At 37.4% G+C, this 132,013-nt stretch overlaps 10 protein-coding genes across 18 annotated transcripts; 4 read left to right on the top strand and 6 right to left on the bottom strand.

Annotated features, from left to right (window-relative positions):
* Window positions 1-16,955: 16,955 nt before the first annotated feature.
* Window positions 16,956-22,287, bottom strand: pla2g10 (phospholipase A2 group X). The gene is made up of 4 exons (XM_066675211.1): window positions 22,013-22,287; window positions 20,664-20,832; window positions 19,289-19,395; window positions 16,956-18,662 (listed from the first exon to the last, which is right to left on the bottom strand). Exons 1-4 carry the CDS (start codon window positions 22,047-22,049, stop codon window positions 18,514-18,516), a joined length of 462 nt encoding a protein of 153 aa, XP_066531308.1. The 5' UTR covers window positions 22,050-22,287; the 3' UTR covers window positions 16,956-18,513.
* Window positions 22,288-29,774: 7,487 nt separating this feature from the next.
* Window positions 29,775-44,826, top strand: zc3h7a (zinc finger CCCH-type containing 7A). 2 transcript variants are annotated; one of them, XM_066674647.1, is made up of 23 exons: window positions 29,775-29,898; window positions 31,109-31,210; window positions 33,648-33,687; window positions 33,783-33,980; window positions 34,103-34,261; window positions 34,348-34,428; window positions 34,629-34,682; window positions 34,764-34,803; window positions 34,892-35,190; window positions 35,423-35,663; window positions 35,892-35,914; window positions 36,018-36,189; window positions 36,314-36,472; window positions 37,924-38,129; window positions 38,393-38,493; window positions 38,620-38,801; window positions 38,915-38,985; window positions 39,120-39,256; window positions 41,408-41,507; window positions 41,617-41,725; window positions 41,813-41,946; window positions 42,940-43,103; window positions 43,191-44,826. In XM_066674647.1, the coding sequence occupies exons 2-23, from the start codon at window positions 31,143-31,145 to the stop codon at window positions 43,378-43,380; spliced, it is 2,928 nt and encodes a 975-aa protein (XP_066530744.1). In that variant the 5' UTR covers window positions 29,775-29,898; window positions 31,109-31,142; the 3' UTR covers window positions 43,381-44,826. The 2 variants fall into 2 exon arrangements, with proteins under 2 accessions (XP_066530744.1, XP_066530743.1); XM_066674646.1 differs by having other exon boundaries at window positions 29,777-29,898; window positions 31,106-31,210.
* A 2,042-nt stretch (window positions 44,827-46,868) lies between these two features.
* Window positions 46,869-64,921, bottom strand: snn (stannin). 3 transcript variants are annotated; one of them, XM_066674493.1, is made up of 2 exons: window positions 64,482-64,616; window positions 46,869-48,627 (listed from the first exon to the last, which is right to left on the bottom strand). In XM_066674493.1, the coding sequence occupies exon 2, from the start codon at window positions 48,544-48,546 to the stop codon at window positions 48,283-48,285; it is 264 nt and encodes an 87-aa protein (XP_066530590.1). In that variant the 5' UTR covers window positions 48,547-48,627; window positions 64,482-64,616; the 3' UTR covers window positions 46,869-48,282. The 3 variants fall into 3 exon arrangements, with proteins under 3 accessions (XP_066530590.1, XP_066530589.1, XP_066530588.1); XM_066674492.1 differs by lacking the exon at window positions 64,482-64,616 and adding an exon at window positions 49,959-50,208; XM_066674491.1 differs by lacking the exon at window positions 46,869-48,627 and adding an exon at window positions 62,416-62,718 and having other exon boundaries at window positions 64,482-64,921.
* On the top strand, window positions 58,254-62,399 carry litaf (lipopolysaccharide-induced TNF factor). Its single transcript, XM_066674490.1, has 4 exons — window positions 58,254-58,446; window positions 58,729-58,964; window positions 61,326-61,482; window positions 61,595-62,399. The coding sequence occupies exons 2-4, from the start codon at window positions 58,739-58,741 to the stop codon at window positions 61,701-61,703; spliced, it is 492 nt and encodes a 163-aa protein (XP_066530587.1). The 5' UTR covers window positions 58,254-58,446; window positions 58,729-58,738; the 3' UTR covers window positions 61,704-62,399.
* An 800-nt stretch (window positions 64,922-65,721) lies between the features above and the next one.
* Window positions 65,722-72,921, bottom strand: ubfd1 (ubiquitin family domain containing 1). Of its 6 annotated transcripts, none has more exons than XM_066675795.1 (8): window positions 72,799-72,921; window positions 71,358-71,639; window positions 71,049-71,257; window positions 70,806-70,871; window positions 69,200-69,305; window positions 69,026-69,108; window positions 68,381-68,469; window positions 65,722-67,721 (listed from the first exon to the last, which is right to left on the bottom strand). In XM_066675795.1, exons 1-8 carry the CDS (start codon window positions 72,812-72,814, stop codon window positions 67,538-67,540), a joined length of 1,035 nt encoding a protein of 344 aa, XP_066531892.1. In that variant the 5' UTR covers window positions 72,815-72,921; the 3' UTR covers window positions 65,722-67,537. The 6 variants fall into 6 exon arrangements, with proteins under 6 accessions (XP_066531892.1, XP_066531894.1, XP_066531893.1 ...); XM_066675797.1 differs by having other exon boundaries at window positions 68,381-68,454; XM_066675796.1 differs by lacking the exon at window positions 72,799-72,921 and adding an exon at window positions 72,426-72,745.
* An 802-nt stretch (window positions 72,922-73,723) lies between these two features.
* Window positions 73,724-84,378, top strand: LOC136699596 (UNC93-like protein MFSD11). Its single transcript, XM_066674434.1, has 13 exons — window positions 73,724-74,441; window positions 77,234-77,289; window positions 77,486-77,593; window positions 77,692-77,771; window positions 78,029-78,125; window positions 78,369-78,427; window positions 79,514-79,661; window positions 79,768-79,817; window positions 80,046-80,111; window positions 81,478-81,603; window positions 82,365-82,539; window positions 82,624-82,759; window positions 82,859-84,378. The coding sequence occupies exons 1-13, from the start codon at window positions 74,352-74,354 to the stop codon at window positions 83,009-83,011; spliced, it is 1,344 nt and encodes a 447-aa protein (XP_066530531.1). The 5' UTR covers window positions 73,724-74,351; the 3' UTR covers window positions 83,012-84,378.
* An 8,164-nt stretch (window positions 84,379-92,542) lies between these two features.
* LOC136700199 (uncharacterized) lies at window positions 92,543-96,694 on the bottom strand. Its single transcript, XM_066675480.1, has 10 exons — window positions 96,557-96,694; window positions 96,321-96,413; window positions 95,962-96,088; window positions 95,259-95,419; window positions 94,554-94,714; window positions 94,286-94,442; window positions 94,109-94,202; window positions 93,850-93,913; window positions 93,442-93,527; window positions 92,543-93,353 (listed from the first exon to the last, which is right to left on the bottom strand). Exons 2-10 carry the CDS (start codon window positions 96,400-96,402, stop codon window positions 92,543-92,545), a joined length of 1,743 nt encoding a protein of 580 aa, XP_066531577.1. The 5' UTR covers window positions 96,403-96,413; window positions 96,557-96,694.
* A 7,229-nt stretch (window positions 96,695-103,923) lies between these two features.
* Window positions 103,924-110,517, bottom strand: il4r.1 (interleukin 4 receptor, tandem duplicate 1). The gene is made up of 10 exons (XM_066674879.1): window positions 110,362-110,517; window positions 110,057-110,142; window positions 108,923-109,043; window positions 108,666-108,817; window positions 107,734-107,888; window positions 107,473-107,629; window positions 107,295-107,388; window positions 107,003-107,066; window positions 106,539-106,624; window positions 103,924-106,057 (listed from the first exon to the last, which is right to left on the bottom strand). Exons 2-10 carry the CDS (start codon window positions 110,121-110,123, stop codon window positions 105,268-105,270), a joined length of 1,686 nt encoding a protein of 561 aa, XP_066530976.1. The 5' UTR covers window positions 110,124-110,142; window positions 110,362-110,517; the 3' UTR covers window positions 103,924-105,267.
* Window positions 110,518-114,148: 3,631 nt separating this feature from the next.
* Window positions 114,149-119,086, top strand: nsmce1 (NSE1 homolog, SMC5-SMC6 complex component). The gene is made up of 8 exons (XM_066674556.1): window positions 114,149-114,361; window positions 116,150-116,268; window positions 116,976-117,097; window positions 117,176-117,253; window positions 117,393-117,539; window positions 118,131-118,247; window positions 118,617-118,743; window positions 118,840-119,086. Exons 2-8 carry the CDS (start codon window positions 116,151-116,153, stop codon window positions 118,938-118,940), a joined length of 810 nt encoding a protein of 269 aa, XP_066530653.1. The 5' UTR covers window positions 114,149-114,361; window position 116,150; the 3' UTR covers window positions 118,941-119,086.
* Window positions 119,087-119,125: 39 nt separating this feature from the next.
* kdm8 (lysine (K)-specific demethylase 8) lies at window positions 119,126-124,656 on the bottom strand. Its single transcript, XM_066674555.1, has 7 exons — window positions 123,886-124,656; window positions 121,646-121,818; window positions 121,416-121,548; window positions 121,275-121,322; window positions 120,857-121,006; window positions 120,658-120,750; window positions 119,126-119,531 (listed from the first exon to the last, which is right to left on the bottom strand). Exons 1-7 carry the CDS (start codon window positions 124,342-124,344, stop codon window positions 119,367-119,369), a joined length of 1,221 nt encoding a protein of 406 aa, XP_066530652.1. The 5' UTR covers window positions 124,345-124,656; the 3' UTR covers window positions 119,126-119,366.
* Between the last annotated feature and the right edge of the window lie 7,357 nt (window positions 124,657-132,013).

Raw genomic sequence — 132,013 nt, 5'->3', positions numbered from 1 at the left:
TGAGGGTTTTTTTTAACATGCAGAGAGTCAGTCAGGTCGAGCTCGCTCTCTCTCTCTCTCTCTCTCTCTCTCTCTCTCTCTCTCTCTCTCTCTCTCTCTCTCTCTCCGCAGCCTTAAAGGAACAACCGCTGATTAAAATCAGACAGACGTTATCTCACAGTGACCCCAGTCTGCTCGATAAATGGTAAGTTGTTAAGACACGGTGGCATTAACAGCGTTGTTGTTGTTTTTGGACGCTGTCGTTAATCTCTCGGTGGCGGCGGCTCGTGGCCGTGATCTAAACCCGCAGGTGTGGACGGCGTTAGCACGCGTCGCGAGCCTAGAATCATTGAAATCGAATTGAGTTGATGACGACATGACGGTTGGATTTGGGTTATCTCTAAATATTTAATACCGGACGGTGTGGATATTTGAGGTGTCTCTCTCATGTTTGGGGAGGCTTTTTTTGACGTGAGGGGGGAGTGTTGTTCCCCGACGGCGGCAGACAGACAGATTGTGTCTGAGAGAGTAACGCTGGGCACCTGAACTCTCCGGGGAGCAGAATACACTGTCTGGGACACAATTAACGCCTACACCAAGCCTTTGTGTTCCTGCTTTTACAGACGTTACACTCTGAACCCGCTTTTAGATCGAGTAGAAGACAATTCCGTGTGTGCAAATCGCTCCACCAACTTATTACAGCTCTCATTACATTGCATTACAGGCGACCCACTGGGAATATGTAATTTATTCCTTTCATTGGACTGATATTATCTGCACTAGTGAAGAACGTGCCACAGACCCAGAGACTTGTAGGCTACCTTAAATCATTCAAATCCTTTCCTTTAATGCAAGTAAAGAAGTCTCCTCCTCATAGCAGTTCCATGCAGAGGATTTGTCCTCTAAATCAACTTCAGACTCAGGATTCCCACAATAAGACATGGTGGACGATAGGGATGTTATACAGTGTAGTTACCAATAATAAGCAGTTAACAGGTGTTTCTGGTGTTTTTATCCTGGCAGTCCATGAAAAAAAGACTTTGTGATGTCAGTGGCGGGATTTTGGGGGCGAGATGAGTTTTGATCTCAATCCAACTGGCCCGCAAAGTCCCGCTTCTGGCACTCACACATCCCAAAGGACACCGGCATTTTCTACAGGTTGGATTTTATTATCAAGTGAAATCTAAGAGTTTTTCTAAGAGTAGATTAAGGTGTTCAAATAGCAAGAGTAATTAATGAAAAATATGAAGAGTGATGGTTTTCTAAATGCAGAGAGTGGGGATTTGGTTTTAATCTAAAGGTACGCCAGGCAAACAGTAAATTCTATAATTAACCAAGAGACTAACATCTAAATTACATCCTTCATCCAACAATGAACTACGCTTAGTTGGAAATTCCTTAAATAATTAATCACAATTGTACATGTTTTCAATGTTCATTCCAAATTTCAGAGGACAAGGAATCCAACTTACTTTGGAAATTCAGTCCATCCTTCAGTGGATATTCGGTCCAAACTTTAGTGGAGAATCAGTCCAGACATGGTCAGTGAAAACAGTCATATTTTTCCTCTGACTAAACTAACTATTTCTCAGTATAAATATACATCAAGTGTCGTAAATGACTGCACTCACGTTAAACTCCTCTAAAACATTACAAGCTCAAAATGAGGGCCACGTTTAACTGTAATATGAGGAAATTTTAGACTGAAAATAACACCGCAGGGAGAATGAGGGGCTTTTGGGGGCACTTGTGTTTCAGTTTCACCATCATAATGCCCCTAAAAATCCTTATTGCTCTTGCACTGATCTCCAGACTACTTTTAATTGGCTGCTTGAGGTCAATACTCAAAATAAATGTTCCAACAGTGTTTTATTATTGGATTTCCATAAAAGTTCACTTAGCCTATAATTCAAATTCATTGCCTTTAGTACACAGTACTGCTCATTCAGCAGAGATACAGTAGTTGGGGAAAATTCTTTTGTAAATTTCAGAGATGTGGTATGAGTTAAGATACATGGAATCTAACATGAAGCAGTTACTGAGTGGCGTTCCCTTGTTGATTGTACACAAATACCATTGACTACATACTGAAAACCATAAAGACAATAGCGTCTATAGACTAGACCTTGGAAAATATATTTGAATTGGGAAAAGTTCATTGTAATTTTCAATTTGTATAATAATGAGAAAGCATTAATTTAGGGTATTTTTTTCTCGCAGGAATGTGATTAGAGGATTGGTTTCAGATGAAAAAAAAAGCTAAATCGATGAGGGAATATAGGTAGGAAATGTTTCTTTAAGTGAGGTCTCCCAATGTAAAGAATGAATGATGGCGAAAGATCCACAAAGTACATTTAGGGATTTTTACACATTTAAAAATAAAGTCTCTAAAAATGTGTTATTTGGACAGAGGAATCCCTTCTGGCTTCTCTGAAGAATCCAGTGAATTGCCTTTTGAATAACCTTTTTATGAATGTGGTTATAGCATGATATATAGCATATTGTAATGAAAGGCTTTTGAAAGATTGGAATGTCCAAGTCACAAAACATGTATAGGAACTTTTTTTTTAAGAGTGTCCTAAACCATCTCAGAGACAAGTCTGCTCTGTATTATTTTAGGGAAAAACCCAGAACACGTTAATGATTTTAGCATGTGATGTGAAGCGAATGTCTCCGTATTTCCTTTCTATAAGGTTGCTGATTGAGACAGGCAGTGGGGGCTTTTGAAGTTTACATAAATTCTCCTTATTTTTGCTCACCACACATTGCATTTGGTGCTCAATTAGGTTGTTTTCCTCAGGGCTGGTTGCTTTTGGCTAGGGTGTATCAGCCATGTGGTTTTAACTGTAGCTTACTAAATGCTTTGGGCATGCTGCATCTACTCAGGTGGTTATATTAGTTTACTTGACTTATTGCTTTCATCCATCTACTGCTGACAGCGGCTTAGTATGTCATCCTTACATTATGGCACTTGTTTCTTCAGAAGCAAACACACAGTGGGGTTTTTTACCCAGGGGACAATATGCAGAGATTGAATAGTTGAGCGCTGAAAGAATTCCAGGCCAAGAAAACTCACAGCTCTGTGCAAAACTGTCTGTCATTGTGAAGAATGTCGGGGTGCATGCAGGCAGAGACTTGACAGAATGCGCTGGTCATTTACACCCATTCTGCTTAATTATATGACGTTGCCCTCAGCCATAGCTGACGAGAGGGTTGATTTACAAGCGTGAGAGTAGCCTATTTACTGCCATTTGCATCAGGAAATATTACATGATGGTCTATTAGACGACTCGGAGAGCCACCAGTTTCTCCCATATGTGCAACTGTGTTCATATGTTAAACAGAGTATCTCAAAAGCAGTCAACGTTTTAGGAAAGTACCTCCAAACAAATGTGAAGTACTTTTTAAAATATACAATCTATGTGTGTTTCCATTTGATATTCAGAGCAACTAGAAATAGAACACAGCATTCACCACTGTTTGAATTGAGGGCCTGTGACTTTTAAAGCATGTCAGGTTCAGTTCCCTTTCTAGGTGTAAACAAGAAGTGGGTCCAAGAAACCTAGGAGCCTAACTCCACATTTGTTTGGGAGCGTTTTGTTGTAATTGCCACAGTGCAAAACCTTGAAATCTTAGCCTGTTCTCAGTCCAGTTAACCTTTCACATATTTAAAGGATTGTGTAGAAATTTGTAAATCATTTGTATGCCATTTTTCAAATTCTTTTGCTTACACTTCAGTGACTGGGTCAATATTGACTGATTCACAATAAACCACACTGTGATACAACCTTAAGATGGTGAAAGACGTCTGGATCTGGATTTGGGATGTTTTATCAAATGCAATAAAAACAAAAATCTGTGATTGGTTAATTATCTTCCATCTTTTATTTTCACCATTTCAATGTTTTGGCTGATTAACACTCAATTAAAAATTGAGATAAAATAAGAGTAAAAGGTTTATAGGAAAGTCAGGTTACAATGTTTTGAAACATTTCTCTAAAGGCAGTATAAAAAGAGCATCCACCAAAGGCTCAGTATATGTAAGCAAAGATGTATTTTGGTTCACTATTTTGTGCTGAAACTTCTGAGAAAATTGTCAAACAATTCAGAAATAATTTTGGGACTTTCGCCATCTTTTGTACATAATATTGTAACAAGCCGAATATGAAAATCATTGGCGAACACAGACTGTTAAGACACCCAATTCTTTTATCAAGACTGTCCAAAATTCCTGTTGCAAGACTTCAGCAATTCGTATCTTCTGTTCAGAAATGATTAAAAAGTGTCATTTAACAGAAGGTGTTTTTAGAGTGTGTTTTAAAATCTAAATGTATTTGTATGTACCAAATTCAGTCAATGATTACAATGAAATTAAAATGAATGTTCAAATCAAATCAAATTCTTTTTACTAATTATTTTTAATGCATTTTAAAACCTTTTTTTAATATGGTTTGTAGAAATGACACACATCAATTCTTATACCTCTGTTGTGTGGAAGTTAAGAATTCCCACCAATAACTGGAACAGGTTGCTAACATGGGAAATTATGTAAAATATATATATATTTATCTGTCTAAATGTTCAAAAATTCAGAGATTTATGCTTTTCAAATATTAAATGCATCCCCCTCCATATTATAAAGCAGAAAATGACAAACCTGATTTGTGTTTATTAATAACATTTTTAAGGCTGCAAAGTATCTATCTTCTCTGTGTGCAGAGCATTCCAGTGAGGAAATGAAAAAGAAAACTCTGCTCATTCTCAATAATTTTGCAAGTGTTTAATGATCTGAGTAAAACAAATTGCATAAACAGTTTTACTGCCTGTTTGCAGACGTTCTAATCCTAAACTTAAAGTTAAATAATTATGGATTATTTATTTAAACCTGTAAAATTGTATTAACTTTTTCTGGCATTACATTTTCACATTTATGAAGGTATTTGGATGATTTCATCTAAGTGTAGTAGTCATAGGTTTGGACATCAGGCAGAAATCTGAATAAAATAGACTCTAGACAGTACAGATAAAGATTTTATAGATATTTAAATAATAATAATAATGATTAAAATAATACTATTTTGTTTGTAGTATACAAATATGTTTTAGGATGCTATAAAGTAAAATGTGTATGAATAAAAATATAATTAAACATTTAGGTAGAAAAAAGTAATACAAGTATGATATGGCATAACTGTCGACTGAATTGTGACACTGTTTAGCCATCAAGACTTTTGCTTAAAGTGTGGTTGCAAGTGAGGAGAGGCTCTCTACAATCATATATTGGGGCTAATAGACATTAATTTCAAATAAAATACTGAAAAAGTAAACAGCCAGGTCAGGACTATGATAACACACTTGAAAATGTTTAGCTCTTACACATGCATGTCCTGCTATTCAAATGCATGTATGGCTCAATGGGAAGTTTTGGGATCCTTCAGGGCTTTAAACATGTGAAACTGCCTACCCCCTATTGGAGCCATGTGAGAAAAATCACAGTCAGTTACTCCATATGTGAGAAATTGTCAGACCAAGTATTAATAGGATAAACAGTGGTTTAACAATAGTTTTTTTAATGACTTTTTATAACCACTGACATCTGCTTTGATGAAAATATTCATAAAACAATTTTAATACTCTTTAGATGTCTGTACTTCTTGCATTTGAATTAGAACCTAGAGAACCCCAAAAAACGCTTGCATTGAAATATGTAATCAAGAATGATTACATTTTAAATATATTTATTTTTTATATGTATCACACAGATAAGCCTTAGTTCAAACTGGATTTAGTGAGAGCTTCAGCTGGGAAAGTCATTAATGACACCTCACACAGCCAAGTGGCTCCTGCCAAGTGAATTGACTCCAAGTGACACAGTGGTGCAGGCTCGAACTACTTTATTATTACTATTTCTGAACGTGAATAATGAATTCATTTCTGACAGACACAGTGTTCTATATCAACCCCAGGCACACAAATGTAACAGCGTTAACCTCGCTAAATAAGATGTTCCAAGAGTTGCATGAGAAATATGCAAATCAGCCCTGAATTATGCCTTGATTTTAATATAATTTCCCCAAAGTACATCAAGGTCACTGGGGTTTCTGGTTCTACATTTAAATGTAGATCGTAAAGCTGCCAAAGCAAGTTAGCAGTCTCACATGAAAAAGTATGTGTCATCAAAGCCAGCATTAGATACGTGCCATGACACACATAGTCTTAATCCTCTTGGCTTATGTTTTCTTGTGTCTTCTCTCCTTCTATGAAGTCTGTTCACAAAACGTTAGTGACACTGCAGTGAATTTCTCATTTGAATCTATAATACAACTCTTACCCGTGTTTTAATTATTACAGAGAGAAATTTGTTTGGCTTAAGCTTCTAACGCTTTTACTGTATGTACTACACAAAAGCTTTATCACTTTTATCTCTCTTGAAAGTATCTTGAAACTCTAGAGAGGTTGTGGGCTTGCTAGCCGTGGTAGAACTTGCACTCTGTGCCTCCAGAGCACCATTTCGCTGTTTAATAAGCTCTGCTGGAAAGCCTCCATCTGCTGATAGAAAGCCAGATACAACAAGCTCAGAGAGTGAGAGTCAGAGTTTGAGGAGTGGAAATGCGATTGTTTTTTAAATGTTCATTCTTCTTAAGGCCCATATAAATGTAAATATAAATATCTGGGATTTGGACATGGATTTTTCAGAAAATGCCATAAACTCAAGAATAACCATGAACTGGAACAGGGGACAGGTTAAGATTGTATAGCATTTTTTCAATGGTACTTTAAGTCCAGGGGAATATGAGACATAAAATAATCAATGCCAAAGTGGAATCAGTAAAAAAATGACTGCAGTTGGAGCAACCCTGAAGCCAGTGCAGGGTTGCAAAGGCAGACTTATCTGCACATGCAGACACTCGATTCTTTTGTTCTTCCCTTTGACATATTCAGTGATTTTAAGTCAGAATCTTTCAGAGCGACACGGAGGTGCAGCAGGATACCCGGCAGGCTGAAGCATATTGAAAAATCTCACATGACAAGTTGCCCTCGTGCAATGCAAGAGGGATATGTTTACCCTTTACCCTGCCTCTATGGTTATATTTAGAGTTCAACATGAGGGAGAGTGTAAACGTACTTCCACTGGTATCTGACACAAGTCACAGGTGGAACCACTCTTCAGTGGCCATTCCACTGCTTGGTGAGCTCAAATCACAAACCATTGGTTTTCACAGCTCCACAGTTCAATTGTGGCTATGTACAAAGTGCAGTTTTGAGTTGTAACATAGAACTAGGTGATGGGGCATTTTTATACCCATCACTTAATAATAATAGGATATTCTGACCTTGATTGAACTGTGCTCTCAACATCAAGTCTGAATTTAACTCACACCTTTGACAGGGAGGAGTTATGTCCTCTTGCTTTCTCGTTTAAGGCTCATTTCCTGAACGAAGGTACCACCTGCTTTGCTGTGGGACTTTAACTAGGCCTTCAAGAAAGATTCAGGTTTCCTTAACAAGGTCATGTTTAACTTTATTAAGCACCATGTGGTCTGTATGGTCGTAAGGGTTTACTAGACTGGAGGACTGCTATGCACAGCAGCAGCAGTCCGTCATATGATTGCCAGACCCTGGAGACAAGCCGCCTGATGATTCAGCAGAAAGCCTATGGTGCTTCTCAGCCTGCTCTTACTTGCAGGCCTTGGAGTAATAGCTCCAATTAAGTCTTACACTGAAGATGTGTTGTAAACCTCAGGAGCCAACAATAGTCGGTAATGGACTTTCGCACTACTTGTAGGCCTTAGAGTAAGCCAAATTTGGAAAAACAGAGGACACATATGACTAAATTTAAAGTTACTGTTATGTTCAACAGTTAGATCAGGAAAATACCATGAGTTGGCTGTGTGTGGTGTCTATATCGGAATGAGCTTGCCGCATTTAGAGAGAATCCTTTTTCTAATGTCGTGAGATGCCAGTGGAAATTGCCACAGATATTATAATTGTATCCAGTGTAATAAGCAATATGTCATTGTCTCTTCAAACATTCATAACTCATTTTTTTTTAACTCCAAATGAAAATGTCTGCTGCCCTTTACATTGTATAACATTTCATGCCAGCTACACCCAAACAAATGGTCTGCAATTACTTGTAATAAAACCCTCATTACAATCACATAAATTACAGTTAAGAATATTTTTGTCTTCTTTAAAATTATTTAAGAGACACAATATTTTCTTATGACAGCAATGGATAGTAATAAACTAAAGCCTATCATTTAGCCATGATGTTTAGTGTTGCTGTGAAAAATAGATGTGCATTATGTTTAGTCCTTTGTGTCCCGTTTTTTTCCAGATTTGGCTTACTTCAAGGTCTACAAGTAGTGGGAAAATCCATTAGAGACTATTGTTGGCTCTTGAGGTTTACAACACATCTTCAGTGTGAGACTTAATTGGTGCTATTACTCCTAGGCTTTATTGATATTTTAAGTACTTAAAGAATAGCCATGCAGGTGAAGCAAGTAAATAACTGAAACGCTGCAAAAAAAAAACGTGAACAGGGCTGAGTTTACATTAGCTTTATGTAAGAAAATAAAACTGGATAATCTGTAATATTTTCAAATTCTGTTGAAATCTCTCAATGTCATATCTGTAAATTTCTCTTTGCAGTTCAATCATTATTGTATTTTCTCATGGTAAAAAAAAGCTAGTAAATTGATGTTTGCATATTTCATAGTTTTGACTGGACACAAAAATGATGAAAGCCTGATCAGATATATGATTTTAATTATTAATTTTGTATCTTTGTAATTATTTAATTATTAATTGTGTAACATTGTATCTATTTGGCAAATGTGTTTCTGTTGTGATTTGTTGCATTATATTTTTATCTGCAAAAATTCCAGCAGATGCAAGTGATATAACCCTCATTGCATGTTTGCTAATTATTTTCAACTTAGTTGTTTTATATATTCAGCATATAAAAATAAAAATAATCTTACTGGAAACCTACATTCTGACCATTTGCTTTTGTTATAATCTCTCTCTCTCTCTCTCTCTCTCTTCTAAATGATCAAGTTTAGAAAATCTTTCCTAAAACTGTGAAAATTGTGTCATATGGTGTTGTATTTTTTGATCTATTGCCCACTCTTAGCTGAAAAATAGCTGCCCATCTGGTTTAAATATAGGTGCATGCCCACCCAGCATGCATGGACATGGTCTCTTTCCTCTTCTGCATATCTCAGACACTACTGTTTGATTTGGTTTTCTAGTTTTGCTGGTGGAATTTCTATGGAGGGCATGCATGGATTTGGCTGATCAGAATGTCTTGGAGGCAATCACGAGTCTATCATGCACTAGCTTTGTACTCCCATGATACAGCAGATTGCCGATTGGCATGTCAGTAGACTCTGTGCTCCAGCAAACCCCACACTTCCAAACCCTGAAGGAGTGTGTTCAGAATACCACATTCAGTTTCTATTAAAACAGGCAAACGGAAAGCACCTCTGAATGAGGTAGAGATCTAGAGTTGGACATTTAAAATACAGTTTTTACACTGCTACTTTTTGTAATTGGGTTTGATATTCACACGCAAATAATATAAAAATCATAATTGTTGAAAAGGAAAAGAAAGCCAGCCCAATCTTTTGGAAATTTTTAGGCTGCTCTTCTTAAAGGTATTAGTAGTTCATGCCATTGGAGCAAATCTGCAGTGTCCTCTCTCTAACTGTGTGAAAGATCAAAAGAGGTTGAGAAATTGTTAGGAAATGCTGACTGGCAAAACTGACTAAGAGTGTCTCACAAGAGTTGAATTTTATGATCCATTCCATCTCCTGTGAAAGGATCACCACACAGCATGCCATTACTGTGCATTCTTTGTCATTTTGGTGCTCTTTTCTGCGCAGTCAAAAAACAGCCATTGCTTTGGTGAGTCATGAGGTCGAGGAGGAGGAGGAGAGAAGTGCACCTCAGGCCGAGATGAAGCATGCCTGTACGCCAGGGCCTAGCAGCCTGACTCCTAACTGGAAACACATGCAAGCCCTTTCACAGCCAAGTCAAATGAGCATACATCTGTTCTGAACAAAAGCTGGGCCTAGCTCCCTGCATCGACGTGTTTAGCAGTGAACCGATATTCATTTGCAAAAGCGTTATTTGCATTACCGTTTTTTTTCTCACATTCAGTTCATTCCCAATGGGAATCTCCACAGATTATAATGGAATTACATGGTGACAATTCCCCAGTCACAGCCCCTGCAAATATACTAGTGGGTGTTGAGGATGAGGCCTTAATCAAAGGGAAATGAGGAAATAAGGCAGGGCACATTGCCTTTGTGTTTCATCCTCTTAAATAGATTTATGGATTCAGTGTGTAAGGTGAAGGCAAGAGGGCAAGATGTGCATACCTAATTTAGGAGAGTGTACAGACCCAGTGGGCATTTAAGGATCAATTGGTTCTCTTTTCCCCCTAGTGATATAAATTACTAGGAAGTGGGAAGAATTTGATTTTTCCTTTCTTTAAGGGGTTAGAGGGTTTCAGCAACAGTGAATGGACCAGCTTTACAGTCATTAGATTTCCACATAAGCAAACATACCTAACCCTGAGGGTGACTTTTGGATTTGATGTAAAGACCTCCCAAGAAAACAACATGTATATGTAGGTTTTCAGTTAGGAAAATACCAAATAAAGATATCTACAATTATAATGCATCTAATACATAAATATCTAATCCATTTTCCAGAGAATGTCACATCTAGATAATTTGATAGTTATATTAGGTTATGTCCCTTAAATCCTACTGGGTTGGAAAGTGAGAATGGCAGCTTTCCTAACAAAAAGCTTTTTGCCATTGATTTTTATTTATCTTGAATAGGGGCAGGACACCCCTTTGCACCCCACCACAGATCAAGCACTTAAGTTTGAAACAGGTGGGACAGGTTAAGACATGAGTCATTACTCACTGAGAAACAGGGGAACCTTTCCTGAATGTATTCCCAGACTTCAACAAGTTCAGGCATTGGCCATGGCATTAAAATCAAACTTATTATATCCATGTTCATTAGTGAAGTACTCAAACATTCATGCCAACGAGGCTTTTTTCCATACATAACTCAGGTCTATCTGAGTTATTTATTAATATTCTGAGTACCTTCTAAAATTTTCCAAGATAAGGTGTAGGACCATAAATGGGGAAACGTCCTACATGATTTGTTTATTTATTTGTTTGTTTATTTAAAACCTGTTGTTCACTTATGATATTTGTGAGGTCATGTTCATATTTACATTATATTTCTTTACTTTTATCAATAAAATCGAGGCGAGTGTTGTTTGCCCTTAAGACTGTTACATAAATGATCTCTTTTGTGAGTGGTTACCCTGAGTTGTACAGTGTTTAAAAACCAGTCTAAGCTGAAACATTTCTTAGAACTCCTGCATGAATGGACAAGCTAATCGGTTTCAGATTGAGTAGATGGATATGTATCTGACATCCCTAAACCAATGTGTTCTGAGCATTCCTTTATTGCAACTAAATTTCCTAATTTGCACTGTATTAACCATGGAAAGAATGGTATGTTAAATCATGAAAATGTTTTTCAACAATGCTGATCTGTGAAATTAATCCTATATGGGCAGTTAGAGCACGGTCCTGCTTCAAGAGCAATCACATAAATACTGAGAGACATAGAATTAATGTGCTAGTGAAATAAAACATAACTTTGTAGATGTAACATGACAAACTATTGGTGTGAATCAGATGGACATCTCAAGAGAGAATATAACAAGTGTTTGAAACGTGCAAAATGGGGAGGTTTGTTCCTGGAACAACTTAACATGAGTCATGAGACTGCAGGTGTGGTGATGCAACAGCACGTACAACCAGTGGGTTGCTATGCTCCACAAGGCAAATTTTATTGGCACTGAGGGATACCTGGTTTTCCTGGTATGGTTTTCCAGGTGGGAAACAAAAAGGGCTTCATATGCCTCCTATGCTCTGTAGACACTTCCATCCAGCCTCTCAGAATGGGAGAGCCACAGAAACTGAGACTAGATTACACCAATTAGGCCAATGCCAACCCTTTGAGTGGTTATATTGTAGGGTGCTGCCTGGTAGAATGGGAGATTAGAACAGATTTAGTCACAAAAAAGACACTGGAGAAGCAATTAAGTTGTTTGATCAGTCCTGTCATACTTTTTTCACTGCCCATTAAATACACATATTGATGTATTTCCCCAAACCACGCTACGTTGATTGCCGGCTTTCATGTTTCAAACAATAAACCAGGAACGTAATTATGAGCTCTGCTGTTATGAAGCTCAATGTCTTGGAGGGTTTACACACAGGCTCAAAATTACACAGTAGTGTACTTGCTGACTATTTACTTAGCAATTACGGCCCACCTCTTCAAGTTAAAACTGCAATAAGGTGAACTGACCACTGAGACTTACCAATATATTAAAACGGATTCAGTAATGACGTAGTATATCCAACAACGTGGTAGTGAGAATTGAAAATATATGTCGAGGTAGTGTTGATGAAATTCTTTAAAAGGCACATTACAATTAATTAACAGAAACAAATAATTTACAATAATTGGGATAAGCTGAAAATGTAAGCTCTACTAGGATCAGCAGAAAGAGGAAGTGATTTGAAACCACATAATAGATGGATTTTTGAAATAAAAGTGATATTAAAAGTAGGCTATCCATGTGACTTTTTTTCCTGGTGCATTATGTGCATCTGTATACTTCAGTATGTATACTAACACTGGTATGTCTGTAAAGTGATCATTTTTTTAATCTTCATTTGCCACATTATTTTCAAAATGATGTCTTTCATGTGATTTTTTGTGTTATTTATTTAATTTTTTTTATATGGATCCATTAAACTTGCACTTGCACAAAACCTACTTGAGTAACTTCTTTGTAACTCCCTCCAGCTATTGTGTCATATTATTTTTAAAAAGTGGATTGCATAAAAAAAATACTGGAGAGCCTCTTTCCAAAAGGGATTGTGTACTACATGAGTTTATGTTGCAGCATTTCTCAGAATCCAGTTATGAGGCCCTAGCCTGTTAAAGATCCACTGAGGTAATTTTATACACAAGGAGTTAAATTAGGACCAATAAGAAACACCATTGTCTCCTGCCAGTCACATAAAATTTCAAGATTCTCTCAAGGGAAGTAAACAAGCAAACATGCAGACATGAAATTAAGAGCCCCTTCTGTCCCTCAGACATGTGACTACAGAGGCATATGACTTCCATAACTTCCTCGCTCATTATCTGGTGATGGTAGGGCACAATTGAGTGTGTGTTTGTTGAGCTTGGCCCAGATACCCATGTTCCAGCGCCTGCTCAGGCGTCCAGGCTAACTCTCTCTCTCTCTCTGTTTCTCTCTCTCATCTCATACGGCTGCATGACAATGCACTACGAGGCACTTCACATGAGTGTCCCATGCGAGTATTGGGAAAAATGGGATACAAAGGGCACTACTATCCATGTGGATATTAAGCTTTCAGCTACTATCACTGCTGTAGTCAATCAGCCAGCATACGCAACCATACCATAATTAAATAAAATTCCCTAGACCATCTATGTACAATGAGATTGCTTTAAGCGTAGGATGTGACAAGGAAGATGCTCCTTTTCTAGGTCCAATGAATAAGGAATTATTTGTAAACATTTGAAAACGGTAGATATTTTTAACTTAAGAAAACTTGTTGAGTATTTTTGAGTATACTGTATATGAAATAGTAAGTTAAAAGAATGCAAAACAGGTTAATTTGTTAAATTAATGTAAAACATCAATTCATGCTTTACACTGTAGACAACAAATAGCATGGGAACTGAAAAATCACAGGGGCTTTTCTTTCTGGTATTAAAAAAAGACACTGTAATGTCAAAGGTGTGATCAGTTATAAAGCACCTCAGATGTGGTCACAGAATGAAAGTAAACAATAAATCTGGGGAACAAAGGAAATTTATATCATGTTTCTCACAATCCTAGTCGAAGTGATGTCTGAGAAGTACGAATTCATCATTTGTTTAGTTGTTATGACCTGGGCAGTTCAAATCCACCCATCTATGTTTTGGGTAAAATATCATTACTACAGTTACTGTTACTCACCTCCATACATTGTTGGTATGCACTGACTGACCGAATCTAAGAGGTCAAGATGAGGGCAAACTAAAAAAAAAATGCACTTGTGAACTGTGTGTGGGTGTTGCTATAGCTAAGAAGTACTCTTTTATATTAGTCATCAGACATTACAACATGTCTGATGTATTAAACATTTGGTAAGAATGACTGTAACATCCATAGCCAGTATTCTAGTTTCACCAAGTAGACCTGTAAAATATCATAGGAAACAATGTGGTGCACATTTATCTTAGAGCCAGTAGGATTTTTCAGTGCTCTGTAATCTTTTAGCCAGTGTATTGATTCCATATTTGAGCTGATCTTACATTTATATCCCTGGAAATAAAGCAGCATATTGGCTACACAAATACAATCTTGACTATTTCACTGCTATGAATTAACAGCTAAGATAATCATACTGTAATTATCAATTGTTGCATGTTATATTGTTGTTTTGTATTTAGTTGTAAACTGTAATTTATAATGTTCAAAAAGCCGCCAAATAATATACAAATGTTATAGTACATAAAACGGGCACCATTGTGTTATACATTAATGTCCTTTGATATTTCAATCGTAAGCTGGGGACGCCCTCTACTGGTAGCTTTTTGACTAAGCAAATAAAAAACAAACTTATTTCATGGTTCCAGTTTTAGACAGACTTTAGGTGCACACAAAATGAGACGTTATGCGTCGTCACTTGCTAACATTCAGAAAGACCTGCAAGGAGAGTATAAGAGCTCCTGAATGAAAGCTGAAGTTCAGGCCTTCATGTTGTGTTTTAGAAGCGCACAAGAGGGCGCCCGCCTGCCCCAAATGTCTCTCAAGAAATATCAGCCTCACAAGTCTAAACATTCCCAGCATTCCCCGCATCTTAGCGCATTCATTATGTTTAGAGCTAGCAGCTCACCACACCAGCTTTGGTAAAGTTCACACTCTCATTGCCTTCCATTCATCCAGTTTAGAGACGTAATCTACAAAATGTGGACGAACTGCTGGCAACGCAGGTCCCTCATTTGCCATGTAGCTCCAATTAAGGCCTTTGTAATTTCCAAAGCACAAAGAGGGCACAGAATACATAAGTTTTTTTCCCCCAACTTGGCATTTCAAAATTGTAATTCTGAAAATGCTTACTCACAGGAAACCAAAAAAGTCTAAAAAGACACTTTTTAGGGACAATTTTGAGATCCCATGAAAATACCTTTATTTGGGAAATAATAAAAGTCCAACACTGTTCAGATTTGCTGATATAAAAACAACCATTTCCCTGCTATTGAACTAAGACAAAAATTCAACCATTTCATCCAAGAACATTCTCAGGATTGAAACTGTAAAGAACTGTTATCATTTATATCATGGTTATATTTTATTTCTTCATTTTTGTCTGGACATTTCCCTTAAGGTGGTTTAAAGCAAATCAAATCAAATTTATTTGTACAGCACTTTTTACAACGGATGTTGTCAGAAAGCAGCTTCACAGCATTCCGGTAAATTCCAGACAAAGACAAAATTTTGACATGAAATGCCACATTTGAGCACAAAAACTTTCCACTGGGTTTAACCTAAATGATGATCTCTTAGATAATATAATTTTCTTAATCAATTATTAATTACTACAGTGCATTCATTTGCAGGAAGGACAAATTGATTCCTGACCTGGATTTTAAAATGTTATTAAATATTTTTATCATAATGTTGTGTTTGCAAGCAGTATTGATTTGTTGGATGGTGGCTTTATCTCATAAGCAAGACTCTATTCTAACCTAGATTTCTAAAGGTTCACAGAAAATATAATTTTGTGCAAACATCACACATAGTTGACAGGAACTTCAAGGTTAATATGGTTAGAAAGTAATGGAAGTCTTTGTCATCTAGGAAAATCTACTCTACAAGTTTCTAGCTTCAGTGCATAACTAAAGAACCAATTTGTTGGATACTAGACATCAGCCAACCAGGTATGTTAAACATTCCTACTGTGAAACATGAATTGGGTTGGTTGTACAATAAAGAATTTTTGTATACTGTATCCATTTTTAAAACTATTGAAGCAACTATGAGGTGGCACGATGTAGTAGTTTTACTGTCACACAGCTCCAGGATCTTAGGGTTGTGGATTCGAAACCTGCTCTGGGTGACTGTCTGTGAGGAGTTTTGTGTGTTCGCATGGGTTTCCTCCAGCTGCTCTGGTTTCCTTTCCTGGTTCAAAAACACACATTGATAGGTGGACTGGCTACTCAAAAGTGTGTGAGTGTGTTGCCCTGCGAAGGACTAGCACTCTCTCCAGGCTGTGTCCCCACTTTGTGCCCAGTGATTCTTGGTAGGCTCCAGACACACCTTGACCCATATCTGGATAAGCTGTTACAGACAATGAATTAAATCACTACAATAATTTGCTTACACATAACAGACACAATTATAGGTGCCAGATTCCTGAAATGTCTTTCCCTCTAATATTTTCAAGGGACAGTCTGGAAACATACAGCAGAGAGAGTACTGTCCCTAAGTAATGGTATTGTGAACATAAGACACCTGATCTGAGTTGTAGCTGATAGTCATCTTTGGAACACAACAGTTTGCCCTATTTAACTTACACTTACATTAGGTAGCATAGACATTGATTTAGTCTAAAATGCAGGTATTATCAGAATCTGCTTTCTTTAGATAGTTCATCAGACAAACTGGTGAAATGTAGGACTTAATAAAGATTGGGTCTAAAATTTGAACTATGGTTAAGGTCAGTTTAGAATCTTGTTTAAGATTTACAGATTTACTTGGTTAAGAACTACATTTAAAATTCAACCATAAAACTATCCCTTAAGCTGGGGAATTTCTTGTGTTATAAATTTATTGATGGTTTAAAAAAGTGGTTTACAAAGTGGATCACCATTGTCAATGCTGAAAATATCATGCAGCTTTGTATTGAATACATTTTTATTGTCTAAAACTGCTACTGAAGACTACACACACACACACACATACACACACACTGTATATAAATCATATCTTTTTATCTATTTATATATAAAAATATTACAACAACTATGATTTTTCTGCAATAATATACTATGCAATATATATAAGTTGTGGCTTATGTACAGGGGTTGGCACGCTGAAGCATATTCTATCAGCTTGTAAGGTTAGTTTGTCGCAGGGGAGGTATACATGGAGACATAATCAAGTGCTAGGGGTTTTAGCATGGCTGTTGGACAGCAAACGACTAGAGGTTATTGTGTTGATGAGTAGCTGTAGTAATAAAATAGTTAGCTTTGTGCATGAAGGGGAATGGTTTTGAGAAAATGTGCAGGCTACAAATATTGGTAGATGGGGTAAAGCATGAGATTGGAAATTGGTGGTGGACATAGGAAAAATGCTGCAGGTCCCAGAGTGCATTGTCTTAGCTACACTGACGTCAGACATGGTGCTCTATTCTGAAATTAAATGGATAGTTTATTTAACGGTTTATTTAACCGAGTTAACGGTTTCATTACAGGATGCAGTAGATGAAGCATTTGAAAGGAAGAAGCTGAAGTACAGACTTGGTGGCTGAGATGAGGGAACACGGGTGGCAGGCACATATAAGGTGATGGAGATAGGCGTTAGAGGATTTGTAGCCAAATCTGCCACATTCCTGCTTCTGCAGTTCGGCATCAGGGGCAAGGAAACTAAAGGCAGCTGTGAAGGAGTTATCAGAAACAGCTGAAACAGCTGAAAGGTCTAGTCAGTGGTTGTGGATAAGGAGAACTTGGATTACCTGGGGAAATGCACTGTAGAGATTCTATTGGGATTGTTGGTGTTGTAGCATGTAAAGTTCACATGGAACTGGTGGCACTGAGCATGCATTAACCAGTGGGGCTAGGTACAGCCTTAGTCATCAGGGAGGCCAGTGTGGATTTATGGTTGTTGATGGTAAAGGGTAAGGTAGGACTGTAAACCTGGCGTGGGTCTGGGACACCAGACTTCACTGTTAAGCCTTCTGGAGGTGTTGTGGGCTTAATTCAGTGAAACACCAACAAGAGCAGGTCCATGCCTGATGACCCCTGTGAAGAGCTAGTGATACAGTGGGTGGTTTGTGTACTCATGGGCTGGGTTCAGTGAGTAACTGTAGTTGTTAAGGATAGCTGGTTGCTGATCAGATCATAAACGGCCACAGCAACCTTAGTGTTGAGGTGTAGGATTCAACAGGAATTTTGTGGCTGCAGGTAGGAAGAGAGTGAGGTGGGCCCTATGTGAAGCTCTAATTGATTGGCATAGGATATTTAACATCTTATCTTGTGTATGATTATAATAATTAACAATTTATTTAAGACTATAACAAAAATCATTATAAATGCTTAAAAATGCAAAAGAATGACCCATTTACTTAATCTGAACAAGTAAATATTAAAATAAAAGATAAAATTGTTACACAGGAATCAGTATATATTACAGGTGGGATGTACACAGCCGCACATAAAGTCTGGCCATAGGGCATATTTCTTGTTGAAAGGAGCTTTTCTCAGGCATTTGGCTGCTTCTTTGTCACATCGGCAGAGGATTTTTTCACATTTGTCTTCAAGAGAATCTGAAGAAAAGCCATAACAAAACACAACAGCACATGCTTAATTTAAAAAGGATTCTGTGTACTCAGGACAAGTACTTGTGTAAATAAATTACTTGAGCCAATGACTTGAGTCAGTTATTTTATAAGCTACAAATACATTTGAGTTGCCCATTTTATTCAAATGGAAATCTGTTTTCGGGTGTACACTAAAATCAACAAAACCTACATCACCAAACCAGTGTTCACCATGTACTAAGATCTTTGATTCCGAAAGAAGACAGTAAACATGTTCTTGGGTGTAGCTTTCACCATTTATTTAGGTGTTCTGCAATTACTGTGGTTTATACAAGCTTAAAATACCATGAGATGTGGGAGCAGAACTACCCCATTTGCTCTCAGCTTAACAGCAGCCACTCATTTATTATAATAGATGTACTGTTCTCCTCTTATATCCTAAAACCAAAGGGAATTACTAATGAGGAGATTCAGGGCATGGATTTTGTTGTTGTGGAGTTAATGTTTTCCATAGTTGGTTCTCTTGAGTTTGGTCAGCTATTTTCAGCTCTTATCTAGATTAACTGAGCACATTCCAAAGCTCTTACTTAGCTAAAGTCAGCTAGTTTTCACATTTGGACAATAATACATACCACAGTCAGCCTCCTTGTCCTCACAAGTCCACTGATACCTGTGTGTCTTTGTTTGGCAGCCTGCAAACTCTGCATCCCCGTAGCAGCAGTCATGCTTGTGGCAACACCTGCAAATTGAAATCTTACTTGAAGTCTTACTTATAATATCAGCATGACATATGCATAACTTACAACAGTGCTACACTCTCAGCCTGAAATCTCCTCTTTGTAAAACACTGATTAATGCCTGTGATAGGTGAAAAGGGAATCATTGATAATATCAGTACTTAAAGTTAATATATTGGAAGCAGGAACAAATGTGGCAAGCATTAGGATCTGAGTCACTTTCACAGGACTCAAATTTTAGGCATCTCTAAAACAGCAGGTCTTGTTGGGTGTTTCTTGTTTCATGGTTAGTAACTAGTGAATATGTTCCAAGGTAAACCAGTAAACAGTAGGTAAACCAGGTAATTCCCACTTTATACCAGGAACACCCCTAAGAGTACAGACTGTTTTGGAGGTGCTCTGACCAAAACACAATGTAGTTCAGTTCCTTGTTCATTTATTTCCCCCAACTTCAAGAACTGACAGCTCACTTGCTGCCTAATATGTCCCATCCCTTGAGAAGAGCCTTGTAATGAGATACTTAATGTTAAATCACTTCATCTTCACCAGTTTTAGTCTTGTGGCAGATCAATGTATAAAGATGTCTTATCTAAAACTTGTGAATTGCTATAGTAGTATCATAATAGTTATTTTTATACACTATCTGCAACAAAACAAAGCAAATATTTGTGCTAAAATATTTCCCTGCCCTGAGCCCATCCCTTTGTTGCTGTTATCTCATGAGGACAGTACAAAGAGATATTTTGCACACAGAGCGAGTCAAGGCCAAGGGACTGTCTTCTATAAAATATGATTAAACTTAGCAAAGACATGTGGGTCCTTTTTATTCTAGTCCATGTCTTATCTTTGCAAGCAAAGAAAAAAAGGCCAACTTATCATCCAGCTCACATAAGCAGTCTGTCATCTGCTATTATGACATAGTTTCCTTCAGGCTGAGTAATTCTGTGAGGAGGAGTGAAAATAAATCCCTTCCTAAAAGGGTTGGAAGATACTTTATGTGTTCATGGTTTGGCGGATTCCAGTAGCTATGATTAGGAAGCCAAGGGACAAAGAAACTAACATTTTGTTTGTGGCAAGTGTTGGGTGGAGCCACATTCAGATGGCTGAGGCTCAGCCGCAAACTGTGCCTACACGTTCTCAGTCACAAAAAGTAAACTTAGGAACTGCAGTCAGTGTTACAGAAAATAAGTCACTAACATCACAATTCTCATGAAGGCTCTAAAGATGCATTATAACATAAATATGTCACAGATATTTGATAAAGCCTTACCAGTCTGCCCGGTCCCTGGGCCAGCCTTGCCCTCCCAGGCCACAGTAACATCCATACATCATATAGGCCAAAGCTGACCTCCCTGTGCTACATTTGATGACTCCGGCCAACTCCAGCAGCCCTCTCTTATTCCGCATCAACCTCTGGGGAACCAAAGAGGCCAGACTGACTGGAACAGAAACATCATTGTTTAGGTAAGAGCAGCTCTGTGTCCGTGAGGAGGCAGTGAAGAGCACATTTTCAGAGCACACTGAAAATGTGAGAGTGGGTCTTTTGTTTGTTTGCTTTTTATGTGCACTTATTATGCAGTTAATAATGACGTGTACAGTCCCAAAATAAACGGTTTCTTAAAGACTCATACTATCATCATCGTATGGTGGTTATTTATCCACTTTTCACATCCACACAGTCTTTATAAAATGTACTTTTAATGAAATTTCATTTTAATATTCATAAGTGGTTCTTATCTAATAACATTCCATTATTATTTATGCAACTTTGCACTGTTATTTCTGCCAAAAAAAATACTGTTTTTTTCTTTGCAAAAACCTGCACTTTTGAGTATTTCCTAAACATAAGGCTACATGGATTTTCCAGGCATCACGTCACATCATGAGAACATCGTGAATGGCTTTTCAGTTCTCTGAGATGCAGATGTATGATGTATAAATGAATCACATTAAACTCCACAGACTAAAGGTGTTTCCAAAGCCACAGGTTTCCAACACTGGTTCTAGCTTGTTTGTGCTTGTTTTTTCAAGTGATGTTTTAAAACCTAAAAACAGGAACTCTGAAAGACCTGTCAAAGAACTTTTTATTTGGATTAGATTTGCTGGGAGTACAGAAATTCTTAAAATGTGTAAAAATGGGTACTTCATGATCAGGGTTGGTTCATTGACCTACACATTGTTTTTTCATTGTCCTAGCAATAAAAGTATAGCCAACAGACAAAGCCTAACATAGCGCTCTTTATCATGGGCCTGAGTAAATACTAACCTTAGATAGCCAACATAGACTTCACAAGCAGGAGTAACTCATTTTAATAACTAATGAGTGTTCACTGGAAGGTTACCAAGCCTTTAAACGTGTGAATTAACTGAACCTGACAGGTGCATCAGAGCCTACAAATTGTAAAGGAAATCATAAGAGATCACCTCCTTAGTGCTCCTTTTCTTTTTTCTTTTTTACAGTAAAACAGTGTTAAAATAACATTGCCATTCAGCTAAATCCTATAGGTTGCAGAATAACACTATACTTACATTACTTTTGTATCTACCATAGTTATTACCAGCCATCAAGTCTGTGTCTTTTTGGGGGAAAAAAGAGGTTGTAAATCTTAAAAGACTTACCTGAGAAGAGCAGGAAAGTTCGGTACAGCGCTGTCATTGTGTGAACAGCTCAGTGTAGAGCCGGAGTATTTACCCAGTCCCTCTGAACAGGCTCCGTTCCAGGCTTTTTTTAGCTGCTGTCTTGAATAAGCTCCTGAGCATCACTTCTTTCAGAGCTCCATCTGTAATCCTTACACTTTCCTCTCACACTTACGCTTATGTTTTCTTGTTACAGAAACCTGCCAGTGCACACATTTCAGGGAATGTGCTTAGCTTTGTTTGAGCTGCACTTTCACTGGGTGAGCTCAGGTTATGTTTTGAAGGACAGCCCACATGGCAAGTAATGGCCTAGTCAAAGGAATTTGCATTTGTCTAATCTGACATTGGGCACCGCCTTTAGGATTGATATCGTTAAAATGTCACATTGTTCACATTGGCTGCCCTGTATAATGATTGGGAGGAACAATGTGCAGAACAGTTTATGTAGATTGAAATCCTCATTAATGTTTAAGTTGATTCAGCTGTGCTTAAACGAGCTTACAAACAGATCATAAGCAGCATCTTACTGAGAATGAGGATAATCATTAAGCTCAAAATCATTTTCAATTTGAACCTTATACATTATAATTTAATTATTTTAAGAAAAAAATGTCAACATCATATTTTTTTCCGGTTTAAACTACATGAGGTGAAGTAGGTTATACTGTGATTAGGCAAATAACATTAGTTAAGGTACACAGCAAATTCTCCAGTGTTAAATCAACACTATTAGTGCTAATGTAACACTGAAAATGTTAAATTATTACATTAACAATGTTAATTTAACACTAATAGTGTTGATTTAACTCTGGTGAATTTACTGTGTAAAGACGTGCAGCATGTGTCTGCAGACTGCATGCCTTTCTGTGTCAAAATCCGATTTTTATCCATGTTAATTTGGCACAGTAGCATTTGCTTAGGAATGCCATGCTTGTTATCGATGGCCGTGGCTGAATGACGTGTTGTCAGGCATCCCCCAGGTTCTATACAGAGCCTAACCTCTGGGAACGCCATTACCCTGGATACCTTGAATGATCATGTGACCTCCAACATACAATCAGCAGCCTATCACGGATCAGCTTCACCCGAGTACTGATTATTTTCACCTGTTTCATGCTTTATTTGAACTGTTTGCTTAGATCAGCTGTTTGCGATATGTAGTCTCTGTATTTCAGTGGGTACCTTGTCTTATATCTATGTCTTTTCTGTGTTTTTTTAAATACACTTTTGGCATTATTTTCACCTTTGTCTTTGGATTCCCCTTGTTGTGCATGTTTGTTTGGTTTTTGACATTTGGTTGTTTTCTGACAATGCCTTGAGCGCACAAAATAGACCTTGAGCTAATAAAAATATTATTATTAATCCTCATTACCCAGATTAAACTTTATATCTCATCTAAAGCATTTTGGTGGCATTTACTCTAACCACTAGTTAAAACAACCTATTTTTAAAAATGTTAGTTTAGTTGTGGTACAGTTTAGCCCATTTACAGGTGTTGGTCATAAAATTACAATATGAAAAAGTTTATTTGTTTTAGTAATTCCATTCAAAAAGTGAAACTTCTTTATTATACTCATATATTACACACAGACTGATATAGTTCAAGTGTTTATTTCTTTTAATTTAATGATTATAACTGACAACTAATGAAAACCCCAAATTCAGTATCTCAGAAAATTAGAATATTGTAAAAAGGTTCAATATTGAAGACACCTGGTGCCACACTCTAATCAGCTCATTAACTCAAAACACTTCCAAAGGCTTTTAAATGGTCTCTCTGTCTACTTATGTAGGCTACATAATCATGGGGAAGACAGATGTCTTGACAGATGTCCAAAAGACAACCAATGACACCTTACACAGGAAGAGCAAGACACAAAAGGTCATTGCTGAAGAGGCTGGCTGTTCACAGAGCTCTCTGTCCAAGCACATTAATAGAGAGACGGTAAGGAAAAGATGTGGTAGAAAAAAAGTGTACAAGCAATAGGGATAACCACACCCTGGAGAGGATTGTGAAACAAAACCCATTCAAAAATGTGGGGGAGATTAACAAAGACTTGACTGCAGCTGGAGTCAGTGCTTGAAGAACCATCACACACAGATGTATGGAAGACATGGGTTTCAGCTGTCGCATTCCTTGTGTTAAGCCACTCTTGAACAAGAGACTGCTGCTGACTGTTCCAAAGTTATGTTCCCTGATGAAAGTAATTTTTGCATTTCCTTTGGAAATCAAGGACCCAAAGTCTGGAGGAAGAGTGGAGAGGCACATGTTGCTTGAGGTCCAGTGTAAAGTTTCCACAGTCAGTGATGGTTTGTGGGGTGCCATGTCATCTGCTGGTGTTGGTCCACTGTGTTTTCTAAGGTCCAAGGTCAACGCAGCCGTCTACCAGGAAGTTTTAGAGCACTCGTGCTTCCTGCTGCTGACCAACTTTATGGAGATGCAGATTTCATTTTCCAACAGGACTTGGCACCTGCACACAGTGGCAAAGCTACCAGTACCTGGTTTAAGGACCATGGTGTCCCTGTACTTAATTGGCCAGCAAACTCGTCTGACCTTAACTCCATAGAAAATCTATGGGGTATTGTGAAGAGGAAGATGCAATACGCAAGACCCAACAATGCAGAAGAGCTGAAGGCCACTATCAGAGCAACCAGGGCTCTCATAACACCTGAGCAGTGCCACAGACAGATCAACTGATGCCACGCCACATTGCTGCAGTAATTCGGGCAAAAGGAGCCCAAATAAGTATTGAGTGCTGTACATGCTCATACTTTTCCTGTTCATATTTTTCAGTTGAGAAATATTCTTATTTTTTGATACTGATACTGAATTTGGGGTTTTCATTAGTTGTCAGTTATAATCATCAAGTTAAAAGTAATAAACACTTGAAATATATCAGTCTGTGTGTAATGAATGACTATAATATACAAGTTTCACTTTTTTTTAATGGAATTACTGAAATAAATAAACTTTTTGATATTCAAATTTTATGACCAGTGCCTGTATGTTTTCCTGGGTAGTCTAGATAGGCCCCAGTAAGAACAATCTATAGCTTATGTCCACCTAAAATACAAAAGGCTAATCCCAGGGGGGATACTATAGGTATCTTGGCAGTGATACATGTGACACTCCTTTTAACATGTATACACTCTAAAAAATGGTTGGGTTGAAATAACATTATGCATATTATATATATGTCAAGAACAATAATGTAATAATTAATAATTTTCTGTTTATTTTTTGCGGGTCAAAATATCTTTGTGAGAGAATTCAAACTCTGTGACCACCCCTGCTCCCACCAGTCATTTTATGAGAGCTGTACAATATTATTTCAGAATAAGATTTATTTATTATTATTTATTTATTTAATTAATTTTTTTATTTTCCTTTTTTGTAAAGTATGCAAGACTGTGTGCAGGAGTGGGACAAATGCTGCTGATTTTTGGCGGGAGCAGTCTGGTGCATGATGATCAGAGTATATACTCAAACTACTTATAATCAATTAATTATAACTTATAGTAGTACTAATGCACACAAATCTTTCTCAGAAGTGGACAAAAGACAGACACACAAATTGAATGAAATTGTCAAAGGAAACGGCAGCATCCAGGGGAACCTGCATAGACACGGGGAGAACTCCTCAGAGATAGTGGGATGCTTACATCAACACAAGGAAAGGATGCCACCAAGGACCAAAGACTGGAAATATGTGGCAGCATCACTACCTGCAGAGCTACCGTGCCTCATTTAGTCTATTGGAGGGAATTAATTATATCTCAGTGATGATTTACAAAATTGAGTGGACACTAGTTAAAATGAATGAGTTAGAATTTTCCCTGCGCCTTCGGGTTGGGGAAAGGGCTCTGACTGTTGTTTGTGCTTATGCACCGAACAGCAGTTCAGAGTACCATGCCTTCTTGGGGACCCTAGAGGGAGTGCTGGAGAACACTCATTCTGGGGACTCCATTGTTCTGCTGGGGGACTTCAATGCTCACGTGGGTAATGACAGTGAGACCTGGAGGGGCGTGATTGGGAGGAACGGCCCCGCTGATCTGAACCCGAGTGGTGTTCAGTTATTGGATTTCTGTGCTCGTCACAGTTTGTCCATTACGAACACCATGTTCGAACATAAGGGTGTCCACAAGTACACCTGGCATCAGGACACCCTAGGCCGCATTTCGATGATCGATTTTATAGTCGTATCATCTGACCTGCGGCCATATGTTCTGGACACTCGGGTGAAGAGAGGCGCTGAGCTGTCAACTGATCACTACCTTGTGGTGTGTTGGATCAGATGGCGGGGGAGGATGCCGGACAGACCTGGCAGGCCCAAACGTGTGTTGAGGGTTTGCTGGGAACGTTTGGCAGAGGAACCTGTCAGAAAGATCTTCAACTCCCACATCCGGCAGAGCTTCGACTGCATCCCGGGGGAGGCTGGTAACATTGAGTCCGAGTGGGCCATGTTCCCGACCTCCATTGTTGAGGCGGCTGAACGGAGCTGTGGCTGCAAGGTTGTCGGTGCCTGTTGGGGTGGCAATCCCCGCACTCGGTGGTGGACGCCCCGGGTGAGGGGGGCTGTCGAGCTGAAGAGGGAGTCCTGTCGAGCCTGGTTGGCTCGGGGGACTCCGGAGGCAGCCGACGGATACCGAGGAGCCAAGCGGCTCGCGGCCTCGGCAGTCGCTGAGGCAGAGGCTCGGGTGTGGGAGGAGTTCGGTGAGAACATGGAAAACGACTTTCGGTCGGCTCCCAGAAGTTTCTGGCAAACCGTCAGGCGACTCAGGAGGGGAAAGCAGTTTTCCACCAACACTGTATATGGTGGGGGTGGGGAACTGTTGACCTCGACTGGGGACGTCACCAGACGGTGGAAGGAATACTTCGAGGATCTTCTCAATCCCACCGGCACGTCTTCCGCAGAGGAAGCAGAGCTTGGGGACCCCGGGGGGGGCTCGTCTATCACTGGGGCTGAAGTGGCCAAGGTGGTAGGGAAACTCCTTGGCGGTAGGGCCCCGGGGGTGGATGAGGTTCACCCCGGGTTCCTCAAGGCTCTGGATGTTGTGGGGCTGTCCTGGTTGACACGTCTTTGCAACATCGCGTGGACATCGGGGGCAGTGCCTCTGGACTGGCAGACTGGGGTGGTGGTTCCCCTTTTTAAAAAGGGGGATCGGAGGGTGTGTTCCAACTATAGGGGGATCACACTCCTCAGCCTCCCCGGTAAGGTCTATGCGGGGGTACTGGAGAAGAGAGTCCGACCGATAGTTGAACCTCGGATCCAGGAGGAACAATGCGGATTCCGCCCCGGTCGTGGAACACAGGACCAGCTCTTTACCCTCGCTAGGATCCTGGAGGGTGCATGGGAGTTTGCTCAACCAGTCTACATGTGTTTTGTGGATCTGGAGAAGGCATTCGACCGTGTCCCTCGGGGTATTCTGTGGGGGGTGCTCAGGGAGTATGGGGTACTGGGCTCTTTGTTACGAGCTATCCAGTCCCTGTACAAACAGAGCAGGAGTCTGGTTCATATGGCTGGCAGTAAGTCCGACTGGTTTCCAGTCGGAGTTGGACTCCGTCAGGGCTGCCCGTTGTCACCGGTTCTGTTCACAATTTTTATGGACAGAATTTCTCGGCGTAGCCAAGTGGCGGAGGGTGTCCGGTTTGGTGGTCTCAGGATCCCATGTCTGCTTTTTGCAGATGATGTGGTCTTGTTGGCTTCATCGAGCCGGGACCTCCAGCTCTTGCTGGACCAGTTTGCAGCCGAGTGTGAAGCGGTAGGGATGAGGATCAGTACCTCCAAGTCCGAGTCCATGGTACTCAGTCGGAAAAGGGTGGAGTGCTCTCTCCAGGTTGGAAGTGAGATCCTGCCTCAAGTGGAGGAGTTTAAATACCTCGGGGTCTTGTTCACGAGTGAGGGAAAGATGGAGCGTGAGATAGACAGGCGGATCGGTGCAGCGTCAGCAGTAATGCAGGCTCTGTACCGGTCCGTTGTGGTGAAGAAAGAGCTGAGCAGAAAAGCAAAGCTCTCGATTTACCGGTCAATCTACGTCCCAACCCTCACCTATGGTCACGAGCTTTGGGTAGTGACCGAAAGAACGAGATCGCGGGTACAAGCGGCTGAAATGAGTTTTCTTCGCAGGATGTCTGGACTCTCCCTTAGAGACAGGGTTAGGAGCTCGGACATCCGGGAGAGACTCGGAGTGGAGCCGCTGCTCCTCCACGTCGAGAGGAGCCAGTTGAGATGGTTCGGGCATCTGGTTCGGATGCCTCCTGGACGCCTTCCTGGAGAGGTGTTCCGGGCATGTCCAACGGGGAGGAGGCCCCGGGGCAGACCAAGAACACGCTGGAGAGACTATATGTCTCGACTGGCCTGGGAACGCCTCGGTATACCCCCGGAGGAGCTGGCGTCGGTGGCTGGGGAGAGGGAGGTCTGGGTTTCTTTGCTCCGACTGCTTCCCCCGCGACCCGGACCCGGATAAGCGGTGGATAATGGATGGATGGATGGATAGTTAAAATGAAAAAAAATAAAATCACTATATATAGGTAATGAACTGATATACTAAAAAATGGTTTATTTAGTTGAGCGAACTTGTTTTAGACTCTAGAAATATCTTTTCTACCTTGACACATGTAATGAAGTATTTGCACTCTTTCACTTCCCAAACATCAATAAAACATAACATTTTTTGGAGCACATGTGATTCTGTTTGACTTTTTATGTGTGACTGTTATTGTTCTTGTAGTGTTCCTTTCGGGCACTGTTTCTCTGACTGCTTATTTTTCAAGCCACATGTGTATCAATAAATAAATAAATAAATAATAATAATAATAATAATAGCCCTGTGAAGGACTGGCGTCCCCTCCAGGGTGTATTCCTGCCTTGCCCGATGATTCCAGGTAGGCTCTGGACCCCCCCGCGACCCTAAAATTGGATAAGCGGTTACAGATAATGGATGGATGGATAATAATAATAATAATCATAATAACATAAAATAAAAATCAGTATTTGTTTTTATTTATTTGTTTGTATTTTTAATTGTCTTCCCCATAATTAGCTAACACTTGATTTGATTTAGACTTGTATTGTGTAATTAATCAACTTTGAATTCCTCCTTTTATTACACTAGGAAATTTGGTTCTATCCCATATAGTGTTTTACTCCGTATATAGTTTGTGCATTAAAGGAAAGAATAGCTGTGTCTGACGACCGAAATGCTGAGGCAGTATTCTGAGGGAGGAAGGCACATGCCAGAAATGATCGCTTGTATGAACGCTGTCTGCTTACTGCTTCAATATTTTCAAAGCTGTAATTATTGGTCGAGCACACAAGGTGTTTCCTAGTAACATGTTGAAATGTTGCTGCTTCAAAAGATGGTCTCACAAACACAAATAGGTGTACTGCATAGGAATTAGGGATACATTAAGGACACATTAATGCAGCCGCTATAACGACGCGAAATATGATTGGTTACACACACTGTAAAGCAGTCGCTGATTGATTTAATATAGCAGCGCTTAATGTGATGGGAAGTTATGCTTAGCCAGATTATTTTTGTGTAACGTTAGTAACGGATATACAAATATTAAAAATATATGTTTGACAATATATATTATGACTATGACGGTTAAAAAAGAATTTTGTGCTAAAGCTGTTGCTTTTAGTCCCGCCTTGAAATATGGCCGAGCCAATGAATAAGACTCTGGGCGGGGTTATATATATATAGTCCCACCCATTTCACCGGCTGTAGCTGGGCGCACTGTGGGCCTAGAAACAACCTAAAGAAACTCAAACTTACGTCATACATCACACGCTGTGAGCCGGGGACAGCTTCAATTAGGCGCTTTTAAGTTAACTCTCCCATTGACGGGTTTTACGAAGGTGAGTCTGAAGTCAGAGCCACTCCGCTGCGGTGTCAGAAGTGAACAGATTTTATAAACCGAGGCTGTGCTGAGAGAGAGAGAGGAGTGAGTCCCTCCGCGCGGTAAAACACTACTAGCTGCGGCTAACATTAGCTGGTCATACAAAGCTAAGCTAACGCTGTTACCCCAGCAAACAAAACTATGCTTCACTCTTAATAACTCAGAATTTTACACAGTTTCACTGAATAAAAAACAAAAGGATGTCTGTCTTTGTCACCACATGAGCAGCTTCTCTCTTTTTGGCAATGTTTACCTTTGAGCTAGCTGATTTAGCTACGTTGTGTTTCCAGGCGCTGCTGGTTAAACGTCTTTCCTCATTACACACGTTTTTATTGTCAGTTTGTACATTCACATGAGTCTGTTCACCTTCCCTGTTATTCACGTACAGCGCTAGTTTCGGGACGATCTATGAAACATTTTTATGTATGTATTTATTCCACATCTACAGATGTGTGTTTGTGTCAAAAGGTCCACTTTCTGAAACTTGTTCAGCCATAGCTCATTCCACAGACATAGAAGTGTTTTTTAGGAATTAATTCGTAAGCCTATCAGTACTCCATAAATACTGCTCTGAACATTGTCTTCTTTATTCATAAGTGCTTTGAATCTCCAGAAGTGTATTGTGCCTTGATCACATATAGTTCTTTTGTTAAATATATTGCACAGTGATAGGATGAGTCAATGAAATCACATTAATATAAGAATTTTGATTGTTCAGCTTCTGAAATATGGCAGTTTCAAATTGCAGAATCTTTAGGTGAACTTGGTTGTTTTGATTTTAAGTTGGGAGGTTCAATCCAAGTCCAAACACGAGCTGGCACTTTGGCACAATTCGTTCAGCATTCAAGCCAGAAGCCTGAAAAATATAATGTTCTGGACTGGCGAATGTAGAAAATAACTTTAGTTTATATTATCAAATGTAAATCATATTTACACTTTTGGTTATGTATAATTGTTAATAATAAATGTCCCTCTGCCTGATGAGGGACTGATGCTCTTGTCCATGGTGTGTGCTGAGTAGGCTCCAGAACCCAGTGAGACTGACGTATTTGAAATGGTTACAGAAGATGAATGTGGATAAATATTTCCCACAAATAGTTCTGCTCTAGCAGGAAGGGCTTTGTTATGAATAAACTTGCAAAAGATATTTTATTGTTCCTCTGCAGTAGGTTTTTGTCAGCTGTTGTCAATGCGCATGGAAGCATGTCCAGTGTGTGTCAGGACCGAAGCAGCCGATGGCAAGACATTGAGAAAGGGCTTCAGTTTATCCAGTGAGTGGGTTTATTCATTTTACCTTTCACTTGTCTGAGCAAAATCTTTGTGTGCATTGTTTACTAAACTATATGTTTTACACACACACGATCACCCATAAAATTATAACAACTTTTTTTTTTTCTTTTCTAAGTTCGTGGTCAATTGTTTCAGCTCTTCTGACCATACAGGAGTACTTTGTAGTTCTACAATTACAGACTGTAGTCCATCTTTTGTCTGCATATAATGTTAGCTTCCTATCACCCTGTTCTTCAATGATCAGCACCTACACAGTACTACCACGGACCAGGTATGATTTGGTTGGTGGATTATTCTCAGTGCTTCAGTGACACTGATGTTGGGGTGTTGTGTTGGTGTGTGTTGCACTGACAATTCACCACCCAAATCATACCTACTCTGTGTGGTCCTGACAATTGAAGAACAGGGTGAAAGGGAGCAGACAATGTATGCAGAGCATGAGATGGACTACAGTCTGTAATTGTAGACCTACAAAGTGCTCCTGTGGACATTAGAGAGAGAAAATGGCCAGTGAGTGTAGAAACAAGGTGGTGGTCATGATATGGTTATGGTATATACCATGTAGTTCATGTAATTTCATGATTGAGTTAAGATGTTATATATATATATATATAATGTTTTTTTTTAACTAGGCCCATAAATCTAGCAGAAACTGAGTGGTATTCCAGACAGGGATTAAGCCTAGTCCTGGACTACACTGAGTTTTGAATTGTGATATTTCATTGCAAGACGGATATGATCCAGGACTATGCTTAATCCCTTTTTGGGAAAACACACCTAAAGGTCTCAGTATGGACCTAATTAGATATTACCGGCATCTTTTAACATGGGTAGATGTCATATTTAATATAAAATCATAATTCTGATTTTCAGGCCTTCCTTTAAAATGCAATAACTACTTCAACAGCAAGTAATTTTTAATTACAACTTCTATGAAAAATTCTATTAATCACCAATGTCATGTTTTGTTTCCCTTTCATTTACGTTACATTAACAACATTTAGCAGATGCTCTTATCCAGAGCAGCTCACGAAAGTGCTTAGTGTTCAGACAGAACATGTATCCTAGCTAGTACAATAGGTTAAAGTCTAAACTCCCCCTGGCCAGTGCTGATACCTAGAAAGGAAAAACAAAAACATAGTAAGTGCAATACACAGCATGTAGTCAGTGCTCATACCTAGAAAGTAAGGAATTAAGTGTAGTATAAGTGCAATACTGTCTGTTACAGTGTGCTGTTAAGTTAGTGCTCACTTAAATGGGTCACAAAGAGATGGGTCTTCAGTCTGTGTTTGAAGACCCTAAGAGAGTCGTGATGCTAGTCTTTCATGTATCTTGAGGGATGGCAGGTCAATTCGAGCTGTACTTGAAGCTCAAAGTGCAGCCTGAATCTTGACCATTGCCATAAGGTAGGGAGGGGCTGATCCATTCTTTGCTTTGTAGACAAACATGACATTTTAAACCTGATGCGTGTAACTACAGGAAACTAGTGAAGACAGCACAGCAGTGGAGTGACATGGGTGAACTTAGATTATAGACATTCTGTATCAGCTGAAGGGGCCTGATGGCCCACAGAGGAAGACCAGCCAGGAGTGAATTACAGTAGTGAAGCTTTGAATTTACTAGAGGCTGGACTAGCCTCCTTAGAAAGAAAGTGTCAGATCTGCTGGATGTTGTACAACAGAAATCTGCATGACAGAGTCGGGTTCACAATATGCGTTGCGAAAGATAGCTGGCCATCCAGATTCACAACAAGGCTTCTCGCATCTCCAGGTGAAATAATTGAGGAGTTCTCAAATGAGATAGCAAAATCATGGTGAGGACCAGCCATTCCAGGGATGAACAGCAGCTCTGTCTTGCTAAAATTTAGCTTCAAGTGGTGAGCTGTCACCCAAGAAGCATCCATTCACACCGTTCAATAAGTCACGTAATTTTTCCCAGGTGTTAGTATCTGAACTGCAGCTGCTGAATAGCTGAGTGTCAGGTTTTGTTTTGTAAAGTGAAAATAATGGCAGAAAACCTATTTAGCAAAATCGGAATGCAACTTCACCAGTCTAAGAGCCTTTCAGCTTTCAACCAAAAGCCAGCCAATATTAATGAGGCAATATACAAAATCTGTACCAGAAAATGTCTGTGAAAGGCATCAAATTTAAGATGATCTCGAATAATCCTTTCCTCCAGCTATTAAAACCCAACTGTCGTTGCCAACACTAAGTTGAGGAGCAGCTTCAAAATGAACAGTTCAGGCTGGTTCCAAGGGTCCCAAGGATTAGGATACATTATGTAATTTGGGGCAGTAATACCACATATCACAATATAACTCAACACAAGAAATATTTTCCCCATGACTGCCTTATCCTGAACTTAAGTTTGCATGTGAAACTCTCATATTCCATTGCATCTATTTTCTTCTCACTGTAGATCTACCCTGCCTTTCCCTGGCACTCAAGAACAATATGAGGTTTGCTGCTTTTACGTACACTTTATCCAATATTCTAAGCTGCAAATTATTTTACATAGTTTATTGGATTAACGTGAATGTTATGTGTGATGCAGATATTTATTCAGGACCTGGTGAAGAATCTGTTTGGGGAGGGTAATGATGTTTTTCATGAAGGTGAATGGGCACGATCTGTGGAGCTGTATACAGAGGCCTTAAACATAGCGGAATATGCAGATTCTGAAGAAATCAGCATAGCCTGTGACATGAGAGAGAAGCTTCATGCTAATCGTGCTTCCTCATACTTAAACATGGTAAATGCATACTTTCTTACACACTTTGATGTGCTGTTTAAATTGTAACTTAATCTTTATTACTGTTGTCTTAATATTTGTGGTAGAAATTGAAACACTTTGCTTTTGCTGTTGGGGTGTAGGGGCTGCATGACCAAGCTTTGGCAGACTGTGAAACTGCACTTCAGCTGAATGAGAATAATCACAGAGCACTCTATCGGAAAGCCAGGTCTCTCAAGGAGCTGGGAAGACACCAAGAGGCCTATGAGGCTGTGGCTAAGTGCTCTTTGGCGGTGCCTCAGGTCAGTCACATTTCTTGACCTTTGTTGTATATTTTATAAAAATATTTTGTTCATAATTATATCTAAAAAATTCACCTGTTTTGTAGGATGCCAATGTGATTCAGTTGACTCAGGAGCTTGCTAAAATGTTGGGACTGAAGATTCGTAAAGCTTACATTAGAGGCAAAGTATGCAAAATATTTAATAACCTGGAAAATATTTTTCTGATGTAATGTGATGGTTTTATTTGTGCATTTTTAAATGGTAGTGGAATTTTAAAACTATTGCCTTTTTGCACTTCCTTTATAACTTTGTATGGTTGATTGTGTAACTGGATTTTTATAATGGTTTTATTAATTTTCTTTCCTTTTATTTGGTAAATAAACAGCCTGCTTTAAATGTGTTGTCTGGCTCAAGTATGCCCGGAGCAGCAAATGAAAAGGTAGTTGTGTTTTTGTTTGTTTTTGTTTTTAGTGTTGCAAAACAAGATTTAGTTTACTCATTACATGTGTGTTTTTAAAAGTATTCACAGGTCTGTGCTTCAGTGGACGATATTGAAACAGGTAAACCTGCATTAAACTATGATTATTTGTTTTTGACCACTCACCACTTGGTAGTTGTTGACCCAGCCTTCATTTTCCTCCTATTTAGTGGAGAGCCAGGATAACCAAGGCATTGCTGCTTTAAGCATGCCAGTATGTCCACCTGTGACTGAGAAAGTAAAAGTGGAATCTCTGCCTGCTCCTATCAACATAATGTCCTCGGTACCTCATATTGAACCTCGTATCCCTGAATCTGTTCCTATGAGTGTACACATGCCTCTGGTTAATGGATCCAGACCCAATGAGCCTTACTCAGTATCAGAGCCACAATTAGACTTTGATGCAGAGATTATTGGGGATGACTTGGATGAATTGTTAGACAGTGCAGCTCCTGCTGACCCATCTGTGGTAAGTGTCCAAAATAAAAACCTTATATCACATAAATTACATTCACAACTGTGTGGAGGAAGAATATCACATCATATTTGGAGTTTTATATGACACTGTGCCATTAAAATTTCCAGCTTGTACTATATTTGGAAAGTCTTTTCAGGGGTACTGTTTTTCTTTTTAAAATGTATTATACTATTGTATTCTTTACTGATTCAACCCCCACCCCCAACATGTCTCTCCACATAAGGTGATTCCTGCAGGGAAGAGTCCTCTACATTTACCTACTAGTATTTCCAGTGTGAGTTCCTTGCCTTCTCTTCATTTACCCACTCATCTTAGCCATTCAATGCTTGGGACGCCCCAATGCACAGTGACTCTACCTGCACCCTATCACAAGCCAGGCTCGTCAGGTTACTCCCTTGGCCTGGACACTTTCACCTCCCCACTTGACTCACTGGACAGCTTGTCTCTTTCAGAACCTCAGACAGGTGAGTTGTTTTCTCAGTTTTTTCCTTTGTTAAAATGATGTTGCGCTGTTACTTGTTTGGAGGGAAACATTTGAACGTTCAGTATGTGCTCTTCTGCAGATCTTGTTTTTCTAAAAATCTTTTAAAAGAAAATTGCATATTTACACTACTTGAATTGCTTGACTTGATATTTTAATTTTACCTGTTCCCCCCCAATGACCCAACAATGCAAATGATCCATTGGAATAGGTTTTGTCCAGCATAATTTCATGGTAATTATGCAACTATTTTTATTTAATCTATAACTGTATCTTAGAACATTTAATTTATATTTCAATGTCACACAATTTAACCAATACATTTTCTAACTATCAGATGGGAAACAATGAAAGGACCTTGGCCCCCATGCAGCCCATGGGAATGGCCCTTGGCATGCCAGATAGCAGCAACTATACACAGGAGATACCAAGGCAAGTGGATTTAGCCAAGAACCCACTTGCTGATACCCATGAGTTTAAACAAGCCTGCTTCACATGCTTCAAAACTGGTAAGTGTCAACCGTGCAGAAGAGTTGCTGAGCAGCATTAGCATTGCTTTGCATGAACTTTTAAGCAGAATATTAATTTGCACTGATTTGAGCATCTCCCCGTTACATTGTATTGTGCCTGCAGGTCCTGGATTTCTAGAGTATTCCTATCATCCTGAAGAGCATAAATGTAAAAAAGATTTGTTGATTGGAAGAATCAAACATTCAGATAACCCTACATGGAAACTCATTCGACCTAGGCCCACCAAAACCCAGTATGTGGGGCCGTATTATATCTGCAAAGGTAAGAACAGTTTGCTTATGTATTTTTATTTTATTTAAATAAAAAATAACCTATTATTGGCACATCCCTCTAAATATTAGTCAATAAATATTTTCTGCATACAAATGTGACTACAAAGAGTATTGAGTTCTAGATCTACCAGAAGCATACCTAAAGCATGCAGTTTGTCATTCTCTCGTTTAGGGCTGCGTGTACTAAATTAAAACCCTAAAAAAATGGGGATACATGTTTTTATTTGGTCTCTGAAGTATACACTCCGTCTCTCTGACACATTTTATATATATATATATATATGTATATGTATGTATGTGTGTGTGTGAGTGTGTACTTCAGAGAGAGAGGGAGAAGAAAAGGAGAACACTGGCCTTTTACTGTCTCCATACTGTCATTATAAAATTATTGTGCGTGTTTTAGCATGCTGCTGCTAGTGGCACTGTTGGCCGCAGCATTCTGCGAGGAAACCAGGCTGGAACTTTAATTCTTTATGACTGGGATTTTAAAGCAGGCTTTAGATGCAGATATTCTGAACACCATCTCATGGCTGCCATTCGCAGGGACATCTCAGTCCTCTGTCCCAATTACTAACCTAATCCCTGAAACCTTCCTTGAAATATGCTATTTTATGATGTTGAAGGGTGAGCAGAAGCTGTGCAAATGTTAAAGAGGTCAGAGAGCTGTGAATGGAATTGGGGGCACTTCGCTTTGCGCCCCTTCAGCTGTTTACATCACCGCAGCTTAAACACCATTCACTGCGATGTGTAGCTGAGCTGAGCTTAACATTACTGGCCCTGCACTGTGGATAAGCAGTTACAGGCAATGATTAAATGATTGTCTTTTAACCCACGCCAACATACTTGAGGCATCTGACTCTTACTGCTTTCGAACCAGTTCATTTGTCCTGCTTTTCTTTTTAAACAGGACTTTTTCCTCAAATGAAACATATTTTTTTAAATGACAAGGTATTGAAGTGACTTTCAGACAACTTGTTTACACAAGAAAACTTGTCTGATCCTGACAGGAGAGATTACATTTTAACTGAGATGTTTGTACCGTTGCTGAATACAAGCACATTTAGGTTTTTGCTAACTAGAATAACATACGTTGATGAAAGAACAAGGCGTCAGTGATAAGCAGTGATTTTTATGTAGAAATACTTATTTCTGTATAAAGTTCTGTTTGATAAAACATTGTCTGTAATGAAGTTTGAGTTACAGGCTTGTTTAAAATGGTCAGATAAGCCCTCCCTCTCTGGTGTTGTGGCTTAATTTGTATTAAGTTCAAAGCACCCAAAATGCTTTGTTAAAATTCATGAGTCATGCCATAATATATTTTAAGTTTAAATGCTATGTAAACAGAATACAGATGAAAGCACCATATGTAACACCACATTTTATCTAACATTCCTTTGCTTGTTCAGCTGAAGATTTAAAATGTATTATTTTCTTCAACAGATGTAGCTAGTGGAGAAGAATGTAAGTACCGCGGCCATTGTACATTTGCTTATTGCCAAGAGGAGATTGATGTCTGGACCTTGGAGCGAAAGGGTTTCATCTCTAGAGATCTACTGTGTGATCCATATGGGGCCAGAATGAAGGTCAGTTTGACTGTCCCCAAAATCCTCCAGGAGCACCATGGGATATTTATGTTCCTCTGTGAGGTGAGATTATTTGACATTTGAATAGTTTGCATATTGTCACTGTAATTAACGTTCACATAAACTGGTTTGTTACTAATGTTCACACACTAACATTGTGGAATGCAGATTAAACTGCAATGAAAGCATGTAATCTGTTTGTAATGGCTGGCTTCATCCGGAATGACTGACATCAACTCTTCTGAGTTTTAGAAATGTAGGAAATTTTCAGAGTAGCCAGTAACCCTTTTTTGAAAGACACATAATAAGTATGACTTGATCTTTAGGTCTGCTTTGATCACAAACCCAGAATAATCAGCAAACCCAATAAGGACAACCCCAGTGTCTGTTCTCATTCAGTGACAAAGCATGTGTTTGAAGAAAGCAAGTAAGCAGCTCTTCTCATCAGCTTCAGTGATCAGTGAAATATACTTTGAATTCCCCAGATTTAAACTAGCCAAATATTTTTTTGCAGCTGTAATGCATTCTCAACATGTCTTTACTCTTATTTCAGGTGCCTTGTACATATTGTGAAAGACAACACACTGAGTTACTCCAAAATCCGCCCATACAGTCCAAACTGTCAGCTTGATCTGTGTAGGCATGCAGCACGATATGGCTGCCAGCGAGAGGACTTCTGTTTCTATGCCCACAGCCTCATTGAGCTCAAAGTATGGATGATGCAGCATGAGAAAGGTGGGGCAGCAGCTCTGCTAGAGTATAGTTGTATGATAGATGACAGAATATGTCCAGCAATGGCTGTCTGTTGCAGATGTTTAAGTGTTTTGTTTGGGTAATTTTTCCAAAAGGCATTACCCCTGAAAGTATTGTCCAGGAGGCCAAGAAGTATTGGAATATTGAGGCCAGCTCTCAAGTACAGGTATTTATTTATTTGCTGTCCTATATTTTTGTTTGAGATTTATAATTCTTAGTTGTTCAAATGGATTAAAATTAAGATTTGCAGTTGGATGGTTTCAATTTCCTTTGAATATTTTCATCATGCTGTTCTCTTAGGAGCTGCCACCAGTCTTAAAGAAGTTTGGTCCCCCTAACCTTAAGATGCAGTTTGTGTGTGGTCAGTGCTGGCGAAATGGTCAAGTCAGTGAGCCTGATAAGAACAAGAAATACTGCAGTGCTAAAGCAAGACACCCGTAAGTTGTGCTTTCTTTGTACAGTAATACCTTGACTTACGAGTTTAATTAGTTTTAGCTCATAACTCAGTTTCCTCATATATCAAATTAAATTTACCCATTAAAATGAATTGAAATGCTATTAATCGGTTCCAGCCCCCACTCAAAACCACACCATGGTTTGTTACGTGTTTTTAAATAAGAACAATATACTTTATAAATAACAAATGTATAAAAATTGAAGATCAGACAAAAATAATGGTGGAGGAGGTTGGGAGAGTTTTTATTTTTTGTGTTCTATCGCTTAATTTACTCACTACACACGTAATGCAACAAGGCTACAAAAACCAGTGATCCGACAGAGATGCTTGCACAGCAAGATGACCAAGTGAACTAAATGCTCACTGGGCTACCTAGTAGGAGGTGGCATAAGCTCACTCGCTCGTAGGGCTGGGCGATATATCGATACATTAAAATGTATCGCGATAAAACCGGGCTGGATATGGAGTGAGGCAATATCGCTTATATAGATATTTTAAGTTTTTAAAAGTTTAAATCTTGTACGGGGCCATTCTGTGCTCAGCTCGTTTGCTTTGCTCTGCTCACAGCCTCGCCCCCACCTGCGTTTTCTCTCTCTCTCTCTCACACACAATGGAGCCGAGTAACACAGAGCGTGAAAAACAGCGCTTTGATTATATGTAAATGGTTTGGATTTTACCAGGTAGATGAGTAGCAGAAACGGCTATCTGCAGGGAATACCCAAAGAAGGTAGTATCAAAATGCGGGGGTACTCAAAGCCTGTTTCACCACTTACAACAGCAGCACTAACTCCTGAATGAAGCTGTTAAACTCCGTGGTGCTGCTGCTACTATTCTGAAGTATTCAACGTCCTAGTACAGTACTCTACTCTTAAACCAGTTCAGACAGCATTGCAAGCTTCATTAGCTAAAGCTGTGCCTTACGAAAAGAAAAGTACGAAGTGGCATGGTATCACTAAAGCGGTAGTTTACTACATATCAAAAAGGTATGCTCCCCATCTCAACAGTAGAGAAAAAGGGCTCCAAAAGACTGATTAAAACCCCTGACCCCTGATACGCTGCCTGTACAAATGTACATTTAAGTCCGGCAGGCCCTTTCCAACCAGCTCGCGAGAGTAAAACATTTTGCCTTGACGGCAGATATGGTCAAGTCACTCCTGTGAGCCATATATGAGCGTGACTATCCGCTTTATTGAAGATTGGGAGATTACAGTGTGTCTCTGACACTTTTTTTTTTTTTTTTTTATTTGCTTTACAACTGAATTTTTTTCAATGTACAATTATGGGGAAAAGTTAATGAAAACCCTTGTCTTAAACATATGGACATTTGATTTTCATTTGAATATTGAGAGATGAGGTTGAGCTGATGACTGAAGATGGAATTTTCTTTTTTCATTCAGTCTGTTTATATGTTTTGTTATTTGCATAAAGTACTAGATGTACAGGAGTACACACAGGAGGAAGCATTTTGGTGAAGTATGCTTCACAGAAAACTGATTTTTTTAAAGAACAAATCAACTTTTTGCTATTTTTGCTCTGTATGTTTTCTGTTTACAGTTTAATGGCACAGCTATGAATCTTTTGTTATGCAGGAAAATAACATTATTTTATTTAAGGAGCGTTGTTATTTGATATATGTCAATAGTTTATTTTTGAGCAATGTCTCATCATTCATCAATCAGATCTCAGCTCACATCATAAAGCAAAAAGACAGAGTGATGGCTTGAGTCTTGTAATTTGATTAATTTGTAGGTCAAGGTTTCACTGTATTGCTTTAACTGCTACTGATCTAGCATCTAGCTTATGTGAGTGATGACAAATCCTAATGCAGTTAGCTACACTGTATGTTTTAAGCCATACTGTCTCTCCCTGTGAGGAGTTTGGTGTGTTCTGTGTCTGCATGGGCTTCCTCCAAATGCTCTGGTTTCCTCCCATGGTCCAAACACACACATTGGAAGGTGAATTGGTGACTCTAAAAGTGTCCAGAGGTGTGAGTGAATGTGTGTCGCGCTGTGAAGGACTGGTGCCCCCACCTTGTGCCCAGTGATTCCCGGTAGGCTCGGGCCCACAGCAACCATGCACTGTATAAGAGGTTACAGACAGTGAATGAATGAATATATTCCCTCCTCTGCAGTTGGTCCAAAGACAGACAAGTGGTGCTGGTTAGCTCAGCTGAAAGGAAGACCTGGACTGTAGTTCGCCCTCTCCCAATAAGAAAGCCTTTTCAGTTTGAGGTGAATAAGTGAAATGTTTTTACTTACTAGTGAAAAATATATATTTTTAAAATTATTATTATTTTTAAAAGAATGATTATTTTCATAACATTTACTTTTCCATCACCAGATTTGCATGCATGTGGCTGCTGGCAAGAAGTGTCAGTACATTGGGAATTGCACTTTTGCCCACAGCACAGAGGAAAAAGATCTCTGGACGTACATGAAAGATAATAATAGTACGTTTACAAACATTTAAAAAAAATCTAATTTTATTGTCAGTTATTTATGTGTACTATTATCATATAAAATGTATTTATTTATAGTTGCTGACATGGAGCAGCTTTATGATCTATGGCTGCAGTCTCAGAAACAAGGATATGGTGAAGAGAGCTCCAACAGGGCTTCTAAGGAAAATGGGAAGCAGATTCACATGCCCACGGATTATGCAGAAGAAGTGGTATGGAACCGTATATGATTGTATGATTCAAACTGTATGATTCAACAGTTATAATAGTACAATAACATTTTCAGATGTGAAAAACACTTTAAACGACACTTTAAAACAAATAAAAATGATGTTTAAATTATATATATATATATATATATATATATATATGAATGTTGTCTGGTGAAATTCAGTACCACATACAGGTACCTTTTTTCATTGATTTCCTTTCTGCCTTATTTTACCTAAATATATCTAGATAATGCACTGCTTTTACTTAGCATTATTTATATGTCTACAGGTGTCAATGTGACTGTGAACTGCCTAAAGGAACAAATTAAACAATTCAGTGGAGTGCCGCTAACATTTTAGTATCTTTTTAGCAGATTGTTTAGAAACCATTCACGTCAGTGACTTTTAACAGACATTCTTAACCAGGAAGCACATGTGCTTTGTTTTCTACTATGTATCAATGAGGTACAATAAAGAAGTAAAAGTCCAGAATAATCTAGAAATAATATAATGTCAGAAACAAAAATCGGTGTAAATAGTTATCCATTTTATTGGATGTACAAATACATTTTAAAGCTTTTTTTGTGTAACACATTAGGGTAATTCTCCTGTTCTTTTGTAATTTTATGGTAACTATTGCTTAGTATAAAATTTACTTGTAATTTTATTAAAAAGTATGGAAAAAAATTATCAGAACAAACCAATGCATGTGCTTTTTCTTTGATGGAACTCAATGAGTGCAGTGAAGAATAGAATGGAATTCATAGAAAATAACAGAAGACAATATTTAAATTTTTACTTAAAATTATGTATTATACAATTGCTTGAAATTGCAAATTGGTTTATTCCCACAGTTTACAAATTTGCTTTAAACTGTATCTATATTTAAGCTGTGCATTTAAATAAAATAATTGTTTCAAACATATGCCAGCTATCCTTTAGCTTACAACAATATTTTGTATTTATTTGTTTGTTTATTTGTTTTCTCCCCAGGCTGGTAATCACTGCTGGTTGTGTGGGAAAAACTGCAACAGCGATAGACAGTGGCAGCAGCATATGACATCAGAGAAGCATAAGGAACGCTTATTCAACTCTGAGGATGACAAGAGCTATTGGCAATATCGCTTTCCAACAGGAACCTTCAAAGTCTGTGAACGGTGAGTTAAATTAGAATCTGAAGAATCCATAGGAAGATGCTATTGGTGCTCTTGATGACAAAGTGTGTCTTGTGCTGCTGGATCTAGGTTCAGGAACGGCACGTGCACTGAAGGGGACCACTGTAAACTGGCCCATGGAGAGGAGGAGCTAGAGGAGTGGAAGGATCGGAGAGAATTCCTTTTGAGGAGACTTGCTAAAGCACGAAATGATCACTTGCTAGCGCCAAATGATAATGATTTTGGCAAATATAGTTTTCTGCTTAAAGATTTAAATTAGGTTTTTTAATATATATATGAATTTAGTTTGGCTTCCAAAGGTGTTCGTAAAACAAATATTGTATTGGGTATATACAGTATTGAAGCAGATGAGCTTGTGTGAAGCTCCCTGCACCTAAAGAGGGGGAGAGCCCCTTCTGGCCCTTTCTCTGTTGATTTTAATGAAAAGCACAGAGCTGGCCTTGTGTTCTATATAATTATGGCTTCGATGCTTTTATCACACAGAGGAAAAAAATGCACTATTGCCTTCTACGTTTCTGTTCCTTAGGTGCTGCACAATGTGTTGCGATTCAGATATCGCAGATTATGTTCAGGCCAAGGACACCAAAGAATACGTCCTAGTTATAAAAAAAAACTAAATTATATTGGTGAAACTAATCGCAAGATGGTCTACAATATTGATACGTTATCCTCTTATTTGTTACTAGTCAATGGCTTTTGTTTTATATATACATATTGGCATTTGGTTTACCGGGGGGTTATTGTATGTTCTATAATCAGTTAAATGAAGACCTATTTGGTATTTTATATATATCTCTCCGCAAAATAAAAAGTATAGAAACAAAATGTTATAATCATGTGTTATGAATGCATAAAAAATGCACCAGGAATCTAAGAATGCTGCATTAAAAATGAAAATTAACAAGAATATGCATGAAAACACATTCGTATGACCACACTTAAAATTGTTTTTCATGAACATTTGAAATAATGGTTTTGAGTTCTCGTGTACATGGGGCAGCTGTTATGTCTTGCCATTTGTTTTTCTTTTTTCCAGCCTTGTTGAGCTTGTACCAGTTTCTAATGTCCCTACCATCTGGTTTATTACCCTTGGAAAAAATGATGGGGTCAGCACACTTGGCGGATGTTGAAACAATTTTTTACTTTATACCCAATAAATCTGATATGACACACACACAATTTCTGGACATTCTGGTTTTGAAGTGAATGTGCTGTTTGAACATCCTCATTGTATGCTGATCCCATAATTATGCCAGGGGAAGTATGCATGGAAATGTCTTCTCTGATGATCAGGTAACATTTTGTTAGGGAAAACTATTTAATTGTTGGTGCCATTAATGTTATTGTAGTGTTAAAATGTTTGTGACAGATTTATCATAAGACAGGACGTTTGAGACCATAATGTTGCACTTTTTTGCTTTTGCTCATTGGTATGAAAACACTCGCAGAAATGGTTGGTTGGGACAAATATCTTTATATGCCTATGTGTAGAATAAAGCATATTTTACAACTGATTTACCGGTCTGTTCTTTGGATGAATTTCAAATTGTGCTTGGTTTAGTACCTGCCACTGCTACGTGAACCACTACAGAATGAAATGAAGTATGCTCCAAAGCTCTGAAGCTGGGGTGGTTGTTTTTGTAATGGTGTTGGAAATATTTTTCTTTAATTGGTTGCTCTTTTTTTTTTTAATTATCTGAAGCTGTGATTTCTTCATTTTTTTTTTTTTTAAACAAATTCATCCCTTCATTCAATTTCTGTAACCACTTCATCCTGTTCAGTGTCATGGTGGGTTGGGAGCCAATTAACCCTTGAGGTGTGTGTACCTGTAGTGCCACACTGGCAATTCTTGTAATTGTAGACTTTAAAAATGTCTGCTCACAAATAATAATAAAACAATTTATTCTAATTAAGTATGTATTGAAACATACTGCAAGATTGAAATAAAAGAAAATATTGACTTGTAAATTCTGGGATCATATTAAGAAATATGCATGATTTAAAGAAATATCCATTTCTAAATTGTGGAATTAAGTTATTTTGAAAAATTTTGCATTTCAAGAGGTGAATAGTAAAGTAGCACTGAAAGCTTGAAATTAAATGAATGCATTGACTAATGTCTACATTCTCTCTAATTGTCCACCTCAGGCTTTGTTAGGTTTATGTTATTTCAAAATAATCATATGATTCCTGTGCTTTGATTATTGTACAGAAAAATATTACTGCATTTAGCAGTGTTGCATCTGGGACTCTTCCTAACAGCCAAAGCCACAAGTTCTTAACTTAGAAATGCGAACGTAATCTTATTCCTCATCTAACCACCTGTGAAAATGACAGGCTTAACCCTGGTTCTAACCTATGAAACTGGTACTTCAGTTATCAGCCCTGCAGTCTACTTGAGTAGTTTAATTTTCCATGCTTCATTCCGGCAGTTTGAAAGATGTTTCCTTCAATCTGACTGATTAGTTGAATATTCTCATCATGTAATACGACTGCCTGTTTTTACTGTGTTCTGCTGGCAGTTACCTGTTTTCATTTTGCAGTCTGATTCCATAGTTTCATTTTTATCGTGCTGACACACTTTAAGTCAGAACCTGATTGGCTAGTTTAATGTTTTTTTGTTTAGTTTTTTGCTTAGTTTTTCAAAAAAGGATGTGCAATTCTTCTGAGGCCAGCAATGTTTCGGCCTCAGAAAAAAGCAAGTGGACTGGCAGACTTGTCAGGAAGATCAATGTCATTTTTAATGTGAAAATTAAACATCAGTTAAATGCCATTATGTCAGTGATGTAGAGCAAAACAGTGGGCGCTCACATATATCACACGACTTCAGTTTTGTTGTATTTTCTTGTTCCTCTTTGTATCAAGAGTTATCCTGTATGCAAAATATGTTTGTTATATTTCCCCATTCTCATTAAGTAGGTTCTACCTTTTCTGATGAGCTCTTAAAGAGAAAGTGCATAAAAGAAAAAGCATAGCACCCATCATAGAAAACCTCACACTTCTATAACACTTTTTTTTCTTAAGAATTGGATCATTAGTACTTTTACATGCATTTCTAAACTTGGACCATGAACCTATTTACTTATATCACCATTTGTATCTAAATGTTATGACACAATCAAATATAATTGAGCATTTTCCCCCAAATTTATAAATCCAATCCTATGCATTTAGTATTCATTCTGATGTGCATTATTTTAAAAAGGTATAACAATTTAATACAATAGAGTAGGGGCACAAACTGTGGCAACTCTAATTGTGATTGGGTTTTTTCTTACAGGGACATATAACTACAAACCTATGTGCATAGGTCACATCATTTGTGCCAGATTAAGTTTAACCCAAGGGTATCTAAAATGTTGTCCCTTAGGGGCCTAAGTGGTGCAGGGAGAGGACTCCGAAACCAAAATTATACAAAATAATTAGAAATGGACAATAAACTACATTTATAAGCCTGCTTATGAATATCACATTCTAAATAAAAATATATAACATTTTAATATAAAACCATGTCTTCTTCTTCGTGAGAAACTGGTGCTTTAAAGATGCGACAATGAGGAATTACACTTTCATTCAAAGCTGAGAAGCAAGGCAGGTGTTGTAGTGGCTCGTAGATGTAAAGTGTTACAGCACTAAAATGACATGACTATTTATTATGACCTCTAACATATTTCTTCAAATTACCAGCTACATATTTGAACATGTAATATACACACACACACACACAAGACAGAACATTTACAGGTGGAGAGGTTTAATTTTTCAATACAGCAGAACACTGGAACTTGTGTTGAAGTGACAGGAAGCAACAGCCTAAATGAAAACAGCATGGTTACAAACATAAAGGCAGCACATGTGTTGCGCTCGGTCCATGTAATGAGGTCTTTTTTCATGGAGATTTAAGTGCACAAACAAATCATCAATTCAGAGAAACACAATGGCACTCTCAGCAAGGCAAACACTGGCAATATGCAAAGTCTGTAGATATTAAAAGCTACAGTAGTTCCATATCACTGCAAAAATAACAGAAAGCACGTTTTTTTTGGTATTTTTCAGTCTCCTCTCGACCTGCTCCCACAACAGGACCCAGAGGCCCAATGGGGGAAGATAAGAACTTGAACAGTGACTTCTACAAATGTATTTTGCATGAATATCATATAAAAATAAATCACTTTCTCTCATATCATTTCTCACATGTAGAAACAGCAAATGATCAAAGAACCCAAAGGGTACTAAAAACAAGTACAAAAAAGGCTACAATGTCAATGTTGTTTACAACGTGATGTAATGTAAAGGTCTATAAAAATGACATTTATACACTGTCCAACTGACCCCCAATGCCTCCATAAAACAAAGTGCTCAGCCTCCACAATGAACACCTCTGGGATCTTTGCAGTGTTAACTTGACTCACTGCAGCCCAATCATTGGCTCTCATTCATGGTGGCTTCTTAGCAGTTCAGCATTGAGACACATGGGAAAAGAGTTACAAATGCTTATCACTCTTGCAAATAAAGTAGAGGGCCAAGCATAACGAAACTAAAGCTGCACACATTTTCAGATAGCATATTAAAAACTATTCACAGGCTCAATATTAGTTCCATACATGAGGCTCCAGTGCAGTCACCAGATACCCCAAACATGGGAAAATCTATGAATTCTAGTCCATTCATAACAGGCTTCATTTTGGATGTTTAACCCATTGTGTAATAAACAGGCTGCCTGTTTTAGGGAACATTTCTGATGTGAACAATTTATTCCACTTTTTAAAAGACTATTTATTCTCCTATGACATTTTCAGTGGAATCTTTGTGATTAATGAATTTTCACCAGAGCCAGCTCTGGCTGAAAACAGAGTTCTTCTAAAAAGCATTTTTTGGAACAACCTGTGCAAAGGGCCTTAGTCAGCAGATAAAGAAACTCCAGCTAGTGTAAAAAAATGCAGACAGTCCCCAGTTTCACATTATAACAGGACAATCACAAGTGGGAAAATAACTCAAACCAGGGTGAGTTAAAAGCAGCTAGTCAAATGCATGCATTAGTTTGGGGGTTTGTTTTGTATGTTGTGGGACCCAATGCCACTCATCCCAATTAGAAATGTTGAACGATTCATTATCTCTCACAGATAGCAGGTGCAAATAAGATCACCAAAAATAAGAAAAATTAGCTGTGGCTTTCTGTGCCGTTAGGGGTCAGCTTTGTCTTATGCTCAACCCGAGGGCCTCGAGCTGAATACTGGACCAGCAGGAATGGTTCCTTGGTCTCTCCCTCTCCAACGATGCTCTCCTCATCCTCAGACTGACCGATGCGCTGCAGGCGAAGGTAGCACCAGCAGCCAAAAATCAGTGCCCCCAAAGCAGCAATGGCAATGAGGATCACAATGATTGTCACCACGCCAGTGGTGGGGCTGTGGTCCATTATCGACATGCTTGTTACTGAGGAGAATTTGGTCTTGATCTTAAGAAGTCAACTGGGATATTGGAGTGTGGTCTTTCTTGGCCTGTGAATCTTTTAAAATAAAAAAGAAAACAGTGGTCAATCATAAAAATCTATGATAGCACAAGACATTAGATATCACAAGATATTTATTGACAAATACGTTTCTTCTGAAATTAAAAGGTATGAATGAGATTTTTCCAACCTTGTCTCCAGGAAATACCTTTACTCTATAAAGACTTTACATTAGATGCTGGAGCCACAATTAAGCCACAAAGAGCATGTTGCTCCATCACTCAAGAGGAAACAATTCCAATGCTCACGTAATCAATGAAAATGTGTAGCTTTTAGATACAATGGAAATTACAGTAGCTGTGTGTGTGAACAACTGAAGACCTGGGGAAGCAAGTATATTTGAATATTGTTTGCAAGCTGTAAAAATACTCTTTTTTAGAAAAATAGCATACACCCGTTCTAAACTGTGCACATTGGTAGTGATTGGATGCAGATATCATAAGTATTTAATGCTTACAAAATCTAATGATTAGGAAAAAGTAAAAAAAAGAAAGTACACAAGAGCAGTTAGAAATATCCCTGCACTAGTTTTCAATAGTTTTTACATTGATAGCATTCAGAGAAATCTGTGGGGTGATGTATGGCAAGGCAGTCTCCACAAAAATAAATTTGTGTTATATATAAGCCATGTTTTGGATTGTGAACAGAAGTGCTATATTTGCTTTGTAAGCAATGCAACCCTCTTTACGAATACTGCAGAGAAATCGGAGTCATTTTGAATTCAAATCATCCACTGAATGCCTTTGCTTCCATCTCAGCACTAGTTGAGCAGAAATACTGACAAGGAGGAGGAACAGTTCTTCAAGTAACGGGAGTACTGTTGGAGATGTGGCGTAAAAGGACACAATAGGAGAGAGGAGTGCTTTCGCCACCTGGAGGTTTGATCGATGTATCTCAGAAAGCCACAGGTTATGCAACAATTTGACGTGAAGTAGAAATGACTGACAGTGTTCATATTTAAAGTAAATTAACACCGCAAAGGAACCAAAAAACACAAACATAACATTCCCAGATGAGAACTACTGTATATACAATATACAGAGTACCTTTCAAAACAGCGACGTCAACAGATGTGGCCAATCGGCATATACACATAATAAATGCATTGTGTGGAAATAAAGCAGTTTGAATTTTGACATAAAACAGCTGCTAATTAAACCTAAGGCCAACAACTTCCCCTGCAAAATCTGAATCTGCTAACAGGAACCTCCAGCACAACCAGCCTAGCTAAATACACATAGTACATACACACATACAGCCCACATCCCAATATTAAAAACGGAGATATTATTTATCAAGCAGCTGCATTAAACCGACCCTGGACTCACCATTTCATGGAAAAACAGAGAGAAGGCCTATGGGCGTTCATTTTCTCAACTGTTTCACCGACATTAATGTAGCAGCTCAGTTGGCTTTTTCACCGCAAAGGCCCCTCTTCGTTTCCCTGGCTCTTAAAACCAGCAAACTATAAACACTGCACTCTTAATTAAACACAAAATAGCGACAACACAAACGTTTATGAGAACAAGTGTAAAATCCCGTTATGAGGCGCTTGTCGCTCGAGAGGAAGTGAGCTCACAGCTGCAAACCCGTGCTTAACCAATCAGGAACCGTGAAAGTGTTGCCGCATAGAAATCATAGAACAGAACAGAATAGAATAGAATAGAATAGAACGCTTTTTTTGTCAATATACACAGCATACACAGTTTGCATATTACAACGAAATTGGAAGCTGCTCCTTAAAAGTGCCCACAGCGCAATATTTAAATAGAAAAGTTAGGACTAACTAATAAAAACTACTGTGTAAAAACGTTACTGTGCACAGACAAGAACTAAACATATAAGTACACAAATAGAAAATTAGGACAGACATAACAGATGGGACACTGTAAATGTCAGTTACTGGAGATTCCCATTTAGCAACGTGATGGCTATGGGAAAGAAGCTGTCCCCGAGTCTGTTAGTTTTGGCCGGTATGGACATGTAGAGTCTACCAGAAGGCTACAGGTTAAGGAGGTGGAGGCCAGGATATGTGTTATCCTTCAGAATGTTTCTGATCACATTCACTAATGGAAGCTGAGGTTGTGCGAGGAAACCAGAGAACGTGAAGAAAACCCACACAAACATGGGGGGAAAACACCAAATTGTACTTAAATTTCAACAGAAAATTAAAAACTCGTATAAACCTATGTACAGCACATCCATTTTATTTACTATACATTTTACACTGATCAGCCAAAAGCCATTGTCTGTTAATCAGCAAAACTTAACACAATTATGTATATTTTACAGTATCTACAATTGTCTCTCTGCATACTTTTATTAATACACTTTCACTTTGTTAATTTTCAATTTCACATCTTAAAAAAAAACACTAACTAAATTAATTAATTAAAAATATTTACCTAACGCAATCTTAGGATGTCCAAAGTATTATTTAAGTTTGTGTTAATTTGTTAAATTTGGCTGTTTTTTTTTTTTTTTTTTTCCATACACAAAAAGTAGAAACAAAACACATAATAGCATAAAATACTGAGGTCAGGGGTTTACACATCACAGGGGTTTAAAATCACAAGGGAGGGGGGCGGCCACTATGGTTGAAAAAAACATTGCTAAAGTACCTTCTAGAGTGGCAAAAATGAGACAAAGTGCCCTTTGGCTGCCCTTCATATGGCAAATGAATAAAATAAATTTTACTATTATTTATTTATAACACACTGGCTGCTCTCTCTAACATCTCAACACTGTTGTTTGTAATGGAGGCAGCACACAGGTGCTGCACGATTCCAAGTTCTTCATAATGCAGCATTTTCACAGTACTATGCTAAATTAAAGCCATATCAAAAACCACAAATTCACAGTAGAAAATGTGACTTGAGATTTACACAGAAAAATCTCTTGGTAAACAAACAAATGTCAAAGCCAGATTACTTAAACTAAGATTACTATTATTAAGTTTATTAATTACTATTATTAAGTTTATTAATTACTATTATTAAGTTTATTTAGGGAGGATTTAGCTAAACTCCAAAGTTTTGATGAGAAAGAAGTTAATATTTGTGATATGGGAAAATTATGTAAAAATACTCATTTTCAAATGTAACAATTAGACAGGTAATACAAAAACACAGGCAGGAATACTGGAGGGGAGTTTTAGGATGAGAGCCCTAAACTATTTAAATATAAAAATAATAATTACAAAATTTCAATATATTTCAACATTTATTAATAATTATAAATCTACATAAAATATTATTTTCTCATTTTAAGTAAAATTTACAAATAAAACAATTGAACATACTTTAAATAAAGTCCCTAATGACTTTTGTAGTTGCAGCTGACTTTACTGCTTTTCCATAACCAGCAATCTGATTGGCTCTTGAAGGATGGGACTTTATCAGTTCACAGGAAGCTGACTGGCTCTTTATGCTGAAGGATGGGACTTTATCCATAAACCGAATTCATGTTCAGCATTATCAGAATTTCAACCGGATTCCTTCTCATTAAAGTTTCTGGTTTTACTTCACACGATAATGTCGTCCTGAAAGTGTCTCAAAAGAGCTTTTATCACATCTCTTGGGCTATTTTTACTGACCCCAGGACAGCGGAGTCTAGAGCCCTGTCCTGTGTGTCAGTCATTTGAGTCACAACACTCATCATAATGCACAGATCTGATTGGCTGAGTAGCCTCACATGTGATATGCAGAAACACATGCTATTAGTCTGTGAGTTTCCTGGAGCGCTAAAACTGAACTGTAATATCTAGATGAGTCACACCATTTAATACTAACACTCGGTTAGTTATCTCTGATAAACCCTCTTAATAGGTTCAGTTACATGTCCAGGTCCAGAGAGGACAGTGACTCTGACCCCCATCTTAGAGCAAACACTATCCGAATTTAGGGACAAACAGAAAACCAGCATCAGAGAACACAGATGTTCGATTAGGGCTGCAGAGTTCTGTTAAATATGGGGAAGCTAATCCATGTAAGGATTTGTATGTTAACAGGACAAGTTTAAACTAAATACGTTTTCTGACAGGTTGTGAGTGTCACTGTTCCAGGACTGGTTTGATGTTAGTATGGGTGAGTGATATGGCCCTAAAATAATATCAAGACATTTCAGTGTATTTTGGCAATAATAACATTCTTGCTGATATGAAAAAGCACAGAAAATAATTTTATTAAATTCAAGAACACACTATTGCAACAAAATAAATGTTATATTAACATATACAGTTATATATATATATATATATATATAGTTCAGGGTCGCAGTGTGTGTCCACAGCCTACCTGGAATCATTGGGCGCAAGGCGGGAATACACCCTGGAGGGGGCGCCAGTTCTTCACAGGGAAACACACACAGACACTTTTGAGTCGCCAATCCACCTACCAACGTGTGTTTTTGGACTGTGGGAGGAAACCGGAACACCCAGAGGAAACCCACGCAGACACAGGGAGAACACACCAAACTCTTCACAGACAGTCACGCGGAGCGTGAATCGAACCCACAACCTCCAGGTCCCTGGAGTTGTGTGACTGTGACACTACCTGCTGCGCCACCGTGCCGCCATTATATTAATATTAATTCTATTTAAATTAAAATTGATTACATTTTACTTTAGTACAAATATAACAATTTCCAACATTCAGAAGAAACAACAAATAAATGTGCAAACATCTGCTTATTATGTAAACAACTGTAACTTACCAAGACTCTGACATTGTATAAAAAATATTTAGAATATTCATATTTTATATCCAAAGTACCTCCACACGACTGAAGTCACTCCTCTTTTGGAGCAAAGTTTTGAACGCAGAGCAAATTTCCACCGTACCTGTGGAATGGAGGCTTTGCTGGCCATGTCGTGCACACTGAAGCTGGGTGAACTCCACGGTATAAACACCACACAACAAAGCTTTTCATTGGTCAGTACAAAGGAGGCATGTCACAACACATACAAGGATGACTTTGAGGAGCAATTCTCAGAGCATCTGCAGTAGAGGAGAGTATGCGACAGGTAAAACAATACCGCAGAAAGTATGCGTCCTTGCAAAGAACTCAAATGCACTCTCAGTTCGCCCAGCCCTCGTGAATTACATTTCGAGAGAAGTATGCTGAAACCTTTCATCAAGTTATTCTTTGACATTACAGCAAGGACCTTTTCTGCACCATTTTAATTGAGACATTCATTTTAATACTTTTAGTCATGAAAGAACATACACATCTGATGTACTAAAAGACCCATTAGACTAACAACAGGGCAGCACAAATTCTGAGATTGTTGCTAGAGATTACTATTAATTCTTCTCTTCAACAAGAATGCAGTCAAAGGCATGTAGACAACTGAGCCAGAAGACTAGGTGGATTACATTTATCTTGAGAAGACAAAACAAAACCATTCCCGAGTGATTTAAAGGCCACTTGCTCCTTAGCATCCTGTGATCCTACCAATACGGGCAGTAATATAATCCTGTTTTCATATTTTAAACTTGGATGTGTCCTCATATTGCTCATGCTGAATATGTTTCCTCTCTAAAATGATATGTTACAAATCCCTTTCCTTGGGGCAAAATGGGCAGTAAGTTTCAAATCAATGTCAGTTCCCTTATTTAACGTGAGGCACAGAAAGAAAAAGAGGGATAGACTAATTGGGGAATATGGAGGTTGGGGGATGTAATGCGGGCTTTACATCGCCACGATCACAACAGCTTTTCCCTGCCCACTGGTTCTGTCTGTAAAACAAAAGAGTAATGATTCTCTCCCACAGAGAACTCACATACTTTCACACACACTTCCTTACATTTGGCTGATCAATAAATTATGCCGCCATGACATTTTCCCGCTTCACTTCTCATCACAGCAGAGCAGCCAAATGAACTTCAGGGCTTACAGAACACAGAAGAACCACAACAAGCTTAAATAATGTTAAGAGTCCCAAAATATCATTCAAAAATCTGCCTGAGAAAGAAAGAAAGACTACTAGGGGCCAGACTTTCTAGCTTGAAAGCACAGCACTAGTGTAAACAGATTGGAAAGATGAATAAACTTCTTATACACAACTCCTGTCTTTGTGCTGGAAAATGATTTACAACACAAAGAATCACAGACACACCACATTTTTGCATCTGGGGGCATAAAAGAAAGAATTAAAACTTAGAAAAAGTCTATTAGGTTTATTATCTGTGATGTGCACTATGTAGGAAATATGGTGATACTTTGGGACACTGCTGGAGATCCTCTGACTGGAACAGAGCTGTTTACAACATGACACGAATAAATGGGTATGGGATCCATACTTAATTTTCTCATTTTAATATCTTTAAATTATGGAGCTAAACCAATTACATATGTATTTTAATTTTGAATGTTTGAATTATATTTGGTAAATGGTAAAATATTCAAATTTGAAAAATTCTTAACATTAAAAAAAAATAATAATAATAATAAAAACCCTGAACTTCAGGCCTGAATATTACTGAAAATATGTGGTGTGATTTAAAGCGGACTGTCCATGCTCGGAAACCATCAAACCTGACTGAACTAGAGATGTTTTGTAAAGAAGAATGTAAAAATACTTTCAACCAGAATCTACACTCTCACTGGAAGCTATAGGAAGCGTTAGAGGCTGTTATTTCTGCAAAAGGAGGATCTACTCAATATTAATATAATTTTTCTGTTGGGGTGTCCAAATTCATACACCTGCCTAATTTCATTTAAATAATTATTGCACACTTTCTGTAAATCCTATAAACTTCATTTCCCTTCTCAAATATCACTGTGTTCATCTGCTATATGATATATTTAACTGAAATTGCTGATCCAAACAACCAATGATTTATAAAAATAAATCATGATAGTTATCAGGGGTGCCCAAACCTTTAACTTTTAATTAAAAGGTACTTTAGATATTAACTGTGTATTACTTGTGTTTTATATCTTTGACTCTCTGGTAAGTGTTAACCTCCTTTCACAGCAGTCATAAAATTCAGAATTAGCCTATTTTGTGTTAAAATAATTTTGAATAACTTTATGGTGTGAGCATTAATGTGTCACTTTCTCTTTCTGTAGGTAATGCTAAGAGATACTGTAAGACCTCCTTTAGCTTCTATGCATAACAGGTGGTCTTGTCATTACAGCAAGTATATGTAGCTTGCAGCTACTTTGTGGTTATTTTGCAGAGTTGCAGTTACTCACTATAGCCCATCTGTTGTTGCACAATTCATCACTCTATATCATCCGATAGTGGAAAGAAACCTCTATGGGTTTTTCATTCTCATCACAGCAGTGACACTTAGAAGACAGTGTTGATGGTGGTGTTGTTCTTAATGTGGTTGATATCTGTGTTGATGATGATGTTTATGATGGGTATGACAGTGGTGATGATGTTGGTGTTCAAGAAGGTGTTTCATACCAATGTTCAGAATGGTTTTCATGGTCATATTGAAGGTGGAGTTTGTTTTGATGTTCACTATAGTTTTTATGGTACTGTTAGAAATGTAGTAACACAGTGGTGTTACTGAGGTTTTTACATACATCAATTTCACTGCTAGGTTGAGAATGTTCCTCCAATTTAGAACATCAGGACAGTAGCAGCTGTGTGATCAGAAACTGATTCTAGGTGACTAGAAGAAGGCGATCACAGACGATCATGCATCAACAGATCAGCTATAGTCTCCAACTGTACACCAGAAAAGTAAAAGAAGGGTTTCTGATATAAAGTGTATGTAAACAGTGTCAAAACCATACTGAGATGTTATTTTACACACGTTAATGTGTTTTGCATCTATAAATTTATTTTTTAGACTTCCTTTCTTTACTGGAAGAACAGACTGACACAAGGTTAGTTGCACTATAAAACCATAGTGACTGACTTTTATGCATATTTATTTACATTTGTCATTTTTGTTCATATGTAGGTTTCACTGAGTTATTGGACCAGACAATGGAATGTGCTCTGGAACCCAAGAGAAGCTAGTTATTACCTGTCTTTGTATTTTTTTTTCTAAATATACATGCTAACACTATCAAGAATTTGATGATAAATATATAATAAAAGTTAACAGCGCTAAATGTTACTAATCAAGTTATTGCTAGTCTAGGGGTTGTTCTTATTCATTGTTGTAACTTTTGGTAATGTACTGGACAAGAGAAATTCTATCTGTAAACAATATAATGTATTAACAAATGTTCTCTTTCTAGCCCTGCAAATAATCCTGAGAGAGCATATCACATTGCTGCTGGAGGGTTATGGGCTGACATTACTTCTCCAATATAAGACAAAGCTGAGGTTTTCTATTGCCTGATTTCCTTGAAAAGTTTAACACTTTATATTTTTCCTTTACATACACATTCATAATGAATGCAATATAATAAGACATAATCCTTATGTTTAGTTGATAAACATTAATTCATTCATTATCTGTAACCACTTTTCCAGTTCAGGGTCGCGGTGGGTCCGGAGCCCACGCTGAGTTATTGGGCACAAGGCAGTAATACACCTTGGAGGGGGCGCCAGTCCTTCACAGGGCAACACACACTCACACCTGTGGACACTTTTGAGTCGCCAATCCACCTACCAACATGTGTTTTTGGACTGCGGGAGGGAACCGGAGCACCAGGAGACCCACGTGGAGAGATCCACAGACAGTCACCCGGAGCGGGACTCAAACCCAAAACCTCCAGGTCCCTGGAGCTGTGCGACTGCGACACTACCTGCTGTGCACAAGGTGCAAAAAACAAACAAACAAACAAACAAAAAAACACTGTTCCACTGCAGTGCACAAAAGATGTTATAATGTATATATTCTACTAACTTGCTACGAGTGAATAAGAAAGAACAAGAAAAGTGGAACAAAAATCCTTCAAAGAACATTAAATTGTCAGTGTAAACAATGTTGAGGTAAAATTCAGAAGAAAGATGTTCTGGAAACTTTAAGAAAAATGTACATTTTTTTTTCACTTTCAGAGAATATTTCCAAAGCAGACTTTGGAAATACATTCTGAGAACATTAAAAAATGGACAAATTCACCTTGAGGGAACATTCTAAGAACATAATTTTGCAACATTCTAAGAACGTCCAAGACAACGTTTTAAGAATGTTAAATTGTTGGTGTAAATAAGGTTGAAGTAATGTTCTCGGAACGTTTTTGTAACTTTAAAAAAACCGTTCTGAGAAGGTTTAAAAAATTCATGTTGACGGAACATTTCAGTGCAACGTTCCCACTACCAAAATGGTACGTTAGGGGAACGTAATTTGTTTGCTAGGCAAGCAGTCCTCTCCACTGTTTTGAAACTGTATTATAGTTCCGATTTTAAACGCTTGGTGTCACTATTACCGATTACTCCTTTAAGCATTCTCTCCTGTTTTTTCCGAAAGTAAATTTTAGTAAGTACCTTTGGCCAGGGGATTCTCTACAATACCATCCCAACATGTCATTATGGAATCGAGTCGTGTCATTATGGAATCTTTTTGGAATAAGTCTCTGATTTTCCGATTATTCTGCTGCTGCCCTGTAGAAAAGTAGCTCTGACATTTCTAGACATCCTTCAACGTCTTGCCCACAACGTAATACAACGGCATATCAAAAAAGGTCGGCGGACTTTAAGAAGGCATCGCTGTGTAGCTGTTTGTGTTTACATACGGGACATGTCTGGACGTGGTTTATTTTCATCGTAAGGGGGAGGCACTGCGCTGTAAACCATGTGACTGACTAAACACAAAACTTAAGGAAACGCTCGGAAAACCAACGGAAAATGTCAACTTAGCCACCTTGTTGGTCCCTCAAACTTACAAGTCGACTTCACAAGCTGTAAGTAAGCCTGCATTTTAATCATAGCCGGACTCTATAGCTAATAAAGCCGTTGCTGAATCGCTAAGTTTAGAGGGTGGCGTTAAGTTCCGGTTTGTGATCTTCACTTCTTAAATTCCTCCGAGAGTGAAAATATGGCGACTTGAATCTCATCGCGGTTAGTACGGTGGTCTAGAGTAGACGTCGTCTGTTGTTAACGGAGTACACACAATAATTGGTTACTGTGGATAAACTTCAACATGACCAGAACACTCTTGGTATTGGAGTTATGTTGTTTTTCAGAGCTTCCCCAATGGCGAGTGCTCCCCCTCTGGAGGTCTCAGGTGCGGTGGGATACGCACCGCCGCCGTCTTACGAAGAGACGATGAACACGGGACCCGTTTATACGCAGGGTCCTAACATTGCTTCTCCTCCTCCTCCTGTCTACTGCAAAGCCCCTCAGTCTCCGTACCCAACTCCGGGCTACACGCAGGTGTATTCTCCTCCCCCTCCGGGACCACCAGTCACCAACCCCGTCGGTAAGAAACACAGTCGTCTTTGAAATTGACGTACATCAGCTCGCGGTCAGGGATAAAACAGCCTTGTTGTTTATTTTCGTTTAATACGTAACTATATGTTTAGGTTAGGTTTTAACCTCATATTTAATCATACATCAAATTAGTGGCTAGGACTCAAGGGGAATATCGGTTTTATATGATAATACATTTTGTGAAACAACTTTTCCAAAGGTTTTTGATGAATGTAAAAATGAACTTATGGAATCCCATTTCTGCCATAGTTAAGAGATACTACTAGAAATCTTAATAATTGAGAGTCATAACTTGGAGCCAATTTACACCTGCATTGATGTTTGTTTTGCATCCAGATAATATCTGGATATACTGACCAGATTCTGTTTAAACAGTTACATTACAATTTGTCACCTGTCTGACCAGATCTGATTGTATTTCTGGTGTAAAAAGCACACAGTTGTGTACATCATTTGTTTTTTATCCCTCTAACTGGCTGTAAATACCTGCTATACCAGTGTATGCTCTCAAACATAGGGTGTAAACGGTTAAAACAGGCACTAAATTGTCTGCAATGGTGGAGGAAATGGCTGTGATTTGCAGCCACCGATTTCTGCAGTGGTCAGCATCATGGCTGTCCAAAAACATGTATGGAAATGACAGACAAGTCAAGACTGGTAGGAAATAATTTTTTTTCCGGTGTTACCAACAAAAATGCTTGTCATTCCTTCACATACAACAAGACATTCAGGTTAATCTGTGGAGAGAGAGGGGAAAAAAAAAAAAAGCACACCTACAATGGCCCTCCTTTTGACGTACATGTTTCTGCTTGTGTAACCCTATCCGGACGGAGAAAATGCATTTTTTCTCTTATTTTCAATGCGGATGACATCCAGACCATCTCTGACCATTGCAGAATTTGGTTTGAGTGACCATAAGTGTGTCTTCAAGGTGTTTACACATGACTTTTCATATGGACAAGCAAAATCTGAACATGACCCGATCACCAAGATCACTGATGAACATGGCATGTTCATGCCAGGCGTCCTTTAGTATCTCCTAATGATTTAGTACCCCTGTTGTAGTGTATTGTAATTATGACATACCATCTCTGCTATCTTATAGTCTAATTTATGTAATAATTTTGGGAGTAGGACCATGTCCAAATTTATATATATATATATATATAAACACACACACATCATTTCTGTATTGGACAAACTCGCACCAAACGCTACCATTTTTAAAAAAAAATAGTATTCATCTATTATATCTGAGTTATCCTCCCTGTTTCAGCTTTTACATGTGTGGTCCATACTAGCAAACTATGATGTATTTAAAATAAAATTTTTGTAGAATTATAAATTAATTTAATGCAGACAGCTTAGTGTGGTAACCCAGCGTGAGCTTAACATTCTGCTTTTCTAGAGCAGTAGAGTACAATAAATTCATCAAGTACCTGCCACATTTAAAACATCCGTTTTATGCCAGTTTTAAAGAAATGTCTCAAAATACCAATGATTCAAATATCGTTATCCTTTCCTTGTAACAGTAACATTTATGTATCATCAGGCTTTACCTGACATTTCAACTAAAGCCTGGCACACATTACAGGATTTTAAAATCCTAATCAATGTTGAAAACGTGAGACACCCCACACAAAGACATTTTTTTCACAGATTTTTCAGTGCTTGATCACTGTTATTCCTCAACGTCCCCACACTATACAGTCTGAGCTGAATGAACCACCACATACTTTCCACACAGACAGATAGCTCCACGTCTCAAAACCTTGCGCGAGTTCCTTACACACCTGGGCTGTGTAACCAGCAGCATGTTAAACAAGTTTTAAATATTGACACAACTGCTCTGGGGGAAGATTGGAGGAGTAAAGATTGGATTATAGACTCTCCACACTACAGGATACTTTGGAAAGATGACTGTTTACAATCACCCTAAAATTGGGGATCTCTTGCGATTGTTGGGAGGATGGAATCTGCCACAAAATCAGCCAGATTATCCTGTAGTGTGGGCCACTAATGTTAACATTAATGGTCAGGTTAAGACTGATGTTGTACACAAATTAAATTGTAAGTGAAAGCTAAAGAGAAAGTCACACCATTTAATAAGATCATTATTTTACCCAACATGAAATTTGCAGACTGCTACTATGAAGAGAGGGATTGTTCTGTAAGTCATTTGTGAAGCTTCAAAATATTCTGACTGTGAGATTTATCTTGTTAATTTTTAATTTCTCTCATAAAAAAATTCACAACTAGTATCTCTATATACGGTATATATATGTACACCCATAATGATCAGTAAACCTGGTTAAAATTATTGTTTTTTGTTTTGTTTTGTCCCCTTCAGTGTCAGTGCAGACTGTGTATGTCCAGCCTGGTGTGGTGTTTGGAGACCGTCCTGTGCAGGTCTTTTGCACACGCTGTACTCAGTCTGTACTAACCCATGTGGAGTACAGTTCAGGCACAATGGCCTGGCTTGCTTGTGCAGGCCTGTTCATTTTTGGGTAAGATCATTATCAAACAAAAAGTGTTAGCGTGCTTTTTTTTTTTTCCTCTCTTTCATACTCAGTTTTACAAGAATATAACCCCCCCCCCCCTTTCCTGTCCTTGCAACAGCTGTATTTATGGGTGCTGTCTGATCCCTTTCTGCGTGGATAGTTTGAAGGATGTGACTCATCGCTGCCCCAACTGCACCAATGTTTTAGGAGTCTACAGACGACTCTGATGTGACGATGCAGTGCAGTAACAGGAGCTGAAATCTGAAACAGGAGCTGTATCCTGGTTTACTTTATGCATTCATTGTGTTCCTTATTACTGTAAAAACATCAACTTACATGGTAGGAAAAGAAAGCTAATAGTTCTGTTAATTTAATACTTAAATTTCTACAGTAATCTTTATCTAAAAGCTAGTTATTGTCTAAGTATTTGTGAATTTAAGGAGCGTTACAATTTACAGTTGTGTTGCCTTCATTTGTCATACTATGCTTTTTTTGTAAATCCAAAAATGAAACAATGTATAAATAATAATAAAAAGCTGCTCTTCAGAGGTGTTAAATAGTGCAACTCCAAAGAACAGTAAGTTGCTTGGAAAAAATAGCATTTAATTTGATTTTGTTCTGTCTGTTCTTGGGTTTTTGCTGTGTTTTATACTGACAGCTGCCTCAGAATGGTTGAAACTGTTTCTTGACCTTTTGAATATTCTGAACACGCATTCTTTAACACATCAGTTCAACTCCCCAGTTTATCACAAGTAGATACAGATATTAGAAACGGGAAAAATTTGCTATGCCCACTGTTACACATACTAACACATTTAAAAGTGCCTTATGCAATTTCCCATTCATTGTAATATTGTTATACTCTATTTACACTTTTTTTAAACATCTTACAAAAATATCCATGCCATTCTATAATGTTTACTAAAAATACATAGTTATGTATAAAATGTATCTAGTGTTAATGTAGATATAAAGATGAATAAATAAATGATCACAATGTTTGTACTCAGTTTTATTCAGTTGCTCTGGAGAGTCTTGGGGATATATGTTAATGTAACATGAATAAATAATAATAAAAAAAAGTTACAATTTATGGCAAAGTTTGTTGGAGATCTTCAACTTCATATTTCCACATTCTCCTGCGAATTGCTGCATTGTCCGAAAGATCTGCCATTTTTACAGCACGTAGTACTGGCTCTGGACTGTGTGATTGGATCACCCCCATGACCATCACATATTTACCTGTGGATAAAACTTAGTAATCTATTAATGCTGTAGGGTTCTGTTTCTCTAATAGGATCCATAAAACTTGTAACCAATGTGTAGGTGTTTGTTTGCTTTGAACATATCTTAGTGACATGAATCGCAACCAACTTGATGCCAGTTCCAATCCTAAAGCAAATCTAACAGGTATGGAGAGAAATTAGTGTCAAATTGAATAGTAATCACTGCAATAGAACAATGCGAAATGCAATCCACACATCATTGCTTTTCCAAACTAACGAAGAATATGTGCCAAAATTAAAAAGCAAAACTGCTATTATACTGTTTGACCTCTTTGCTGAAAAAACAATGATTTGCATTTTTAAAAATTACATGCCTAACTGGCATATTTGTCAAAATTGAATACAATCACCTCAATGTAATCAGTTTCATTGTTTCAAACAAGTATTCATTACATTGATTTAATGACGCTCTGTCTCTTACCAGAAAAAACAATACCTATTTCCATTAAAAGAATAAAATGCTGAATGTGTCAGAACTGAACTCGGAGTGAAAGTGTTGTGTGCAAACTGGAGGAATTCTTTTAATAACTATCTCAACATGGAGTGAATATAACTGAAATGTGATGGCTTACAGTGGTAGTATGTTGTAATGGCACACCAGTATGACTTGATATTAAGTGAGTGACAATCATGTTTTGTACTATCAATATGAAGCAAAATTGTTCTGAGAAAACAGTTTCCTTTTAATGGTTATCTAAATTTGGAATTAAAGTTACAGAGCTGCAACAACACAAAGGGCTTTTATTTTGAAATGATACATCAGAATGGTGTGATATTTAGTGAGTGACAATCAGGTGGTGTACATTCATTCTGCAGTGAAATTGTTCTGTGCAAACTAACAGTTTCCTTTTAATAGTTTTCTAAATTTGGAATTTACAGAAATGGGAACATACAAAGGGCCTTTATTTTGAAAAGAAACAGCAGAATGATATTAAGTGAGTTATGTAACCAGGTGTTGTGCTATCATTCTGAGTGAAAATGGTGTGTGCACGTTAACAGTTTCCTTTTAATAGTTATCTAAATTTGGAATTACATTTAGAGATGGGACCATACAAAGGGCCTTTATTTTGAAATGAAACAACAGAATGACGTGTTACTACGAGAGTGACGTAATCAGGTGTTGGACTATTATTATGAAGTGAAAATGGTGCGTGCAAACAGGATTCCTCTTAACATTTAGAATAAAAATAACAGAAATATAACAATATAAAGATCCTTTATTTTAAAGTGACATGTCCTGATATCTTTATTACATCCACTAAACAGCAAATATTTATTTTTTATTTATGTATTATTTATTTAGAAATGTATTTATTACATTCATTTCCTGTCAGTGACTTTGGGCTTTTCTTTTTGAATCCGTTCCCGTACACGCTCTTACCGTAAAGTTACGAATACGCCGTTCTACAAAAACAAAGAGGGGGCTAGTTTGACCAAGCTTTTCCAAGTGGAGACTGGCTTGACTCCAGTTGAAAAAGTGGGCTGTCACTGTTCAGCTACCATTCAAAACAATGCAGTCAAGAACAGGATGAAAGCATGAAGATTTCACTTAAAAGTTCACACAGCGTAATTTGTTGGATGATTCTGGTATGGACTCTAAACGTGTGTTATTTATCGTACGTTGTTGTCTACATGTATTTCCATGACTTATTCACAATAAAGTCACACCCATACGTTCCCCTGCAGAAATCGAAATGACCTGATAAGAGTTGCACTAACCGGGGCTGAGGCAGGGATTTCCTCTCGGTATGTTGTTGATTCCGCTCACAGTGAAGTTGCCGGTCTCGTCCAGCAGTAGAACGGAGTTGAGTTCAGGCTTTACCTCCAGCACAGTGCCCTGCATCCACACCACGGACACAGGGAGCGGAGAGCCGTGTCTGCTCTGCCCCAGCCTCTTTATAAAGAGCTCCGACCTCCTGGTGCCCGCGGCGCTGTTGGTACTCTCTCTCAGCTGAGAGGAGAGCACCTTCACCGGTGGAGGGCGATTCCTCTCCCCGCTCACTGACAACACACTCACACCGCTCATTATACACATACAAACACACACCATTCATTGTATGTGTACGGAATATATATTACACACACATATAGCCACGAGGAAGAAAAACCCTAGCACCATGCAGACCAACGGCGTCCAAAAAACGCGGGAAACTCTCTAATTATTCTGACGACTAAGATAATCGAAATTTCAAAATAAAAGTTTTATTTTATATAAGGAAATATCGCAAGCTAATTCCTAATGTTGGAATATTGTCGCTGACAAATTAAATAATGCATCTCCATTTTGGATTTTTAGTTAGTACATCATTTGAACACAACAGCACTCCTTTAAAATGTCTGAAATGTATAATGATTACTCAGAATAAAATTATTTTACATTCACTCATGAAAGTAAAGATCGTTTTTTCCATCACCAATGAAGTTGCTATATTGGAAGTATATGATTTTTTTTTTTTTTTAAATATTGAAGAGCAATGATATGTTAAATCCTGTGCAAGTTTTTCCGGAGTTGTGACGCACTCCTGTCTTGTGAGTTGCTTAGAATGGCTGCTTTAATTTTTTTTTTTCCTCTGGACATTAAATAAAATATTTTATATTATTTTATTAAATTATATGTGAAGCTCTAATTTATGGTCATATAATGTTTTACATCTTATCCTGTATATAATTACAATACCTTTTTAGTCTTGATTCATCCATGGTTCTCTGGAAGGTCCCATTTTTGCAAAACCTTAGCCAAGACAAAATTATTATAGTCCTTGTCAAATCAGATGAAGTTGGGTCTGACAGAGTGAACAGTGAGTGTAGTTTTTAAAAACCACCAGTATTGCTTCTGTATCAGATCCCCTTGTACCTGTGAACAGCATACTAGCATGACACTACTGCCACATCAGTGTCACTACAGCACTGAAAATAAAATATGCATTCCAACACTTTTTTTAATGGTATAATAGTGAAAAGGAATGAAGCCCTACAAATGTACCCTTCTGCCATGAATGGATTAAAAATAAACAATCTGTGACATCTTCAAAAACTACAAGGAAACACCGTCTCATCCATCTTTAACATTTTCCCTTTTTTTTAACTAATAAGCATGTCTGGCTGTAGCCTCATCTGTGAAACAAATGAGTGTACATTAAAATGAATTACAGCAAATAATGGATACGTATATAAAAAAAAAAACTAAAATAAAGCTTGAATGCCTAAACTTCAACAGCTGGAATAACCATGGATGAATTACGACAGAAATGTAATGTGTTTGTACTCACTTTAAACAGTTAATGAATGTAAAATCAATTTCCATGATCTCCATGTATGCTGAGAACACATTACCACAAAGAGACTGGTACGGTGTCCCTATTCTGATGTGATGTACAGCCAGTCAATTTTCAGTGAAACAGAAATGAGACTTTAACAAAACCAAACATTTCTAAAGCCAGATAGCCACAAACTCTGTATCATAGAGCTAAACATGTAAGTTTTAGGATTGGCAGAAGGCAGGTTTAGCTTAACGTATGCTCTTTATTGGCATTATCAGTCAGGCTGCATTTATTCAAATGATTTGTCAAACACAGCAGGGTGTATTGGTGTCAGAAGGCAATGCTAAATTTTTCCCCATCAATTATATTTCAGCACCGTCTATGTCTGTATTTGTAAAACTTACTCTCAACTAATATTAAAATAAAAATGCTTATTACTGGTTAGCACTGTGACAGGATAAAACACACAAAGGCGACTTGGCTGTAGAACACAATCAGAAAAAAATGTAGCAATATACTGATTAAATTCCAACATTATGTCAAAGACAGCCAAACTTTGTCAGGACACAGTAAAATGTAACACCTCACATTAAGGAACAATGTTGACCATAGTCTGTAATGTACAGGGTTAGATAGAACAACGGAAACACCCATCAAATTGTGCAAAGTATTTAGGAACTTTGAAGCAATTACAAGGAGCTATTTCATAAATGCAATTTGAAATGAATTTGGACTATTCTGAAAATATGTGCACAGTTGAGAGCACATTCTTCCACTATTTTTTTAACAGCTTTTCTTAAAGGTAACTAATTCTATGTCTATAAACTTTTGTATATTTGCAACCTGGACACTAAACAGCTCATACTGCTTCACTAATTATTATAGTGTTTTTTCCTTTTTAATATAGCTTCAGAACCATTAATTTAAAATACCTTTAACAGGAATATAGCATCACTTTATTAGGGTTTTCCATTTTTCACCTATCCTGTATAAATACAGTACACTGACTGTAAACTAGCTCGTCCTTCTGAGTCTGAGAAAGTGTCTCAGTGATAATTGCATTCAAAATGGCTTGTACATTAATATTTATACGTGTGTAAATAGTTTTTTAGCTTAAATGACTATACCTGGACAATGGTAAAGCAGAATGTTTTTTTAAGTAAACAATAACAGCAAGAATGTAAAGTTAAACATTACATTATCAAGAACTTTGGCTTGACTGAATTTTATAGTATACCAAAGAAATTTCCAAAATAAGAATCCCCCCGGTACATCAATATTTTTCCTTAAATAATTTTTTTATTTCTTTCAGAATAACTAGGAGAAATGTATTTGAAAGTTCTGTACAATTCTTTGTTTATCCTTGGGGTTGTTTAAAAAAAATCAGAGGTGAAACAGGTTGAAAAAAATGGGATTCTGCCATTTAGTGCACTTAAAACCCAAAAAAAGGATCTGTCCACCAGAATTCCTTCAGTTTTATATGCTTGAAAAAAAATATCAAAGTTCTTCAGATCATTATGCAGGCTCCAGTTTGTTTTTGTTGGTTTGCTCTATATCCCAATTTTTCAGTGTCAATAGAGGAGGCACATTAAAAATACTGCCATTTTCCAAGGACTGTGTCTTTGATTGCATCAACATACTGTGCAGGCACCCAATAAACCCAATATTGTGAGGCTTCTGTTGGACCCAGCTGAAATGCCTAGGGGAATAAAAAACATATATTCAGTTTGTAATACTAGAGCAATTGTAGTTGTCAGACTAAGAATAATTAACTTTTATAAAAAAATATGAATCTTTCATTTAATCTATCATTATGCAATGTAGAACAAAATATTTCTTCTGCATTTAACACATCTATGCCAGTGAAAACACACACGCCCTAGTCCACTAGGGGCAGTGGGCGCACACACACTCAGAGTGGTGGCAGCCATCCCAGTATCAGAGAGCATTTGGAGTAGGGTGCGTTGCTCAAGGTCACTTCACCCCTTGATGTTGAAGAAGACACCCCCCCAGCCTCAATTTCCCTGCCATTTGTGGGGATTAACCAAGCAACCTTCATGTCCAAAGCCGGATTCTCTAACCATTTAACCAATTTGTTTTATTGTGTATTCGTGATTAACCATGTTTGTCTTATATGCTATAATTTAACAGGTTTTATATTTTTTCCAAAAAACCCTTTCTACCAAGTTTTTCCCCAATATATATTAGAACCTGTACCAGTTAGCCAAGGCTTTATCTCACACACACAGCCACCAACCTGGGAGGATGAGAGCCAAGTGCTTTGCCCACACCAGCTACAATGTGCATATTATATGGAATATTGTGCTTGTTTTGAGGGGAGAAGCAGGGTCATCCTACCCACTCAGAGACGGTGAGGCAAATTGTGCTCTCTTGGGACTCCCAGATTGTGATGGAAGAGGCCTCCTTGGGGACTGGACAGATGATCTCTTGAAGACAGAGCCAAAACTGCACCACTCAGGGGGCTTTTTAATAATTTTACTTGAAAAATAACTATAAATCACATCAAAATATATTTAGCGCATTTAAAAATAGTTTTTACAAGCAACCAATAAGTGCAGCAACTTCTTGATGTTTCAAATAAAGAATATGGTTTAAGAAAATGTTCATGTTCATTGACAGGCAGCAGCTATCTATGTATAACCCTTCAACATGATGTGCCTGTGTCCAATTAAGTGTACAAGCTGGTATTTCTTCTAAATTTTCTGTAGCATTTTTGCTTTGGTGTACTCAAAACACTGATAAACATTAGGCCAACACAAGTGATTGGAAAAGAGTGGAAAAATGGGATTTGGCTATTAAGTTTCAGAACTGTGTATGACATTTTATGTTTTTCTGATTTGGGATACATTTTCTCCAAATCTGTTCATAGAAATCAATTCTGTGTAGGCTCAGGCCCACTGCGAACCGGAACAGGATGAATTGGTTTCAGATAATGAATGAAAAAATGTATCTTAATACAAACAAAAGGGAAAAGAATCATACCATCATATGGTAGTCCTCATGACCTTCTATTGGCTCAGTCACAACATTTTTGATGGAACCCATTGGGATTTTTTCTGTTCTCTCTGTAGGCCAAAGTACAATGAGATTGTCAATATAATATTGTCAAATGTGTATGAAATTTTAATGAGAGGAAACAAGAAAAAAAGGGGTCACCCTTTGTTCCAATCCATAGCTGATCCTGTTCCAGTTTGAAAGTGAGCCGCACTTTTCCACCAGATTTGTTGTACATTCCGGATAAAGGCACTGTTGGTAAGCGCTCCTATGAAGAAATAAGAGATGAGTCAGATGTCATTAGAGCGCACAGAGTTATTCAGCACTCCCAAGAACTCCTCTAACTGAGGGCTTCACATTATTCTGTTAATTCACAGGATAGTTTTACTTTTTTCCATTTGTACATTGCAATATCATTTTACACAATAGGGAAATATTTTATTGACTGTAAACTTCTACATAGACAGCAGAGATTCATACAATGACTAGTCATTTTTTAAAGGGACAATTTTCAGCCAATACACAGCTAACAAGCTCATAATACTCTTTGATATATAAATCAAAAAATCTGTAAAGCCTGGCCCACACTACAGGATAATCTGGTTGATTGAGGCCGATTCAGTCCTCCCGACCATCGCAAGAGGTCCCTGATTTTAGGGTGATCATAAACCATTATGTTTTCAGATTACCCTGTGGTGTGGGAAGTCTATAATCCAATTTTTACTTCTCCAATTTTCTCCCAGAGCAGTCGGGGCTGCGCGGATTATGATTCCTAAATATGAAACATTCAAAAATTATGACTCAGAATCCTGTAGTGTGGGGTGGACTCTTGATTTTCTGGTGTGAAATGCCATGTTAATGTGATGTCTGAAAGATGATAAACCAATTAGAGTTGAGCTGAGATTATTTTACCGCCATTCACAGTGTTTATTTACATCACGGCTGTGTCTAAAATGAGCGGAGTGCTGCTACTGAGGCAGTAACCTGAGGAGAAAGGTGCAGAGTTGTGTCAGTATTTAAAGCTTGATTTTGCTCCAAAGTTTTAATTATTCTGGTGAGGGAGCATTAGTGTACAGTTGCTAGGGCAATGTACTGAAATACTGAATACTCTAATGTCACTTGGTTCCAAATACCTTCATTTCAAAATGCTGCCCTGTCAGGCAACAAGAGCGCAAGGTACATGCTGCTTTCTGTTTCGGACACAGCCCAAGAGTGAGAAACTCCGCCTGTTCTCGGGATGTAGCACTTCGGGAGACACTCCTGTGAGGTTTTGAGGGGCGGAGCGGTCTGTCGGTGTGTGTGATCAGAAAGTGTGTTCTAGTTCATTCAGAGCAGATTGTGTAGCGTGGGGACACAGAGAACTAGCGCTGAAAAATCTGTGAAAAATGTCTTTATCCAATCAAATTAAATTAAAATTTTATTTGATTTATATGTGGGGTGTCTCACGTTTTCAACATCGGATAGGATTTTTAAAATCCTGTAGTGTGAGCCAGGTTTAAGACGACAGCTGCAACCATACAGTTTCTGCAGAACCTGCACTCTCTAGTTACTTTTATTACTCATGTGTGTAGATTAGATAATGTACTACTTTGTCATTCAGAATCCACACATTACCTCCTTGGTGAGTTTGTTGATTTTCACCATAAATGTTTTTCTTTTAAAAGTACAATAAAATTTCATCTAATAACTGATAATATATACTAATAATATTCAAACAATGCACCAACTTTTATACAAATGGTGTAAGGTTTTCTGTATTATGTATTACCTTAGTTCCTTTAATTGATGGCATTATGTCTTCAGGTTTTCCTTTGTCCAACACTTTTCTGTGTTGCTAAAACAGAAATTATATACAAGAGTGATAAATTCTAATAACAACAATTTAATTTTGATTATTATACTTTAAACTAATTATTTTACCAACTGTATCACCAAGCTTAACACAGAAAATAACATAAATATGATTCACGTATAAAAAAAAATTTAAATAAAAAGGAAAAAGATCTCCCACCTTTTGCCTGCATAAAGGCTCCTTTTTGTTTTCCTCAGCTTTAACTTCTTGTTGAATAACTTCTTTTGGTGTGTTTACAGCCAATACATCATTTATTGTAGATCCAACCACCATTATTTTTGCACCATTTGTAACTTTAATTTCACGAAGTGTTTTGTCCTCTGGTAGCAGTCCTTTGTACATTACTTTCTGCATAGCAGGTGGAAGACCTATACAAAACAGACAAAATGGATCAGCTGTTTGTTTCAGATGAGGAATTATAGAGAAAAGTGCTCAAAATTTTTTTACTTGTACAATTATTTTCCTCACCAGTGAGTGTGTGAATTTTCTCTTTCAGTTTAGCCCCTGTTCCATCTAAAGGGATTTTAAGATCATATTTATTCTTGTTCCAGATAATTTTCACTTCCACCATCTCCTTCCCCTCATCACTGTCATCTCCGTTGCTGATAGCTGGGACTTGAAGTGAGGAATTCTCACCATCGATGAGAGATGCTTGGTCAACCCCTGCTGTATCTCCTTTACTAGCATCTTCACATAATACTTCTGGGTCTTTCAAGCTAACTTCTGTTTCCATTCCCAGTCCTTCACTTCCTGTAGGAGTTGAGACATAACTGCATTATGGACAAATAAAATATAAACAACATATGCATCAACCTATATAGTTAAGCCAAATACGACCTATTCACCACCTCATAGAACACAACTTTTTTAAATTTAAGTGCTGAGCTTTTAACTGTTAAAAAGAAAATGTTCTGAAAATGTATATGAATCAACATAATAACCCAAAAAACCTATAACACTAATTAAACAGGATAAACTACTGATACACTGCAGTTACACTTTGGAAGTGTAAGCTATGAATGAAGGTTAACTGTCCAGATCTCCCAAAAAGTTGACGCCTATGCAAATAGTAAAAGTTACCAACAACAGATATTATGGAACTATAAACTGACTGACATTAAAAGATTGATTAAATAATAATTTGCTGCCAGGGGTTAAGGACACATCATTAATATTTACAGCAGCCTTCCAATTCAACTAGCAACTGAAGGCCACTGAGATTTTGTTAGACACAATACTTCTTACAGTCTGTAAAACTAAAATATCTGCCTTGCAACAGTGAACGCTTAATGTTTCTAGACATTACAAAATGAAGCGCACTACCCTAACGGTTTGAAGTTACTCAAGATTTTCGCCTCTTCTGTATATTGCAGGATTAAATGCATTATATCGGACTGAATGATACAATCTCGTAGCTCTAATAAAGAGAACGTATGTAGTATTATTTAAATTTTCGGCCTGTTAGCCGTTTGGCTGCCGTTGACGGAGCTCGCACTGAAACGTCTAGAAAAACTCTCCAGACTCAGTGTAAAATACCTGTTAACATCTACCTCCACTACACACAGTTCTCACAGCCTTTACATTGTATTAACTGCACTGTGCCTCTGGAGACACGGGCTTGAAGTCCGAGCAAATATACTGCGGCTCCGGCTAAAAACTAAAGACCGAACGCTGTTCGTAAGTTGGAAACAGCCCGCTGCCGCTGCTGCTCTAGCGTTAAGTTTTGGCCGAGGCTAGTTAACGGTAGCTAACCGCTAAACAGCAGACAAAATAGCCCTGACAAGCTCCGCGAACCCCACGCTAATGTTGGGGAGACATAGGGTAACCCAGAATAAGATCTGAACGGTGGAAAAATCCGTAGCAAACAAAAGCGAAAGGACAATTAAGTGGGTTTTCTCCATGCGCCTACCATCCTGCGCCGCCATGATGATTGTGTACAATACGAGGAAAGGCTGCTGGGAAAGAACGCGCTGTCACAGGTTTGAACCCACTGTCTTCCCGTAGTGACTTGGCGCTTTTAAAATCTGGAAAATTCACTAGTGTTTGCTGAGGGCGCTGAGGCAGATCAACCGACTCACAAAGAAGAACCGACCCTTTCGGCTCCCAAACGGCACCTCACTCGGATCCTTAAGAAAGATTAATTATATTTGTCAATAAGACCGTACTCTAACTTCCAACATAAAAAGCCACCTCTGGTCACTGTGGTTTCACCAAAGAAAAAAATAAATATATATATGAAATTCGTTTGTACAGAATACATTTCTGATCAACTATGCAATGCAAAAATTAAGATTTTCTAATGTCATATCCAACCCATTCAAGGGAAATTTGATGAAATGATTATTTGACCAGCTGTCCAATCAACATTTTGTCAGATTTTTTTGAGAAGTTAAAGGTGAAAAGACATCTAAAAAAATAATTTGGTCGACAAATGCTGTGATCCGAATGAGTCATCAAAAAGTTTGACCAAAGTTTGAAGCAAATCTGATGAAACAAACACAGCCCAAATTTAAACATCCATTCTGGGCTAAATAATGGCAATAATGAGATTTAGCTATTTTTCAACATACATGTGTCTGCTGTTTTGATGTTTTTTTAAATGTTTTTAGTTATTTAATTTGTAACAAGGACATATTGGAGATAAGTTTCCTTCTGAGGACTTTGTGAAACGTGTAAACGGTTGCGTGCGCTAGCGAGTACAGTACGAGTCGGTTTCCATCCTCCTATCATTCACTGAAAGGATCCGAATCAAAGAGCCGAATCTTAGAGTCGACCCGTTCGCGAACGACATCTCACGAATTCTGTTATGTTGTATTTTGAGTGGTCAGTTGGTGTGTTATGTTCGCAGTCACCTCGATACTTTTACAACTGCTTTCTTCAGCTGTTGTCACAAGACAGTAAATCATAGACATAATGATGATGATGGGAACCCTCTGTCTCTATCGTTATTCAGATAACAGTTATTTTTGGGGAAGTTAAGTAGCTGTGGCTGCTACTGGGTCTGGTGGTTGATAACCACACAGACTCACACTACAGAATTGACTGTCTCAAGAAAGGTTAATTCAGAAAAAAACGTTAACTTAAACAGTTATAAATAAATAAAGTGGCAAACCTGAGCGCAATGTCAGCCACTAATTTAAATCACGTGAGGGATAATAGAGGACGGAAATCTGCTGTTTAGCTGCGCAGCTCTAATGCTGTACTTGTACATCTGCTGTGGCACTGTTTTTGGTTTGCTAGCAGTCATAAGTTACTGTTTTCCTGCGTTATTCGCTGATGCAGTAAGAGGAGCGTTTAAACTGGGTTTAATCGGATTCCAGAATTACTGGAAAACACTAAACTGCTTGTTATAAAATTATTATGAAGATTTTCTACTGCCGTGGACGTGTGTGGAGTGACTCTTTGCTGAAGTTGTGGAGAAAGTGAACTCTTGAGCAAACTTTGAACTCGCATAAACACGCTATGGCTGATTTCAGGACTTACAATGTGGTCATTCTGGGACTAGGGTTTTTACTCCTGTTTACCGCATTCACGACCTGTGGAAATATAGAAGTAAGTGAGATCATTTTCAAAACGTTTTCTTTCATTTTATTTGGACATGACCCTATGCTCACACGGTTAGTGCCACCTCCATAGCCTTTAGTTCGGGTAGCTGAGTTCTCAGTTCCATGTATGGGCTAGATGGGTGTAAACAGTGGATGTTTGTAGCAGTGGAATTGTGAAGCTCTGACTTGTACATTTGGGATGAGTTGAATTGGTGTTTGTGATCCAGAACTAATCATCCAATATCTGTACCTGCCCTCAGTGTTGGCTGAATGCAGTGAAATCCACATTGCAATGTTCAAAACATGCAGTTAGAGCCTGTTAATGCAACAAAGGGGAACATAATGGATGAGTAGGTATTACAAGCTTTTGGCCAAATAGTGTATCTTTAATACAGTTTAAGTGTCAAAATAAGTTTGATACTGGGTCAAATTCATTATCCATGGATTCCCTAAATTGTATGAATTTTACAACGCCTCTTACATATACTTGTACAGAAATGTACATATGAATTATGGATTTAGTCATTTCATGTAAATGCAATTTTATTTTTGTAATTTGTGAATTCATAAATGGTAGGCTTTCCTTAAAAATGATGTATTACAAAAAGAATGAGGTTTCCCCAGGGCAGACAGTGTTTGTTTGCCCCCAGAATGCATCCAGAGTCTGTATAAGACCATTGTTTAAATATCCAGGTCAGGCGCATCTCGTGTTTGCAATTTGCTCCTTCACCCCCCAGTGGTTTGCCATGAGTGAAAAATGGCTGGAATACAGGGAAATATTATTCCTATGGTAATATTGATTGTCCAAGATTTTCACCATGCAGTGTAAATTTAATTTTGAAATCTGTGGAATTACATTGTTATTACATTATATTATATCCTTCTACAAAGCAACAGCATTCATGTAGTGGGTGTGTTCTGAGGGTTTAGTAATCTGTGTGCATGATCCGTCACAACATCAAATGAACTAAAGCTCTTTTGCTCTTGTGATGGAGTGCCATCAAATCCTACTATTCCCACTAATTTCCTACTATTTATGAAACATTTCTCTAGAACTGTATAGGCTGTTATTGCAGCAAATGGTGGCACACAGTCTTTTCAGAAGAAATGTTAGGTGAGCAAATGGCTACTATTGAAATTAAAATTATCTTTCATGATCCATATGTTCAGATATTTTGGATAGAATAAAAACTACAAGTATATTGCAAAACACCTGGGTGATATTTGCGCCCAATGATTCCGGGTAGGTTCCAGACACACCGTGACCCTGAACTGGATAAGCGGTTACAGACAATGAATGAATGAATGTAAAGCAGAGATTTATATTCCTGTCACCGCTCTGTCCATTATTATTTGGAGATTTAAGGACCATTTAACTGTAGACCACATCCTGTATGTGGCCAGGAAGGGAAAATTAACCCAAGATTGAAAAGAAAGAGCACCAAGTCCACTACCAATCATGGATGTTTTGGAATTACAACATTGCCTTTAGGACTGTGTGCCGTTAATCAATGTAAGGCAAACTGTAATTAATAGACGATCAAGGCATTCTGAAGTGAAACATAGCTTTTGGAAAACTGTGCCACTGGCACAGACCATGGGTCATTCAGCCGAATAATGGCTCAAAATATACCTTAAATAATATGCAAGAAACAATTCTGAATGCTGTAGAAAGTGCTGAAACTTGAGGAGGCATTCACTATTGTTCATGTGTTTATGTATTTTGTTTTATTCATTCATTAATTTATTACCTGTAACCCTTATCCAGTTCAGGGTCTTGGTGGGTCTGGAGCATACCTGGAATCATTGGGCGCAAGGCAGGAACACACCCCGGAGGGGGCGCCAGCCTCTCTGTTTTGTTTTATTTAAATTCTATATTTAATTTGATCATATATAATTTTTGACTGTTTTGGGCTTTGTTGCAGTGCAGGTAATTCAGATTTGAGCAGACAGGTTAACCAATTAGAAGGCTAATGTGATTTATTTAGGTAATCACAACACCACACTGACTGAGGGATGTAAAATTACATGTTCATTCAATAAAACCAGAAATTTATAATATTTATATATTTAATTTTATCACTAATACTTTTTTATTTTTCCAGTTTTGGCAATCTCTTTAATAAGTTGTAATTTTTTAATAAAATTGAAATCACTATTATGTTTCTGGATGAATATTGAACTTGTGGTCCATTTTTAGTTGTAGTGTGGGTGTAGGAGTAAGTAGAAACTTTAATTTTGTGACGACTGCATGAATTTCCGTAATTATTATAGCTCTATGAATTCAGCTATTTAGGGGTTTGTTTAATCTGTTTTTCCACAGGCAGGTATTTGGAACGAAAAAAGTGGCTTTTGCTGAGCAGGTCATTAATCAGTGGGACGTTACGGGCCATGACATTCTTAGTGAACTTACACTTATCAGACCAAACCAGGATAAAATGTATGTAATGATGTTTACAGTAATGGGGTGGAAACTAAACATTTTCAGGTTATGCCCAAGGACAGAAAAGAAGCTTAAATTTCCATTTAGATATCTGACCAAGGGATCCCTGGACATTGAAAGATGGCTCATTACCTCAGGTTCACTGTTGATAGTCATACAGTGTGGTGATAATGTTTTGTAAGTTTATGAATATATTGGACCTTAAGGAGTTTATCACTAATAGAATTTGAAAAATAAAGCAAGAATATGAGTTTCAAGTTCACTTTAGTTTGTGATGTTTTAAAGGATTTTGTGTATAGATTATTTCTTATTAATTCTGTGTAAATTGCTTAATTATTTGTTCTATTTTTACTCAGCAAACTGTGGTGAAAAGTCTGGATAATACCACTTTCACTGGAAGTGGGTATCATAGGTAAGAAATTTACAAAATCATTGAAAGAACCTTGTTTAAGCTCAGTTTGATCTTGCTGTAAATCAGTCAGCATTGTTAACGGATAAATATAATTTTGATGGACTGCATGGCAAATTTCTGTTTACAGTGACTCTATGAACAATATTTTATTTACTCTATGTATGCTAATGAGTAGTTTTTTCTTTTGTTTTTTCAGCCTTGGAATAATTTATGGGATTTTTTCATTTGCTAATTTATTAGCCCCGACTGCTGTAGCAGTAATTGGACCACGGATTACTATGTTCATAAGTGGAATTCTTTACAGGCAAGTAACCCGAAATTTCAATCAAACCATTGTGTCATTCCTGAGTATATGTTGATCTTCATAACACAGTTTTCCCTCCTACATTTCCTCTCTTTTAGTGGTTATATATCTGTATTCGTTACTCCATCAACTTGGTCCTTTTACTTGACTTCAGTGCTAATTGGTTTTGGAGCAGCTCGTAAGTATTCATTCTCTTCAGGCATTTAAAAAAAATGTTCATACACTTCTGTTATAAATAACACTTGGCTGTTGTTGCACATTCCCTTTGTGGCTAAATACCACATACCACACAGACTTAGATTAATAGCTATTTAGTAGGTTAGCATAATCCAGCCTATTCTCAAATCCAGTGTTATAATGCTGTAATATTTCTTTAGTGTTCAGAGGCTTTTGACACATTCAGGCTGGATTATACCCTTGAGTTTCTTTCCATAGTGCTTTGGACAGCTCAAGGACAATTTCTGGTGGAGAACTCTGACGCCTCCACCATTAACAGGAACACTGGACTGTTTTGGGCTTTGTTGCAGTGCAGGTAATACAGATTAGAGCAGTCAGGTTAACCAATCAAATGGCTAATGTGATTTATTTAGGCAATCACAACAACACCACACTGACTGAATGATGTAAAATGGCATGCTTATTCAATTATACCAGAAATTATACCACCTTTTCACCTTTGTAAATTGTGAACTAGTAGATTTATAATTATTTATTTAATCATTTCCTATTGCAGTTTGATTTCCTAACAGTAACTTTGATTTTTGTTTTCTTTCAGTATGTTGTTTGGCAATCTTTATGTTTATTTAGATTGGAAAGGAAAAACTGAAATTTCAGGTAACTTGAATAATTAGCTTGAAAATCTTGTCTTACTACATACAAATATTTTTAATCTATTTTCTGGCCTTTTTATCCTAATGTATTTAAAGTAAAGGAAAAATATAATGTTTTATGCACACATTATTTCACAAATTCAACATTTATAGGGGCAGCTAAAGAGATGAATCCCTAACTTTTCAAACTAGAGTAGATTATGTTAGGGCTGGACAATAATTCAGTATCAATATATAGCAGTTAATTTCAATAACAATGGTATGATTTTTAAACATATTTTCAATATTTCAGTATACATTATTTACAACATCTGTCACAGACTGACATACATTACAGGACACATTTGTGAGTTCAGCACACTCAATTTATAATTTTGTTCAAAAATATTAATATTGACAAACCAATATGTTTATGTTTGATTATGATGTTATGTTTCGTGTTTATTCTTGAAAGTTTTTCAGTAAATATCGAAATATCAACATCAGAATTTTATTGTATTGACCAAAATTAAGAAATATATTGTGACATATATTTTACCCATATTGTCCAGCCCAGGTGTATGTTAACACAGATTTAGTCCTTAATGTCTAGAACTCGGTAGGTTGATTGGCTGCATATGTAGGAAGTTTTACCTTGCCTCGCTACGGTTCCTCATCTAGGGTCATGTTTAACATGTTTATCTATTGTCCTAGTGCTAGATTTCTGTAAAGCTGCTTTGTGACATTGTGACTGTAAAGAGTGCTATACAAATTCTGTTGTAGTTTTACATGCTTTCTTTACTTTGAAAAATCCATTCCCTCAATTAGATTTATCTTCCCATAACATTGTTTACAACTGTGAATTACCAAAATATTGATGTCCTAAATAGAAATTATGTCTTGAGTGAATGTAGACAATCTGAACTTAACTTGGTTATCAAGATGATATTGTATTTAAGCTCTAAAAAATTACATTTTTAAATAATATCAGGAAAATGTCAGGCTTTCAACATAACATGCTTCCAGACTGTTGTAGTTCAGAATTAGATGTAATCTGCAAAACAAATCCAAAATTTGATGTTTTATTTGTTTTCTTCCTGGTCCACTACAGACAGAGACAGAAGAGTCATGTTTATTGCTCTGTTGGTCACCTCTGTGTTAGGAACACTATGTTTCCTCATTCTGAGAAAGTCTTATCAGCAGGAGGAGGAGGTTCTTTCTGAAGATGAGGGACGCTCTTTGTTGTCATCTCGACAAATGTAAAGTCATTTAAAAACTGTTGAATACTCATAATAAGGCGTAAGGTTATGATACAAGGCTGCATATGATATAGTAATAAATGTCACTTAAAAAACTCTGTTACAGATATAAGCAGCGGGTTAGCTCTGCTGTAAATGATCTAAAGGCAGAATTCAGTAAGTACAGACATTACAATGATAGGAAAATTTAGATATTATAATGTCACTGCAAAAATTGTTAAAATAATGTCTTAGGAGAGGAAAAAAAATTAACAAAGAAAGAAGGAATAAGAAATTATAAAAACAGTCTAAATGGAGATGTACTGGAGATTATGACTAGGGCACTATATTTAATTTTGAAATATCTTTGGTAAATCATAAATATTTCTATGGTCTTTCCTTTAGGAACAATTCTGCATCTTTTCAGCACAAAAACTATATTACTTTTAAGCATTTGCATGGCATACACTGGTAAGTTTAAATTATTTATTGCACCTTAAATATATGAAAAGTTTAAAACTTACAACATTGTGTGATCTATGGAGCTAAATCTATGACATAAGTATGTGAATCTGCATTTTTAATATTTTAATTATATTTGTTTGAATTTTAAATATTTCCCACATATTTATCAGAATTGTTTATATTTGTAATATATTTATCTGAATATGTTATATGTGAATTATTATTGTATGGCATTTTCTAAACTCTAAATTTTGAGATGGTGACATACTCAGATTTGAAAAATTCAGATTATTAATATTCAAACCCATAAATTAAATTAATAAAAATTCAGATAACAAAATACAAATCTAGGCCAAAGTTAAACCAGTGGGGCTTCTCACGAAAAGTAAACTTCCACAGAGAGACAAATCGCAGTTTTCATCTAATCTGGTTTAACTGTTTTCTGAGCAGTTTATCAACACAGCTTTAACTTTAATTTTAAACCAAAACAGGCCAAAGGACTATAATGCCACAGCACCAGAGTGTGTTTTTATTTTTTTTTCTCACTAATTTTATATGGCAGTCACACAGCTCCAGGGACCTGGAGGTTGTGTGTTCGATTCCCGCTCCGGGTGACTGTCTGTGAGGAGTTTGGTGTGTTCTCCCCGTGTCCGCGTGGGTTTCCTCCCACAGTCCAAAAACACACGTTGGTAGGTGGATTGGCGACTCAAAAAGTGTCCATAGGTGTGAGTGTGTGAGTGAATGTGTGTGTGTCTGTGTTGCCCTGTGAAGGACTGGCGCCCCCTCCAGGGTGTATTCCCGCCTTGTACCCAATTATTCCAGGTAGGCTCTGGACACACCGCGACCCTGAATTGGATAAGCGGTTACAGATAATGGATGGATGGATGGATGGAAATCTGAATTCTTATTAGGGCGGCACAGTGGCGCAGCAGGTGGTGTTGCAGTCACACAGCTCCAGGGACCGGGAGGTTGTGGGTTCAAGCCCTGTTCTGGGTGACGGTCTGAGGTGTTTGGTGTGTTCTCCCTGTGTCTGTGTGGGTTTCATCTGGGTGCTCCGGTTACCTCCCACGATCCAAAAACACACGTTGGCAGGTGGATTAGCAACTCAAAGTGTCCGTATGTGTGAGTGTGTGTCACCCTGTGAAGGACTGGCGCCCCCTCCAGGGTGTGTTCCCGCCTTGCGCCCAGTAATACCGGGTAGGCTCCGGACCCACTGCGACCCTGAACTAGATAAGTGGTTACAGACAATGAATGAATGAACAAATTCTTATTAGTGATACACAATTATATCGGAATTATATCAGTATCAGCAGATAGTTTCTTTTTTAAAGTTTTTCGACATCATTCTTTTGATAATTATTTCTCCTTCCAGGTCTGGAGCTGTCATTTTACAGTGGCGTGTATGGAACTTGCATCGGAGCAACGAATCAGTTTGGAGACAAATCCAAAGCATTGATTGGGATTTCAGGCATTGTGGTTGGATTTGGGGAAATATTGGGTAAGCAAATGTTAATGAGGCCTAAAACCTGAGAAAATGTCCTGATTAATGAGTATGTGTGGACTATTTGGAACAACTTCACAATCTTTTTCTTATATTTAATCATTTAATAACTTTATTAAATGTATACTAACTGTACTATATTATAACAATAACAGGAGCAAGTATAAATGAAACAAATATAAGAATTGTTAAAAAACAATTCACTTACGTTTAACTGCAATATTGGAATAGCAAATTGTCTTTGTTTACAATATAGTATAATTATAATCTTGCAAGCCAGAGTTCAATTTATTATCAGAAACTGGTGCATTTTATCTTGTAACATGGCTAAGATGTGCTTACTAGGACAATAAGCAGCTAGTGACCAAAAGATAACAAACTTAAAATCTGCTCTTGAAAAAAAATTGTAGATGTGATGTATGAACACTTTTCTTTACACATTTTTCTCCATAATTTAATAGCAGGCAATTCCAAACAACCTGTTCACCATGTTGTCACATTGGAGAGTTAAGGCTAGAACATTCTTTCACATTAATCATGTGAAGCCCAACAGCACATGCTTTTCAATCTGCCTTACTAGACAGAGCCACATTACATAAACTTAATAACCCTTTGCTAGCATATTTCATCTTTGTGGCTAGAGATGGGGCCATCTAAGGCAGACTGAGGCAAGGATGACTGGCTTAAGTTATGTCCAGTGAATAGCTTCAATGAACCTTGAATGTAAAGACTAAACCTTGATCATTGCTTTGTTTTAGGTGGAGGCTTGTTTGGGCTTATTCTGAAGAACAACCGCTTTAGACGCACGTCTGTTGTCTTCCTTGGTTTGGTGGTGCATTTTGTGGCCTTCTACCTGATCTTCCTCAACATACCAGCTGATGCTCCAGTAGTGTTCAGAACCAGCACACAACACACACCTTATTTAACACCCAGGTATAGCACTCAGAAACTCTGCTCTTATAGTTTGTGTCCTATGTCCAATGCATAGAAATATGAAAGCATCCCTTTTTCTTTTAGTTTGTCCATTGCCTTGCTCTGCAGCTTCCTGCTGGGACTCGGGGACAGCTGTTTTAACACTCAGCTCTACAGTATTCTGGGCCGTGTTTATACAGAACAAAGTGCTCCAGCCTTTGCTATATTTAAGTTTGTTCAGGTAAAGCAAAATACGACTCTGTGAAATATATGTATTATTGTTTAATTTAGAATAGTAAAACACAGAAATCTGTGTACTAACTTGCTGCCCCCTTTTCAGTCTATCTTTGCAGCTGTGGCTTTCTTCTACAGTGGTTACCTGCTGCTGAACTGGCAGTTACTGATTATGGTGATCCTGGGCTTCACAGGGACCCTTGGCTTCTTTGTTGTTGAGAGGATGCAGAACATCTCAGCTGATTTGCCGGAATATTAGCTCTTTCAGTAGCATTGTCTATTTTGCCAGGCAATTGCTTAAAATCACATCATTTGTGATTGTTTACATCTCCTTGCGTTGCTAACAACACAGTGCAGCTGAGATTCGCTTCATTTCCAGAGCTCTTGCAGAACACTAATGTATTTGAGCTACAAGCTTTATTTGAATTATACCAATATTTTTGCCTATGGTGCTGGTCGTTTAACATGCTGTATGGTTCTGATTGTTCCATGAAACACTACAGTTATCTTGTGACTAATACTTTGACGCTAGCAAAAAAAAAAAGCCTATCACTGATAATTTGTTGACCTACATGATTTTCAAACCTAGAGTGCCTTGGGAAAGGATTCTACCTTCTTATTGTAGAAGGATCCTCTATATGACAAAATATTACATTAAGTATATTTATTGTGAGTCAATATGCCCTAACAGAGTGTCCAAAGGCTGTTTAATTCTTTTGAATTAATTGTATTCCATTTTTACTTTTTTTTTTAAATATCTGCAAATATGTAAACTATTTTGGGCTTTACATGGTATATTTTATCATTTAATTAATGTTGATAAAGTTTAATAATCTTATAAGGCACTGCATTTGCAGCATCTTTATAAGATAATGCATTTGCTAGAATCAAAATCTGTCTGTGAAAACTGATAATGCCTCTGAGATATATAGCTGCACAAGAAGGAGTTGGACAGAACATAGAAATTTGCTTGTCTCAGCCCCTCACTCTCTCAGGGTTCTGATTACCACAAGGTTTGTTAATAATCATGTATTATGCATGAATTTGGAACATGAAAAAGACATCCTGTAGCTTTCTAATATTTGTTATAAATGCACTGCTAATGCTGTACTTTTTTTTATAGTAAATATGATTTATTATATTTTTATCTATCACTTAAATTGACACGGAAATGAGTTGCCAGAATCAAACACATATGAGGGCCTTTATACCAGTTTAAAAATGGACTAATATAAGCAACCTGGTCTCCATCTCTTTATGGTTGTGTATATTTGATTACAGCAGTTCTGTAATCTTTTGTCATTGATCTACAGATATTTAAGCAGCATTTGCTATGACTAATTCAGTTTACAGTGTATACCAATATTTAAATATTTCAGTGATGTTAGTGCCAATCTTGGCAATAGGTTTTAAAAATTCCAAAACAAATATGCAATAAAAATTAACATCTGTGTTATGAATGTAGATGATATATTCACATATATTCTAGCATTTCACTTTTTGTATTCTTGCAGTATAACAGTGTTTTGACTGTTGACGTTGCTTATTGACAATCATGTTGAGTTTTGTTTTTGTTTATATATTTCAGTGAAGTTAATTGTATTGTATATTTTTGACAAGTTTGTTTTTCTGCCTTCAAACAATGCATTGCTTTTTATTTTGGTGTATTATGGGTCTTAAGTACAATAAACAATTTTCATTGTGACGCAAGGTGCGTCATTTTATTGCAACACAGTGCTTAGAAAATGATGGTGCTCAGAAAAGAGGAAACCTCAAAATGTCATTTTCTGTAAAGTACAGATACACTCATTCTGGCTAATCCCCAGTTAGAGGTTAAAAAAAAGCTAAAGAGTTCTTGGTACAGGCACAGTTTTAGGCAAACAAATTGCCATAGAACCTAAAGCCAGAGGAATACTGTGGGCAGACTCCGTCAAAGCAGATGATAAATAAAACAAACATTGCTGCAAGCTGAGTGACTCTTTCCATCCGACTGTGGACAAACAATGTAGGTGGGTCCTAAAGGGTGGCTAGTTAGTGGGCGCTGTGTTTAAAATATTCAGCAGTACTGCTGTGTCTGAGCAACAACCCACATCACATCTGTCCTTAGTGGTCGTATAGAGATCTGGACCACTGAAAAACAAGTTGAATGTAGGCTAACAAGGTATGCAGACCACCACTAGATGGACTACACACTGTAATTATAGACAAAAAAATGCAATGCTTTATGGTAAGCTCGCAAAACTGATAAGTGTAAACAACCATACCAAATACCATTTTTTCCTTAAGACATTTTCTTTAAATTTTGCACATTAGCTATAGCGAGTATAAGCACATATAACTTTCTGTCTTTGTCACTTGTATTCTATGTGCCTTGGAAACTGAACTAGAGGCTATAAATCTTTATATTCTTAGAAATGAGATAGAATCTCCCAAATTAAATTAGTGGGTTTGTTATTGTTTTTTTTGTACACTTTTTAGCATGTCCAGCAGATGGCAGTTCAAAATCAGACGAGTGTAAAAGGGACTGTAACAAAGTATTGAGAAATATGTCTGAATACAACTTCACATTAAATAAATAAATATTTGTTGCTGTATGGAAAGACTAAATTCGAGTATTTGCATGCGGCTAATGAAAGAACTCGACGCTACGTCCTGTTTATCGTTTAAATGTCCCATAATCACAAAAGACGCGTTACTTTGATCTGTACGGCATTTGCGTGAAACTACCCCAATCAAATAAAACAGGTGAGAAAGAAGCTGCAGCTATGTAAAATAATAAATATTTAAGATGGTATTCCCTTTGCAATAATGGATAATAGATACAGTTAAATAAGCTTTTATGGTGGCAACCAAATTACAGCTGTCTGTTTAAGCCCTATTGAAGGACGAAGGGCATTTTCTAAATCTTTTAGTTCTTCTTAATGGTGGTATTTTGTGGTTTCGCATTTTGTGGACGTTTATGAAATTCATGGTCATTAGTGACGTTTCTAAACTTTTGAGGTCTTTAAACAAACTTCTTAACACATTTTACCTGTTCTAGATAAATACAGAAGAACATTTAACATCACTTTAAACATTAATTTGCCCTATTTAGTTGCTGTAATGCTTGAATTATTTATCATAATTCACTGTACACCACCCAGGAATTTTTGTCACAGCTGTAGCAATAAGAAAGGAATAACATTACACTCACCAGTTATTTACAATGAAATTTGTTTAAACTGAAATGAATGAATGAATTTAAAGATATGCTATATATTGGATTTCCAGACATTCTGAGCAATTGTATGTGCATTTTATGGACTTTGTTGTTTGTTTCCATTTATCACTAATAAAACACCTTCCTACCTTAAAGAAACAAATAAAAGAATATAATATTAATATTGTTGTTGTGTATCTTTATATTATGTAATAAATATCTTCTGGAAAATTTGAGGTTTTTTTTAAATGCAGTGAAAGAAGGATCAGTCATTTGTTAATTCCCTTGAAATTTATTTAACAGATACAAAAGTAGCATTTGTCTAGTTAAATGCTCTGTTATGATACAGACAAAATTTCCGTGTTAATTTTACAATTACAGACTGAATTCTATATGTAGCTCTGTTAGCCCCTTTTTCACCTTATTCCTGGTCAGGACCCCCTTGGAGCCATCAAGGAGCTGGTATGATTTGGGTGGTGGATCATTCTCAGCACTTAAGTGACACTGATGGTGGTGAGATAGTGTGAGCTGCACTGGTACAAGTGGATCTTTTTCAACCCCTCATTTTCACTGCATTTTCATCCATCCATCCATCCATTATCTGTAACCGCTTATCCAATTTTAGGGTCGCGGGGGGTCCAGAGCCTACCTGGAATCATCGGGCGCAAGGCGGGAATACACCCTGGAGGGGACGCCAGTCCTGCACAGGGCAACACAGACACACACACATTCACTCACACCTACGGACACTTTCGAGTCGCCAATCCACCTGCAACGTGTGTTTTTGGACTGTGGGAGGAAACCGGAGCACCCGGAGGAAACCCACGCGGACACGGGGAGAACACACCAACTCCTCACAGACAGTCACCCATAGCGGGAATCGAACCCACAACCTCCAGGCCCCTGGAGCTGTGTGACTGCGACACTACCTGCTGCGCCACCGTGCCGCCACTGCATTTTCAATAACCTAAAAAATATCCAACCAACATTGTGATCTGGGTACTGTCTGGTTCAATATTATAGTCTGTGGAGCAAGAAGTGAGCTTTTGTCTGTGACTTTACATCTACAAGGTTGACCAACAATGTTGGATTAGTTGCTGATCACAGGGTTTAGAATTTCCAGCATTGGCCATTGAGGAAATAGTGTGAAAGCGGCCTAAAAAAGTATGCAAAGCAACACAAGAATTGCATTTGCAGTTTAGAGCATGTTAGTAAAAATTGGTTAGTCAGAACAGGCAAGTTTGTTGTTTCAACAGTGACACTGCGGTCAAGATAAAAGGTGAAGGAATTTGGTAGAAAATAGCAGCTAAAGAAGATCTGAGTGAGGAGGAAAGAACTGAGGAGCAGAGGGGAAGGAAACATGAGCCTTATGAGGGAATTCCTTGGAGAGCTCTCTTTCTCAGCCCCTCCCCCCACGCACAATTAAGATTTAGTGTTCAGATAGTACTCTTGGCTTGAATTCTCACATTGACTTATTAATGCTTTCGAAACACAGTTAACAAACTCACTTTAAGGTTCTTTAAACTACAATAATGTTGATCTGTTGGACATATTTCTTAATCCCATTTAATCCCATTGGTTACAATAGTGACCGTAAAAAATGTTTATATTTTTGTAGCTCTAAATATGTTCCTGAAAAAAATATCAAGGCATTTCCAGCAAATAAAATATATAAATAATAAAGTGTCTCAGTGAAATATGCGCAGTGTCACATGTTTAGAGTAAACTGTCAGAACTGACCAGAACTGTTTATGTCCAGGATGCACCACAAGAAGCAGATGGCTGCATCAAAGCTCTCAAAGGAAAGTATAAAGTATATTAACGTAAAGAGGGGAGAATTATTTTTTAAACATAAAATCTTTGAAGTGTCTACTGTCTATAAATGCATTTTCATTTATTCAACTTTGTTTAGTGTGGTCATGGAAGGAGCAAATATGCTGATGGCAGCAATAGTAACCGGTGCAATAACACAATGCATCTAAGTATACACTTTGTTAAATATACACTTTTTCCTCTCACGGTGCAAAAACACATGTTGGTACATGGATTGGTGACTCAAAAGTGTCCGTAGGTGTGAGTGTGTGACGCCCTGTGAAGGACTGGTGCCCCCTCCGGAGTGTGTTCCTGCCTTGCGCCCAATGATTCCAGGTAGTCCCCGGACCCACCATCACCCTGAACTGGATAAGCGCTTACAGACAATGAATAAATTAATGATAATAATTAATGAATGTATGTTTCAATACATGTTGCACAATGTAAACAATGCGGACGTTTGATGTTCCATTATTTTTGCTTTCAGTATTTATAAGGGTTTTTCAATGTGTAAAATAGTCAAAGCTGAATATGAGAGCATTCTTGTGGAAATGCTGCGTTCTGCTAATGACAAAGTTTTAAATGTGCTATGAACTAGGCTAGGATATACAAAAATGTACATGACTGCATAGGACAAATATGTTAAACACATATGCACCATATCATCCCACCAGTCACAGTTGTGACCAATCAAAAAACAAACATTTTCACCAATTTTTCCTTGAAAATTAAAAACATACTGAGGGATTTTTTCAATGGGTTAATAAAAATTGAATATTTATATGCCTGGAAAAAATAGAGACTAAATAAACACTACACCATTACATCCAAAAATCAAAAAACAATTTGTGCCCCTTACTACAATAATCAGTTGCCCAAATCCCAAAGCTGATTAGAGTGTGCTGGATTGAAAACAGGTACAACAGTAATAAGTCTGGCTGCATTTTGTTATCAGGAGGTCATGGAATTTCCTTAACCAAGCCCTGGCTGCTTTCTGTAGTTTGAATAGGCATACAGTTTTAAAAAAATCTTAGCACAAGGAAGCGAGCCAGCTGGTAAAAACATAACCAAATGTGTGACGTGCAGAGCTTGTTGGTCAAAACAAGTTTATACCTTGTCCCTGCATGCACACTCAAGCACACGGGAACAAAAAATAGCAGCACACAGGTGATTTGTAACACTGTTTTCAGTATGATCATCATTTATTATTATTATTACTATTATATAGTTAGATGAATAAACATGTTCATGGGTCTTTCACAAAACATCAACCTTCCTGCTGAGCTCTTGCACTTGTTCTGACAAGTTTATTTAAGACCAGCATTTCATGAGAAGGATTCTTAATATTCTTCTGAAATCCTGACTCATTTAGTGGGTGACAAGTACAGGTTAAAGCTGTTTTTGTCATGAAAAAATTATTGTACAACTGCTGTTACTGTTTTGGTTACCAAGGTATCTGAATACACTCAAAGATACAATGGTCTCTAAGTCAAGTAATCATATTTAAATGACAGTAAATTACTAATTTCTGTGTTGTATGTTATCAATACAACTTATATATATATATATATATATAAAAAACTGCAGTAGATTATGGTACTGTTGTGTTCTCTAAATAAAGGCCCTAAAGTTGTAACCTAGGGGGTAGCACCACAGTGATATTTAGACACTTATTCAGAACAATTAACTTGTTCTTAGAAAGTTTATGGTTAAAATAATGCAGTTATATTGCACTGATGTGAAACACTCGATGAAGGTTTTATTAAACATGCTTGTTTATTTAAGTGAGGAAAATTAGTTACAGTTCCAAGAGACACGCTGAACAAATACTGTTGGATGTACATTTTTCTCAGCACTTTACTGCATCCTCCATTAAAGGAAGTGTTTATTAGTCCAAATACGTACACAGCAAATTCACCAGTGTTAACTCAACACTATTAACATTAAATGAACACTAAGGGGTTAAAAATTATCACTGACCACACGTAACATTCGTCCTGGACCTTACCCAGACTTTATCCTCCTGAAGTCCTAGTCAGCACATGTGAGAATGGCACAGGAAATGTTCTGTAGAAGCAAATCTGTCTCATCAGACTTTGAAATATTACCACCTTTGAAAATAGTACTGAATTGTTTTGCACTGAAACTTTGCATCTGAATTTTGTTGCTTTTGATCTTCAGGTTTACAGAGTTTCTCCTGCACTCGCTGTACAAGCTGTGCGTATAGAGTGAAAGTGCGTGCGAAATATGTTTAAAAAGACAAAGGCTTTCATCAGGGTTTCCTAATTTTCTCATGACTGTATACCCACATTTCATGTTTCCACATATTCATCATGTCACTGGCTATATTCGCAGGGCCATGACAAAAATTCCACGACGAAATTTCTTCATAGTCAGGATATCAATAGTCTGTTATATTGTGTCTTCAATGAGCCTTTCAGATTTTTGAGACACTTTGAAAATAAAGAGATAATGTCCAATGAATTAAGCCAAATAAGCAATTTCCCCACACATTCTATCATGTCCAATGCTATGTTTATGGGGCAATTATATAAAAATTCCACAGTAAAATTTCTTCATCTTCAGGACATCAATAGTCTGTTATATTGTGTCTGTAGTGAGCCTTTCAGATTTTTGAGACACTTTGAAAATAAAGAGATAATATCCGCGGAAGGAAGCTAAACGTGTAGTTTTTCCACGGTGTGGAAGCTGTGTTCGTATTTCGCCATCTAGCGGCGACAGAATGCAACTAGTGCAGCATTTAAGGTGAAACAGAAATCTTTAATGAATTGTTCGCTTATCCTTTGTATCCAGGATGTGTATCTGAATTTTTCGTAACTCGTATTTTGGCATCTAAATTTGGCCTATTGAATTTGAGCAACTTCGAAATATATTGTTTGAATTTTTTAAGCTTTAATTGTTTTTATCTGAATTTATTAATCTCGAATAATAACAGTAAAAACGTGTGCTTGAAAATTCACGAGTTCAATTCAAGAGCAATTATATTCAGACGCATAATGTCAGTGCAAACAAATCAGTGCCACAAATTCAAAGGTGGTAATATTTCAAACCGCCCCCCGTTGGATAAATGAATACGAGAAAAGGGTGGAGACGGTGTGGAGGTGGGAGCAATTTTGAAACAGGAGGCTCAGTGGGCTTGATAAAGGCCAAACCGAATATGGGGATCGGCAGGAATGACCCAGCGCGGAGGAGCGAGCTGACGTAGTGAAGCAGTCGAGTCGAGATCAGTCTCCTGAACTAAATGAAGCATGTTTGTCCGACACGGAAATGACGTGATTTTGCTGGGTATATATATATATATATGGCTGGGAGGGGCAGTTCGGGGGTGGTCCTATTCCCTAGTTATTGTTATTACATAACTTCAATAATTGATCCTGATTCAGATGTACTTCATGTGGAAGCCACAGCACGGCACTGTGGAATAAAGAGCATAGATGACAACTGAAACTAAAGTGGTGTAGTGCGATCTGCTCTATAAACACACATCAATAAACGTCATCCATTTTCGTTATAAAATGCACCTTCACAGCGCCACACAGTGGAATACAATACAGTGGAGCTAATTGCATTTTTGGGTGATTTGTGTTCAATTCTGACACGAATTCAACAATCAGCATTGTTTATTTCTGGTAAGAGACAGAGCGACATTAAATCAATGTAATGAATACTTGTTTTTATTTATGCCTAGTTTTCCACACGTCTCTGTTTAAAAGTAATCTCACGTGTATTGCATTTAAATGAGACGTTTGTTTCGGAAGCACCTTACGATGTAAAGCAATACAGTTGTGTACAGATTACATGTCGAGCTGAGTGTATTAAACTCTGACACTAATTCAGCATGTTATTTTTAAAATGTAAATCCTCAGTATCCTTCAGTAAAGAGGTCAAGTAACGTGAAAACAATATAATAAAATTTTGCTTTTAATTTTGTAACGTATTGTTCATGTCAGTTTGGAAAGTCAATGACGTGTGTGAATTGCATTTCACATTGTTCTATTGCAGTGATTGCTTTTTAATTTGGCACTAATTCCTCTCCATACCTACAAGCTGTGCGCCACGCCTAAATCACGTGTTTCCTCTCCCGCTGCGAGACCTCGCCTGAGGCAGAATATCTTCCGCCGTGAACTGCATGTTTGAGCGACCGTTCCGGGACATCTCCAGACCCAATACTCGAGAGTTTCTCTAGAAATTCTCTGTAGTGCCTTTGTGAAAGGGGCATAACACTCTCAGTGCTAATTTAATACAAGTAATATTTCCCTCTGTGTGCTGTTAATGTGTAGGGGTTTTAGTTGCATAAAGCTTTGTTTGTATTTCAATTCTTAAATTCCCTCATGATTCAGAGGATCCAAAAACATCCAGGTGTCTTATTTAAAACTGCACTGTTGGAATACCATACTTTAAATTTTGTTATGCTTAATACAAATTGATGTCAAATACCTTTTATAAAGTTTTTAGCTTTGTTAACATCAAAAACCAAGTCACAAAACTAAAGAAGCAAACTTCAGGTATAAAACATATCTTGCCCGATAGAGATAAGTGGAGCATTGTCTTATTTTGAGCTGTGATGTCATATCCTTTGATAAGAACAGTTCATTTGAATGCCTGGAGAATATTCAAAGCAGGATCATAGCCTTTTGAATGATGGTGTATGTGTGCATGGACCGATGCTGCAAATGTTATGTCAGGTTGTCTAAGTTCATTTGGAGAGATGTTCCATTCTATTTATGTGCTGTGGTCTGAGCTACATGGGTTTCATTCCTATCTTAGAAATGATTGATATCCTACTTCAACTGGGATAATGGAGCTTTCACAAGCAAGCAAAGTATCCTCCTGTGGTTTCTTGCAGCAAGCAGGCTTTGCCAAGATCAGATTAACATCACTGTTGTGGTTGATAAATGTGTGGTCCATAGATGCATCTGCTTCCAGTTTGTTTCTTTGGTCCAAAACCTCATTTACGCTCTTATATCCAGGAATCACAACAGTGTCAGAGTTGGAGGGCCTGGACTGATCATCTGTAGGCTCTAAACAGGCTTCCCAGTGTCCAGGGTCAAAGTCTATTGGTATCACAGGGTTCAGGTTTTTAGAAAAATCAGAGGATAATTTCTCATTCTTATGAGACTGGCTCAGATTGCTGAAGGACCAGTCGGATTTGTTTCTAAAGTCATTTGGAATATCATTGTCGGTTAAGTCTGTGTGCTGTTTGTTATGAACAATTTCAGACAGTGAAGTAGAGGCAAGGTTTTTTGAAACAGGAAGCAGCGTCTCATTCTTACAAGAGTCCAAGGGCTTAAAATAGGACCTGTTGCAGAAGGATAATACAGAGCTATTCCCCAGGTTTTTCTCAATTTCATGTGATGAGTTGGCACTAACTGTGTTTCTTGTTGACTGCAGATTTTCAAGTGCATTGTAGGACATTGTTTCCAGCTTGCTTACTTCAGCATTTTCAGTGACTCTGTCCTGACCCCTAGTCCCATAGTGCACTTGAACGTGTTCCACCAAAGCCAAATCTGATCCAAGATGCCGGCAGTGGGGAAGTTCGTTGTTGACATTTGCGTGGGAAACCAATGGCCTTTTTTGGCAGAGGAATAAAAAAGGATTAGGACAGAGTTAACATATGTTCTATTAATACATTTTAAGAATATGAAGGAGAATATTACCCAGCCCTGTTCACAACCAGATCCACTGAGCAATCTTCGACATGGACAAGAGAGATCTCATTTTCAGGGGGATGCCAGACATAGATCTGATAAACAAGGAAACAAAGTAAGAAAGATTCAGATAATTAAATGGATATTTTTTTGAAGGAAAAATGACATTACTACAATCCAACATGGCATAACTGTTGGGACAAAAACTCTGCGTTTTGTAGATTTGTAGATGTGTTTTGGACATGTGTTTTTAAAAGAGTAGCTTTTTATATTATTTAAAAATGTTCGAAGTCCAAAATTGCTGGCAATTTATAACTTTTCTTGTAGGAGATGCAAGCTTTTGTTCTGACAGTGAAATATTATGTTACAAAATTATAAATGCTTTCCTGTAATGAAATGTATGAGATAGTCTTTTACCTGTTTTGTAAAATTTGAACTTATTTTTGGACTTGGAAATGTATCCCACAGTGCATTCTTTATTCTGTAAGAGATGTAAAAATAAATAAATAAATAATTAAATAACCAAAAGAAGAATTTACCTGAAATACATGTAGTTTTTTGGTTTCTAATTGTATACGTATACAGGAGTATCATATGAAATAATGCATTCAATTGTAATTGAGGTGTAAGTGAGTGGATAAATACAGAAAAATAATGCAAATTCAAGGAGTCTTACTTGAAGAAACAGAAGAAGGTTGTGAATATAAAGATGACCAGAATGACACATATGATAGGTACTAGCGTCTTCAGAATCATTGTTTCTGATGGCACTGGAGGTGCAAAGATATGTATCCAGTTAAACACAATGAAGTATTTTTTTCTATGGCTTCATAAAAGATTAATGGAAACTTACGTGTGATAAACTCGTATGGTTCACTGCAGTCACTAAATATTGCATTTTGGTTGTAGTCCGTGCTCACTCTTGCCATCACAAAATAATTGGAGTTAGGCTGAAATTTACTGCCCACAATCTCATATTCTGTTACACCTTTTGCCACTGGCTGTGTCACCTGTAAGGCAGAAGTGAATATATTTTTCTGAGTTTAACTTGTTTCTACTACTTCTTCTTTAAAATGGGTTATGCAAAGTGTTGCTTATTCATGATTAATCAGCTCACTTACATTGTTGCTGCTTCCGTTAACACCATAGATGAGCTGGGTGCTAAGGCCTTCAACAAATACTTTTGGTACGTTTGATCTTGAATAGTTGGTGTCCCAGGTAATGATGAATCCTCCATTTTGTGTTCGTTTGGCTGATATTATATTTGGTCGTTTTGGTTTGACTACAATGGGAAATATATAGTCAGTAATGTACTTGCATCAGTATGGCTCATTAATTTTAGTAACATATCCAAGACAATGTCATATAAGCCAATAGTTTACATAGATAAACATGGAGTGTAAATTATTGTCAACAATGTTTTGTATTATCAAGTGGTCACAGGCATAACAAACGTGTTGTGGTTGGTAAATGAGCGAGATACAGTGCTGTGCAAGTCTTAGGCACCTAAGACAATTATTTAAAACTTTTTTTCTTACAATTACAACAAATACAAATCAGTAAAAATAAAAGGATATTTGTTAATATAATTGATGTGTTTTGAGCAAATTCTTTGGCCATATAGGTTCAGAAGTATTTATTTTTAAACCAACACATTAACACAGAGAATATCACTACTTACTGTAATCATATAAAACATTATTTGGTTTAATTTTCATATTAAGGTTTTTTTTAGTTTGTGTTGAGCAAGTAAATCTCATTTCTCAGGTGCCTATAGCTTTTGTACAGTACTATAATTAAAATGTCACCATTCACATGCGACTTACTGCTTTTATTAATACTGATACTGATTTCTTTACTGAACAAAGATGCCTCTCCTTTGGAGGGAATACATTTGAAGTTTTCTGCTTGGTTAAAGCCGTGTTGCACTTGGAATTTACATTGGCAGTCATTAAGTGGCTCAAACTCAAAGTGGCAATAATAGGTTCTGAAAAGTAAGAAAGGACGTGGTCAAGCAAATATTTTCAAATGCTAGGATTAATTTTAGTCAACAGCCAAGAAATTAATGTTAACATGGAAATTATCTTTATTGTTTCTCCTTTCAGCTGAAACTTCCTGTTGTGTAGAAAAACAGCCCAGGAATCTCAGGGAACCTGTGTTTCCTTTTGAGTTTAAGTATTTTCCTTTAGGATTTTTTTACTTCTCGGTCAAATCCACAGCGTGTTCAGACTTGCAGAAATAATAACACATGCTCCAATTGACATGAAGACGTTCACATTCAAACCTAAGAACATTCTTAACTTTAAAAACATATTAACATTTATTATCTCATTTCTCATATTTATCTTATTCTATTTCTTCTGAGGAAAAGTAGGGGAACTTCCCATCAGACGCCCCCAGCCATCATGAGTAATTTATAAGGAACAAAATGTTCCTTTATAACTTTAAATATATTTATGTGAACAATGTTTTGTTTTGACCTAACCACTACACTAGTCAATTAAATCATTAGTAAATTGGTGAACTCACTGTCCTGATGTTTCAAAAGACACATTGAGTTTGTAGTCCGAGCAATTGCTGAGTTTGTCTAAACTCATGTAGCACACCATCTGTTTGTGGTAATCATTGAAGCACTTCAGATCATGTACTGTAGGCTCTGAAACCATATTTAACATGGGTCATATGACATGATATGCAAACTACTCATCTGTACATCAGCTAAAGTCAGGTTATTGATCATATTTTACTGAATTTTTAAAAATTACATTTTAAAAGCAGATCTTTAATTAAAAACATTTAGCTATTTCTGGGCAATTATATCTGAAGGAATTGATTCTGTTTGATTTAACAGGTAAAAAGACCCAGCAGAATAACAATTAAGAACTTACTATCAGGTTCTAAGAGGGCAATATTAACATGGAAGAGAGGCAACAAATGAATTATGACATAGACTCTGGTCAGAAAGTCCATGTTGATATCGCCTGTGAATGAAAGCATGAAAAATAGCTCAGGAAAACATAAATGAAGCCCCATAAAGACTTTCAGGAAATGTATTAATTTTCTGTTAACAGCAGGTCCCTTTCTTTCTTTAGCTTTTTAAAGTAGAAGCAGTGCAAATACTCACCTGTAAAGAAGTTATGAAGTCACATATCCAGATTTGCCAAATCCGTGTGCCAAATCTACAGAACCCGTTTTTACAAAGAAATATAAGACTATGGCATAGCAGAAGTACAAAATGCCTGACTGTACTTCTCTGTCTGATGAAGTGAATTGCATAATGAGTGTGTGTGTGTATGAGTGTGTGCATGCGTGTGTGTGTGTGTTTTCTTCAACGTTGCAGTTCCATGAAACCTCTTTCTCTCCTATCACACTCTGAGACAAAGACACGCCTCTTTCCAAACCCAGGCTCTGTAGGACTGCACTGCTACAAGTGCTTATTCATTCTTTCTGATAAACAGTATAAATAAATTGAAGGCATATGTCCAAATGTTTATTCATTTTTCCAGCGTATTTTAAGTGAGAGATTATTTGCCCCCTTTTTTCTTCAGTAAGCCTCTGTTCTTCTGGGGAAAGCTTTACGCTAAATGCTAAAACATTGTAGTTAGGATTAGATTCCATGCAACTACAAGAGCTTTAGTAAGGTAAGGTACTAAAGCTAGAGGGTTATACCTGGATCATAAACACAACATTAGATATTGGATGAAAATCCATCACTGTAGAGATGGCTCCACAGCCCATCCTTAAGGGTTTTATAAACATCTTGCCAGCACTTGCAATTATGCATGGGGTCTGGCTCTTGTGAAGCTGTTCCAAATCATTCCTTCCTACCAGCAAAGCTTTGAAAGTGGATTGTGCTGAACTGAACATCTGTATGAGCAATAAAACACCTAAAAATAGCAGTATTACATAATATAAAGTGGTGTTTACAAACCGCTGGAAAATCTGTTTTTACACTAACTCTCTGTCACACACACAGACACACACACATCTACCAGATGGATCTCTTTAAGAATAAATGAGGAGGAATTTTTCCACAATGTTTTTATCTGAGCTGAATTTACAGATCATTTACAAAGTTTATTTTCTACTTCTTAAATAAATGTCCTTGGTCGCAAATAGATAATGGAGTATTGCTTTCTCTACAAGCAGGACCTAAAAGCCATGTTAATGTAATCCATACTGCATCTGGGTGTAGTTAAAACATTTCAACTGAAACAGGAAAAAAAAGTCTGTTGTCTTGTTCATTTAAGACTGAACAAGGAGCAGTGCTGGAGTAGAACTTTAACACCCTCAGTTATTATCACCCACCCATTTATTTCTCCATTAACTTTGATATAATTTATATTACAGTGGTATGAAAAAGTTTGGGCAGCCCTGACCATTATCATAATTTTCCTTCATAAATCATTGGTTGTTTTGATCAGCAATTTCAGTTAAATATATCATATGGCAGACGAACACAGTGATATTTGAGAAGTGAAATGAAGTTTATAGGATTTACAGAAAGTGTACAATAATTATTTAAACAAAATTAGGCAGGTGTATGAATTTGGACACCCCAACAGAAAAATTATATTAATATTGAGTAGATCCTCCTTTCTCAGAAATAACAGCCTCTAACGCTTCCTATAGCTTCCAGTGAGATTGTAGATTCTGGTTGATGGTATTTTTACATTCTTCTTTACAAAACATCTCTAGTTCAGTCAGGTTTGATAGTTTCCGAGCTTGGACATTTCGCACCACAGATTTTCAAGAATATTCAGGTCTGGGGACTGAGATGGTCATTCCAGAACATTGTACTTGTTCCTCTGCATGAATGCCTTAGTAGATTTTGAGCAGTGTTTAGGGTCATTGTCTTGTCGAAGTATCCAGCCACAGTGCAACTTTGTCACTGATTCTTGAACATTGTTCTCAAGAAACTGCTGACATTGACCAGAATCCATGCAACCCTCAACTTTAACAAGATTCCCAGTAACTGTACTGGCCACACAGCCCCAGAGCATGATGGAAACCACCACCAAATTTTACTTCACGCACTATGAACCACCAAGATTACTCAGATCTCAGGGCACTGGCCTCATATTAGTACCTAGAATTCATAAGACTTCAGCAGGGAGGAAAGCTTTCTCCTACAAAGCCCCTCAGCTCTGGAACAATCTTCAACAATTGTTCGCTAGTGTTCGGGACGCAGACACAGTCACTATGTTTAAGTCTAGGCGTGTTCAGTTTAGCCTTTGGCAACTAACCTCTTTCTAGTTTAAGGTTTCAGGAACTCATGGACATGGGGAATCAGGGTAAACTCGGATGATGTGCTCACAATTTCTTTAGCTTGGAGTGGTAGGATGTCTTTGTCTGAGATCTGTTTGGTTTCCCCCCTCCCAGTCTGTTACAGTCAGATCCGTCACTACACTAATGGAAATATTCACATGCTCTTTTTCTCTGCTGCACTCAACTAAACTAACTGCTTCCCTTTACTGTTTTCTGAGAAAATGGTGGCCCACTAATGGAAGATTGTTTGCTGGATTCTCCTGTGGCCCAGACAAGACCAGCTGCTCACCTCCATCTACTGCTGCCAGCCTCTGACCTCTCACCATGATCAACTACAATGAAGTAGAAATGGATTAGCAACACTGACTGATTCTTCCAATCTGATGCACTATTATTATGCCCCAAGATTGATGTCACTATTGTTATAATAATAATAATAATAATAATCACACAGCTCCAGGGACCTGGAGGTTGTGGGTTTGATTCCCCCTCCGGGTGACTGTCTGTGAGGAGTTGGTGTGTTCTCCCCGTGTCCGCGTGGGTTTCCTCCGGGTGCTCCGGTTTCCTCCCACAGTCCAAAAACACACATTGGTAGGTGGATTGGCAACTCAAAAAGTGTCTGTAGGTGTGAGTGAATGTGTGTGTGTGTCTGTGTTGCCCTGTGAAGGGCTGGTGCCCCCTCCAGGGTGTATTCCCGTCTTGCTCCCAATGATTCCAGGTAGGCTCTGGACCCACCGCGACCCTGAATTGGATAAGAGGTTACAGATAATGAATAAATGAATGAATGAATAATAATAATAACCACGACCCTGAAATGGAAAAGCGGAAAAGAAGATGTATGTATATATGTATAATAATAATAATAATAATAATAATAATAATAATAATAATGACTATTATTATTATTATTATTATAATGAAGCATAATGACACTTAATTGGTGATAATTTAAAATTCAATCTATAGTTTGATCAGAGGAGGATGGATCTCCTTTGTGAATTTTGGTTCCTCCCAAGGTTTCTTCCTCCAGCCTTGAGGGAGTTTTTCCTTGCCATTGTCGCCTTCGGCCTTAACCAGAACTGTGCCTGTGGTCTTCCATTTCCTCACTATGTTCCTCACAGTGGAAGGTTACAGCTGAAATCTCTAAGATAGCTTTTTGTATCCTTCCCCTAAACCATGATGTTGAACAGTCTTTGTTTTCAGGTCATTTGAGAACTGTTTTGAGGCTCCCATGTTGACACTTTTCAAAGAAGATGCAAAGAATCTTAACATTTTCTCATATTTAGATTCACCTGTGTATGTAGGTCAAGGGTCAGTGAGCTTACAAACAAATTTGTGCTAAATGTATTCAAATCAATAAAATGACAAGGGTGCCCAAATCTATGCACCTGCCTAGTTTTGTTTAAATTATTATTGCACACTTTCTGTAAATCCTATAAACTTAATTTTACTTCTCAAATATCACTGTGTTCGTCTGCTATATTCATTCATTCATTATCTGTAACTGCTTTTCCAGTTCAGGGTCACGGTGGGTCCAGAGCCTACCTGGAATCATTGGGTGCAAGGCAGGAATACACCCTGGAGGCCAGTCCTTCACAGGACAACACACACACACTTTTTAGACACCAATCCACCTACCAATGTGTGATTTTGGACTGTGGGAGGAAACTGGAGCACCGAGAAGAAACCCACGCGGACACAGGGAGAACACACCAACTCCTCACACAGTCACCCGGAGCAGGAGTCGAACCGACAACCTCCAGGTCCCTGGACCTGTGTGACTGCAACACTACCTGCTGCACCACCGTGCTGCCCTCGTCTGCTATGTGATATATTTAACTCAAATTGCTGATCTGAACAACCAATGATTTATAAAGGAAAATCATGATAATTATCAGTGGTGCCCAAATTTTTCATACCACTGTAACCACTGAAGTCCTTATGTAGACATTCAAGTTGAATGTATGCATATGTTTAGTAGCTGATAATACTACACTACATTTCAGCTAGAGTGTTTAACAGTGAGTCACCACTTCCTTTGTTACAGCAACAGCATCTCTTCATGGGAAGGCTTTATAGAGATTCAAATGTTGTCATAAGGATTTGATTGTATTCAGCCACATGTAATTGTGAGGTCAGGTATTGATGGTGTTTGATAATTCTGGATAATAAATGACACTCAATTCATGCCAAATATATTGGATGGTTTCCATCTCTTCAAAGAAAGAAAAGTTTGACTGCTGTACAGCCTGATACACCTCTATACCCCTGTAGTTCAAATATGTCATTGAGCTTCCGTTAGGCTTAAAGGCATACTACTTTTTTTAGTGATATTCCATGGTGACTGAACAATAAACAGACTGTAGGTACACAGTAGGGGCATCAATGTGTGTACCTTAAGTAGTGAAAATAACTAATTCGCGGAGGTGACTACAGACTTTTGGACATATACTGTGACATCTGCCTTATCTTTCCATGGCTGCATGCCCTTGGACTCCAAAAATGGTCCTGGTAAACCCCTGTTTCACCCTAATGCTATGTCCTTGCTAGGGAACAACATTTTCCTTTATTGTATTTTAAAGTATTTTAGATGCCTTGGCTTTTAAGAGGCCTTGGGAATTAAATAACTTAATTCTTTCATAATTTCCTATGTCCTTCAATTTACTGTTTACACTAATGTCTTATGAATTGTTTATGGACATAATAGACCGTCTTCGTGTTCAGCAGGACTAAAGCCAGCTAATTACAATGTGTCTGACAATGTGTCAATGAGTAATCCAGTTTTAAATATAGCCCAAACCACACCCTGTATTTTAACTTCATAAGGGAAAGTGTAAACTCACAGGAATGATAAGCATATCACAGCAAGACATACTTCTAATACTATCTTCAGTTCTATGCAAAAGAATTAGCCACATAAGCAAATTATTTAAAAACTTTCACATGGACAATTAGTGTGATTCTGCCTGTAAAAACCACATTATTGATCAAATATAAGCAAATATTTTCAATTAAATTTTACCACAGGGCATCAGTAAAGTTTTTGATTATTTTGCAAGAAATCTGGGGTAAATAACAGACATAGCTACTTGATTCATGTATTGCCGTCACACCATTTTCAGCAATGCAGTGATACTGACATGATAATGGAATATATGTGTACATTTTCTGTCACAGTTTGGAGAGTGAAAAAAGCTACTGGAGTTTTTACACATTCACAACTGTAATGAGAACAACACACCAGCAAAAACTATCCAGCCCTCAATGACTTTGTCTTCTAGTCAATGCCTCTTCCAGGGCCTCCATTCTGATGAAAATCTGTGAAAAACTCCTTTACCATACAAGTTTTCTTCAAATTCACAAGTTATAATTACTGGTTGTTTTACAGTAGGTAAAACATCCTCCAGAAACTTTCCTTAAATGGAACATGTACTCAGGTGGAAATACTGACTAAAATGACCAGGATAAAATCCACTTTATCCTGTTATTCTTATAATGATTTCTTTACCCCAGTTCCACAGGTACTACTAATCCCATCTAAATAAGGTGGAAGTGTGACCAGAAGAAGTTTTATATTTACTTCATCTATGGCCAGTCTATGCCAAGCTTTTTGCTTGGCCAAATTCAGATGTTGACTTTGTGATGCAATCACAGATAAGATTTCTCACTAATGACTCTTCAGTGAGGATGTTTGTCCCTACTAGTTCCACCATTTCAACCCACAGAATCTAGCTAGTGTGGAATGGCATAATGGCAGAATGCTATTTTGTGTGACCACATATGGGTAAAGTTCTGTGTGGCAACTCAGTATAATCAAAATCAAAGTTTTACCATGAGAACCTATGCTAAAATATTTCATTTATCCTGCATTTTTTATATCATAATTTGTCTTTATTTTTTTATTCTATTAAGTTTAGCCTTTTGGAAGAAAGATGAAATATATAATTGGCCTAACATTCTGCACAGGCCACAATTAATTTTATATTTTATATGTTTAGCAAATGTGCAGTAATTTCACAGTTACTATTGTGTGTCATTTCTAATATTATACCAGACATCAGAAATGTGATTGAACATTTTGGAGATCATGGGATAAATCAAATTGTTCAGATTTTGTGCTTCATCTCATGTAAGGCAGAATTTCTTTGTTTGATCCTTTCTAATTACAAAGTTGCCCCAGCATTTATGTGAAAGAGTAAAGATAAGCATAAATGTTGCAAGACAAACACACAGAGTGTGAAGAAACATGAGTACTGGCGAAATGTACCAATTTACCAAGAACCAATAAAGGAGAAGAGGCAAAAAATGACTAAAAACCAATGCTTCTGCTTCTTATACATTACTGCAGGACTCTTTTGGTGTAAACAGTGGTTTATTCTCATTTAAAAACAGGTAATTCTGAACACGACTGTTCAAAAATGGGTAAGAACAGTGCTGTTTTTTTTGAGGCTTTTGGTATTTTGAAAAAGCATGTCAAAGATCTTTTTAATATAACCCCATCGGACCATATAAGCTTGTGGAAAAGGGGTATAATATGTCCCCTTTAAGTACTGTTGATCTGATGATGATAGTTTGGTTAGTCTAACAGGTCTTGCATGGTTGTTAGGACTCATATTTCCAGTTTATCACTTTTTACAAACAAGTTACAAATAGGGCTGTGTGACGCATGGAGATAAACTGAATGATTACTGGATTAGAAACACCTACCTTGTATCTCCACCCACTGTGCAGGTAAGCAGCTCCACTGACCATACAGGAGCATTTTGTAGTTCTACAATTGCCAACTAACAATCAACTGCTGTGTCGGATCCAATCATGCTAGTGCAACACAAACTAACATATCACCACCACATCAGTGTCTCCACCACAAGAATGATCCACCACCCAAATCAAACCTGCTATGTAGTGGTCCTGACCATTAAAGAGGAGGGTAAAACGGAGATAAGAATGTATGCAGAGAAACCAAGTATCTGTATTTGTAGAGCTACAAAGTGCTTCTGTCAGTGGTCAGTGGAGCTGAGAGAAAGATTTAATTGGCTTTATATGACATTACACATCCTGATGCCTATGTGCACTTCACCTTAAACATTGTGTAGCTCTTAATACTGTTACCTTTTTCGTTTTATTTCTGTCAAAACAGTAAATGTACCTATATTGTTGCTGTTGGATAGAAACCCGATTCTCTTTACAGAAAAACACTATTAACTTTCAATGTGAACCAATACAATATTTTATTTTAGTATTTTTGCATATCTTCTTTTGTTTTGTCCATCTTTGAAATTTTCATACCATGTTAATGGCAGTTGACATGTTCAGAAATGGAAAAATAATGTTTTAACAACATCAAAATTATTGACAACTGTACAGGAAAAGCTTTTTCTTACTGTAGTTGTTGTGAGAGATATGTTGAAACTTGTTTTTTCAGGCCTTATGCGATGGAGAATATTACTAAACACCACATTACGCAATTTTGAATTGACATTAGGGCTTCTATGGAAAGCTTTTTCATGTCTCACTGTTATAGGCGAGACGACTTTTATAGGACAAAGCTATCAAAAGAGTCATCGTATTGTTCTGTCAGTGCTTTATTACTTTGCTATTACAAGGAGAAAGGTTGTTCAGGCATGTGTTGGAATGCACTTTGGTTCATGAAACTAATGCATAAGTGTGCTGGATCCATGTCTTTTAATTTCAAACTATCATCTTGCGTTTCTATTGGATTTTGTCATTTTAATCTGAAAAAGAGTTCCCCAACTGTGTTTCCTCACAACTATTATGCTTTAAAATGAGCCAATTATAATTGAAGTCGTTCACTTAAGAAGAGCTTCTAAATGTAGGCTTTATCAGGATAAACTACTTAACTACACACAAGAATAAGTACACAGCTAACAAAATTACCACCACAATATATGAATACATATAATACATATAATATACAGATATTTAAACAAAAAATATAAAACAAATAAAACTCCCAATAAGTTTATCTCTTATTTAGTGCTTTCACACATTTCACCCCTGGAGGGGGTGTCCAGTCCTTCCCAGGGTAACACACTCACACCTACGGACAATTTTGAGTCGCCAATCCATCTAGCAACGTGTGTTTTTGGACCGTGGGAGGAAACCGGAGCACCCGGAGGAAACCCACGTGGACACGGGGAGAATACACCAAACCCAGAGCGGGACATGAACCCACAATCTCCAGGTCCCTGGAGCTGTGTGACTGCGACACTACATGCTGCGACACTGTGCTGCCAATAAACATTACAGTAAAATTTGAGTTTTAAGAGTCAAGCTTGGAAAATTAGGCATTTAGAACATTCCTATACATATTTAATATAGTCATAGATGACAGTATATATCTATGCTCATGGCTTCTGAAAAAGGTTTTTTGTAAATATGTTACAGAAGTGCATGGGAGGATAATTAGATAATCTCAGCACTCAGTAAACTTTCACTATAACCACAGGTCTCAGTAGAAAGTGCTTAAGTATTATATATACATTTCATGCTAATTTTCTCATATCCTATTTTATGCAATTTAATATTTTATTTTGAGCTGTGATGTCACACCCTTTGATAAGAACTGTCTATTTGAATGCCAGCAGAAATATGCAAAACAGGATCACAGAGACTTTTGAATGACGGTGCATGTACTGCCAGAGACATGTTCGGTTCAAGTTCAGTGCTGTGGTCTAGGCTCCAAGTGTTTTTCTCAGAGCCTGGAAAAGATTGATATCCATCATCAACTGGAATAATGATGTTATCAATGTCAGAAAAAGTAACATCCAGTAGTTTCTTTGCATTTGTCTTTGTTCCAATCAGATTAACATTATTGTGATGGCTTATAAATGCTTGGTCTTCTACTTTGTGTCCATTGTCCAGGAGCTCATTCACGCTCTGATATCCTGGAACCACAACAATGTCTGTGCTGGAGATTGTGAGCGGAGTTAATTTTGTAGGACCTGAACAGCTATCACATGGGCCATATTCAAAGTCTGTCTGTATCACTGGGTCCAATTTTGTACACAAATTTGATGAAGAACTGTCTCTCAGATCAGAGGGGTAGGCTGTGTGTGTAACTGATTTGTTGAGAAATGAAGAACTGCTGCTGTCTGATCCCAAATAACACCTGTTGCTGAAGGATGAACCAGAGCTCCTCCCAGATTCCCTTTGGATGTCAATGTTGGCTTGGTCTGATTGCACATGGTCTGTTGATTTATATTCCTCAAGCAGTTCACATTGACCTTCATTTCCAGTGATGTTCTCTTCCACATGGGCATAACTCACTGAATCACAACTTCTTCCAAAACTCTGGAGATCTTCATTACTAACATCTACCCGAGCAGGTGCCAACCTGTTGACAGAGGAAAAGAGTTTTAAGCACAGCAGGCAAATGCATTTTAAGGGGCAAATTCAAAAGGTCAGGTCTATATCAGAAAAATGTTGGATGATTTGTCATGTTGGGAAACAACATATGTTATTCTACTCTAAATACATTTTATACTGACATACCCCACACTGTGTTTGTGTGTAACTTGGCCCTGTAGTAAAGTGTTTTAGCACTTTATTTCCACTTTGACAGCTTTACTCTGACAATCTACTATTACATTCTATCACTATAACATAATACCAACAGCAAAGAGTAACCTACTACTGCCCATGCAACGACTACATCTGACACAACTGGTTTATTGAAAAAGTGGCCAGTGTTCTGTAGTCAATTCAGCGCACAGCAGTGCTAGCTTTCATTAAGGGCTATTTGTGCTATGACTCTTAATGAAAGGTCAGAGGATCCAGTGAAATTCACTCATACAATGTTCAAATGCAAGCCTTACCATGTCTTTTCCTTAACGGGGTCCAGTTTTGAATTTTCAAGATAGACAGGGGAGAAGTCATTTTTAAGTGATGACAAATAGGGGACCTGAGAGTAAGGGGAAAAAATAGTAGGTATCATAGTGTTCACAATGGAAGAAACAGATATGACCAAGAACTTAACTTGTGTTTAGAAAGGTTTCAATTCTGTCTGACAAAATTTGCATAAGAAGTCCGTGTTTCCCACAGTGTGGTTTCACTTTCATTAGCATGTGCGAAGAATACTGTCTTGTTTCTTCATACACACTTGAAGAGCAACATCTTAATTGTTCATTTTTTAAACAATAATACTTAAAGAAAAACACAATAAATTCTACTACATAACTTCTGTTCGGAACAAACAATAAATTCCAAAAAACTGTCCATAGAAATGTGTGAAAATGCATTCATGTTTAAAACCAAATTGTGGAAAGAATATTTTACTTACTGATTTTTCAAAACTTGGAGTTATTTTAGGAGTAGGAATCGTGTTCCACCACTCTTTTACAATTCTGTAATGAATAGGTAAAAAGAAGTGTGATAAACTTGTTGTAACTAACTGAAATGGTTTTGACTTTCAGCCTGGAGAAATAAAAAGCACATCTATATTTCTGGGTTATATTAAATGCCATAGCATGGCTACATACCACCAAATATGTAGAATAAAAATGACATAGCTCAAGGAAGTTAAGGAAGAGCTAATGAGAACTGTTTATGACTAAATATGAAAAGGGTCTTACTTGACATAACAGTAGAAGAGGGTGAATATAAAAATGACCAGAATGACACATAAGATGGGAACTAAGATCTTTAGGATATTTTGTGTCGATGGCGCTGGGGACACAAAAATATGCATTCAGTTAAACACAATGAAATCATTTCTCTACATAACTTCATAAGAGATTAATGAAAACTTACGTGTGATAAACTCGTACGGTTCACTGTAGTCACTGAATCTTTCATTTTTGTTGTAGGCAGTGCTCACTTTTGCCATCACAGTATATTCAGAGTTAGGCTGAAGTTTACTGCCGACAATCTCATATTCTGTTATACCGTTTTGCACAGATATATTCAACTGTAAGAGCAGAAGTTAAATTGATAATTTTCTGTGTTTAACTTCTTAAGTTCTCAAATCTTCTGTAAAATGGAATGTGTATAGTGCTTAATGAACTTGCTTACCGTTTCGCTGCTTCCTTTAACACCATAGATGAGCACTGTACTCAGTTTTTCAAGAAATGTTTTCATATCTTTTGAATAGTTTGTGTCCCAGATAATGAGGAAGTCTCCATTTTGTGTCTGATTGACTGACACGATGGTTGGTCTTTTTGGTTTTACTACAATGGGGAAACATATAGTGAATTTCTGTTAATTGTTTTGAATTATATAACAGTAGCCACTTGTTTATATATCACATAAAGGTACGTTGTTTGAATATGGTGATTTACATTAACAGAAGCAAACTCAAACAAGGACAACAATATGAAACTGACTTCCACCCCCCCAAACTGAGTATATAGTGTTTTATCGTGGATGTGGATAATATCAACTCTTTTTGCCAAAAGATAAAACAATACATTCTCTGTTTAGGGAAAAAACAGTTTCATATTGTTGTATTTAAAAGTATTAGATATTGGCTTCAACCTGTAATTTTCCATATCTAATATTTTTCAATACATATCTGTTAATTTTGATACATAAACATATATAAACCCTATAAATTGGAACTACATCTACCTGGATTAGCATTACAGAGAATCATAACATTTAGTTCTGGAGATTACAGTCAAGGCATTCGGTAAAAACACACTGTCAAATATCAGTTTGAAATATTGTTGAAATCTAAATACCTGTCTTATGTTAATGTTTTGTTCTAACAAATATCTGACATTTCAATATGGTTCCTGTGTCATCATAAAGCATTACAAATTGCAATCCTATGATTTTTACTGTCTGAAATTATTTAATAAAATTATTAAGAAAAAAATGTATCAAATCTAACTTGTAACAAATATTTGTAAAATGATTTCATTCATTGCTATTAGCTTCATACATTATTCAAATAAATAATACACTCCAAGTAAAAGGAGATGATTAATGTACACGCCACTTACTGCCACTTTCAGTAGTGGTAGTTTTAGAGACCAAAATATCTCCTCCTCTCCACACCTCAGCCTGAATATCTTCTGTAATAACAAAGCCTGGTACTTGGAATTTGCAATTGCATTCATTATGAGAGACATTCTCAAACTCGCAGGGATATGTTCTGGAAAAAAGATAATAAGTATATAATGTTATGCACACAATGGAACATTTTTATGAAAACCTAATTCTATATAATTAGCCTACTGACAGTAATATTAAAACTCACGTTTTCTCAAGTGATATAATAGACACATTGAGCTTGAGTTCGGAGCATTCGAGCAGTTTTTCTGAGCTCAAAGTACAAACCATCTCTGAGTCATAATCATTTAGGCACTCCAGTTGAGGTTCTGCAATTTGGATAGATATATATAAATGTTTATCCATCTCACACATACACACACACACATGCACGCACAGAGATCAGCCATTACCAGCTCAGTAGCCTAATATTGCATAGGTGCTACCAAAACAATCTGACCTGTCAAAGCATGGACTCAACAATGTCATTAAATAGTGTATTTGGTCCGCAGTGACAAGGTAGGTGAAACGTATCAATGTAGCTTCAACATTAATGCCAGGATCCAAGGTTTCCCAGCCAGCAGAACAATGCCCACACAAAAACAATGCCTTTGCACACTTTCCTTCTTCCCAGAGCATGTTATTTCTCGGTGTCATCTTTTTTCCTGGGACACTCATGCACCCAGCCACCCATGTTGTAAAAGAAAACATGATTCACCAGACAGGACCACCTCCTTCCATTGCTCCATGGTCCAGTTCTGATGTTTGTGCCTTTTGGCAGTCAACAGGGGTCAGTATGATCTCTGACTAAACTACGAAGCTCTATCATTTCTACTCCTTTTAACACATCAGCTTCAAAAAGTGACTGTTCATGTTGCCAAATATATTCCATCCATTGACCATTGCTCTTATAACAACATGTGAACGGTATATTCCTCACGTTTAAGTGTTTGTAATGCTGTGGCATATTTCAATATAATATGATTTATTTACAATTAGAGCCCAAATATATGGTGATGAAAATGGGGGAAAAACACACACACAGTAAAAGCAAAGCAAAACCAATATCACATTAAAAGGTGCAGAAGTATATTTTCTGTAGAGAATGTATATTTAAGTCAAACACATTTAGGCAAAATATGGTATATTACAATATAATTCAAATATGTTTTAAACATATGTATAGTATCAATTCTGTCAATCAATCTGCCGATGTTTGCTAATAATAATCCTTAAGGATCAAACCTAAGGATGTAGATATTTGTAGTTACAAATCAACTGTATTTCTGTAGATGTTTATATAAAATGACAGAAATAAACAGTAGTCGAGTATAAAACTTACCATAAGTCTCTGTTAAAGCAATGGTAATGACGAGGAACAGGTTTAACCACTGAATGGCGGTGAACATTGTTTCCAGATAGTTAGCACTGTGCAGGATACACGCAATAGAAAAATAATAATAATAACAATAATAATAAAAAAAAAACATTTAACGAGTGAAGAAAACAGCAGGGAAACGTGAAAATACGTACTTTGTGTGTTGCTGAAAGTGTTTGTCGAATAATTATTTTTTCTCTAAACTTATATTCTTAAGAGAATATACTTAAGAGTAAACCACAGTTGTTCACCAACGCGTTAAAACTTACCTTTGCAGTTGGAATAACGCAGAACCATTTGAAGTCAGGTTCTTATAAGAACCACAATAAAGATGTCTACAAAGAAAACGTTTCGTTTACACGTTCAAAATAAGTGTCAGACGCGTAAAGAAAATACAGATTTGAGAAGGACTTCGCTCGCCTCACTTCCTTCTTGTAAGTTATGGATTTTTAAGGGCGGAGTTTCTGGTTTACTGGAAAGATTACACTCTTCTGTGGAAACTCACATCCGCATCGAGGACGAGAGCACACTCATACGTGGTGGGCTCTATCTCGCCGCTAGGTTTCTCCAAGCGTTTACCATCATTCCCAGCCCCTTTTCTTCATCTCAAAGATTTTAACTTCAATAAAAAATGAGAAAATACTTAGTCTGGTTTATTAATCTGCCATCCTTACAACGTAAATCAGGAGGGAACTAGAGCCATGCCATGGCTGACACCTAGTGGGAAAACGGAAGGAAAATGCGTACTTTTGTATATTTCAGCTGTATCGAGGCCATTTTCTTGTTCAGTGTTAAATTCAAGGCATATATGATGTGACCGAACATTATAATTATCTTTTCATATGCATATAACTTAATTCACTCATTCCAGGATTACTGACAGTAAAAATAATGCAAAAAAATACCTCTGGTAAAAGAGTGCAAACTGTACATTTATCAAAGTCTAATCAAACAGATCACAAATGGAAGAATAAGAACACTATAATAAATCTTATAAGTTAAGGATGACACCATTCTAGACCAATATTTCATTAACTGAGTGTCTGAAACTACTTCATTTCAGCATTGCATGTTTTCCCAGAACTGAGGGGACTGAACTTCCAGAACTGAGGTCTGGAGATTTTGCTGATAAGTCAAACATTCCCAACACAAACCTCTCTGTTATAAATGTTGGTCAGTTGGATCTGCTTGGACAGCAAGCACTGTTATTGAAAGAATGAGCTAAAAGCTTGTGTTACACTTCATAAAGAGAAACTATATTTGAAAATAATTCACAATTGAAAGAGGATATTTTATAGTGAAAGTATTATGATTCATAATTTTTTTCTTTGTCTACAAAAAAAATTGTCTACAAGGCAGTATACACTGATAAACCATACCATTACGACCACCCCCTTGTTTCTACATTCACTGTCCATTCTCTGAGTTCCACTGACCATACAGGAGCACATTGTAGTTTTATAATTACAAACTATAGTCCATTTATTGCTCTGTATGTATGAATTTTACATACCCTCAACTACATCTTTCACACAGTCTCTTCATTGGACAGGTGTGGTTTCGGTGGTGGATAATTCTCACCACTGAGTTGGTGGTGATGTGTTAGTGTGTCGTGTGATACGAGAGAATCAGATACTGCAATGCTGCTGGAGTTTTTAAACACTGTGTCTACTTACTGTCCACTCTGTTAGACACACTTTGCAAATGCTAAGTCAGAGACAGTAGTTCATCTGTTGCTGCACACTTTGTGTTAGTCATCCTCTAGTCCAGGGGTGCCAAACCAAATCCACAGAGGACCATGTGGGTGCAGGTGTTCTTTTCAACCACGCAAAAGCCCCACACTACTGAAAGTCAAGATCTATTGATTAGATCCAATGATTAAAAACAGGTGGAATGAGGTGTGGCTTCTGTGTGGTTGGAAAGAAAACCTGCACCCACACGGCCCTCAGTGGATCTGATTTGACACCCCTGCTCTAGTCCTTTATCAGTGGATACAGGGCGCTGTTGTCTGGATATTTTTTGTTGGTGAGTAATTCTCAGTCCAGCAATGAGGGTTTTAAAAACTCTGTCTGATTTACTTGTACCAACACACCACACACTAGCACACCACACACTGCAGTGCTGTCAATGAGCCACCACCCAAATCATACCTGCCCTTTGGTTGCCCGTGGGGTACTTTCACTAAAGAACATGGTGAAAAGGGGAAAACAATGTATAGAGAGCAAATGTATACAGATGGACTCCAATCTGTAAGTGTAGAATTACATAATTCTTCTGTTGACAGTGGAGCTTAGAGAATCAACAGTGAGTGTAGAAACAAGGGGTTGGTCACAATGTTATAGCTGATCGGTATATGTCTCTTCAATATGTGAATATATATTTCAGGTTTAATGGTGCCTTCATAGATGTGAAATCTATTCCTGCCAAGGACAATAATACATACATTTTTTTAAACAATCTGAAAGGACTAATCAGACCAAAATGTACATTTCTGTTCATCCTTATATTGTAGCCAAGAGAAGTTGTTTCTGGGTATTTGTGATATATGGCTTCAAACCTGTGCATAGAACAGTTGTTACCTGTTTATGTGGATACAGGGTTCATGTTAGTTTAATATCCATTACAGAACGGGTAGTGTTTTTGGCCTTGGTTTTTATGTTCTGTATTCTAAGAAATGTTTTATAATATTATGCACTGTTACAAAGTACCTAAAAACCTTGCCTTCCCTCATTAAGCAATGTTATTCTTAAATGAACAAATGCATATCTCGCGTTGATTCAATTGTACAGCATCTACCCACTTAATATGGATTATTCTAAAGTACAAAGTACACTGCTAATAAAGTTTAGGACATTTGCCATTAACTCAGACACTGAAAAAACACCCATTAACACCCCTGATAGCAAGAAGATGGTGGACCATGGCTGGTCCACTGAGGGCAAATTTGAAGGTCCACTGACATTTTGTACAGCTTTTTCTGGGCAGAACACCAGTGATTAAACAGAATTTTAGATAAAATGATTTTAGCACTTTTCCATTCACAGTTCTATTTACTAATTTTTCATTTATTAGGTTATTTTGTTATTCTTTATAAATTATATTAGTAATTAATTTTAATCCAGCACAGTGTCAACATTTTCAGCATAATCATTTTATATCAGGCCTATACTCATTATTATCTCTCATAATACATTTTCCAGAATGAAAATCTCTGTGAATTTAAAAAATGTTTGAGAAGATTAAAAATTAGTTATATCCTGTACATAGGTGTGGTACCATTGTGGACCAGCAGTGGTCTACAGTCAGTGGTGTGCCAATGTTTTTTCGCCAGTGGACCAATATACCAATATATGCTCACTGTCTGGGACAGAGCATTAAACTTTGTACATTCACAGAGACACAAGGTAAAACCCATTTTAAACAATATAAAATGACAAACAAATGTTTTACTATGTTGACAGAAAAAAAAGAACTTTAGCTCCAGTGGCTTTTGTCTGTGATATTAAATTATTTACTGGAAATATCTGCAATGTTATCTACTGCAATTATATGTCACGAACACAACGACATTCTCTTTATTTAGAGACGAATGCTATCACTCACAGGTAAGTATCACACACACACACAAACACACACACACACACACACACACACACACACACATTGTGATTTGTAACAATATACGTTTCTATGTTGTGTTGCTGAAATGCACTGGTATTTATATATTTGAAATACTTTCTCCTTATAATTTACATTATAGCAGGCTGGAACTTCAGGAGAAATATTGAATATTGCACATAACATTTACTTATAAGTTAATCATTGTTTAAAAAACATTTGCATAGGTTTTATCTAAAAATCTAAATGAGTCAGTTTTGTATATAATTTCATGTACTTTCACGTACGATATCATAAATATATAACTTTTACTGATTTTTTTACTGGGACTTTTATTATGTAAAGCATTAGGATAGCGTTTAAAAACAGAACATAATTTGCTGTTTGGCACGTACCCATAGAAAAAATATTTGTATTTATTTAAAAGGATAATATATATATATATCACATTTTAATTATTGTCTACTGTGTAATGAACGAAGGGAACTATCACAGCTGAGGCGGTGAGGTTGTGTTTTTCCTGCGGGGTCTCATCCTGCGCCCGGAATGTACTGCCTTCCACAGCGGAAATGTTTCAGCTCAACGCGGCAGATTGAAACTGTTCTCCTTTAAACTCCTAAAAAAACTAAAAAAAAAAAAAAGCGAAGAGACGTGAGTGAACGTGTTTATAAAGACCGCTTCTTCTGGTTACACGTGGGAATGAATAATAAATAGCATCATGTGTTTGACCGTATCCTTGGGGTTGAGGGGGTGTATCGCTGATGTAAACAGCGTTCTCTCAGCTTCAACGTTAGCTCCATTTGCCAGTGATATGGGATTTTGTACTGGAAATGTAGGCAATGTTATAAACTACAACGATTATGTCACAAAAACAATTGCCTTCTAGTTTTTTAGAGAGGAACGAAACCACTCGCATATTCTTTTCGATCCGATATCATCAGCTAAATTACTGAGGCTAAATTGGCAATAGCAGGAAATATTGTATTATTATTTCTACATAATGCACTAACTATACAGATATAACATTAACATTTCCATCTTTCTTAAGTTATTTTCCATTTAATCGGCTCCATTGGCAATATAGGTGCTCTTGGTAATTCTACAACTACAGACTGTAGTGTGTTGCTCTGCATACTTTGACCTCCTTTCATATTTTCAATAAATTGTAAGAACTCAGGGCCCCACATGACCACCACAGAGCAGATACGATTTGGGTGGTGGATCATTCTCAGCGCTGCAGTGACACTGACGTGGTGGTGGTGTGTTAGTGTGTGTTGTGCTGATGTGTGGATCAGACACAAAATAAGTGCTGGAGTTTTAAGAACTTTCAGTGTCATCATGCGTCTTTAACTTGGGACCAGTACCAGAGACAGCACAAAATTATACACAGGTGCATATGTGTGGAGGTACAGACAGCCAATCAGAATGTAACTGAGAGGATCCTGACAGTGAGGCCAGATCAAGGGTACACACTAGAGGCTGGCGGGGCATCAGAAAAGCATTCCTAAATTGTATTTCAGTTAAGACTCTGCATTGGCTCTAATGGGCTACAAGCGTACGTGTATGCAGTTAACGCTCCATCAAGAGTCAACAAAGTTCAAACCATTTTAACTTTTTCTGCAAAGGGCTACATCCACCAATAGGTATGTCAACAAATAGAAACAAGGATGAGTGGCACAGACCGACGCTGGAGGAAAATTCATTATGGTGGAAAGGCTAAACTCTGTATGATGCCAGAAGGGCAGAATATAAAGGTTCACTTTGTTGTGCAGCAGCCAGACAGTGTGTTTGCTTATTCTGGTTTGTTGGGTTTTGTGTAGTTTTCAGCACTCAGTGTTTCCTTCAGTTTTTTTTTTTTTTTTTTTTGCCTGTTGTTGATATTAAGTATAGTGTGCAGTCTGTTTGGTTTAAGGTGACATGGTGGTACTGCCACACTGCTCCAGGGTCTTGGGGTCCTGAGTTTGATCATTTTCTCAGGCCACTGTGACAAGTTTGGTGTAGTCTTCCTGTGTCCAAACATGTTTCTTACCAGTGCTCTGGATTTGTCCCACAATCAAAAAAAAAAAATATATTTAGGTAGCTTGACTGTGCGACATTTTCTACAGGTGTGAGTGATTGAATTAGTATGTGATGGACTGGTGTCCTGTCTAGGGTGTGTTTCTGTGTTGTGCTCGATGATGATCGTTAGGCTTTGGTATCACTTCAAGCATAAACAGTATGAAGCGGTTAGAGAAAGTGAATGAATGCATTAATTTGTTTGGTATATTTTGTTGTGTTGTTTGAGAAACCCCCATGTTTTTTATTCTGAATTGTAAGGGCTTTCACTACTACCCATATATGTCTTCTTTTTGCCAGTATTTCAACATAGCAATATCTAATTGTATGTATGTATTGTTCACTTATGTATTCACAATTCTGAATGTCCTGTTCTTCCACCAGAATGTCCCGGTCAATGGGAGATAGTCATAAAAGGTTCTTACAAACTTTAATGAGTAATGGGATCATCAGCAGTGTCCAGGCCAAGGCACTTTATCAGCATTGTTGTGAAACCCATGGAGGTAGGTGAACTGTTCACATTGCTAAATGCATTCATTCAGCATTTTACTGGTACTCATAGGAGTGGAAAATATGGCAAAAGAAAAAAATATATATAATGTAATGTAATGTTCCACATGCTCCGTTTTACAAAATATAATTAACTGGACTAATTACTCTTTTTGTAATAATCATACATTTTTAGGTGATTAGTGTCCTGTAAGTACTGACAATATCCACACTATCCTTAGTAATGTAACAATAGTCTTTATCACAATAAACAAAACTCAGGATAAATTATTGCCATATTGCCCACCTCCAGGCAGAGGTCTGTGTGCCAAAAATGCACTTTGTAGTTCTAAAGAAACAGATTGTTGTATTTTTTTAATCCCTTTCATCAGTGGTCAAGACATCCTAATGTACCCTTAATAGAGTAGATATTTCAGATGTGGAATATTGTCAACACCAAGAAAACTTTTGTACATTTTCTTATAGGTGTAAATGCATCCTTAGGATGGGATTTGGCATTGGAGTATGATTGTTGTTATTTAATTCTTTACAGCCTCTGCAGCTATAAATGATGAGTAAAATAAAAGTAATGCATTGAATTTGACTATAAAAGACACTGATTTTACAGATTGTGATGGGTTGGGCCAGGCTTTGTCGATGTCTGTCCACCATTTAATATTAAAATAATTTTTAAAATTCCCTTTGTGATGTTCCTGTGCAGCACATTTTTCACCAGATAGACTGGATGACTTTATTGACATCATCAATGCACATCTACAGCCCATGTTCATGCAAATCAGAAAAGGCATGTCAGAAGATGATGGACTACAGTACTATGCTTTGGTTAGTAATGACATGTGTGCTTAAATTGTGATATCACCTTGAACATGTACATGATAATCTGTGTCTGTATTTTTTCAGGTGAACATGGCTGAAACAGACATAACCAGAATGTCTTCTGATTACGCTGATAATGAATTGGAACTATTCAGGAAAACGGTAAATAATTTTAGAATTTATTTACAGATGCATCATATTTATTTAGATATTCTGCCAGAACAATATAATATGTCTATGTGAATACAAATAGACAGGTTATTACTGAATTATTTATCGTCATATCACCTTTTCCCCGCAGATGGATTTGATTGTAGATTCAGAGAATGGTACTGCTTCATCCACTGACATCCTGAACTGTGCTGACAGCCTCCAGACAAAAAAACTAAAGAAGAAGGAGACCGAACATGTCCTGAATAAGTTTGTTCAAGACAAATGGCTAACTGAGGTATGGTTTTAATTATTATTTTATAAAGATGCTATTTATTCTTGTAGCTGTCCAAGGCATTTGCAACAGCATTCCCTTAGGCTTTATTCACACACATTTTTGAAAACACTATTTAAAATGGCAGATTTAAAATAGCAGCTACTAATTCAACAAAGGGGACAAATACCCTTGCTTTTTCCATATGATATGTTCCATTTGATATAACGTACACACACACAACCCTGTTACCCAATTTGGTTGAGCAAAATAAAAATAAAAAAAAAGATAAAATAGAACAGAGATAATAATTAAAATTTTTTAAGTGGGAAATTTTATTTATTTATATATTTTTTTAATATATTTAAGCTTACATTCTACTAGTTAAAAACATTCAAAACAATAACATGCTGTTATATATCAGTTTAGTCACATTGTAAAAAGTAATTATTGTAATTAAGTAATTATTACACAATACCGAACAATATGTCCAGTCTAACTGATTTTTAAAAACCTCTTATTTGGTCTAAAGTGTCAGGGAAGAGATATAATGTTAATTTACTGTATACTGTGTTGTAATTAACCAAAATCTACTGTATATATATTTCCCTTTAGAAAAATGGTGAATATACTCTAAGCACTCGCTGCATCATTGAGATGGAACAGTACATGCGTACAATTTATCAAGACCTTATCAAAGTGTGTTATGTGTGCCACAATATTGCCTTCCAGGTGAGGATTGTGACATATTCAAATACTGGATTATTGCTTCAGTTACCTAATGTAGAACACTCTGGAAATTAACAGCAATCTCAGTATTCTTGTTTGCATATATTGTATCCCAATTATTATTTGTACCACTTTACCATTGTAGATGTAGCCACAGTATTAATGGTGTTTTGAATGTAGAAATTTCCCCTTAATGACTTTGTTCATTAATCATAGAATTAATACAGTAATCATACTAGAAAAATGATTATAAAAAAGTATATAATAATGTTTTTTAACCCAGAGACCAGTTTATATAAAATATACATAGAATATCCATATTATTTCATATAACCTGTGTACATATTAGCAAACATATTCCTCATTTTCCAGAGCCAAATCTGTGAAAATCCAACCTGTGGCATCAGGATGCACCTACCTTGTGTTGCCAGATATTTTAAAGGCCGCGATGATCCTCACTGCCCTTCCTGCAATGATTTCTGGACTCATGAGATTCCGGGTAAAGATTTTTCACTTTCATGATGTATTTACTAGATTTTTGATACACAGTGACATTTATGCAATTAATTGTAATTCAAATGTGTTGATTTCTCAGAAATCCAGTACTCCCAGGGTTCACAAAGTCAATCTACATCTGCAGTGCCTGCTTCTGCCCCAACACCTTCCACTTCTACACGTCGCTCCAGAAGGTCATAATGTCCAGTTAGTTTCTTTCACCTTGCAGTCAGGGTTGTAGTGCACAGGTATATTAGTATTCCACAGCTCACTTTTATATGCAAGTGTACATAATTCTGTTGTAATATATTTGTATTTGAATAATCACATTTCAGATTATTTTGAAGTAAAAGCAACATTTTGCCAAGTGGTATTTGATTGTTACTTTTTTGAATAAGGCAATGAATATATGGCTGCCATTTATGCTCACAGGACAAGTATTGATCCTTTGAAATAAATAACAGCAAAGTAAAAAATAAAAAATGTTATAAAATATAAATAGGTAATAACCCTTTCCCAAAGTTTTGTAACAATGGAAAATACACCAAGACATCACAAGAGAAACATATCACTTACAGTATTTATTAATCAGAGAAAATTCTTACCTATAATATTTAAACAGTTTTGTCAAGACCACCAGAAACTAACAGAAAAGCTCAGGTCTAGAGAGCGCACATAATGCCAATGCTGTTTGGGAATGAATAGAACATCCCCAGGTTGTAGCACACACTCTTGGTAAGAAGCTTTGATGAAGTCTGGGAACTTCACAGTGTCTGGATTCTCCACATCAACCTAAGGAAAAATTAGACCAGTCATCACCATCATGTTTAGTACTGACAGCTGAATTTACATGTTTAACAATGAGGTTTGCTTTTGATGTAAGTTATCAGTTACATTTTGACAATATATTATCATAGTCAACATAAGCTATGTGTCTTTTTTGAGCACATCTTATTTATTTATTTATTTTTCACTGTGACCCTGAAATGGACAAGTGGAAAAGATGATGAAGATGATATATATATATATATATATATATATATATATATATATATTTGAATCATGTCTTAAAATTCAAAATTCTTGCTGTTTTAAGATGGAGTTCTTTTAATTACAGATTTTACAATTAAAAGTGACATTCATGATTTTAACCAAAATTACAGACAAGTCAAACCTCAGTCATGAAGATGTGTAGCTTCAGAACATTAACAAACCACAATCATAGCCATCCCCTTTAATACGGAAACTAATCATTATCATGTCACCATTTTTTGATAAATGTAGCAAGTATTTAGTGTTAAATGTTTACTTCTCTGCCTGGTTCTCTCTGCACAAACCGAGGTAGAGACATGAAAGAAATCAAATAATTGGTATACATGCTAAAATATGACTACACAAAGGCTTTAATATAATGTAAGACATTTGAGTATTTTGTTTACTTGATAAACTGAATAAATGCCAAAATCAGATAATGATTATAACATTGGTTATAAGGGAGGTAGATGCACTTCAATTAGGGAAAATTCATTTTGACTTGAGGTTGTGTTTAAAATGTGCCAGATTGCTCGATTGGCAGTCTGCTTGGCTGCTGCATTGTCTAACAAATAAATCCAGGAAGGTAAATTCAGTGCTCTGAGGATATTACCATATTCCTCAAACCTACCTGCCTTTTTGAAGTTAACAAAATTAGCCTTTTCCTGTATGCCTTTCATGAGAACTGACATAAGCCTTAATAAACATCTATAAAGCTTATTGCAAAAATTGATAGCTTTCACAGTGCTTTTGAGGATAAAACAGCTTTTATGCAATTTTTATGCATTAAACTAATGCTTGTTGCAATAAACCTTTATGCAGATGTTAATTCTGGGTTTATACCAGCTGTTATGAAAACTAGTGAAGACAGTGACCTGTTATTTACCTGACTGGTGTTGTGCAGGAGCTGTGACTGGTGGGGATACAGGTTTTCTGTTTGCTTGAGACTGTAGAGACGGATATATTTCCTCCCAACTACCTATTTTTTCAGTGAGGACAAAGATCAGCAAGTACCTCTGGAATATGTCTACACTAAAGTAAATCAAAACATGTACTGGAATTTTGCCTTTGTCACTTCAGTTTACCTGAGCCAGAAAGTTTTGCTGTGGATCCTGATGCAGAGGAGAGACAGTCCCACTAGGCCCGAACCAAGCATTAATCGTAATGTCATCTTCATCTCCCTTTCCAAGACAACAGTAGTCAGGAATACGAATGTCTTCTTTCAGCTCTGGCACCTAGAAGAAGGAGTATCATCAGTGTTGCTTTTTATAACCCAAGTAGGTGCTGTATGTCAGAATATAGACTGCTTTCTGTAAACAAATCTGTGCTCAGAGCGTTACATTAGAAGTGTCATTGCTGCAGAAGAACAGTTCTGAAATAATGCCCCCAACAATGACTTTAAACCAACTTTTTGATGTGCTTTATGCCATTTCTAGAAATGACATCTTTTTAAAAGTTTATTTTTTACTACATGACCATGAGATCATTAAAAGTGAATCTTACCTGATCAAACAACTGGTGCTGAGCTAGGTATCCCATTCCAGCAGTTTCCTGTAAATTATAAATATAAATTATGTTTAACAACAAGCCTTGTTTATATAATAAGTATAACTACTAGTATACATGAATTTTTTTTCATCTTACATTGTCCATAATATAGCAGTCTATGAACTCATTCACTGTAAGCAGCTTCTGTGACCACTCTTCATCGGTATACTTAGAGCCCAGCTCCACAGGAACGGTCCTACAGCCTGCAACCGCTCGCAGGTAGTCTATGCTTGCAGAGGGGGCAGAAGAAAGGACATTTTTCACCATTTCAGGACAGAATGTCTAAGTTATGAAATACAGCACACTGATGTGATTAGAATTAATACCTCCATGTATGTTCTCTGAAGGCAGGCCAGTGGTCAATTATTCCTTCTAGTATAACCGGCTTTTGGGGCTCCAAAAACTCTGACCGGAAGCTTTCCAGAGCTGGACATTTAACCCTCGGAACTGACAATGCAACATCGATTTTGGGCTCTGGCATACTGTCCTTTTTGAATTTCTGTTGACAAAGAAGTCAGAGGTGAGCTTATAGATGACAGTAACAAAACATCCCAGTTCCAATTAAACACGTGTATCTCTAAAATAGTAACATTATAGGAGAAGGAATAAAACCTTATCTTTCAGTGGACGTATAGTGTTTGAGCATTTCTATTGGCCCATTCATCATGAAATGTTCACAAAACATGAACAACAGCTGCAGTGTTCAAATGATGTAGTAAATTTAAAATGGAGAATTAACACCACTCTATGGAGTATTTTACTCATGCAGCCTGTGCTAGGCACTGGGCAAAGTGACAGCTGCCTCATATGCAGCTGCTCTACAGCAGCATAGTTTTTTTAAATAGAGATTATACAAGCTGTGTGAATGCACTATTCATCTCCTGTGTCCACAATGGGTGCACAGGGACATATCAAATTATGAGTTTTTACAAACTTTTGGACATACAGTACAGTTAAAAATAAAAGAGTTGTAACAAGTCTAATAAGAGTCGTAAAAAGCCACCGTCATGAGTGAAAAACACACAGGTTTCACATCAGCTCCTCAGAGTGTGACAGGCCTGCACACCATGACTGCAGGAAGGTGATCGATCATTCAAGATCGGCGAAAGAAAATCAATAACCTTCAACATGTGAATGATACAACAATCACTGAAGAAAACCTAAAAGACCCAGTTACACTTCTCACTAAAATTAGAGAACACTGTGAAAAGAGGGAACTTCAGCTCAATATGAAGTAGACAAAAGTTGTTGTGACAGGAAAGAACACTATTGTTTTACCACTGATAGAGAAAGTATTGAAGTAGTGGACATAGGGCTGGACGGTATGGCCAAAAATTTACATCACAATATATTTCTTTCTATGTTTCTGTCTATATGATACAATTCTGATACTGATATGAACAATAAAAAAAGGAAATTGCCAGGAAAAATATGAAACATGACACCGCTGTTAAACCTAAACCTCTTGGCTTTGTCAATATTATTATTTTTAACTTATAATTGAGTGCAATTAACTGACAGCAGTGCCCAGTAATGAACGTCAGACAGTGACTGATGCTGTAAATAATGAATATTAAGATATTGAAATAGTCTTTCAAAAAACATGTTACTGAAACATCTTTTGCATACTCTGATCCATCATTTACAATAAAGGAGCCAGCAGTCAGGAAATATGACAGACTGGCACTCAGCGGAGCAGGGATGAAGGAACTTGAAAGGAATTCCACATGTAATGATGTGTCTCTCCAAAGATCAGATTTGTCCAGACTATGGTCTCTCTGTGGCCGTTGATAGAAGTGACAGCTGAAGAAAAAAATCTGGGACAGGGAGAATATCTATGTCTTTGAACCTTGGTGTCAGTGAAGACTTCTGAGTCTCTTGGACTGTTAAGAAGACAAATAAATGGATCCTGGAACAAACCGAGCCTCACCATTCACTAAAAGCCCAGATAACCAAAATGAACTCTTATTTTGGGCTAATTATGAGAAGAATCAGTTTATTGGAAAAAAATAATAATGCTTGGAAGACTTGGGTGAAAGAGGAACAGGATGATCAGCAACAATAAAAGTAAAAGTAATGAGCCATTTAGAAGCCTGAAGACAACAGGAGAAAGATTATCCATACTGTCACCAGGAGTCTGAATTGATTGATGGAACTGAATTCAAAAATCAAAAATGTATTTATATAATTGATATTGTTGCAAAGCAGCTTTATATAATTGTCCTCAGAACAGATAATGTGTTGTCTTAGCAAAGCTGGTAAAATTATAACATATTTATGTGGCTGGCACACGAGTCTAAGCTTTCCACACACAATGACAATTGTAATCTAGAGGAGTATAAGGCTCTCTGGCACTGGCCTGCAGAATAGTGGAACCTTGATCTTTGGAACCTCCAGTACTGCTGAGAAGAGCTCTCCTCTTCTGGAGTGAATTTTGTGATCCTGAACTTACCATTCACTCCCCATCAGTAACTTGGCTGACCTATTACATTCCAAAATCAATACAGAATGACCACCTTCAGATCAATGCATCATTACTGCTTATTTTATACCCCTAATCATTCACCTTTGGACAGGGTTGTTCAGGGTCTTCCATTGTGCTGGGAAGGTGTACCTTCAGTTTATTTTTCAGAAGACTCACTAGCCTCTGGAGGATATTGTCCAGGATAGAGGCACCCATCAGTAAAGCCAGGTCACATGTCTTTATGGCTTCTTGGGTCCTGTCTGGAGATGGACCTCCATGGCACATACCGATAACTTTGAAGAGACAGCCGTAAGAATAAACCCGCCTCCAGTCTTTATCCACATCCCGCCATGTGCCTGTGTTGAGTTTCTCCCAGGAACAGTCCATAATGATCTTACCATATTCAATGAAAACGCAGGGCTCGGGCTGAGTGTATAACTGATCTCTGGTCAGCTCCAAGATATGCAGCACACTCTGGTCCACAGTTTCACTGAAGACAAGAGGAAACTCGGATACCGAGGCGGGCATAATCGCCTTAACCTCTTCCCAGACACCACACATGACTGGAGAAGAAGCGCTCTGGGGTTAACCCAATATTAAAGACGTGCTGTTTACGTTATAGTGGACGTCTTAAGAGGGAACGTACAAGGCTGTTATCGAGTTACCGTTATCTGAGGGCAGTGTTTAAACATGCAGACCCGCTCATATTCACTCTCTGCTGGTCAAACACCTTATTCCTAAAACCCTGTGTTCGCTAAGATACAATATTAATCTTTATTTATCCTTCAACTTATGTGGTAATTTAGTCTATTTCCCGAAAACTTAGTGCCAAACTACAGCAGAACAACCTGCTAACCCCTGCACACGAAGTGTCCGTATGGAAACACTGTCTGAAACAACGTTCCGCAAATACATTTCTCCCATATCTCAAAAAGCTCACTAACTCTGAGTGCAGTGACGTGCGTTTCAAAATAAACGTCCTGTAGAAAGGAAGCTTCAGATGTAGTTTTCTTTAAAAATGCTAGTGTTAAGAAAACGCACAGGACTTGTCCTGATGTGATTCAAATTTCTAGTTATATCCAAAAAATAAATAATTAAAAGCTGAAATTACATTCGGATCAGTAAAGTCTATATTTTGTCTTAAATAGAATACGGGACATTCAAGTACAATTCAATTATTACCCAGTAAACAATGAACGTCCCTGGACTTTCAAAAAAGGTCTAAAAGTAGTCTGTCCGTCAAGGACATATTTTAAACGTCAATGGACGTCCAAAATCTTAATAAGTTAGTTATCAAGTGGTGACCAATCGATAACGTCAGTGGACGTCCAAAATGCGTTTTATACAAGTAATTTATTTCGGGACCTATTATTAACGTCAATTGACGTCCAAAATACGTCTAATAGTCCTCTTTTCAATGTCTGTGTTTGGACGTCTTTTCAACTTTCATTTTCAACCTTAAGAGAACGTTGATTAGACGGCAGTCATTACGTTATTTCAACGTTGAATCAACGGCTAAATGTTTACTGGGTATCTACTCCTGACACATTAATGAGTAAACTGAGTAAATGTAAGCTGTGGTAAATGTTGTAAATGTAAACTATGTGGTTAGGCAGGGTTGATTGTAGTTCCTTCTAAGAAGGTTTTGAAATTGGCATGTAAATAAAAGTACTCAAATGTAAAAGTGCCAGGGCTTTCAAAATCAATGCATATCTACTGCTAATATAAACATTTTCATGATGGCTTTCAAGACAAGTAAGCTGGTCAACAATAACATGTGAAGAAAACTATCAAAACATGAAAGTATATTGTGGTAGATACAGGGATAATATGGTTAGGTAGGTAAAGATGTGGTACTATTTATAAGAAGGCACTGTCATGTAAGTAATCAGATGTAAAAGTGTTTTTTTTTTTATGTGATTGAGGCACTGTTGGTCTGTACTTAAAGAAACAGTGAAAAGCTATTATATTAAAGCCTATTATTATATCAACCCAACCTATAATACTAACACTTTAAAATACAATTTAATAAGATCACATTCCCACTGAATGTAAACCCATTAAAAATTCCATCGAGCTTTTAGGGTAATCTGTTATAAATGTACTTTGAGGTATGTTCCTCAGCCTGTTAATAGTTAATCAAACGTGTTACCAAACTATGTTAAAAGTCTGTAATATTTCACACAACAGAAATTTCCTGAATATTTTGTGGAAATCAAAAAGTTTGTTCCTCCTTTTTTCTGTCTACTGTCTGCTAAAATGTGGAAGTCAATACCATGGCCACACATCTAGGAGTGTGCAGATGATTAGTTAATATAGCTTGTAAATTGTGTAGTGCACCTATAGGTGTAACTGGTAAATGTGTATGGCTACTGAAGTTCTTTGAAACACCCATTGTGGACACCCATTCAATTGCACACACACACACACACAAAATAAAAATGAAAGCTCTGGAGAAACTGCTTGTGAGTTTGAGGTCATCACACTCAAAGCCAAGTGTGAGCTAGAGGGGTATACGTCCTTCTGTCATTGTGTGGTCAGAATCAGAAATACTTTATTGATCCCAGGGGGAAATTGCAGTTATTAGTGGTGCAGATAAATGCATACTCTGGAGTGATAGAGCTCCATTCCACAACAATGCAATGAGTTGGAGTTGTGTTTGCAATCAAAACTTATAATCCAAAATCAGTACCTGACCTCACTAATGTTCTTGTGGCTTAATGACATGAAATCCTCACACCAACAGCATGTATGTAAAGCCTTCACAGACGAGTAAATTCTAGTCTTGCTGCAAAGGGGTGTGGGAAGCAAACACTTATTAATAAAATTCCTGGTTTAGAAGAAATCTTTTGTGCTTGACTATGTAGTGTATAAAAAGGGTGTTCCTCATTAACTGGCTTAGTTTACAATATAATAATGGACCATGATTTGGCCTGGAGCAGTGAACGACAGTGTGAAGCAGAAGCAGAACTGCGAAGGTCATCATGCTTGTTTTGGTCTTTCATTTACACTTCATTAGGAAAACTGCAGCGTGGAAGCTCGCCAGCTGTTGAAGAATGAGGTGTGGAGTGGTGAGACGATCTGTGGAGAGGTGTGTTTGAGGGCAGCAGGACTGGCTTTGACATGAACATCAAGAAAAGGTGTTTTTCGCATCATGCATACAATTACTCTCTGAGCTGATAGATCTTTGTGACAACATTCTGCAGGCTTCAGTGCTTAGATTTTACACATTGGAAACAGAAGACAGCACCATCAAGCATGCTAATGTCGCAGCAAATGACATTGTACTGGCATGTTAGCAAGTATGTCACCTGGTTACGGGAATTGTGGTGGAGATATTAAGATCCTCACGCCCTGGCAAGACAGGCAGAGAGAGAGAGACGATTCAATTCAATTCTGCACAGAAACGTGGGCCTGTTTCTGACAAATGAAGCACTTCAAATGCAAACGTAAGGGAGCTGTAAGTTCTGACTGGAAAGCACTTCCCTGCTCTCATTGACTTTGCCTGTTTGCGAGACAGAAAGCCTTCGCTTCAGGGCGAGTGTTGCTCAGCATGACTTCTCTCCCAGCGTTTTTCACGTCTGACAAAACGGATGAAAGCTTCACTCATGGGACATGGTGGCAGAGGCGCCACATGAAATGCTGCCTATTTTATCCCCCCTCTCTCTATATTATTCTTTGTATTGTGGTTATTTGACATAGTTCTTGGGGAAAAAATAGAACAATGCTTATTTGGAGGTATTGAAAGCATGTGTTTCTTCTCACTAAATGTTTTGTTTGTGTATGGCTAGAGATCCTATGCCTTTCTTATGAATAATGCAGTATGCCCCTTGGGATGGCTTTTGTGGCCTTTTTCCATTTTTTTTTATGCTCAGCAAATGAATACACATCATCAAAAACCACAGTGTTTTTTTTATTCAGATAATAAGAACGGCATCTCTCGCTGATTCAGAACAGTAATGCTGATGCACAACTATGTATTTGCAAAATCGGCTAATAATATTGAATAAAAAAGTGAGTGGGTGCCCTGAGGATACTGCTGTATTAATAATGAACCCAACACTCTCAATTGTACAGTGGAAGCTGCATGCACTGACTGCTTTGTTTACTTGTACTATTATTTGTGGTTATCTTTACAAGACACCACAGTTGCACAACTCTAATTTGTAGCCAGCTTTGATGTATTATTTTTCCAGGGGAAACAGGCATTAAAAAGCCAAGTAAAAATTATTTTTACTGTCAGGATAAAAGAAGAATACATATGTTTAACTAAACAGAAAAAAACAGTGTTTTTACAGTACAGTATTTTTAGGCAACCTGAGTTCCTGGAGAAGACCCACACCGAGAGTGATTTGAGTTAAGGATGGAACCCAGGACCCCAAGACCCTGGAGCTGTGTTGCAGCAACAATACCTATATACTCCTTTTCCCAGTTAAGACCTCTGTGTTTTAAACTTATTTGCCTTTTATTTTTTTCCCTTTCTTGTGCAAGTGAATTATGTTATTTCTAATTCAATTCTAACTTAATTCTCTACTGAGAAACAATTCCTGAAAAATTATTAACTTTTTACTAAGAACAGTTTTGACTGCATTGATATAATTGAATAATATTTTTTGCACTGTGCTGAAGTGAACTAAGTTTTGTTGTTCTACTTTTGTCACAAATCGAGATGCCTAAACATGAACTAATATTTTCTGTTTTTTGGGAACAGCTTCCAGGTGTACTCTGGGATCATTTGAATTTCATGGACTGTTGTATATTCATACAGAGTCTATTTTCTTTGAGCCCTGTGGGTGATTTCCATGTTTCTACAATAGCCATGTGATTACCAGAAGGAACAACAAGGAATAATATCATATCATAACATTTCCAGTTTGTTATGCATATTTTGAACGCAATAAGCACCTCTCTAACAGATCGATTCAGGATGGTAATGCCAACATCAAATGTATTTGAACTTTAAGTTGCAGACAGAGGAGGATTATATTTTGTGAACTGCACAAACACTTTGTGACATAAAGCCATAAAATGTTGAAACAGGAAGGTGCTTGAAAAGGCTGTGTGAGAGGGAAGTGTGCTGTATCATTGTGGTCAGAACTTCTGTGAGAGTTGAGAGTGGATTTGTTGGCTGTGAGAGCTCTCGTTCTCAGACAAACGTGCCCTGGGTTGAAATGTTTGTCTTGTGTGCTTGTTTAGCTTCAGTTTGGTGGATGGTTTGGCCCTCTTTGCAGAAGAGACGAATGAATGTTTTATTCAAATGCAGCACACGCTGTGTGAATCCGTGAGAAGGAGGAGGAGGACGGGCGATGAAGGTCAGAGGCCCAGTGTTGCCGCCCTTCCCTTGGCTGTCAGAGCTGACATCACCTGCTGGCTGACTGCTGAAACACTCCTCAGCATGAACGGCTGACCTTTTTCAGGCTCAGCATGGAAGGTCCAGGTCCTTGTAGGTCAAGGTGCTAGCATGTGTCACTCACGTTCTGTCAAACTTGTGGGAAAAAAAATACAATTAATCTAAACTACAAGCAAACAAAATAATTCTTGTTAACTATGCAGTAACTATACAGTATATAGTAACTATAGTTAACAGTAACTATAATTATATCAAAGTTATTTTTGGAATGTTCGTAGCATTTGGCTAAAATAATATAAAAAAAAGCCCACAGCTTTTTGTGTGCATGTCTCAACAGTGACAAAGTATTTTTCTACAAAGGGGATTTGTATTTTTACATTTTTTTTTTTGAAGACGAAGCAGAAGTCTTTCCCCATAGACACCACAGCTGTTTCACAGTATTCATTCTTGTGTGCTTATGTCATGTTCCTGCTTGACGTCAACTTCCACTCATACAAAAAATAAGACCAGTTAAGAACAGTTTCTCTATCGTTCCCAAATGATAAGGGTGGACTGGTTTGTCATTTGCCAACAAGAACAGCTGGAAAGTATCAACCTTCACAGAAACATCACAAATTTAAAACAGTGTTTGTGAACCCTGGCCCTGGAGGCACCCAGGGTATGTTCAAGCAGTAAAACCACTAAAATGTGCAGGATGCTTCTAGGACCAAGGTTAGGAAACACTGCTTTAGTCCATTCTCTGACTTCTTGCTTAAAATCTGGACTTTGTATAAAAGACTGGTCCATGCACGTCATCATATTTGCATGCACGTCATACTTTGTGAACTTAAAAAAATAGCACCCTCATTGTTTATATTTTTCACAATGAACAATTTCATTGTGCAATTTCCTGTGCAACGACAGTAAAAGCTCTTACTTTCTTTCTTGTTTAAATTTATTTTCCATAAGTTAAACATTCTGTGAGGAGTTGGTGTGTTCTCCCCGTGTCCGCGTGGGTTTCCTCCGGGTGCTCTGGTTTCCTCCCACTGTCCAAAAACACACGTTGGTAGGTGGATTGATGACTCCAAAGTGTCCGTAGGTGTGAGTGTGTGAGTGAATGTGTGTGTGTGTGTGTGTCTGTGTTGCCCTGTGAAGGACTGGCGCCCCCTCCAGGGTGTATTCCCCGCCTTGCGCCCAATGATTCCAGGTAGGCTCTGGACCCACCGCGACCCTGAATTGGATAAGCGGTTACAGATAATGAATGAATGAATGAGGTTAAAAAATAAATGAACAAAAATAAATGAACTTAACAAATAAATCAAATTTCTTTGTGAGACATAGTTCTGAGGTCACTCAAAATTGCAGTTCTGCAGTGCATATCAATAATAATTTCCCCTCTTAACATCAGCTTTTCTTTACATTCAGATCCACAAATGTCAGCCACAAGAAAACCTGCTTCCATCAAAATGTACGAGTAGCTCAGGTTCTTCTTGGGTCTGAGTGTGTTTCATCTAGGTCTTCTAGGCTCCGGTTTCCTCCCACAGTCCAAAAACAGTTTGGTAGATCAATTTGCTCTGTGCCCATAGGTCCAAGTGTGTGAGTGATTGCATGATTGTGTGTGTGATGCTCTGTAATGCACTGGCCCCCTGATCAGGGTGGGTTCCTGCTTTGCACCCAATGGTTCCAGGTAGAATCTGAACCCACTGCATTCTGAACAGGATAAAGCAGTTAAAGTGACTTTATACAAAAAACAGAGATGGAAAAATATTTATAATAACATTTAGAATATAATAAAATAGCATAGTAATATTTTCTTGAGTAAGTAAAAAAACAGAGATGCTGTCTTCACAAAGAAACATTGTAATTCTAGTGTCATTTTAAGGATAAATTTAAATATATATACGTGCAAATATAGAACCTATTCCACTCAGTTATGTTATGTATCCAACCAAATAATTTGTCCACAACAAATGGGTTTGATTGGTTCAAAACACTTTGAACTGCCCCTGTGTATCAAAAGTGCTATGTAGTGTTTTGAAACAATCAAACCCATTTGTTTTGGTCAGACTGCAAGAAACAGTGTATACGTGATATGAAACCCTAACATATAATAATTCCACATGGACTTCCAAACAGCAAAACCCAGGATTGTCCAGGAATATCCTGGAGGGGGGCTTATAAAATCATACCTTATCTAGACTGGTAGTCTTATTTAGTGCAATATCCAGCTAAAAAAAGTGTTGAATGCTGTAAAGAAATACATAGTTAGCATGTGGCCTTGAGGTTAGTGAAGTGAGCTTGAGGCTGGAGGGTTGCCGGTTCAATTCCCAGGACCGGAAAGGTTTCATCCGCCCAAATTCATGAAGTGCCCTTAAGCAAGGCATCTAACCCCCAAACTGCTCCCCGGGCACTGAGTTGGTTGGCAGCCCCTTGCTCCGGTTGTGTGTGTGTGTGTGTTCACTGCCCCTAGTGTTTAGAATTGCTCATTAGTGTGTGTTTGTGTGTTCAGATGGGTCAAATGCAGAGCAGTAATTTCCCCAAGGGGATCAATAAAAGTGTTTCTTCTGTTATTGTTTCTCTTATTAGTGTTTCTGTTATATATATAGCTTTAATGGCTGATAGTCAGGATGACATTGAGTGAGTGCTTTTGGGCCAGAAAGCCAATAAATTGCTGTAATTTGTAAAATCTCTAAACTATTAGCAGTGGCAAGCCCTGTAGATATTGTATTTATTTATTTATTTATTAGCATGAATCACATCTCCCCATGGATTTCTTTTTGCACTGAGCTGCTCAATAAGCTTAGTCTCTGTATTGCACCCAGTGTGAGTTTTGTAACACGACTTTTGGCAAAGCTTAAGACTTTAAAGCGACTCACTGTTTTTCTCCCATTTCCCCAGATT

This window comes from Hoplias malabaricus, chromosome 6 (assembly GCF_029633855.1).
Source record: "Hoplias malabaricus isolate fHopMal1 chromosome 6, fHopMal1.hap1, whole genome shotgun sequence".
Lineage (NCBI taxonomy): Eukaryota > Metazoa > Chordata > Actinopteri > Characiformes > Erythrinidae > Hoplias > Hoplias malabaricus.
The sequence above is the reverse complement of the archived record's forward strand: the minus strand, read 5'-3'. Positions and strand labels throughout refer to the sequence as shown.

Excerpts from the sequence above, each read along its gene's own strand:
- pla2g10 (XM_066675211.1), bottom strand. The coding sequence starts at position 22,049 with ATGACAGCGCTGTACCGAACTTTCCTGCTCTTCTCAG. Across the intron at positions 19,396-20,663 it reads CCCAGGGACCGGGCAGACTG|GTGTTGCCACAAGCATGACT; the intron begins GTAAGGCTTTAT and ends TTCAATTTGCAG. Across the intron at positions 18,663-19,288 it reads GGACAAGGAGGCTGACTGTG|ATTCTCTTGAAGACAAATGT; the intron begins GTATGTATTATT and ends GCTTTTCTTCAG.
- zc3h7a (XM_066674647.1), top strand. The coding sequence starts at position 31,143 with ATGTCCAGTGTGTGTCAGGACCGAAGCAGCCGATGGCAAGACATTGAG. Across the intron at positions 31,211-33,647 it reads AAAGGGCTTCAGTTTATCCA|ATCTACCCTGCCTTTCCCTG; the intron begins GTGAGTGGGTTT and ends TTCTCACTGTAG. Across the intron at positions 34,683-34,763 it reads CCGGAGCAGCAAATGAAAAG|TATTCACAGGTCTGTGCTTC; the intron begins GTAGTTGTGTTT and ends TGTTTTTAAAAG.
- litaf (XM_066674490.1), top strand. The coding sequence starts at position 58,739 with ATGGCGAGTGCTCCCCCTCTGGAGGTCTCAGGTGCGGTGGGATACGCA. Across the intron at positions 58,965-61,325 it reads ACCAGTCACCAACCCCGTCG|TGTCAGTGCAGACTGTGTAT; the intron begins GTAAGAAACACA and ends TGTCCCCTTCAG. Across the intron at positions 61,483-61,594 it reads GCAGGCCTGTTCATTTTTGG|CTGTATTTATGGGTGCTGTC; the intron begins GTAAGATCATTA and ends TCCTTGCAACAG.
- snn (XM_066674491.1), bottom strand. The coding sequence starts at position 64,812 with ATGGTGTGTGTTTGTATGTGTATAATGAGCGGTGTGAGTGTGTTGTCA. Across the intron at positions 62,719-64,481 it reads AAATCCCTGCCTCAGCCCCG|GTAAATATGTGATGGTCATG; the intron begins GTTAGTGCAACT and ends TTTTATCCACAG.
- ubfd1 (XM_066675795.1), bottom strand. Across the intron at positions 70,872-71,048 it reads AGCCTTTATGCAGGCAAAAG|CAACACAGAAAAGTGTTGGA; the intron begins GTGGGAGATCTT and ends TTTCTGTTTTAG. Across the intron at positions 68,470-69,025 it reads ATGAGGACTACCATATGATG|AGATCATCTGTCCAGTCCCC; the intron begins GTATGATTCTTT and ends TCTGTCTTCAAG.
- LOC136699596 (XM_066674434.1), top strand. The coding sequence starts at position 74,352 with ATGGCTGATTTCAGGACTTACAATGTGGTCATTCTGGGACTAGGGTTT. Across the intron at positions 77,594-77,691 it reads ATAAGTGGAATTCTTTACAG|TGGTTATATATCTGTATTCG; the intron begins GCAAGTAACCCG and ends CCTCTCTTTTAG. Across the intron at positions 81,604-82,364 it reads TGGATTTGGGGAAATATTGG|GTGGAGGCTTGTTTGGGCTT; the intron begins GTAAGCAAATGT and ends GCTTTGTTTTAG.
- LOC136700199 (XM_066675480.1), bottom strand. The coding sequence starts at position 96,402 with ATGGACTTTCTGACCAGAGTCTATGTCATAATTCATTTGTTGCCTCTC. Across the intron at positions 94,443-94,553 it reads TTAACGGAAGCAGCAACAAT|GTGACACAGCCAGTGGCAAA; the intron begins GTAAGTGAGCTG and ends TCTGCCTTACAG. Across the intron at positions 94,203-94,285 it reads ACCATACGAGTTTATCACAC|TGCCATCAGAAACAATGATT; the intron begins GTAAGTTTCCAT and ends TTGCACCTCCAG.
- il4r.1 (XM_066674879.1), bottom strand. The coding sequence starts at position 110,123 with ATGTTCACCGCCATTCAGTGGTTAAACCTGTTCCTCGTCATTACCATT. Across the intron at positions 107,389-107,472 it reads ACCGTACGAGTTTATCACAC|CGCCATCGACACAAAATATC; the intron begins GTAAGTTTTCAT and ends TTGTGTCCCCAG. Across the intron at positions 107,067-107,294 it reads CTCTTCTACTGTTATGTCAA|AATTGTAAAAGAGTGGTGGA; the intron begins GTAAGACCCTTT and ends TATTCATTACAG.
- nsmce1 (XM_066674556.1), top strand. The coding sequence starts at position 116,151 with ATGTCCCGGTCAATGGGAGATAGTCATAAAAGGTTCTTACAAACTTTA. Across the intron at positions 116,269-116,975 it reads TTGTTGTGAAACCCATGGAG|CACATTTTTCACCAGATAGA; the intron begins GTAGGTGAACTG and ends GTTCCTGTGCAG. Across the intron at positions 117,254-117,392 it reads TGGAACTATTCAGGAAAACG|ATGGATTTGATTGTAGATTC; the intron begins GTAAATAATTTT and ends TTTTCCCCGCAG.
- kdm8 (XM_066674555.1), bottom strand. The coding sequence starts at position 124,344 with ATGTGTGGTGTCTGGGAAGAGGTTAAGGCGATTATGCCCGCCTCGGTA. Across the intron at positions 121,819-123,885 it reads CTGAACAACCCTGTCCAAAG|AAATTCAAAAAGGACAGTAT; the intron begins GTGAATGATTAG and ends CTTTGTCAACAG. Across the intron at positions 119,532-120,657 it reads TCCTGCACAACACCAGTCAG|GTTGATGTGGAGAATCCAGA; the intron begins GTAAATAACAGG and ends ATTTTTCCTTAG.